General features: G+C 39.3%; 3 protein-coding genes and 1 long non-coding RNA gene across 7 annotated transcripts; 2 read left to right on the top strand and 2 right to left on the bottom strand.

Annotated features, from left to right (window-relative positions):
• Positions 1 to 9,712: 9,712 nt before the first annotated feature.
• LOC144309906 (uncharacterized) lies at positions 9,713 to 64,506 on the top strand. Its single transcript, XM_077890867.1, has 10 exons — positions 9,713 to 9,948; positions 10,106 to 10,279; positions 17,056 to 17,159; positions 30,268 to 30,382; positions 30,540 to 30,713; positions 37,624 to 37,730; positions 47,817 to 47,887; positions 50,910 to 50,943; positions 56,737 to 56,806; positions 64,336 to 64,506. The coding sequence occupies exons 1-10, from the start codon at positions 9,874 to 9,876 to the stop codon at positions 64,489 to 64,491; spliced, it is 1,080 nt and encodes a 359-aa protein (XP_077746993.1). The 5' UTR covers positions 9,713 to 9,873; the 3' UTR covers positions 64,492 to 64,506.
• Positions 17,888 to 25,714, bottom strand: LOC144309907 (uncharacterized). The gene is made up of 3 exons (XR_013375774.1): positions 24,995 to 25,714; positions 21,636 to 21,782; positions 17,888 to 19,059 (listed from the first exon to the last, which is right to left on the bottom strand). It is a non-coding gene; the product is annotated as an uncharacterized LOC144309907 (long non-coding RNA).
• A 12,478-nt stretch (positions 64,507 to 76,984) lies between the features above and the next one.
• On the top strand, positions 76,985 to 98,710 carry LOC144309904 (putative coiled-coil domain-containing protein 144B). 4 transcript variants are annotated; one of them, XM_077890864.1, is made up of 7 exons: positions 76,985 to 77,139; positions 79,202 to 79,290; positions 80,381 to 81,481; positions 84,020 to 84,228; positions 90,651 to 90,684; positions 91,066 to 91,219; positions 92,941 to 98,710. In XM_077890864.1, exons 1-7 carry the CDS (start codon positions 77,088 to 77,090, stop codon positions 92,943 to 92,945), a joined length of 1,644 nt encoding a protein of 547 aa, XP_077746990.1. In that variant the 5' UTR covers positions 76,985 to 77,087; the 3' UTR covers positions 92,946 to 98,710. The 4 variants fall into 4 exon arrangements, 1 of the variants encoding a protein (XP_077746990.1); XR_013375771.1 differs by lacking the exon at positions 92,941 to 98,710 and adding an exon at positions 88,786 to 88,905 and having other exon boundaries at positions 76,986 to 77,139; positions 90,611 to 90,684; positions 91,066 to 91,181; XR_013375772.1 differs by lacking the exon at positions 92,941 to 98,710 and adding an exon at positions 88,786 to 88,905 and having other exon boundaries at positions 76,986 to 77,139; positions 91,066 to 91,150.
• LOC144309905 (ankyrin repeat domain-containing protein 26-like) lies at positions 97,893 to 99,456 on the bottom strand. Its single transcript, XM_077890866.1, has 2 exons — positions 98,709 to 99,456; positions 97,893 to 98,621 (listed from the first exon to the last, which is right to left on the bottom strand). Exons 1-2 carry the CDS (start codon positions 98,847 to 98,849, stop codon positions 97,908 to 97,910), a joined length of 855 nt encoding a protein of 284 aa, XP_077746992.1. The 5' UTR covers positions 98,850 to 99,456; the 3' UTR covers positions 97,893 to 97,907.
• Between the last annotated feature and the right edge of the window lie 23,852 nt (positions 99,457 to 123,308).

The raw sequence follows: 123,308 nt of genomic DNA, 5'->3' as shown, positions 1-123,308 counted from the left end.
AAATACTAAGGATTTCAAGGACAACACCGCTCTCCATTATGCGGCCTATGAGGGAAATATCTCAATAGCACGCAAGCTGCTTTTGAATAAAGGAGATATAGAGGCCAAAAACAAGGTACAGGTCAAGTTTTTTTTACAACGTATTTCACATTATAAATAAATAAATAAATAAATAAATAAATAAATAAATAAATCAGTAAATCAATCAGTAAATAAATAAATAAATGTAGCTGCAAAAGGTTTTTCAACATGTATATGTAGATATATTTGTACTATAGCACATATATATATGAAGACATCGACACTGAATTTTATACAGCAGGTCCTGTCATCATGGAAACAACTCCAAAACCAAGGCAGAGGGAGGGAAAGAGAAAAGTAATGCATATAGTAAGGAAACATTCTGTCTGCTAGCTACCCTTCCACCCCAGAAAGAAAATCTTCCCCTTTGTGCCTGGGAGTAGATGGTGCCCTCAGAGCCCACAAAGGATTGAAGGCCTAGAGGGGAGTGTGGTGTTGATGGAGGCCGAAAGCTGTGCAGGGGCTTAGGAAATGGATGCTTCTGGGGATGAGTAGGAGACCGTGACCCAGAGGAGTAGCTTGGGTGAATGTAAATGGGAGGAGAATGCAGCAGGTTGTAATAGGCCTTGGGCACTCTAGGCCCTAAGGTTCAGAAGATGAGAGCAGGGGGATCAGGTCATGACATCCTACAGGTGGTATCTGCTTGTGCTGGTAGCCACTCTGCCAGCCATGTACCACGGTGAGGCCTCCCATTCCGGAGAGTAGCTCCTGCTCAGCCTATGTATTTCCTCAGTGGGGTGGTAGGTGTGCATGGGGAGCTGGTGATGACCACACTTGCCAGTCTCCCTGTGCTTTCTTTGACGTGCATTACCTTCAGTCGCTGCCCTTGCAGAAACACTGTTGTGTGTCATAGATAGGGTCGATTTTTCATATTTGGAAGCTCAAACATTTCCTGGATGAAAATATTTTGAAATAACTGTCTAAGCTTTTGCTTTAAATAACAAAACTTTTTATTTTTGAAGATTGTATTTATATGAGAGAGAGCAAACAAGAGTAGGGAGGAAAGGCAGAGGTAGGGAAAGAAACGGCCTTCCCACTGAGCCAGGTAGCCTGATGCACGGGGCTTGATGTCAGGAGTGGGATCGTGACCATAACCAGAGAGAGATGCTTGACCCACTGAGCCCCCCAGGCTTACCATAATACTTCTTCCTTCCTGCCTTCCTTTTTTTAATTAAGCTTTTTTATTTATTTATTTTTTCACCTCACACTCTGGGGTTTATGTACTTATTTTATCTTTTAGTTTTTTCTTTTTAAATTTTTTTAGTTGGAGTTCAGTTTGCCAAGAAAGAGCACAGGACCCAGTGCTCATCCCGTCAAGTGCCCCCCCCTTGGTGCCCGTCACCCAGTCACCCCAACCCCCCACCCACCTCCCTTTCCACCATCCCTTGTTTGGTTCCCAGAGTTAGGAGTCTCTCATGTTCTGTCCCCCTCACTGATATTTCCCACTCGTTTTCTCTGCTTTCCCCTTTATTCCCTTTCACTCTTTTCTATTCCCCGTATGAATGAGACCATGTAATGTTTGTCCTTCTCCGATTGCCTTACTTCACTCAGCATAATACCCTCCAGTTGCATCCATGTTGAAGCAGATGGTGGGTATTTTTTGTTTCTAATTGTTGAGTAATCTGTGGTATATGTCCACAATGGAATATTACTCAGCCGTGAGATTTTATTTTTTGCGGGGGAGTGAGCATGTACAAGCAGGGGGTGTTGTGGGGGCAGAGGGAAAAGAAAGAGAGTAAGAATCTGAAGTAGACTTTGCGCTGAGTCTGTCGCAGCGCTGGATCTTATAACTCTGATCATCACCTGAGTTAAGACCAAGAGTCAGATGCTCAACGGACTGAGCCACTCAGTTGCCCCTAAATAATGATACCTCTAAAGAAGCATTAGAGAAGGCAAGTTTCTTTTATGTATTTATGGCAAATATTTATGAGAACACAGAATGTGTTCTGAAACTTTATTTTCAAAAATGTTTTCTCACCCAGTTTGTTTTCTTATTTAGTGTCAAACAACAGAGGAAAGCAAAATTTGCCTTGGAAATAGGCTTTGTCTTAAAACACAAAACAAGTGTATTTTACAATATCAAATCTTGCTGCTGTTGAGAAGTTCCTATTTGATCAAAAAGTGATTGATTAACACGGTCAGAGTTTGTCTTTTATCAGCCTTGACTTAAGAGGGACAAAAGAGGGGCAAAGGAGAAAGCAGTCAGGAACATGCAGAGCGATTTAGAAATTTGGCAAGTGAGGGGAAATATCAAGACAAGGTTTTGGGATTGTGTTTGTTTTTCTTAGTGTTTATGTTTAGGTAAGGAGTCTTCAATTTTCAGGGATAATAATTCTTACTTTACGAACCAGTGAGTGTGTTGTAAACTTATATAGAGATCAATTCTAGGAGGACTCTAAGGACATCAGATTGGCAGTAAACAGGTGGTTGAATGGGCACAAAAAGGGACGCCTGTGTGGCTCAGTGATTGAGCATATGCCTTCGGCTCAGGGCATGATCCCGTGGTCTCCGAATCGAGTCCCACATGGCACTCCTTGAATGGAGGAGCCTGCTTCTCCCTCTGCCTGTGTCTCTGCCTGTCTCTCTCTCTTTCTCTCTCTCTCTCTCTCTTTCATCTCTCATGAATAAATCAATAGAAATCTTAAAAAAAAACAAAAAGTGGACAAGCAGAGGAAAGAACACAGTATAGTATTTTGCAGCTATAGCCACTTAGATACGAGTCTAAACTCTGCTTGCAAATCTAGAATGTCTTGATGGGAAGGATGTAAGGAGTGTGTAAATAATGGAATCAAGTTGCATTTTGAGTTTACTAGTCCTTGTTCTACCTCTAGCCATGGAAATTGAATGCAGGTTTGATAAGTGACTCATTTCTGTTTTTGGCTGAATCCTCAAGTGATAGGGAGAATTGGCCACATAGGTGAAAGAGGAGACTGGCATGGTTGTGTACTGTACTACTTCTCAGCTAGACTTGTGCTGGTGAATCACAGTCAACTAGGGAATTTAAAAGAATTTACAAGCCTAAACTGTCCCGTGAAGATTTCGATGGAGTGAATCCAATAACGTGTGTACGCAGAAATTTGGAAATAGGGTTTTGAGATTCTGTTACAACTCTTGGCTAACAACTACTGAATGGGTAGGTATACATATACAAATTTAGAGATGTAAAAATATTAAATCTCTGGAAGAGATTTAACTGAAGTTGGATACTGGCTACTTCCTTCCACTCTCTCCAACATTAGCCTTTCATCTGTCTGTATCTCTTTGAGAATTACAGATGAAAATTATTGGTCATCTCTGTTGGCTTGAAAAATAATTACCTTTTCTTCCAACTATCAGTCATTCACCGGCACCCAGATGGGAAGTCTTTATGAGTAGTCTTTTAATAAGTAGAGTCTGACCCTTTAAAGATTTTACGTGGTTTGCTACCATTCTGATTATTACAAGCAGGGTTTTCCCAATTGCAGCAGTAGAAATCCGTGAACCTTCTTTTTTAGTTGAAGCTGTGGGATAGACTATCTTAGGATGTCTTTCAAATTCATAGGGCCCTGGCATAGTGCATAATCACTACTGTGTTAAACATTCAGCATGTAGTTAGTGACAATACAGATGGTAATTGTTTTAATAACTTTGCTTCAGCATTCCTCTGAACTCCAGTCTGTTCGGTTAGCAATGTGAGGGAAGTAAATACAAATAGATTGTAGTTGAAACAAGCATTGGAAAATTCTGACAGTAGGTGTTAATGAGTCTTCACAGCAATTTTCCTTAGAAGGTGGGGCCTAATTTGTTGGTAAAACATGATCCTGATGCTTTAGGAAAGGTTTGATGTCCAAGTGTTTGTTTTACGCACGGCCATTGGAAACAGTCACAGCAAATAGAAAAACACAAGTAGGCTATAGACTAAATGTGGCCCCCGGATGTATTTAGTTTCCACTGTCAGTTGAGCTAACACTTAAAATTATGGCACGCATGTAGAACTCTGGATTTTGAGCTTTTCTTACAGATCACTTCTGGTACCTTGAGCCCATGCTGCTGTTTGGTATGCTGTGCAGAGGCTGTCCCTTTATAGGAGGCGTGTGTCTCCAGTTTGCTCGTGTCCCCGCCTAGGTTCTTCACTGACTCGTGTCACCTGCTTTGCCTCCATAAGCACTGAGTTTACAATTACTGTTTTATGGTATATGTTGACAAAGATTTCAAGATTTTCAAGACACTCCATATTTAATTTGTAATATATATTTTGTATTTTATGTTAATTTCTTAGGATTGGGATTGAATTTTCTGTTTCTTTGTCACCTTATTTTTTTCATTACTTTATTCAGTAATTGATGAGAGACACACAGAGAGAGGCAGAGAGCTAGGCACAGGGGGAAGCAGGCTCTCTATGGGGACCCTGATATGGGCTCGATCCCAGGACCCTGGGATCATGATGTTCACCCTCTGAGTCACCCAGGGCCTCGGGATGAATTTTCTAAGTTAAGAATTGAAAGTCGTTTTTTTTCACAAACATTTTTTCTATATATGTACAGTAATCATGTACCTTTTGGAATATCTGCAAGCCATGTGAAGTTAATCCTGGTTCTACTTGGATAGATTATGCATATTTCAGACAGTATTCTCTTTCTCCTTGGTATTATTCCCTAAATACGCAATTTATATAGTAGCTTTTATTATACTAAAAATAATCCGTATAAAGCAGTATTAGAATTTTTGAATAATAGTTTTTACTTAATCTCAGTTTCCCAACATGTAAACACCCAGTGCTCATCTAGTATTAGAATTTTTATTGGTAAGTCATGACATTTTTATTTCTGATTTACACTTAGTCTAAATTATAAATAATCAAAAATAGCAATGATAATAGAAACTAGAATACAAACCGGTTTTTTTAGAAGTAGATGTGCATTAGGTTCTCAGAATGAGTATAGTTGAGAATAAAATCTCATTGACATATTTCACTTAGCGTAATACCCTGAGTCAGTCAGAGAAAGACAATTATCATATGATCTCATTCATATGTGGAACTTAAGAAACAAGACAGAGGAGAAGGGGAAGAAGAGAAAAACTTAAACCAGAGAGACTGAGGGAGACAAAGCCTAAGAGACTCTTAATCATAGGAGCCAAACTGAAGGTCACTGGAGGGGTGGAGTGGAAGGATGGGATAACTGGGTGATGGACATTAAGGAGGGCACATGATGGAATGAGTCCTGGGTGTTACATAAGACTGAGGAACCACTGACTTCTACCTCTGAAACTAATAGTATGTTATATGGAACTGAATTTGAATAAAAGGGTAAAAATGAGAAAAATCTCATACTGAGCTTTCTAACAGTTAAGAAAAAACTTTATCATGGTATAATAGGAGAAAGTCCAAGGACTATTTATTTAGTTATTTATTTTTAATATTTTATTGTTCTTATTTTTTATTTTAAACAAAAAAACCCACAATTTTTTATTGGAGTTCAATTTGCCCACATAAAGAATAACACCGAGTGCTCATCTCATTGTGGGCCCACCTTAACCAAAGATTATTTAGTATTAAGTGGTCAAAATTCATTTGAAGCTTCTTTCTTTTATTTTTATTTATTTACTTTTCTTTTTAATTTTTAAAAGGTTTCTTTATGCATTTTAGAGAGACAGCACACACATGCACAGGCTTGTGGGGGTGGGGGAGGTGGAGAGGGAGAGGGAGAGAGAGTGTCTTAAACAGACTTGGTGCTCAGTGCCAGGGGAGCCCCGAATCCAATGTGGGGCTGGATCCCACGACCCTGAGATCACACCTGAGACAAAACCAAGCGTCCCTCAACTGCCTGCACAACCCAGCTGCCCTGAAACCTAGCTCTTTTCATTCAGAGTCCATCTCCTTAGTGACTCATTTGGAGCTGGAGTGTTTTATGTTGACATCTGGGATCCCCATACCATTGATAGATGAGAATCCAGCAAGTTTGTACAACCTGGAGAAAACCCTTACCTTTATTGGAAAGTTCTTAAAACTATATCCCTGGGAACTCTTGTTTCTCAAGTATTAATGTTTGCTACAAAAGAAGGAATTGTCAAATGGGGATAAGCAAATGTAAATGGGGTTCATTTGTGCTAGATGTATAGTGCAGTTTTGTAATGTTTCACAAACATAGATGATCATTGAATCTTTCTTTTTTTTTTTTTTAAGATTTTATTTATTTGTTCATGATAGTCACAGAGAGAGAGAGAGAGGCAGAGACACAGGCAGAGGGAGAAGCAGGCTCCATGCAGGGAGCCCGACGTGGGATTCGATCCCGAGTCTCCAGGATCGCGCCCTGGGCCAAAGGCAGGCGCCAAACCACTGCGCCACCCAGGGATCCCAATCATTGAATCTTTCTTTTGGGGCACAGTATCTCTTGCAAATCATGTGTTCTTTGGAATATAATTGAAGAAACACTACTCCGGAGATATCCATTAAAATCAGTAACGATACTTTAAATATTTACTACTATGTTTTAGAGAGTGGAGATACAGAGATAAAAAATAACCCCTCCCCTCTAGAATCTTTTGGTTTAGATGGTGTGGAATAAAATAACTAGGGTATACCATGATATATATTGTGAGAGAAGCAAAGATTCTTGGAGCCAGGCAATGTTTGAAGCGAGTTTGTGGAATGACTGCAGGTAATCTGTTGAAGAGGAAGAGGAGGTCTATTTTATTATTTTTATTTTAGTTTTTAAAAAGACTTTATGTTTTTGAGAGAGACAGAGAGTGAGCAAGCAGGAGAGAGAGCACGAGTGGAGGGGAGGGGCAGAGGGAGAGGGAGAAGCTGACTCTTTGCTGCAGAGGGAGCCCAAGGTGGGACTCCATCCTGAGACCCTGGGATCATGACCTGAGCTGATGAGCTGAAGGCAGATGCTTGACCAACTGAGCCACCCACGCTCCGTGAGAAAGCAGTATTTTAAAAAGAAGGAGCAGCTGGTGAAACCATGGAGGGCTGAGAACGAAAGGGCTAATTTTATTTACTTTCTATGTTACATGTTTAAGTTACAGGATCGTTCAGAATTTTTACGATTCATTATCCAAATATGTAATTTTGTAAATTATAAATTTTGTTTGCACTCCTACAGGATGGCCTCACACTGCTTCTAGTTGCTGTAAATGAAAAAAAAGAGAAAATGGTGGCATTTTTATTAGAAGAAGCAAATATAAATGCAGTTGACTACACTAACAGATAAGGTTTTTTTTTTTTTTTTTTTTGGTGAATCTTAGTATTTGGTCGAGAGTGGTAACAATTTCTCAAGGCAGAAAGTTTAACTTATTAATAAGAAGAGTATTTATAAGTATAGTGAAAAATGTCAGCATGTGATCGGTTAGGTAGAAAACAATTACTCTGACAGGACAAGGTGAAGAACATTGTATAGTATAAATTTTTTTTTTTAAATTTTTATTTATTTATGATAGTCACAGAGAGAGAGAGAGAGAGGCAGAGACACAGGCAGAGGGAGAAGCAGGCTCCATGCACCGGGAGCCTGACGTGGGATTCGATCCCGGGTCTCCAGGATCGCGCCCTGGGCCAAAGGCAGGCACTAAACCACTGCGCCACCCAGGGATCCCCATTGTATAGTATAATTCAGAATCCTTTGTAATATAGATTGATGTCATTTGCAATAGTTTTTTTTTTCTGTATGATTTTACAGTAGCTAAAAGTGTTTCTTGTTGAAATTGTGAGTTTTTTCTTTTTTAGCTCAGAGCTTGATGCCAGAGTCCGGGAATTGAGCCCCACATAGGGCTCCCAGCAGGGAGCCTGCTTCTCCCTCTGCCTATGTCTCTGCCTTTCTTTCTGTGTCTCTCCTGAATAAGGAAATATAACTGAGAAAAAAAAATTTAGAGAGTCCAAGCAGAAACCTCTGAAACTGTCTCCAAGCCTTCATTTGGTAGGGTATACCAAAAACAACCCTAGCAGAGGTGCAGTGGGATAGTGCTAAAGGATGAAAGGCTGGTGAGCTCTATCACATTTCTGCTTGATTCACTAGTCTGGCCCATTCAGAGACAAGATAGATTGTGGCAAATATCTGTAGTTACTGTCAACTTAAACAAAGAGTAATTCCAGTCATAGTTATTGTGCGCCTCTTATTGCTTCCAGAACAGATTGATAAGACGTCAGGTACATGGTATGTGTCACCACTGATTTGGCAAATGCATTCTTTTCTAGTCCGCTAGTGAATCAGAAATAGTTCATATTCATAGAGTATAGGCAAAGTGTTCATTCATTTAATTTGCCTCAGCGTTTTATTAACTCATGGAGCTAGACCATTTGAACATCCCCAGAATATCTCATTGGCCTATCATATTGACACCATGCTAATTTGACATGAGGATCAGTAAGAGGCTATAACGCTTTGGGCCCTTGGTAAGACGGCATGAATTGACATATCCGTGAAGTTTTGAGGCATCCAGTGGGCATGCCAGGATATTCTCGCAGGAGTGAAAGAAAAATTGCCACATTTTGAATACCTTTTCACAAAGACAGAAACTGGGAGACCTCTTTGGGTTCTGGAGGTAGCATATTTTACGCCACTAATTCTCAATGCGTTGGGGGTGGGGTGGTGGGAGAAGAATTCTGCTCCTCAGGGAGCATTTGGCAGTGTCTGGAGACCTGTTTTTTGACATGTCAAAAGCTGTACATACTTAATGTATCGAATTCAGTGAGTTTGTGGATAAGTATAGACCTCTGTGAAATCATCAATGCCTTAAAGCCATAGTCCTACCCATCACCTCCCAAAGTCTCTTCCTGGTCTCATTAATTAATTAATTAATTAATTGGTAAGAACACTTAACATAAGCTCTACCCTCTTAGCAAAGTTTAAGTATACAATGCAGTATTATTAGCTATAGACACTGCTAACAATAGATTCGTCCGGAGACATTTCCGATCCTCACAACTGAGGATGTTGCTGGCATCTAGTGGGTCGATGTCAGGAGTGCTGGTAAACATACCCAAGAGAGGCCTCCACAACAATCCACCATGTCCATGGTACAAGGTTGGGAAACCTTGTCCTACATTGAGTACTCGTTTCATCCATACACCTTGGTGAAACTAAGGAATGCAAGACTTCAGTGGTCTCAGAGCAGATGAATTGTGCAGCAGGTGCAGGCTGTGCTTAGGAGTCCTCACTGCTTTGGTCGCAGGATCCAGTAGACCCTATGCTATTCATGGTGTCAGTGGTGGGGAAAAGTTGTACCGTGGATCTCAGGGCAAGCCCCTGTTGGAGAATCAGAGCACAGGCCCTTGGGGTTTTCTGATCTTGAGTCCCCATCAGAAGCTTGCCTGTAGAGGGGTCCTACGGGAGACAGAAATGACTTGTATTCCTTCTGTGCTAAGTCATTGGCTGGACACAGCCTAGCAGAGACACAAGGCCTTGGTGTGAGTGCTACGGTGGATATGAAAATGTAGCAGCTGTCTACATTTTGAGCTGCAGTTCAACTGTGCTCTCTATGGTAGATCCTCTAGAAGACAAATCCAAAGAGTGCAACTCCCTGGCCTCTATATTAGTCTGGGTCCAATCGGAAGACAGATATGACATAGTATTTTAAACAGTGGAAGTAAATATAAAAAATTACTAATTGATGATGAGGTAGTAATGAGAAGGTGGGACAGAGAAGTCTGAAGTAAACTAATTCTTTGTTTTGGAGTCATGAGAATAAGCAGTATTTAACATTTACAATTCTATGAATTGATTAGCAATTTTTGAAAAGGTACACTGTAATCCTGACAAGCCCTTTCACACTCACAGGAGTTGTCTCCACTTGGCCTGTGCCAATGGCCATGAAGATATGGTGAAGCTCCTGGTAGATCGGAAATGCCAGCTAAACCTCCGTGATGTTGAAAACACGACCGCTCTACTGAAGGTGCGTGGTGACAGGTATATCTGCCTGAGATGGATTGGATTGAAGTCCTTGGAATGAACATTTGTTGCATTTAAACATAACTCATTGGTGAAACTTGTGGCATGTTTCCTTTCAGTTCCCAGAATTTACATTCTGTTTCTTGTTGTAATGCTCACAGGCTGTACAATCCCAAGATGAGGCATGTGTAGATATTCTGCTGAAACATGGTGCTAATCCTGATCTAAAAGACATCAAGGGCAACACTGCTCTCCATTATGCAGCATTAGGGGACAATGTCACAATAGCACAGAAACTACTTTTAAAGAAAGTAAATATGGAGATCAGAAACAAGGTACAGGTCAACTTTTTTTTTTTACAACGTATTTTACATTATAAATAAATAAATAAATAAATAAATAAAAATAGCTGCAAAAGTTTTCTTTGTATATGTACATATATATATGAAGACATCGGCACTGAATTTTATACAGCAGGTCCTGTCATCCTGGAAACAACTGGAAAACTAAGGCAGGGGCAGGGAAAGAGAAAAGTAATGCCTGTAGAAAGGCAACATTTTGTCTGCTAGCAACCTTTCCACCCCAGAAAGAAAATCTTCCCCTTTGTGCCTGGGAGTAGATGGTACCCTCAGAGCCCACAAAGGATTGAAGGCCTAGAGGGGAGTGTGGTGATGATGGAGGCCGAAAGGTGTGCAGGGGCTTAGGAAATGGATGCTTCTGGGGATGAGTAGGAGACCGTGACCCAGAGGAGTAGCTTGGGTGAATGTAAATGGGAGGAGAAAGCAGCAGGTTGTAATAGGCCTTGGGCACTCTAGGCCCTAAGGTTCAGAAGATGAGAGCAGGGGGATCAGGTCATGACATCCTACAGGTGGTATCTGCTTGTGCTGGTAGCCACTCTGCCAGCCATGTACCACGGTGAGGCCTCCCATTCCAGAGAGTAGCTCCTGCTCAGCCTATGTAGTTCCTCAGTAGGGTGGTAGGTGTGCATGGGGAGCTGGTGATGACCACACTTGCCAGTCTCCCTGTGCTTTCTTTGACGTGCATTACATTCAGTCACTGCCCTTGCAGAAACACTGTTGTGTGCCATAGATAGGGTCGATTTTTCATATTTGGAAGCTCAAGCATTTCCTGGATGAAAATATTTTGAAATAACTGTCTAAGCTTTTGCTTTAAATAACAACACTTTTTATTTTTGAAGATTGTATTTATATGAGAGAGAGCAAACATGAGTAGGGAGGAAAGAGCAGAGGTAGGGGAAGAAGAGGCCTTCCCACTGAGCCAGGTAGCCTGATGCACGGGGCTTGATGTCAGGAGTGGGATCGTGACCATAACCAGAGAGAGATGCTTGACCCACTGAGCCCCCCAGGCTTACCATAATACTTCTTCCTTCCTGCCTTCCTTTTTTTAATTAAGCTTTTTTATTTATTTATTTTTTCACCTCACACTCTGGGGTTTATGTACTTATTTTATTTTATCTTTTAGTTTTTTCTTTTTCAAAATTTTTTTAGTTGGAGTTCAGTTTGCCAACAAAGAGCACAGCACCCAGTGCTCATCCCGTCAAGTGCCCCCCCCTTGGTGCCCGTCACCCAGTCACCCCAACCCCCCACCCACCTCCCTTTCCACCATCCCTTGTTTGGTTCCCAGAGTTAGGAGTCTCTCATGTTCTGTCCCCCTCACTGATATTTCCCACTCGTTTTCTCTGCTTTCCCCTTTATTCCCTTTCACTCTTTTCTATTCCCCGTATGAATGAGACCATGTAATGTTTGTCCTTCTCCGATTGCCTTACTTCACTCAGCATAATACCCTCCAGTTGCATCCATGTTGAAGCAGATGGTGGGTATTTATTGTTTCTAATTGTTGAGTAATCTGTGGTATATGTCCGCAATGGAGTATTACTCAGCCGTGAGATTTTATTTTTTTGGGGGAAGTGAGCGAGCATGTACAAGCAGGGGATGTTGTGGGGGCAGAGGGAAAAGAAAGAGAGTAAGAATCTGAAGTAGACTTTGCGCTGAGTCTGTCGCAGCGCTGGATCTTATAACTCTGATCATCACCTGAGTTAAGACCAAGAGTCAGATGCTCAACGGACTGAGCCACTCAGTTGCCCCTAAATAATGATACCTCTAAAGAAGCATTAGAGAAGGCAAGTTTCTTTTATGTATTTATGGCAAATATTTATGAGAACACAGAATGTGTTCTGAAACTTTATTTTCAAAAATGTTTTCTCACCCAGTTTGTTTCTTATTTAGTGTCAAACAACAGAGGAAAGCAAAATTTGCCTTGGAAATAGGCTTTGACTTAAAACAGAAAACAAGTGTATTTTACAATATCAAATCTTGCTGCTGTTGAGAAGTTCCTATTTGATCAAAAAGTGATTTATTAACACGGTCGGAGTTTATCTTTTATCAGCCTTGACTTAAGAGGGACAAAAGAGGGGAAAAGGAGAAAGCAGTCAGGAACATGCAGAGCGATTTAGACATTTGGCAAGTGAGGGGAAATATCAAGACAAGGTTTTTGGATTGTGTTTGTTTTTCTTCAGTGTTTATGTTTAGGTAAGGAGTCTTCAATTTTCAGGGATAATAATTCTTACTTTACGAACCCGTGAGTGTGTTGTAAACTTATATAGAGATCAATTCTAGGAGGACTCTAAGGACATCAGATTGGCAGTAAACTGGTGGTTGAATGGGCACGAAAAGGGACGCCTGTGTGACTCAGTGATTGAGCATATGCCTTCGGCTCAGGGCATGATCCCATGGTCTCCCGAATCGAGTCCCACATGGCACTCCTTGAATGGAGGAGCCTGCTTCTCCCTCTGCCTATGTCTCTGCCTGTCTCTCTCTCTCTCTCAGACTCTCATGAATAAATAAATAGAAATCTTAAAAAAAAAAACAAAAAGTGGACAAGCAGAGGAAAGAACACAGTATAGTATTTTGCAGCTATAGCCACTTAGATACGAGTCTAAACTCTGCTTGCAAATCTAGAATGTCTTGATGGGAAGGAAGTAAGGAGTGTGTAAATAATGGAATCAAGTTGCATTTTGAGTTTACTAGACCTTGTTCTACCTCTAGCCATGGAAATTGAATGCAGGTTTGATAAGTGACTCATTTCTGTTTTTGGCTGAATCCTCAAGTGATAGGGAGAATTGGCCACATAGGTGAAAGGGGAGACTGGCATGGTTGTGTACTGTACTAGTTCTCAGCTAGACTTGTGCTGGTGAATCACAGTCAACTAGGGAATTTAAAAGAATTTACAAGCCTAAACTGTCCCGTGAAGATTTCGATGGAGTGAATCCAATAACGTGTGTACGCAGAAATTTGGAAATAGGGTTTTGAGATTCTGTTACAACTCTTGGCTAACAACTACTGAATGGGTAGGTATACATATACAAATTTAGAGATGTAAAAATATTAAATCTCTGGAAGAGATTTAACTGAAGTTGGATACTGGCTACTTCCTTCCACTCTCTCCAACATTAGCCTTTCATCTGTCTGTATCTCTTTGAGAATTACAGATGAAAATTATTGGTCATCTCGTTGGCTTGAAAAATAATTACCTTTTCTTCCAACTATCAGTCATTCACCGGCACCCAGATGGGAAGTCTTTATGAGTAGTCTTTTAATAAGTAGAGTCTGACCCTTTAAAGATTTTACGTGTTTTGCTAACATTCTGATTATTACAAGCAGGGTTTTCCCAATTGCAGCAGTAGAAATCCGTGAACCTTCTTTTTTAGTTGAAGCTGTACGATAGACTATCTTAGGATGTCTTTCAAATTCATAGGGCCCTGGCATAGTGCATAATCACTACTGTGTTAAACATTCAGCATGTAGTTAGTGACAATATAGATGGTAATTGTTTTAATAACTTTGCTTCAGCATTCCTCTGAACTCCAGTCTGTTCGGTTAGCAATGTGAGGGAAGTAAATACAAATAGATTGTAGTTGAAACAAGCATTGGAAAATTCTGACAGTAGGTGTTAATGAGTCTTCACAGCAATTTTCCTTAGAAGGTGGGGCCTAATTTGTTGGTAAAACATGATCCTGATGCTTTAGGAAAGGTTTGATGTCCAAGTATTTGTTTTACGCACGGCCATTGGAAACAGTCACAGCAAATAGAAAAACACAAGTAGGCTATAGACTAAATGTAGCCCCTGGATGTATTTAGTTTCCACTGTCAGTTGAGCTAACACTTAAAATTATGGCACGCATGTAGAACTCTGGATTTTGAGCTTTTCTTACAGATCACTTCTGGTACCTTGAGCCCATGCTGCTGTTTGGTATGCTGTGCAGAGGCTGTCCCTTTATAGGAGGCGTGTGTCTCCAGTTTGCTCGTGTCCCCGCCTAGGGTCTTCACTGACTCGTGTCACCTGCTTTGCCTCCATAACCATTGAGTTTACAATTACTGTTTTATGGTATATGTTGACAAAGATTTCAAGATTTTCAAGACACTCCATATTAATTTATAATATATATTTTGTATTTTATGTTAATTTCTTAGGATTGGGATTGAATTTTCTGTTTCTTTGTCACCTTATTTTTTTCATTACTTTATTCAGTAATTGATGAGAGACACACAGAGAGAGGCAGAGAGCTAGGCACAGGGGGAAGCAGGTTCTCTATGGGGACCCTGATATGGGCTCGATCCCAGGACCCTGGGATCATGATGTTCACCCTCTGAGTCACCCAGGTGCCTCGGGATGAATTTTCTAAGTTAGGAATTGAAAGTCGTTTTTTTTACAAACATTTTTTCTATATATGTACAGTAATCATGTACCTTTTGGAATATCTGTAAGCCATGTGAGGTTAATCCTGGTTCTGCTTGGATAGATTATGCATATTCCAGACAGTATTCTCTTTCTCCTTGGTATTATTCCCTAAATACTCAATTTACATAGTAGCTTTTATTATACTAAAAATAATCCGTATAAAGCAGTATTAGAATTTGTGATTAATAGTTTTTACTTAATCTCAGTTTCCCAACATGTAAACACCCAGTGCTCATCTAGTATTAGAATTTTTATTGGTAAGTCATGACATTTTTATTTCTGATTTACACTTAGTCTAAATTATAAATAATCAAAAATAGCAATGATAATAGAAACTAGAATACAAACCGGTTTTTTTAGAAGTAGATGTGCATTAGGTTCTCAGAATGAGTATAGTTGAGAATAAAATCTCATTGACATATTTCACTTAGCGTAATACCCTGAGTCAGTCAGAGAAAGACAATTATCATATGATCTCATTCATATGTGGAACTTAAGAAACAAGACAGAGGAGAAGGGGAAGAAGAGAAAAACTTAAACCAGAGAGACTGAGGGAGACAAAGCCTAAGAGACTCTTAATCATAGGAGCCAAACTGAAGGTCACTGGAGGGGTGGAGTGGAAGGATGGGATAACTGGGTGATGGACATTAAGGAGGGCACATGATGGAATGAGTCCTGGGTGTTACATAAGACTGAGGAACCACTGACTTCTACCTCTGAAACTAATAGTATGTTATATGGAACTGAATTTGAATAAAAGGGTAAAAATGAGAAAAATCTCATACTGAGCTTTCTAACAGTTAAGAAAAAACTTTATCATGGTATAATAGGAGAAAGTCCAAGGACTATTTATTTAGTTATTTATTTTTAATATTTTATTGTTCTTATTTTTTATTTTAAACAAAAAAACCCACAATTTTTTATTGGAGTTCAATTTGCCCACATAAAGAATAACACCGAGTGCTCATCTCATTGTGGGCCCACCTTAACCAAAGATTATTTAGTATTAAGTGGTCAAAATTCATTTGAAGCTTCTTTCTTTTATTTTTATTTATTTACTTTTCTTTTTAATTTTTAAAAGGTTTCTTTATGCATTTTAGAGAGACAGCACACACATGCACAGGCTTGTGGGGGTGGGGGAGGTGGAGAGGGAGAGGGAGAGAGAGTGTCTTAAACAGACTTGGTGCTCAGTGCCAGGGGAGCCCCGAATCCAATGTGGGGCTGGATCCCACGACCCTGAGATCACACCTGAGACAAAACCAAGCGTCCCTCAACTGCCTGCACAACCCAGCTGCCCTGAAACCTAGCTCTTTTCATTCAGAGTCCATCTCCTTAGTGACTCATTTGGAGCTGGAGTGTTTTATGTTGACATCTGGGATCCCCATACCATTGATAGATGAGAATCCAGCAAGTTTGTACAACCTGGAGAAAACCCTTACCTTTATTGGAAAGTTCTTAAAACTATATCCCTGGGAACTCTTGTTTCTCAAGTATTAATGTTTGCTACAAAAGAAGGAATTGTCAAATGGGGATAAGCAAATGTAAATGGGGTTCATTTGTGCTAGATGTATAGTGCAGTTTTGTAATGTTTCACAAACATAGATGATCATTGAATCTTTCTTTTGGGGGACAGTATCTCTTGCAAATCATGTGTTCTTTGGAATATAATTGAAGAAACACTACTCCGGAGATATCCATTAAAATCAGTAACGATACTTTAAATATTTACTACTGTGTTTTAGAGAGTGGAGATACAGAGATAAAAAATAACCCCTCCCCTCTAGAATCTTTTGGTTTAGATGGTGCAGAAGAAAATAACTAGGGTATACCATGATATATATTGTGAGCGAAGCAAAGATTCTTGGAGCCAGGCAATGTTTGAAGCGAGTTTGTGGAATGACTGCAGGTAATCTGTTGAAGAGGAAGAGGAGGTCTATTTTATTATTTTTATTTTAGTTTTTAAAAAGACTTTATGTTTTTGAGAGAGACAGAGAGTGAGCAAGCAGGAGAGAGAGCACGAGTGGAGGGGAGGGGCAGAAGGAGAGGGAGAAGCTAACTCTTTGCTGCAGAGGGAGCCCAAGGTGGGACTCCATCCTGAGACCCTGGGATCATGACCTGAGCTGATGAGCTGAAGGCAGATGCTTGACCAACTGAGCCACCCACGCTCCGTGAGAAAGCAGTATTTTAAAAAGAAGGAGCAGCTGGTGAAACCATGGAGGGCTGAGAACGAAAGGGCTAATTTTATTTACTTTCTATGTTACATGTTTAAGTTACAGGATCGTTCAGAATTTTTACGATTCATTATCCAAATATGTAATTTTGTAAATTATAAATTTTGTTTGCACTCCTACAGGATGGCCTCACACCGCTTTTACTTGCTGTAAATGAAAAAAAAGAGAAAATGGTGGCATTTTTATTAGAAGAAGCAAATATAAATGCAGTTGACTACGCTAAAAGGTAAGGTTTTTTTTTGTGAATCTTAGTATTTGGTCGAGAGTGGTAACAATTTCTCAAGGCGGAAAGTTTAACTTAATAAGAAGAGTATTTATAAGTATAGTGAAAAATGTCAGCATGTGATCGGTTAGGTAGAAAACAATTACTCTGACAGGACATGGTGAAGAACATTGTATAGTATAATTCAGAATCCTTTGTAATATAGATTGATGTCATTTGCAATAGTTTTTTTTTTTTCTGTATGATTTTACAGTAGCTAAAAGTGTTTCTTGTTGAAATTGTGAGTTTTTTCTTTTTTAGCTCAGAGCTTGATGCCAGAGTCTGGGAATTGAGCCCCACATAGGGCTCCCAGCAGGGAGCCTGCTTCTCCTCTGCCTATGTCTCTGCCTTTCTTTCTGTGTCTCTCCTGAATAAGGAAATATAACTGAGAAAAAAAAATTTAGAGAGTCCAAGCAGAAACCTCTGAAACTGTCTCCAAGCCTTCATTTGGTAGGGTATACCAAAAACAACCCTGCATCCTAGCAGAGGTGCAGTGGGATAGTGCTAAAGGATGAAAGGCTGGTGAGCTCTATCACATTTCTGCTTGATTCACTAGTCTGGCCCATTCAGAGACAGGATAGATTGTGGCAAATATCTGTAGTTACTGTCAACTTAAACAAAGAGTAATTCCAGTCATAGTTATTGTGCGCCTCTTATTGCTTCCAGAACAGATTGATAAGACATCAGGTACATGGTATGTGTCACCACTGATTTGGCAAATGCATTCTTTTCTAGTCCGCTAGTGAATCAGAAATAGTTCATATTCATAGAGTATAGGCAAAGTGTTCATTCATTTAATTTGCCTCAGCGTTTTATTAACTCATGGAGCTAGACCATTTGAACATCCCCAGAATATCTCATTGGCCTATCATATTGACACCATGCTAATTTGACATGAGGATCAGTAAGAGGCTATAACGCTTTGGGCCCTTGGTAAGACGGCATGAATTGACATATCCGTGAAGTTTTGAGGCATCCAGTGGGCATGCCAGGATATTCTCGCAGGAGTGAAAGAAAAATTGCCACATTTTGAATACCTTTTCACAAAGACAGAAACTGGGAGACCTCTTTGGGTTCTGGAGGTAGCATATTTTACGCCACTAATTCTCAATGCGTTGGGGGTGGGGTGGTGGGAGAAGAATTCTGCTCCTCAGGGAGCATTTGGCAGTGTCTGGAGACCTGTTTTTTGACATGTCAAAAGCTGTACATACTTAATGTATCGAATTCAGTGAGTTTGTGGATAAGTATAGACCTCTGTGAAATCATCAATGCCTTAAAGCCATAGTCCTACCCATCACCTCCCAAAGTCTCTTCCTGGTCTCATTAATTAATTAATTAATTAATTGGTAAGAACACTTAACATAAGCTCTACCCTCTTAGCAAAGTTTAAGTATACAATGCAGTATTATTAGCTATAGACACTGCTAACAATAGATTCGTCTGGAGACATTTCCGATCCTCACAACTGAGGATGTTGCTGGCATCTAGTGGGTCGATGTCAGGAGTGCTGGTAAACATACCCAAGAGAGGCCTCCACAACAATCCACCATGTCCATGGTACAAGGTTGGGAAACCTTGTCCTACATTGAGTACTCGTTTCATCCATACACCTTGGTGAAACTAAGGAATGCAAGACTTCAGTGGTCTCAGAGCAGATGAATTGTGCAGCAGGTGCAGGCTGTGCTTAGGAGTCCTCACTGCTTTGGTCGCAGGATCCAGTAGACCCTATGCTATTCATGGTGTCAGTGGTGGGGAAAAGTTGTACCGTGGATCTCAGGGCAAGCCCCTGTTGGAGAATCAGAGCACAGGCCCTCGGGGTTTTCTGATCTTGAGTCCCCATCAGAAGCTTGCCTGTAGAGGGGTCCTACGGGAGACAGAAATGACTTGTATTCCTTCTGTGCTAAGTCATTGGCTGGACACAGCCTAGCAGAGACACAAGGCCTTGGTGTGAGTGCTACGGTGGATATGAAAATGTAGCAGCTGTCTACATTTTGAGCTGCAGTTCAACTGTGCTCTCTATGGTAGATCCTCTAGAAGACAAATCCAAAGAGTGCAACTCCCTGGCCTCTATATTAGTCTGGGTCCAATCGGAAGACAGATATGACATAGTATTTTAAACAGTGGAAGTAAATATAAAGAATTACTAAATGATGATGAGATAGTAATGAGAAGGTGGGACAGAGAAGTCTGAAGACAGTACCACAGAAGAGGTAACTTGGGAGGGGGGGTCCAAAGTTGCTAAAGAAGGTGTGATTGAAGCACGATGGATGGCAGAGAAGTTTGAGTCCTGTATGTCTGACTTCCTCTGCGCATCCAATTACCAACCTCAACTCATTTGTGTCCCAGAGGGTTGTTCCTGTTAGCCTGGAGATTGAGCACTGGCCCTGGCCCATGTTCCGGTTTGCTTCCCTTCTTCTTCTTCTTCGTCTTCTTTCATCTTCATCTTCATCGTCTTTGTGTTCTCTGTCTCCTTCTCCTCCTCCTTTCCTTCTTCTTCTCTTCTTCCTATCTCCTTCCTTTCTCTTCCTCCCTTGCTAACCCCGCTTCACCAGCATCAGAAGTACTCTTCCCAGCTGTGCACTCCAGAGCATGCAGTCCGGGCCTCAGCCAGTGACCTTTCTAAAATGGATACCATGCCCCTAGCAAATGCTGTTGACACCCTACTCACTCTCTGCATCCAGTCCTTAGTCTTAACTCTGCTGTATCCCTACGGGGTTTGTTGCATCCTTCTGCATGTGCATATGATACACTGGAGGCCTTGCACTGCTCTGCTTGTCGGTGGGCTCATTGTTCCCTGACCCTCCCTATACATCCATTTATCAGACAGGACTCCCTGCACTCCTGAAGGGTAGTTCCTGTTTGCATGCTTTGTAGCACGGACTAGCTTTGGCCGGGCAACTCTGACTGCAGTTCCGACATCTCCTTCAATGAGACCTGAATCCCAGCCTTGGGATTTACCCATTTGGGTAACCTTTCTTGGGTAATCTTGCACCTTAGGGTATTTGGATTTCTTTTCTCATCTTTATAGTTGATCTCCTGTTATAGTTCATCATTTTTTATATTAAACGTTCCCTGTTGAAATTACTAAGTGGTTTGTCTCTTGTTTGGATCCTCACTGATACACTATCCCTTCTTTTTGGAATGTGCTTCTCTCCCTCTCACTGGCTAACCCCTACTCGTTAAGTTTTAGCTTTGATATTGCTTCTTCCTGTGCATCCATCCCTGAGTCACTACCCTTATTTTTACATGACTCCGTAGGCCCTTTGTGCTCACCCTAAATGTGGCATTAAACTCGCCTCTACTCCATGAACACCGCAATGTCATGTTTGTTGTTCCCTCACTGACTCCCACAATGCCAGAATACAGGTTTTCAGTACACGTTTCTGATTTAATTTTGTGGTCCCTTTGAGGTGGTTCTCCCAGGTCAGGGATTTTTAGTAGACTATGGCCCAGATCATCCTCAACACACTGGAGCCCTCAAATTCTCATCATAGTTTAATTACGACATAAATTCAGTTTTCCTCGGTAGATAGAGTGGACTGCAAGGGAAGAGATATCCAAAGGAATGAATAAACAGTTATGAAAAACTGTTGGTTGTTTTTAAAAGATTTTTATTTATTTGAGTGTGAGAGAACACAAATGGGGGTGGAGACAGAGGAAGGGGGAGAAGTAGACTCCCTGCTGAGCAGAGAGCTGGAGGCAGGGCAACCCCAAGGCCCCTGAATCCTGACCTGAGCTAAAGAAGCCTTATTTTTATAAGATCTTATTTATTTATTCATGAAAGACACAGAGGAGAGAGAGAGAGGCAGAGACACAGGCAGAGAGAGAAGCAGGCTCCATGCAGGGAGCCTGACGTGGGACTCGATCCCGGGACTCCAGGATCTCGCCCTGTGCCAAAGGCAGGTACTAAACCGCTGAGCCACCCAGGGATTCCCTTAACGAAGCCTTTTAATGGACTGAGCCAGCCAGGTGCCCCTATGGAAAGTGTGTGGTGAATTTCTTGGCAACTCTTAAAAGGAGGAGACATGACAGCCCTGAAGTAGAATTGGAAAACCTGAGCTAAGGGATTTGGTAAAGCATTCATATCTCAGTTGCTTTTCATCATAAAAGATACATTACTCTAACACTTTGTTATCTTCATTGGTATAACTACCAAATGAGTATGCAGCAAAGTTGAACCAGGACATACATGAGACTCATGGGGATGGGAGTTCTAATCAGGAACTTTCTAGAGGATGTCTGTTCTAGATCCGAAATGGTTTTCCACAGAAGTCTGGGAATTGGAAATCTTAGGTTTCAGGTGATTGTGAGAAAGTCTTTGGGGGATCCACCTAGCATTCGACCAAGGAACAAAGAAGCTCAGAGTTGGACTACCATATACTCTTTGAGTATCTCTGATCTATACAAAAACACTACAGTCAACCAAATTGTTCAACTTACCTGGAGTCCTGGTGTGGAGTTCCTGTCTCCTTATAGCCTAGTAATGCCGTTGCCTCTCATCGCAGGTTGCGTTAGGAAATGTCAGTCTTCTAGTCAATTGTCACTACAGAGAGCCTCTACTGGTCTCATAAGTCACCCTGGGGAATTCTAAGGGGACAAAAGATAATTTTCTAGCTGGCACCTGTAAGAGACAAATGCTTGATGCTCATAGTTGCAATCATTCACACGCACCAATACCATTTGGTCTAGCTAAGCTGAATAGGGCCAAGAAATGGTTTCTTGTTGTTGTTCCTTTGTTTTTGTTCATTGCTCCTCCACCAATGAACATGATCTGCCCTGGAACTAGCCGCCCTCTCAGAAGGGACCCTAGTGGTCTCCAGAGTTCTGTAGCTCATTCCAGCAGCAGTTTCTGAAGATGCAGACCCCCTTAGTTTCTAGGTTGCTCATTCCAAACTACTTCTTGTCAAATCATGCGACCTACATGCACAAAATGGCATTAAATGGCCTCTGAAATAAGTGCCTACACTTCTATCTATGCGTTTGTCTTGCTGTAAAAACAGACACCAAACTTCCCAATTTTGCTGGTGCATCTTGTGCCAACAGTGGCTTCTGTTAGGTTTTGTTGGTCAATTTCTTTCTTTCTTTTTTTTTTAAAAGATTTTACTGATCTATTTGACAGAGAGAGAGAGAGAGAGAGATCTATTTGACAGAGAGAGAAAAAACAAGGATAAGGAGCAACAAAGGGAGAGGGAGAGGCAGTTTCCCCACAGACCAGGTAGCCTGATATGGGGCTTGATCCCAGGACCCTCAGATCCTGATCTGAGCTGAAGGCAGATGCCTGACTAAGCCCCCACCCCCTCCCTTTTCTAAGCAGGCTATAGTCCCAACAGGAGGCTTAAACTCCCAACCCCAAGACCAAGAGTTGCATATTCTATCAACTAAGCCAGTCAGGGGCAGCTCCTACTTTGGTTAATCCTTAAAATCATTAACAAATGTAATAGGAATCTGGTGAGTTTAGGGGTAGCTAGTTTTGTATTAGCTGTTGTCATGGGTTTGCTCCTGCTTTTTTCTATCTGCCTCACCCAGAATATCGCCTGTAGTCCAGTTGTAATTAATTAATGGATCAATTACCACCACATTCAAAGGAGTTTCTGTAGACATTCGTATACAGCCTCTGTGTGTGTGTGTGTGTGTGTGTGTGTGTATCACATACACATAAATATGAACAGCCTATCCTGTTTGTATTTTACTTGATTTTTTTTTCAACCACATCATACCATTCTTCGATGTATATCTTTCTGGTGAAATCTTTCCCATCCAATTCGTGCCTTCCCTGAGTATCTACGAGAAACTGCCAACTTTTGTTAACAAGCATGTAGTTTAAAATGTGCTTTATTCTCATTACCAAATAAATATACAGATATCAAAAGAGTGACCACTTAGAAGTTATAATCAGAAAATATATCACTTCATTAGAAAAAAGAAAAAGCCAGGATATAAATACATCACGAAGTGTATGCAGGATTTACATAAGGGAAAAAAAAAACCTCCTGGAAGCTAAGGAGGGATGTCAAATAAGACTTAGGCACAAAAACATAACATACATCTAAATACACTGATTCAGGGAGATTGATTCTGTTAACATTAATTCTCTTAACCTAATTACAAATTCTCTCCATGAATTCTTTAAATTTGGCATAGTGATTAAAAATATATCTCCAGTAGCATAGAGGTAAATATCGCCAAGAGAATACTGAAGGAGAAGATTAAGAAGGGGAACTATGGACCTGCATTGGATACTAAAGCATATGTATAAAGCAGTTAAAATACTAGAGTACTGATTGATACAAGGCAACTGGTCAATTGAATCCAGTGTAAAACCCAGAAAAAGAAAACCATAACAGAATTTATGATAAAGTGGCATTTTAAGCTAGGTGAGAAAAGATGGGTTATTTAGAAGCAAATAGCTATTTTTTTAAAGAGTTCTTAAATGTTGGGGCGCGGGAGCCTGTGTGGCTCAGTTGGTTAAGCCTCTGTTTATTTTTATTTTTCGTGTTTGTTGATTTTAGCTCCTGTTCCTCCGTCTCTCTCCCTCACCCTCTGTACCTCTCTCTCTCTCAGAAAAAAAACAAAAAAACAAAACAAAAAAACAAAACTTAAATGTTGCACCACACTGCAAACTAAATCTTGGATTGATTAAAGGTTCGATTGGGGAATAGCAGCAAAAACTAAAAATAAAGAAAATGTAAAGGTAAGGCTGGGCCAAATGGGAGGATTAGGAGGCATGCAGAAACGGGTTTTCATTTCATCTAGGGAATGTGAATTGTTCTCCCCTTGTGAGCTTGCACTTGATGATACACATTGCCAAGTCTGACCATGAGAACAGTTTTCTGTTGGCTGCATCCGCTGCATTCCATGGAGACTGACAGGGGTCCCGAGGGATGTGGAAGAGGAATAAACTGAGGGAGAGCATTCGTTAGGGAAGTATTCTGGGGGAACGTGCTTTCATGCACTCTAGCCCTAGTCGTATGTAAATACTACGTTTTTTTTTTTTTCCTTGAGATTTCATTTATTTATTCATGAGAAACTCAGGGAGAGGGAGAAGCAGTGTCCCTGCGGGGGAGTCTTGTGCGGGACTTGATCCCAAAATCCAGGATCAGGACTTGAGCTGAAAGCATACGCTCAACCACTGAGCCACTCAGGGGCCCGGAAGACTGCTTTTCCACACCCCAGAGTCTTTTGCAAATGTCCCATAATGCTCAGCCATCCCGGCAACGTTTGAGGGGAAGCCAGCCCAGCTCAAGGGGCCGCGGAGATTTGAGAGGCTTGGGCCTCCTGGCACATGCGCTTTGGGCACTCTTGGCCATGGGCTCCTTGTGAGCAGGCGAGTGACGCCAGTTTCTGAGGTGCGCAGGCGCATTTGTGTTTAGCTGCATTGCCGGGGTACATTTGTTCTGCAGAGAGAGATTTTGGACCCCGGTGCTCAGTTGCTGGGACGTTGCCGCGAGGCCGGCTTGGCTTATCTCCAGCACTAAGTGTTGAGCTGTAGAGGCGGCGAAAACCTGTGTCTGTGAAGCCTGAAAGCTTTGCGATGAAGACCATGTTTAGCTTCACGGGTAAGAGGGGCGAGCTGCCCTTGGGCTTCAAGATCGGGCGGCGGAGGGCCGCCCAGCCCGCGGCATCTGAGTGGTACCAAACTCGCCAACCTGGGCCCTGGGTACCACATCCCAGACAGGTCTCAGAAAGATCCACAAAGCAAAAGTGGCAGGGGATTCTGTTGCTGGGAGACCAGAGGAACAGGTGATAGGGACTTTGCAGCTGGCGGGGAGGAGGCAAGGAGGTCGGGGAGAGGCACTCACCTTGCTGGCCTGAGTCTGGAGAGCTGAGCCCTGGGTGACCACCCAGGGCGCTTGGCCGTCTTTCTTCTGGTGGCCCCGCAGCACGTACCTAGGTCGTGGAACCTTACCTGGGGTCTACTCCGGCCCACTGAGCAACAAAACGTCTTCAGCTGCCTTTGGACCCCTTCGTATCTCCGTAGGGAGCGCTTTACAGACAGTTTTGATGTGATTTAACGGATTTTCAACAGTAGTAGAAAGGAAATTAAGGGGACGCCTGGGTGGCTGAGTGGGTGAGCATCTGCCTTTGTTTCAGGTTGTGATCCTGGGTCCTGGGAACCCCAGTCGGGTTCCTGGCACGGAGCCTGTGTCTCCCTCTGCCTATGTCTCTGCCTCTCTGTCTGTGTCTCGGAATAACTAAAATCTTAAAAAAAGAAATGAAATTACGTATATGTAGTAGTTTGTTTTTAATGGACATCCTATACCAATGTTATTAAAGAGTGCATGCTGAGAGAAGTAATTCCCAGAATTACTTTGGATACAGGGCAGTATCTGACTTCTATCTGTGTACAGTTTGTACCTATATTATTTACTGAGGGACCTTGGAAGGAGATTTGGAAATGGGTAGATGGTTCTGACTGTGAATAGGAAGTCTCATTTTTCTGAAAATGTGTACTCTTCCCGTGTTTATCAGTATTCCATGACGCAATAGAAACGTTATGGTTTTAGAAATTCTGAGCTTATTATACGTGCGGTCTCTGTTCTTTTCATTGTGATAAAATTAAGAAAAATTTTGCAATCACTCACTATATTGTACACCTGAACTTTTTTTTTTGTAAGATTTTATTTATTTATTCATAGAGACAGAGAGAGAGAGGCAGAGACACAGGCAGAGGGAGAGGGAGAAGCAGGCATCATACAGAGAGCCTGACATGGGACTGGATCCAGGGTCTCCAGGATCACGCCCCGGGCTGCAGGCGGCGCTAAACCGCTGCGCCACTGGGGCTGCCCTGTACACCTGAACTTAATACAACGGTGTATGTTAACAAACTGGAACTAAAATGAAAACTTGAAAAAAAAATTTTATAGAATACCTTCCAGTTATTAAAATGTACCTTAAACTTCTTCAAATTTTTCGTTGACTAACAGCTGAAAAGACAGATAAATGAATGGAACAGATAAGAAAATGCCAAACACCTAAGTATATGTTAAGACTTTGTAACTTGATGCTGGTGACATTTCATATTAGTAGGAAAAGGTGAATCATTCATAATGTTGATGACATATCTGCTATTTGGAGAAAACTAGCTAGAATTTAATCTCATAAAAATAAGTTCCAGATGGAATACAGATTAAAAATGTTAAATATGCAAAATACAGTACAAGAGAAGAAAACATGAACGCTTCTATGCCCATTTTTTATGTTGACCAAGACCATTCTTAAGAATGACTTTAAAAGCAAGAGTTCGGGCAGCCCAGGTGGCTCAGCGGTACAGCGCTGCCTTCAGCCCAGGGCCTGATTCTGGAGACCTAGGATCGAGTCCCACGTCGGGCTCCCTACATGGAACCTGCTTCTCCCTCTGCCTGTGCTCTGCCTCCCTCTCTCCCCCTGTGTCTCTCACAAATAAAGAAAATCTTAAAAAATAATAATAATAAAATAAAAGCAAGAGTTCTGGAGGTTGATTCAGCCACATAAAAAATTAAAACTCTCTGTATATCAGAAAATAATATTAATAAAATAAAAGAGAATGTCCTTGCAAAATATTTACAACATATGTGTATCAGATACAAAAGAATATGTTTTACAGGGAAGGTATTAAAGGAATGAAATAGGGGGTCTCTGGGTGGCCCAGTCAGTTGGCTGCTTCTGACTTCCTCTCAGGGTCATGATCTCTGGGTCCTGGGATTCAGCCCCTGGTGAGGCTCCCTGCTCAGTGGGGAATCTGCTTCTCCTTCAGCCCCTCCCCTCTGCTGGTGCTCTCTCTGTGTCAAAAAAAAAAAATCTAAAATAAAAAAGGAGTAAAATCCCATTTTCCATCTGCAGGCTTTGTGAAGATAAGGAATGATGGTACTCATACTCCTGGTTAAAGTTGTTTTTGACTTTTCAGATAGTTCGGTGGTTAAGTCCCAATTGAAAAATATGTATTCCTTTTACCCATGAATTTTATTAATTTAAAATATCTTTAGTAAATAATTAAAGATAAACAATATACTATATGCTTTTCTCAGCACTATTTACAATAGCGGTATATTAAGAACTCATTTAATGGCCTTTATAAATAAGTGGCAGTGTATCCATAGGCTGGACTACTATGTGACCACTGAATGTGGCAGAGATAATTGATACACATTAACATGCAAAGCTGTACTTTAGTGGATCATTAAATGAGGGGAAAAATGGTTTGATGATACAAACACATAAGCAGACAATGGTTTTGTGTTGGCCAAAAAGATGTGAAAAATATAAAATTAGTTATCTTGAAACATTTGGATTGTAAGTGAATTTTTCTTGTTTCTTAAAAAAAAAGTCTGATTTCTACAGGAAAAGGTATATAAAAATTCCAACAAAGTTTTATTATCAATGAAGTAATCCAGGAGAACAGCAAGAATATGAATCTTGTGTAGGCAAAAAGAATTTCTATTTATTTACTTTTAAGAGGTTTCATTGATTCATTTGAGAGGGAGAAATCAGGCACATGAGCAGCAGGGAGGGGCAGGGGGACAAGCAGAAACCCCGTGGAGCAGGGAGCCTGATGATGTAGGACTCGATCCCAGGACCCCGAGGTTCATGACTTGAGCCAAAGGCAGATGCCTAACTGACTGAGTTACCCAGGTGCCCCTCTTTCTATTAAAAAAAAAAAATTGATGGGCGAGGATTGGTATTTTCTGACAACCTTTAGCCTCTTCAGAACTCAGGGGAATATTTTTATCTGTATTGTAGATTTTATTATGCATACGTTAAATATATACATATGATTTTGTTATGTGCAGCTTTATAACAAGCAATAAGTAAATAACAATAAAATTTTATTTTAGTTAAATCCTCATGAAAATAAAAAATACAAATGATACCGTGATAGCTTATAGAACTTTTGTTGTTTCCCTCTTCTGAAAAAAAGTAGCAAATATAACTGGTGCCTTGGTGGCTGTTTGTTGAGCATCAGACTCTTGATATTGGCTCTGGTCATGCTCTTAGGATTGTGGGGTTGAGCCCCCCGTCAGGCTCAATGTTCAATGGGGAGGCTGCTTGAGATTGTTTCCCTCTCCCTCTGCCCTTCACCGCACTCATGTATTCTCTCTTTCTCAAAGAAATAGATAAATCTTTAAAAACTATTGAACTCTCCAAATGTATTTATTCTTCAGTCCATTTATTTCTCAAACAGAACCTGAACACCGGTTACGTAGCAGACATAGTCTACTCAGGATCTTTTCAATCTTAAAAAGATTTCATGTTGCCCAGTATGAACGAGATGAGAAATTTTATGTATTTAGGTTTCAAAGCTTTCTTTTCTTTTTAGTTATTTATTTATTTATGATAGTCACAGAGAGAGAGAGAGAGGCAGAGACACAGGCAGAGGGAGAAGCAGGCTCCATGCACCGGGAGCCCGATGTGGGACTCGATCCCGGGTCTCCGGGATCGCGCCCTGGGCCAGAGGCAGGCGCCCAACTGCTGTGCCATCCAGGGATCCCGGTTTTAAAGCTTTCATTGTTAAGTGTAATCTCTCCACCCAACGTGGGGCTTGACGTTTTAGGACACATGGTCTACTGACTGAGCCAGCCAGGCACTCCTAAGATGAGAGATTTTATTTTATTTTGTAAAAGTTAAAAGACGTATTTATTTTAAAGGGAGAGAGAGGGTCATGGGAAAGGGGAGGGACAGGGGGAGAGAGAGGAACCCAAGCAAACTCCACCCTGAGCATGGAGCCTAATGTGGGGTTCCGTCTTACGACCTTGAGATCATCCTGAGCCAAAACCAAAAGTTGGACACTCAATCAACTGAGCCACCCGGGTGCCCCTAAGGTGAGAAATTTTAAATGGAAGTATTAGGACTTAATCTCACCTGAAGCTTTTCCTTGGAACTTCCTGTCAAAGGAAAACATTTCTGAAGATCAGAAATTGTAAAAGATTACCTTTACCTGCCCTTTTGACATTGCAATAATACTAAATACTAATATTGGTACTTGGAAATACTTGATTTCTATGATTCTAAACATTTTTCTATTAATTGAAATGCTTAATAAAATGAGCTTCCCCACATACCCCCCTCCAAAAAAGATAAAATGAGCTGTGCCTGTTTCTTTGAAATCTGAGTTTCCTTTGGCTCAAACTTCCTTGAAAAGCAAACTAAGAATTACTTAAAAATATTCTTTTGCTATTGTGGTCTCTTTTACCCGTCATGTGCTTTCACCTACTGAAAATTATTTTAGTTCTTGAACAATGTAATTCCAAGCATAGGACTAGAAGTGCAACAGACCTGTTGTATATGTCATTCTTTCACTTCAGGCACACTGTAGATTGTATGATGCCCCACTATTTATGTACCAAGAAGAAATTTTTAGAAATCATGCCAGTTATAGTTTTAAGACATTTTGAATTAGAAATTGGATTCCGATGTCAGAGATATTAAAAGGTGACAAAATGAGCATCTTGGAATCATTGAAATAGAGTATTCTTGCTCATCCTTAAACGTAGCTGCAAAGTAGGCATAATTGGATCATTTTACCTAATTGTAGTGAGTCTTCGTAAGTTGTAGTAATAGCTTTAATAATATTTGTGGTAGGAACTAGTATCTAAACACTTTGCATGGATCCTCATTTAAGGATCACGACAAGAGGTCCTATGAGATAAGTACCTTTTATTTTATTTATTATTACTATTGTTTTGTGACCTCTATAACCAACAGGGGTCTCGAACCCCTGGCTCCCGAGATCGAGTGACATGCTCTTCAGAGTGAGCCAGACAGGTGACCTGAGATAACTATTTTTATGCCCATTTTGTGGATAAGGAAATTGCGATAAGGCTAAGTGGTCACTGTGAAGCGACAGAGTTAAAGTGGGAATCAAACCCAGGTTGAGCTGCCTCTTGAGGTCATGCTCTTCCTAATCAGATAGGCTGCTCTTTTAATAGAGCGGTGAAAAATCACTAAAAAATATTGTACTTTCTTCTAAAGTAAACTAATTCTTTGTTTTGGAGTCATGAGAATAATGTAGTATTTAACATTTACAATTCTATGAATTGATTTGCAATTTTTGAAAAGGTACACTGTAATTTCTTGACAAGTCCTTTCACACTCACAGAACTGCTCTCCACTTGGCCTGTGCCATTGGCCGTGAAGATATGGTGAAGCTCCTGGTAGATCGGCACTGCCAGCTTAACCTCTGTGATGGCGAAGACAGGACAGCTCTCATGAAGGTGGGTGGTCACAGTTATGTCTGCCTGAGGTGGATTGGATTGAAGTCCTTGGAATGAACATTTGTTGCATTTAAACATAACTCATTGGTGAAACTTGTGGCATGTTTCCTTTCAATTCCCAGAATTTACATTCTGTTTCTTGTTGTAATGCTCACAGGCTATACAATGCCAAGAAGAGGCATGTGTAACTATTCTCCTGGAACACGGTGCTGATCCTAAAGTGAAAGACAACAAGGGCAACACAGCTCTCCATTATGCAGCCCACGAAGGGATTGTCTCAATAGCAGAGAAGCTGCTTTTACAAAACGCAAATATAGAGGCCAAAAACACGGTACAAGTCAACTTTTTTTTTTTACAACGTACTTGACATTATATATATATATATACTTATTTATTTATTTATTTATAGATAGCTGCAAAAGGTTTATATATATATGTACATATATATGTACATAGGTACATATATATATGAAGACATCGACACTGAATTTTATACAGTAGGTCCTGTCATCATGGAAACAACTCCAAAACCAAAGCAGAGTGAGTGAAAAAGAAAAGTAATGCATATAGAAAGACCACATTCTGTCTGCTAGCCACCCTTCCACCCCAGAAAGAAAATCTTCCCCTTTGTGCCTGGGAGTAGATGGTGCCCTCAGAGCCCACAAAGGATTGAAGGCCTAGAGGGGAGTGTGGTGATGATGGAGGCCGAAAGGTGTGCAGGGGCTTAGGAAATGGATGCTTCTGGGGATGAGTAGGAGACCGTGACCCAGAGGAGTAGCTTGGGTGAATGTAAATGGGAGGAGAAAGCAGCAGGTTGTAATAGGCCTTGGGCACTCTAGGCCCTAAGGTTCAGAAGATGAGAGCAGGGGGATCAGGTCATGACATCCTACAGGTGGTGTCTGCTTGTGCTGGTAGCCACTCTGCCAGCCATGTACCACGGTGAGGCCTCCCATTCCGGAGAGTAGCTCCTGCTCAGCCTATGTATTTCCTCAGTGGGGTGGTAGGTGTGCATGGGGAGCTGGTGATGACCACACTTGCCAGTCTCCCTGTGTTTTCTTTGACATGCATTACCTTCAGTCGCTGCCCTTACAGAAACACTGTTGTGTGCCATAGATAGGGTCGATTTTTCATATTCGGAAGCTCAAACATTTCCTGGATGAAAATATTTTGAAATAACTGTCTAAGCTTTTGCTTTAAATAACAACACTTTTTATTTTTGAAGATTGTATTTATATGAGAGAGAGCAAACAAGAGTAGGAAGGAAAGGCAGAGGTAGGGAAAGAAAAGGCCTTCCCACTGAGCCAGGTAGCCTGATGCACGGGGCTTGATGTCAGGAGTGGGATCGTGACCATAACCAGAGAGAGATGCTTGACCCACTGAGCCCCCCAGGCTTACCATAATACTTCTTCCTTCCTGCCTTCCTTTTTTTAATTAAGCTTTTTTATTTATTTATTTTTTCACCTCACACTCTGGGGTTTATGTACTTATTTTATCTTTTAGTTTTTTCTTTTTCAAAATTTTTTTAGTTGGAGTTCAGTTTGCCAACAAAGAGCACAGCACCCAGTGCTCATCCCGTCAAGTGCCCCCCCCTTGGTGCCCGTCACCCAGTCACCCCAACCCCCCACCCACCTCCCTTTCCACCATCCCTTGTTTGGTTCCCAGAGTTAGGAGACTCTCATGTTCTGTCCCCCTCACTGATATTTCCCACTCATTTTCTCTGCTTTCCCCTTTATTCCCTTTCACTCTTTTCTATTCCCCATATGAATGAGACCATATAATGTTTGTCCTTCTCCGATTGCCTTACTTCACTCAGCATAATACCCTCCAGTTGCATCCATGTTGAAGCAGATGGTGGGTATTTTTGTTTCTAATTGTTGAGTAATCTGTGGTATATGTCCGCAATGGAGTATTACTCAGCCGTGAGATTTTATTTATTTTTGAGGAAGTGAGCGAGCATCTACAAGCAGGGGATGTTGTGGGGGCAGAGGGAAAAGAAAGAGAGTAAGAATCTGAAGTAGACTTTGTGCTGAGCCTGGCGCAGCGCTGGATCTTATAACTCTGATCATCACCTGAGTTAAGACCAAGAGTCAGATGCTCAACGGACTAAGCCACTCAGTTGCCCCTAAATAATGATACCTCTAAAGAAGCATTAGAGAATACAGGTTTCTTTTATGTATTTATGGCAAATATTTTTGAGAACACAGAATGTGTTCTGAAACTTTATTTTCAAAAATGTTTTCTCACCCAGTTTGTTTTCTTATTTAGTGTCAAACAACAGAGGAAAGCAAAATTTGCCTTGGAAATAGGCTTTGACTTAAAACACAAAACAAGTGTATTTTACAATATCAAATCTTGCTGCTGTTGAGAAGTTCCTATTTGATCAAAAAGTGATTGATTAACACGGTCAGAGTTTGTCTTTTATCAGCCTTGACTTAAGAGGGACAAAAGAGGGGCAAAGGAGAAAGCAGTCAGGAACATGCAGAGTGATTTAGACATTTGGCAAGTGAGGGGAAATATCAAGACAAGGTTTTTGGATTGTGTTTGTTTTTCTTCAGTGTTTATGTTTAGGTAAGGAGTCTTCAATTTTCAGGGATAGTAATTCTTACTTACGAACCAGTGAGTGTGTTGTAAATTTATATAGAGATCAATTCTAGGAGGACTCTAAGGACATCAGATTGGCAGTAAACTGGTGGTTGAATGGGCACGAAAAGGGACGCCTGTGTGACTCAGTGATTGAGCATATGCCTTCGGCTCAGGGCATGATCCCATGGTCTCCCGAATCGAGTCCCACATGGCACTCCTTGAATGGAGGAGCCTGCTTCTCCCTCTGCCTGTGTCTCTGCCTGTCTCTCTCTCTCTCTCTCTCATCTCTCATGAATAAATCAATAAAAATCTTAAAAAAAAAGTGGACAAGAAGAGGAAAGAACACAGTATAGTATTTTGCAGCTATAGCCACTTAGATACGAGTCTAAACTCTTCTTGCAAATCTAGAATGTCTTGATGGGAAGGACGTAAGGAGTGTGTAAATAATGGAATCAAGTTGCATTTTGAGTTTACTAGTCCTTGTTCTACCTCTAGCCATGGAAATTGAATGCAGGTTTGATAAGTGACTCATTTCTGTTTTTGGCTGAATACTCAAGTGATAGGGAGAATTGGCCACATAGGTGAAAGAGGAGACTGGCATGGTTGTGTACTGTACTAGTTCTCAGCTAGACTTGTGCTGGTGAATCACAGTCAACTAGGGAACTTTAAAAGAATTTACAAGCCTAAACTGTCCCGTGAAGATTTCGACGGAGTGAATCCAATAACGTGTGTACGCAGAAATTTGGAAATAGGGTTTTGAGATTCTGATACAACTCTTGGCTAAGAACTACTGAATGGGTAGGTATACATATACAAATTTAGAGATGTAAAAATATTAAATCTCTGGAAGATTTAACTGAAGTTGGATACTGGCTACTTCCTTCCACTCTCTCCAACATTAGCCTTTCATCTCTCTGTATCTCTTTGAGAATTACAGATGAAAATTATTGGTCATCTCTGTTGGCTTGAAAAATAATTACCTTTTCTTCCAGCTATCAGTCATTCACCGGCACCCAGATGGGAAGTCTTTATGAGTAGTCTTTTAATAAGTAGAGTCTGACCCTTTAAAGATTTTACGTGTTTTGCTACCATTCTGATTATTACAAGCAGGGTTTTCCCAATTGCAGCAGTAGAAATCCGTGAACCTTCTTTTTTAGTTGAAGCTGTGCGATAGACTATCTTAGGATGTCTTTCAAATTCATAGGGCCCTGGCATAGTGCATAATCACTACTGTGTTAAACATTCAGCATGTAGTTAGTGACAATACAGATGGTAATTGTTTTAATAACTTTGCTTCAGCATTCCTCTGAACTCCTGTCTGTTCGGTTAGCAATGTGAGGGAAGTAAATACAAATAGATTGTAGTTGAAACAAGCATTGGAAAATTCTGACAGTAGGTGTTAATGAGTCTTCACAGCAATTTTCCTTAGAAGGTGGGGCCTAATTTGTTGGTAAAACATGATCCTGATGCTTTAGGAAAGGTTTGATGTCCAAGTATTTGTTTTACGCACGGCCATTGGAAACAGTCACAGCAAATAGAAAAACACAAGTAGGCTATAGACTAAATGTGGCCCCCGGATGTATTTAGTTTCCACTGTCAGTTGAGCTAACATTTAAAATTATGGCACGCATGTACAACTCTGGATTTTGAGCTTTTCTTACAGATCACTTCTGGTACCTTGAGCCCATGCTGCTGTTTGGTATGCTGTGCAGAGGCTGTCCCTTTATAGGAGGCGTGTGTCTCCAGTTTGCTCGTGTCCCCGCCTAGGTTCTTCACTGACTCGTGTCACCTGCTTTGCCTCCATAACCATTGAGTTTACAATTACTGTTTTATGGTATATGTTGACAAAGATTTCAAGATTTTCAAGACACTCCATATTAATTTATAATATATATTTTGTATTTTATGTTAATTTCTTAGGATTGGGATTGAATTTTCTGTTTCTTTGTCTCCTTATTTTTTTCATTACTTTATTCAGTAATTGATGAGAGACACACAGAGAGAGGCAGAGAGCTAGGCACAGGGGGAAGCAGGTTCTCTATGGGGACCCTGATGTGGGCTCGATCCCAGGATCCCGGGTCACCATGCTAAACCACTGAGTCACCCGGTACCTCAGGATGAATTTTCCAAGTTAAAATTTAAAAGTTGTTTTTTTTTTGAAAACCATTTTTTCTTTAAATGTACTGTATTCGTGTTCCTTTTGGAATATCTGCAGTCCTATGAGGTTAATCCATTTTATTTGGATATATTATGCATATTGCAGAGAATATTAAATTATTTAGTATTATTGATTGTTCTAAAAATAATCTATGTAAGCCAGTATTAGAATTTTTTTGTTATTAAGATTTTTCATTTAAATTCATTTTACCAATCTATAAAAACACAGTGCTCCTCCAGTATTCCTATTTTTATTGATAAGCTGTTATATTTTTATTTCTGATTTACACTTTGCCTAAAATACAAAATAATTATAAATAGTAATCACAGTAGAAACTGGAATACTAAGAGGATTTTTAGAAGTGGATATGCCTTACGGGTCCCAGAATTAATATAATTGAAACCAAATCTCATACTTATTTCACGTAGCATAATATCCTATGTCAGTCAGAGGAATACAGTTATCATATGGTCATATTCATTATGTAGATGTTAGAAACAAAACAGAGTATCAGAGGGGAAGAGAAGAAAAAGTAAAACAAGACAGAGTGAGGGAGACACACCATAAGAGACTCTTAATCATAAGAACCAACCTGAGTGTCCTTGGAGTGGTTGGTATGGGTGTTTGGGGTAACTGGGTGATGGACATTACAGAGGGCACATGATGGAATGAGCACTGGGTGTTACATAAGACTGCTGAATCACAACCTTTTACCTCTGAAACTAATAATACACTATATGTTATTTAATTGAATTTAATCAAAAAGGTAAAAATGAGAAAAATCTCATACTGAGCTTTCTAACAGTTAAGATAAAGCTTTATCATTGTATAATAGGAGTAAGTCCAAGGATATTTATTTATTTATGTATTTATTTATTTATGTATAATTTTATTTTAATTCAGTTTGCCACAATAAAGTATAACACCCAGCGCTCATCTCATCATTTGTGCCCTCCTTGACCAAGGACTATTTATTTTTTTTAAAAATATTTTATTGATTTATTCATGAAAGACACTGAGAGAGAGGCAGAGACACAGGCAGAGAGAGAAGCAAGCTCCATGCCGGGAGCCAGATGTGGGACTTGAACCTGGGACTCCAGGAACACACCCTGGGCTGAGGGCAGGAGCTCAACCTCTAAGCCACTCAGGTTTCCCAACCATGAACTACTTAGTATTAAGCATTCAATGTTCAGTTGAAGCTTATTTCTTTTATTTATTTATTTATTCTTTTTCTATTTTTGATTTCTACTAAGCTTTATTTACGTATTTTAGAGAGACAGCTTGTACATGCATAGTCTTGGGGGATTGGGTGAGGGGAAGAGGGAGAGAGTATCTTAAACAGACTTGGTGCTGAGTGCCAGGGGAGCCCAGAATCCAAGGTGGGGCTGGATCCCACCACCCTGAGACAAAACCAAGGGTCACTCAACTGGCTACGCAACCCAGCTACCCTGAAACCTAGCTCTTTTCATTCAGAGTCCATCTCCTTAGTGACTCCTTAGTGACTCAGTGTTTTGTGTTGACATCTGGGATCCCATACCATTGATAGAAGAGAATCAAGCAAGTTTGTACAACCTGGAGAAAACCCTCGCCTTTATTGGAAAGTTCTTAAAGCTATATCCCTGAGAACTCTTATTTCTCAAGTATTAATGTTTGCTACAAAAAAAAAAAAAGGAATTGTCAAATGGGGATAAGCAAATGTAAATGGAGTTCATTTGTGCTACATGTATAGTGCAGTTTTGAGTATTTCACAAACATAGATGATCATTGAATCTTTCTTTTGGGGCACAGTGTCTTCCTTCTTGCAAATTATGTATTCTTTGGAATATAATTGAAAAAACACTATTCCAGAGATATCCATTAAAATCAATAACAATATTTTAAATATTCACTACTATGTTTTAGAGAGTGGAGATACAGAGATTAAAAAAATCACCCCTGCCTTTGAGAAGCTCTTGGTTTAGATGGTGTGGAATAGAGTGTACCATGGTATATTATGTGAGAGAAGCAAAGATTCTTGGAGCCAGGCAATGTTTGAAGCGAGTTTGTAGAATGACTTCAGGTAATCTATGAAGAGGTAGTGGAGGTCTATTTTTTTTTAATTTTACTTTTTAAAAGGATTTTATGTTTTTGAGAGAGACAGAGAGCAAACAAGCAGGAGAGAGAGCACGAGGGGAGGGGCAGAGGGAGAGGGAGAAGCTGACTCCTTGCTGCAGAGGGAGCCCAAGGTAGGGCTCCATCCTGAGACCCTCGGATCATGACCTGAGCTGATGAGCTGAAGGCAGATGCTTGACCAACTGAGCCACCCAGGCTCCCTGAGAAAGCAGTCTTTTAAAAAGAAGAAGCAGGTGGTGAAAACACAGAGTGGTGAGAAGGAAGGGGCTAATTTTATTTTACTTTCTACAGTATATGTTTTAAGTTTAGCAGAATGTATAGAAATTTTAAAATTTAGCATGCAAATATGTAATTTTATAAATTATAAGTTGTCTTTTCACTTTTACAGGATGGCCTCACACCAGTTTTAGTTGCTCTAAATGAAAACAAAGAGCAAATGGTGAAATTTTTAGTAGGAAAAGGAGCACGTCTACTTTCAGGGGATACGGTTAAAAGGTAGAGTATTTTTTTGTTTTGTTTTTTAAACCTTACTATTTTGTCTTGAGTGGTAACAATTTCTCATGTCATAAATTTTATCTTAAGATGATTAAGTTATAGTCATATAGTGAAAAATGTCAGGATGTCATCTCTTAGGTAGAAAGCAATTTTTCTGACAGGCCAACATGAACAGTGTATAGCAGAATTCATATTTCTTTGTAATATTGATTGATGTCATTTGCAATAGTTTTTTTGCCATCGGATTTTATATTAAAAGGGTTTCATATTAATATTATTAGTTTTATAATGGGGACTCCCAACTTGTAGTTTACTTTATGACACAATTCTGGATATCTGAACTCTTTTATTAATATTTTTTAAGATTCTATTTCATACTTTAAAAGATATACAATAAGCATAAGTAGGAGTTGTTTTGTTTTTTTGGATGACACTTTGCTTTATTACTTTTTGTTGAAGAATACTGATGTTGTTAGATGATCCCGAAGTGGTTACCATTAGCAGATACTCTGGGTTCATCAGTTTTTATACTTTTTCATGTCCAGTATGTTTTATCATTTTCATTTTTAATTGGAATGGATTGAAGGATGAAAGAGAACCTTAGGTGAATAGACTCTTCCTTTAATGAGGATAAATCATAGGTGAGTGATAAAGAGAAAAGAGATGGACTTTAGATTCACAGAAGACTAGGTTTAATTGTTAGCTTGCCTCCTTGCTGGGTATGTGACCTTGGAAACATTACTTACCATCACCAGATACATATCCTGATATGAAAAGGAGGATAATAATATATCCTTCAAGGGTGGTTGTGTGTAAATAATTATATATATATAATCATGTGATTTAGTGCCTACCACATGTTTAACTTAACATCACTAACTGCAACTATGACTGTTTTCTTATCATTAGTGTGAATATTACTGTTTTAAGCCTACAGATAGCTTTTATACCGACCTGGCCTCCAGGTGGTTTGGAGGTACACTGTACCAGTTTAAGGAAGAAATGGGGATTTTTAAAATGATTTTATTTATTTATTCATGAGAGACACACAAAGAGAGGCAGAGACACTGGCAGAGGGAGAAGCAGGATCCGGAACTCCAGGATCACGCCCTGAGCCAAAAGCAGACACTCAACCGCTGAGCCACCCAGATGTCACAAAATGGGGAATTTTTTTTAAAAAACCCTTCACCTATTCAGATCAGTGACCTCGGCATAGTTTCTTGTTCATCAGAGGGTTTTAAATTAGCAACTTCTACTATGATACCCAAGTGGAACCAGAGACTTCTTTTTTGTCCCTTCATTTTAGCCGTGGGGTTAATTTACAAAAATGAACACTTGGACATGTTAGTGGTCAATTCTGTAGCAACATGTGAGATATTACCCTGATGAAGTATATCAGATTAGGTGCTTAAATACTCTGAGTTCTTAAGGATGAAGTTATCTCTCTGTTATTTTAGAATAGCCCTTATGCTTGCTGTAAAATATGCTGTAAAAGATGAACCATGAAATATAGTCAGTCTTCTCTTTAGGAAGGTTTTCCTAAGATGTATATGGATGGACTGCAGAAGAATATGCTATTATTAATAGTATTAATATGTAAGTTTACATTAAAATGCTAGTTATTACTAGGATACCTGGGCGGCTCAGCGGTTGAGTGTCTGCCGTGGGCACAGGGCATGATCCCGGGGCCTGGGGATCGAGTCCCACGTCTGGCTCCCTGTGAGAAGTCTGGTTCTCCCTCTGCTGATGTCTCTGCCTCCTCTCTCTCTCTCTCTCTCTCTCTCTCTCTCTCTGTGTGTATGTGTGTGTCTCTCATGAATAAATAAGTAAAATCTTTTTTCAAAAATGAAAATAACTTAAAACATGCTAGATATTTCTCAACTGAGGTTTAAAATATAGTAAAATAGTGTTACTTCCTATGTAACAGCTGAGAAGGTATAATTTGATTCAGCACTTTGGGATGGCAGTGAGTTAGAGCCTATCATCACCCAGAAACCAAGCAAAAGGCTAGACTAGTTAGAAGTAGCAATGGGTGCAGGGTTCTTTATGTCAGGACTCTTGAGACCTTTATCCTTAGGGATCCTCACTGTATCTGTTTCATTCCAACTATAACCCTTCTGCATGGGGTTCACATAATGTTATACCTGGGTGCTTTTTAAAAAGATTTTATTTATTTATTTATTTATTTATTTATTTATTTATTTATTTATTTACTTATTTATTTATTTATTTATTTTTTTTATTGGTGTTCAATTTACTAACATACAGAATAACACCCAGTGCCCGTCACCCATTCACTCCCACCCCCCGCCCTCCTCCCCTTCTACCACCCCTAGTTCGTTTCCCAGAGTTAGCAGTCTTTATGTTCTGTCTCCCTTTCTGATATTTCCCACACATTTCTTCTCCCTTCCCTTATTTTCCCTTTCACTATTATTTATATTCCCCAAATGAATGAGAACATATAATGTTTGTCCTTCTCCGACTGACTTACTTCACTCAGCATAATACCCTCCAGTTCCATCCACGTTGAAGCAAATGGTGGGTATTTGTCATTTCTAATAGCTGAGTAATATTCCATTGTATACATAAACCACATCTTCTTTATCCATTCATCTTTCGTTGGACACCGAGGCTCCTTCCACAGTTTGGCTATCGTGGCCATTGCTGCTAGAAACATCGGGGTGCAGGTGTCCCAGCGTTTCATTGCATTTGTATCTTTGGGGTAAATCCCCAACAGTGCAATTGCTGGGTCGTAGGGCAGGTATATTTTTAACTGTTTGAGGAACCTCCACACAGTTTTCCACAGTGGCTGCACCAGTTCACGTTCCCACCAACAGTGTAAGAGGGTTCCCTTTTCTCCACATCCTCTCCAACATTTGTTGTTTCCTGCCTTGTTAATTTTTCCCATTCTCACTGGTGTGAGGTGGTATCTCATTGTGGTTTTGATTTGTATTTCCCTGATGGCAAGTGATGCAGAGCATTTTCTAATGTGTATGTTGGCCATGTCTATGTCTTCTTCTGTGAGATTTCTGTTCATGTCTTTTGCCCATTTCATGATTGGATTGTTTGTTTCTTTGGTGTTGAGTTTAATAAGTTCTTTATAGATCTTGGAAACTAGCCCTTTATCTGATATGTCATTTGCAAATATCTTCTCCCATTCTGTAGGTTGTCTTTGAGTTTTGTTGACTGTATCCTTTGCTGTGCAAAAGCTTCTTATCTTGATGAAGTCCCAATAGTTCATTTTTGCTTTTGTTTCTTTTGCCTTCGTGGATGTGTCTTGCAAGAAGTTACTATGGCCGAGTTCAAAAAGGGTGTTGCCTGTGTTCTTCTCTAGGATTTTGATGGAATCTTGTCTCACATTTAGATCTTTCATCCATTTTGAGTTTATCTTTGTGTATGGTGAAAGAGAGTGGTCTAGTTTCATTCTTCTGCATGTGGATGTCCAATTTTCCCAGCACCATTTATTGAAGAGACTGTCTTTCTTCCAATGGGTAGTCTTTCCTCCTTTATCGAATATTAGTTGCCCATAAAGTTCAGGGTCCACTTCTGGATTCTCTACTCTGTTCCACTGATCTATGTGTCTGTTTTTGTGCCAGTACCACACTGTCTTGATGACCACAGCTTTGTAGTACAACCTGAAATCTGGCATTGTGATGCCCCCAGATATGGTTTTCTTTTTTAAAATTCCCCTGGCTATTCGGGGTCTTTTCTGATTCCACACAAATCTTAAAATAATTTGTTCTAACTCTCTGAAGAAAGTCCATGGTATTTTGATAGGGATTGCATTAAACGTGTATATTGCCCTGGGTAACATTGACATTTTCACAATATTAATTCTGCCAATCCATGAGCATGGAATATTTTTCCATCTCTTTGTGTCTTCCTCAATTTCTTTCAGAAGTGTTCTATAGTTTTGAGGGTATAGATCCTTTACATCTTTGGTGAGGTTTATTCCTAGGTATCTTATGCTTTTGGGTACAATTGTAAATGGGATTGACTCCTTAATTTCTCTTTCTTCAGTCTCATTGTTAGTGTATAGAAATGCCACTGACTTCTGGGCATTGATTTTGTATCCTGCCACGCTACCGAATTGCTGTATGAGTTCTAGCAATCTTGGGGTGGAGACTTTTGGGTTTTCTATGTAGAGTATCATGTCATCGGCGAAGAGGGAGAGTTTGACTTCTTCTTTGCCAATTTGAATGCCTTTAATGTCTTTTTGTTGTCTGATTGCTGAGGCTAGGACTTCCAGTACTATGTTGAATAGCAGTGGTGAGAGTGGACATCCCTGTCTTGTTCCTGATCTTAGGGGAAAGGCTCCCAGTGCTTCCCCATTGAGAATGATATTTGCTGTGGGCTTTTCATAGATGGCTTTTAAGATGTCGAGGAATGCTCCCTCTATCCCTACACTCTGAAGAGTTTTGATCAGGAATGGATGCTGTATTTTGTCAAATGCTTTCTCTGCATCCAATGAGAGGATCATATGGTTCTTGGTTTTTCTCTTGCTGATATGATGAATCACATTGATTGTTTTACGGGTGTTGAACCAGCCTTGTGTCCCAGGGATAAATCCTACTTGGTCATGGTGAATAATTTTCTTAATGTACTGTTGGATCCTATTGGCCAGTATCTTGTTGAGAATTTTTGCATCCATGTTCATCAGGGATATTGGTCTGTAATTCTCCTTTTTGGCGGGGTCTTTGTCTGGCTTTGGAATTAAGGTGATGCTGGCTTCATAGAACGAATTTGGAAGTACTCCATCTCTTTCTATCTTTCCAAACAGCTTTAGGAGAATAGGTATGATTTCTTCTTTAAACGTTTGATAAAATTCTCCTGGGAAGCCATCTGGCCCTGGACTCTTGTGTCTTGGGAGGTTTTTGATGACTGCTTCAATTTCCTCCCTGGTTATTGGCCTGTTCAGGTTTTCTATTTCTTCCTGTTCCAGTTTTGGTAGTTTGTGGCTTTCCAGGAATGCGTCCATTTCTTCTAGATTGCCTAATTTATTGGCGTATAGCTGTTCATAATATGTTTTTAAAATCGTTTGTATTTCCTTGGTGTTGGTAGTGATCTCTCCTTTCTCATTCATGATTTTATTAATTTGAGTCTTCTCTCTCTTCTTTTTAATAAGGCTGGCTAATGGTTTATCTATCTTATTAATTCTTTCAAAGAACCAACTCCTGGTTCTGTTGATCTGTTCCACAGTTCTTCTGGTCTCGATTTCGTTGAGTTCTGCTCGAATCTTTAGTAGCTCCCTTCTTCTCTTGGGTGTAGGATCTATTTGCTGTTTTTTCTCTAGCTCCTTTATGTGTAAGGTTAGCTTTTGTATTTGAGTTCTTTCCAGTTTTTGAATGGATGCTTGTATTGCGATGTATTTCCCCCTTAGGACTGCTTTTGCTGCATCCCAAAGATTTTGAACGGTTGTATCTTCATTCTCATTAGTTTCCATGAATCTTTTTAATTCTTCCTTAATTTCCTGGTTGACCCTTTTATCTTTTAGCAGGATGGTCCTTAACCTCCATGTGTTTGAGGTCCTTCCAAACTTCTTGTTGTGATTTAGTTCTAATTTCAAGGCATTATGGTCCGAGAATATGCAGGGGACAATCCCAATCTTTTGGTATCGGTTCAGACCCGATTTGTGACCCAATATGTGGTCTATTCTGGAGAAAGTTCCATGTGCGCTTGAGAAGAATGTGTATTCAGTTGAGTTTGGATGTAAAGTTCTGTAGATATCTGTGAAATCCATCTGGTCCAGTGTATCATTTAAAGCTCTCGTTTCTTTGGAGATGTTTTGCTTAGAAGACCTATCGAGTATAGAAAGAGCTAGATTGAAGTCACCAAGTATAAGTGTATTATTATCTAAGTATTTCTTCACTTTGGTTAATAATTGATTTATATATTTGGCAGCTCCCACATTTGGAGCATATATATTGAGGATTGTTAAGTCCTCTTGTTGAATAGATCCTTTAAGTATGATATAGTGTCCCTCTTCATCTCTCACTACAGTCTTTGGGGTAAATTTTAGTTTATCTGATATAAGGATGGCTACCCCTGCTTTCTTTTGAGGACCATTCGAATGGTAAATGGTTCTCCAACCTTTTATTTTCAGGCTGTAGGTGTCCTTCTGTCTAAAATGAGTCTCTTGTAGACAGCAAATAGATGGGTCCTGCTTTTTTATCCAGTCTGAAACCCTGTGCCTTTTGATGGGGTCATTAAGCCCGTTCACATTCAGAGTTACTATTGAGAGATATGAGTTTAGTGTCATCATGATATCTATTCAGTCTTTGTTTTTGTGGACTGTTCCACTGAACTTCTTCTTAAAGGGGAATTTTAAGAGGCCCCCTTAAAATTTCTTGCAGAGCTGGTTTGGAGGTCACATATTCTTTTAGTTGCTGCCTGTCTTGGAAGCTCTTTATCTCTCCTTCCATTTTGAATGAGAGCCTTGCTGGATAAAGTATTCTTGGTTGCATGTTCTTTTCATTTAGGACCCTGAATATATCCTGCCAGCCCTTTCTGGCCTGCCAGGTCTCTGTGGAGAGGTCTGCTGTTACCCTAATACTCCTCCCCATAAAAGTCAGGGATTTCTTGTCTCTTGCTGCTTTAAGGATCTTCTCCTTATCTTTGGAATTTGCAAGCTTCACAATTAAATGTCGAGGTGTTGAACGGTTTTTATTGATTTTAGGGGGGGATCTCTCTATTTCCTGGATCTGAATGCCTGTTTCCCTTCCCAGATTAGGAAAGTTTTCAGCTAGAATTTGTTCAAATACATATTCTGGCCCTCTGTCCCTTTCGGCGCCCTCGGGAACCCCAATTAAACGTAGGTTTTTCTTCCTCAGGCTGTCGTTTATTTCCCTTAATCTATCTTCATGGTCTTTTAATTGTTTGTCTCTTTTTTCCTCAGTTTCCCTCTTTGCTGTCAACTTGTCTTCTAGGTCACTCACTCGTTCTTCCACCTCGTTAACCCTCGTCGTTAGGACTTCTAGTTTGGATTGCATCTCATTCAATTGGTTTTTAATTTCTGCCTGATTAGCTCTAAATTCTGCAGTCATGAAGTCTCTTGAGTCCTTTATACTTTTTTCTAGAGCCACCAGTAGCTGTATAATAGTGCTTCTGAATTGGCTTTCTGACATTGAATTGTAATCCAGATTTTGTAACTCTGTGGGAGAGAGGACTGTTTCTGATTCTTTCTTTTGAGGTGAGGTTTTCCTTCTAGTCATTTTGCTCAGTGCAGAGTGGCCAAAAGCAAGTTGTTTTGGGAAAAAGAGAAAAAGAGAGGAGAGAAAGAAGGAAAGAAAAGAGAAAGAGAAAAAAAAAAGGGAAGAAAAAGAAAAAAAAACGAAAGAGAAAAAAAAAAAAGAAGAAGAAAAAGGGAAAGAAAAAGAAAGGAGAAAAAAAGGGGGTGGGGGAAGGAAACAAATCAAAAAGCAAAACAAAACAAAAACAAAAACAAAAACAAAAACAAACAAACAAAAAAAGAACCACCGGGGAGTATCTTCTGATTCTGTGTACTTTAAGTCCCTTGGCTTCTCCTGGAAGTTGTCAGTCTAGCTGGTGTTCTGGGGGAGGGGCCTGTTGTGCTGATTTTCAGGTGTTAGCAGTTGGGGGAGCTGCTGTGCCCCTGCCTGGTGCAGGGCTCGGTGGGGGTTGTTTACCCCGTGAGGCCGCAGGAGGAACAGCCCCAGTGGCGGGGCAGCTCTGGAAACCTGGATTCAGCTCCGGCAGGAACTCCGTCTGCAGGGCCTGGAGGCTCCGGGGCGGGGCCGCTGATCTGCTCAGCTGGGGCAGGAGCGTCCTTGCTGTCCTGGGCCCTCCCGGCCTCTGCCTGTCCCGGGGGAGACCGGATCCTGGGCTGTGTCCCGGCGCCCTGTGCTCCGGAGCCTGCGCTGGTGGATTCGCTCTCCCGGGCCGCGCAACCCCCTCCGCGGAGCTGCCGCCCGAGCCCCTCCGAGCTGCTCCTGGAACCGCGCAGCCCCCTCCGCACGGAGCCTCTTCTTCTGCCCGAGCCCCTCCGAGCTGCTCCCGGGGCCCCGCAGCCCCCTCCGTGGAGCCGCCCCCGAGCCCCTTCAGCTGCTCCGGGTCCCGCCGGGTCCCGCCGTGCGCGCTGCAGCCCTTAGGGAGCTCGGCGCACTCTCCTGGGCGCGCAGTTGCTCTGTTACTGTCCCCGGGAGCCCGAGGGCCTCCTCGCCCTCCTGGTCCTGCTCCAACTCCCCACGAGCCCCTTTCCCCCGGGAAGGTCGGTGCAGCTCCTGCGTCTCCGGGACGGGGCTCTCCTGTCCTGGGGACACTCGCCCCCGCCTCAGCCCGGCTCCTCGCGGGGCCCCTCCCCCTTGGAGGCCTTTGTTTCTTTACTTCTTTTTCCCCGTCTTCCTACCTTGATAGATGCGCGAACTCTTCTCACTGTTGCATTCCAGCTGGTCTCTCTTTGAATCTCAGGCCGAATTCATAGATTTTCAGGATAATTTGAAGGTTTTCTAGGTAGTTTGGTGGAGACAGGTGATTTGGAGACCCTACTCCTCCGCCATCTTGCTCCTCCCAAATCTATTTACTTATTTATTAATGAGAGCAAGCACAAGTGAGGCGGAGGGGTGGAGGGAGAGGGAGAAGCCGACACTCTGCTGAGCTGGGAGCCCAACACAGGGCTGGATCCTTGAGGCCATACCTGAACCAAAGGCAGATGGTTAACTGACTGAACTACCCACCTCAACGTCTGTTTTGACTAACTATTGTGTCCTAAGATGTTCAGTTTCATAGAAAACTTTATACTTTTCCTTGTGGGTTATCGCCTATACTTTCCCCCTTGAATTTCCCGAGAACCTAAGGGTTTCCCTAAGACCAGAGAGACAGTCCTCTTTCATAAGCCTTTTGGATGGAAAAAAGGACATGCTCATCATTCTGTGGTTTCCTTTGATTCTGTTCCTGCAACATTGCTGTTGAAACTGGTTCTGCAGTCCAGTCATGATTGACTTTTGCTCATAGGATGCCCTTGCTGATCCTCATTCGTCAGTCCTCATGGTGATCCACACTTAGAATTCAAACTTACAACCCTTTTTTGTTTATTACATATGCTTATATGCTCAGCTGCTATTCCAAAGCCACCGGCATGCTGTTCTGGCAGCTGGGCCTTCTGGCTTTAGCCCCATACACCCTTCCCTTCACACTCAAAAACCTTACGTGGAAACCATATATTAGCCCAGACCTTCATGATGAATTAACCTTCGAGGATTTTGTTTGTCTTTTCTGCTAGCAGACTTTAGTTAGGACCATTCTAAACTATTAAAGGAGTTCAAATAATACTACAAGAAGAGACTGGACTTTCCTTCCCCTTTGTTCCTACATCTGTACCCGAAGCCTGCTTTATTTTTTTAATTTTTTTAAGATTTTATTTTTATTTATTCATGAGAATACACAGAGAGGAGAGAGAGAGAGGCAGAGACACAGGCAGAGGGAGAAGCAGGCTCCATGCAGGGAGCCCGACATGGGACTCGATCCCGGGTCTCCAGGATCATGCCCTGGGCTGAAGGCCATGCTAAACCACTGAGCCACCCGGGCTGCCCCCCAAGCTTGCTTTAACTCCTGTGGAATACCTTTTTTATTAGGTCATGGAAGGTCTCATATTGCCCTTCCCAGAGTTGTGGGCATCACCTTGCCTGAGAGACCACGTTTTGGGTATAATACCTCATTAAATCCTCCTAACAGCCTTGTAATATAAGATGGTAAGATTCCTGTTTTATAGAGAAAGACTTTGAGTGGAAGAGAAGTGGCTGGTCTAAGAACAAAAAGCTGCTGGTTTTAGAGCTGGACTTTGGGATTTGAGACACTTTCCATTATGGCAGGCTAACTCTTAGTTTACTGAGCAAAATGCCTTCAACTCATGACTGGTTCACCTTACTTTTGTTTCTCCTTTAATTATAATTACATACTTGATAAAAGTTTTTAGAACTAACAAATTTGAAGTACCTATTCGGGTAATTTAAGTTTTGATGTTAACCCTGATATTCTTTGAAAAATCTTAAGAATTTGATATATCTGGTAAATATTTTTCATATCAGTATTAAAAAAGTCTCATTGTTTATCACTCTTTCTTATACGTAGCAGTGACCAACTAATTTCTGAACATGAAGAAGAAATGAAACCTGAAAATTCTTCACAGAATCATGATCTAGGTATGATTTTTTAGAGTGAATTACTTATGGTGGTCCTAACATAGATGAAGTCAGAGTAAGGCAGTTTTGATCATGAAAAAGCAATGAAAACAAAACAAAACAAATCGGATGTGTAAATTGCATGGGTGTTTGGTTTCTTAATTTCTTTCTTAATAGTCTAGGATTCAGAATTTGAGAAGTTCTTTTTGGTAATTTAAAATATGAGGCAGTATTGTCTGAAAATAAATTCGTTATCTTAGTATTTTTTAGAATTTATTTCTTTATTCCTCAGAGACACACAGAGAGAGGCAAAGAGAGAGGCAGAGGGAGAAGCAGGCTCCATACGGATGCCTGATGTAGGACTCAATCCCAGAACCTGGGATCACAACCTCAACCAGTGAGCCATCCAGGTGCCCTCATTAGTTATGAGACTTAAAATCCTATGGGATAGCTTTGTGTAAATAAGGAAAAAAGATTTTCAAGTTAGTATGTTTTATGTTTCCTCTATAAACATGTTATAAAAATTACTGGTTATACAAATGGTATTTTGACTTTTACAAGTGGATTTCATTTAGTAAATATTATTATAGCGTGATTTGTCTCATTATCCTTAAAACTGGAACTCTGCAATACCTTGCTGGTCCTTTACACAAATGGCAAACAATAAGAACTGCAAAACTTAGCTAGTGTGCAGAAAGACCAATGAGATTGCTTGATTTTTTAGGTGATGACCTATCCTACGGAAGCCTGTTGAGGAGCACAGGTTATTTTAGATGCTGTTGCATCAACACAATCTCACTATTAGTGACTTCACTTCTCTTAAGTCAGAATGTGATATGTTGACTTCATTAGAACAATGTTCTCTCCTGTTTGTTGCATAATACTGTAGTTTTTTGGAAATAAGATACTCTGTTATTAGTCAAAAGATGATCATAATAAATATTCAAAAAGGGCAACTTGGGCTCAACAAATTATAATAAAAGCACAAAAATGTTCGCAGTCACAAAGATGTTACCGTTGCTCCCCAGAGGTGGCACCTAGTGTGTTGCATGGTCTGAAATGTAGGAAGAAACCTTTGACTTAGTGGATCTCTATCACAGAAATTCTTTAGGTTGGCTTTGGTTTTGCAAGTTATAGGAAGCAAAGATGGAAGAGAGTTTTGGTCTTTCAAGGTGCTCATAATAGAATAGAGCTGTCTTTGTGTTGTGTTTTTTTTTTAAGATTTTAATTTATTTATTCATGAGAGACAGAGAGAGAGAGAGGCAGAGATATAGGCAGAGGGAGAAGCAGGCTCCAGGCAGGGAGCCCAACATGGGACTTGATCGGGGAAGTCGGGGATCAGGGCCTCAGCCAAAGGCAGACACTCAACCGCTGAGTCACCCAGGAGTCCCTGTCTCTTTTCCTGCTTGGCTAATTAGCAACAGCTTCAGGCATATTTTCACATGACAATATCCATGACCAGAAGAACTGTGTTTGTCTTTGTGTTTCTTTTATATAGGAAGAAAACTCAGCAGCTTGCAGTAAACTTCCCCTAACATTTTATAGGCTAGGTAACATGACTTGCTTGTTCCTAAACCAGTCACTGGTAAGTCAGGTACTGTGATTAGCTTAGAATAATCCTTTCTCCTTTTGCAGCTGGGGTGAGACCACATTCTTTGTGTATTGGGACACTAACTATCCAAATAAAGCTGTGGTTCTCCAGCAAGAATGAAGAATATGGAATGGCTGTTGGGGAGGGAGCCAGCAGGGATTGATAGGAGAATTTGAAATAGAAGAGTAATCAGATTAGATTTGAATTAGGGCCCTTTGGTTATGGCATAAAATGGGGATCACCAGGCTTTTCTTAAAAGGGCCAGATAGTGAATATTTTAGGCCCTGGGGTCTCACACTCTGCCATTGTCGTGTGAAAGTAGCCATAGCAATATGTATTGAAATAGATGTGACTGTGCTCCATTACAACTTTATTTACAGAACCAGATGGCAGGTTGGATTTGGCCTGTGGCCATAGTTTGCAGGTGTCTCGTGTGGAGGATAGATTGAAGAATACCAAGTTAAAGATACTGGAAGACAAAGGAAGCTTTTATTTCCTTAGCCAAGTATCAGTCCATTTTGAAATTTTCAGCCCTCTCTACTGAACAAGTCAGGAGGCTCAATTCATTCCATTTAAAATGTTGTTCTTGGGATCCCTGGGTGGCGCAGCGGTTTGGCGCCTGCCTTTGGCCCAGGGTGCGATCCTGGAGACCCGGGATCGAATCCCACGTCGGGCTCCCGGTGCATGGAGCCTGCTTCTCCCTCTGCCTATGTCTCTGCCTCTCTCTCTCTCTCTGTGTGACTATCATAAATAAATAAAGAAAAAAAATATTTAAAAAAATAAAAAAAAATAAAATGTTCTTTTTCTAGGCCTTATGTCTTTCTCTAGAAAAGGTTTTGAGAAGAGTTTATTTATTTATTTGAAAGATAGCACAAGCGAGGTGGAAGGACAGAGGGAGAGAGAAAAGCAGACTCCCTGAGGGTCTCCACCCAGGACCCCAAGATTGTGACCGGAGCCGAGCCGAACTTTGTGATGAGGCGTTTCATCCTGAACTTAGCAGTCTCAACTGAGGAGCTGGAGAGGTTCCGTTGTGTTCCAGCTAAATATGTATAGTCTGTTTTAACTGCTCCTAGTAGTGGAAGTCCAGGAAAATCATGCTATTTAAGTTTGCCATTGTCACTTTATGATAATGATTCTGCTAATGATACCATTTCCTGTCAGTCTCATAGGGTTTGGTTTGGTTACAATAATGGTCATTAGAAACATCCACTTGTATGTACCACATCCTGATAACTAGAATTCTTTCTTGCATTGGTAAATATAGAGGAGAAAATGAGATTTCTTAATGCATTAACTGCCTACCAATAGTACAATTAATATCCACTGTAGTGTGGTTTCCAGGTGTGGTCCCAAAGGAATACTTTTGAACAAGTCATCATCTGTCTTACAGTTTTAATATTCTGTATTTTTCTATTGTTGACTTAAAATGTATTTTCCTGCTTTCTTTACTAGTGGCTAAGAAGTCTGAAGAAGTCTCTTTAAGCAGGTAGGACTTTTATGGATTTTTTTAAAAATGATGTGTTAACCAAGGAAGTGGAGAGGAAAGGATTTGTTGAGCGTTGTCTTCTGGGCTAGACACTGTATTATGTGCTTAATACGTCTTACTTATTACTTATTAGTCATTGCAATAGTTTCACCAAGGAGCTGTGCTGTTATAGCCTACTTTTTATTAACTAGTCAGCTGTAGTTCAGGGAGATGGATAAACTGACCCAGGATTCCATAGTTAATGAGTAGCAGACCCATGATTTGAATGTTAGCCTGCGTGGCTCCCACATACATGTTTTGCCCCTCAGCAGCACTGGAATTAAGATACAGATCTTAGATCATCCCAGATTGTCAAATTTCATTACATGTTAACTCTGATTTGGAGTTTTCTTAAGAACCAGGCAAGTCCAAGCATTTTCCTAATATATTTGACACAACTAGTGATAGCTAGAGGTAATTATTGCAGTGGTAACTAGTTTCTTGTTTTTACTGTCAAAGATTTTGGAGTGGATCTCAGTTACCTATGGCCACAGTACCATAGCTTTTACATAAGCAAGCCCTAATCAGGCAAGCTCTTAGATATAGTGACGTCTGCTCTCCTTGAGATGAATGATTTTTCTGAAAGTGAAGGATATGTAATCTAGGTATAGACCATGTAACGTTAATTAAATTTATCATCTATTTAGAGGGTATTTCTAAACAGTTGTCTATTTACTGACTTCTCAGTCTAATTTTCCCTTTAGGCTGGCACCCTTGATAAGTTCTGTGAAGCTTTTTCTTTTTTTGTAGACTTTTTTGCTTTTCTCCATGTCCTTTCTATACTCTTTTCTTGATTTTTTTAAACTTTCTTCTCCAATTTTCTTGCTGTTTCTTTTATTCCATTACTTTTTATCATTTCTGCAGCTAAGGATTCTCCATTTTTCTAAAGACAAAATGAAAAGCAGATAGAATTTCAGGGTTTTAAAGAATCTTAGAGATGTGTTAATCAAAATACTCTCTGATGCTGTAACCCATGTTTAACATCCTTACCAAGTGGTTGTTGAAGTGGAGAATTTGAAACTGAAAAGGGATTAAAGTGACTTACTTGAATTTGATAACTGACAGAAATGAGATTTAAATTTAGATTTTTTCCCTTTTCTCTCATCTTTGATTTAATAATATAAAGATAGGGAGTGGGTCTAGTGTACATGAGACGGGAATTAGCAGGAGAGGGCATGTTTCAAGAAGAACCACACTGGGTTGAATAGGAAAAAGAGTTTTAGAAATGATGACAGAATATTGGAGTTTATGACAAGATAGACAAAGGTCAGTTACACAAAGAAAGAACACAAGATATTGGTTGTTGTTTATAAAAGCATATTAAAATAGAGCGTTCAAAAAAAAATAAAATAAAATAAAATAGAGCATTCAAGAGAGTCCTGAGCAGCATTTCTTTTTGTTGGTTTATTTATTTATTTATTTATTTATTTATTTATTTATTTATTTATTTTAATTTTTATTTATTTATGATAGTCACACACAGAGAGAGAGAGAGAGAGAGAGAGAGAGAGAGAGAGAGAGGCAGAGACACAGGCAGAGGGAGAAGCAGGCTCCATGCACCGGGAGCCCAACATGGGATTCGATCCCGGTCTCCAGGATCGCACCCTGGGCCAAAGGCAGACACTAAAGCGCTGCGCCACCCAGGGATCCCTCTTTTTGTTGGTTTAATTGAAGGAACTAGCATACTTCAGGGTTTCTTTTCCTTTAAAAAAAGATTTTATTTATTCATGAGACAGAGAGAGAGAGAGAGAGAGAGAGAGAGAGAGGCAGAGATACAAGCAGAGGGAGAAGCAGGCTCCATGCAGGGAGCCTGACTTGGGACTCAAACCTGGGTCTCCAGGATCATGCCCTGGGCTGAAGGTGGCACTAAACCGCTGGGCTATCCGGCTGCCCTACTTCAGAGTTTCTGTTGAGAAACATTAAAATCAGTTGAACCACTGGCAAGAGTATTTACAGCAAATAGGAATGGGACATCATCGACTTCTACCCCACCTTACAGAAGGCGGGTTAGATCCTTTCAAATAATGGGGGGAATGGAGATTCTGAACTATGTAAATGTATGGCCCAAGGTCACAGGGTCTTGTGATCGCTCCACCTCTTTTCGTAATTCTCTGATGCCCTTCCCATGTATGTGTAGGGTTTGGTGGGGTAGGACTAGCTGTCAGATCAATAACGGAGCTTCATTTGGGTAGTTGGTAAGGTGCCTACATTGAGATGACTGCATGGATGACTCAGACTCCATTTAGCTGGTTCTCCAGGAGCAGGAAATGGCTCCTATTCTTGGTCATTTGAGCCTTTCCTTGTTTTGGGAATCTGTGCCTTGGCAGGCTAAAGACTTAAACGTTGGAGAGTGCCACTGAGCCCTGCAGAGGAGTGATCCAGGAGTGGTAGCTCACAAAAAGAAAATATTAGGCAGTGTGTGGGTAAATAGAGGCACAGATATCAGGACTATTTTTATAGCAGTCTCTCTTCTTGGGTATCTGAGTGCCCTTGATTTTTAAGGTCTTGCTAGTTTATGTGGACGTAAATAAGGCAGGACTTGTGAAACTTGGATTTTATAATTTTTAATCTTTTAATCTCTTCGGGAATAGTATTCCAAGTAATAACATATAAATTTGTTCTTTAACATCTGTAGATAGTTCCTTTTCAAAATTTAAGTATAGTTGACACACCGTTATGTTGGTTTCATGTGTACAACATAGTGATTCAGCAGGTCTATGTTGTTACCCCATGCTTACCACAAGTGTAGCTACCATGTGTTACTGCATATTGCTCTTACAATTCTATTGACTATATTCCCTATGCTGTACTTTTATCCCTGTGACTTACTATACCTGGAATGCTGAACCTCCCACTTCCCTTCACCCATTTTTGTCTGTCCCCCACCCACTTCCCTTCTGGCAATACAGAATTCTCTGTACTTATGGGTCTGGTTCTGCTTTTTGGTTGTTTGTTCATTTGTTCTGCTTTTTTGATTCTACATATAAGTGAAATCATACAGTATTTGTCTATTTTGCTCTGACTTATTTCACTTGGCTTAATACCCTCCAGGTAATCCACATTGTTGCAAATGGTAAGGTTTCATTCTTTTTTATGGCTGAGTAATATTGCTCTCTGTGTGTGTGTGTGTGTGTGTGTGTGTGTGTGTTATACATCTGTTGATGGACATGGGTTACTTTCATATCTTGGCTGTTGTAAATAATGCTGCAGTAAACATTGGGGTACATATGTCTTTTCAAATTAGTGTTTTCTTTTTTGGGGGTAAGTAAGTACCCAGTAGTGGATTACTGGATCATGTGGTATTTCTATTGGTACTTCTTCAAGGAAACTCCATTTTGTTTTTTACAGTGGCTGCCCCAATTTCTATCCTCATCACCAGCTCACGAGTATTCCTTAGTCTCTGCATCCTCACCAATATTTTTTAGTGTGTGTTTTTGATTCTAGCCATTCTGATAGGTGGAAGGTGATAATTCATGGTGGTTAACTTTTGTCCAGTTAGCTGTCAGACATTTCAGAGAATTCCTCACCTGTCACACTTAGTTATGGGAACTAAAACTGGGACTTTACTGGGCATTTCACAGGTTAGGAGAGGTGAAAGCAAAATAGATAACTAAACCCTTTTTAAAAACAGAGGCCAAGGGGCGCCTGGCTGGCTCAGTCGGTTAAGCGACTGCCTTTGGCTTGGGTCATGATGTCAGAGTACTGGGATAGAGCCACATATAAGGCTCTCTGCTCAGCAGGGGCCCTGCTTCTTTCCCCTCCCTCCACCTGCCTCTCTGCCTACTGTGCACACACACACACTCTCTCTCTCTCTCTCTCTCAAATAAATAAGTAAATAAATAAATAAATAAATAACATGTTAAAAAAATAACACAGAGGCCAAATTTTGAAAGACCTGTATTCTGAAAACATTGGTGAAAGCAATTGAGGATGACACAAAGACGTGGAAAGAATTCCATCTCATAGATTGGAAGAGCACCTATTGTTAAACTGTGTATAGGACCCAAAGCAATCTACAAATTTAATGCAATGCCTACTAAAATCCATCGACATGTTTCACAGAACTAGAGCAAACAACACTAAATTTATATGGAACCACTGAAGACCTCAAATAGCCAAAGCAATATTGGAAAAAGAAAAACATAACTGGAGATATCTCTATGCTAGATTTCAAGTTATATTACAAAGCTGTAGTAATCAAAACGGCATAGTATTGGCATTAAATGGATACAAATATCAGTAGAATAGTATAGAAAATCCAGAAATAAACTATAATGATATGGTTAATTAATCTTTGACAAAGCAAGAAAGAATATCCAATGGTTTGAAAAGGCAGTCTCCTTCAATAAATGATGCTAGGAAAACTGAATGGGTATATAAAAGATTGAAACAGGACCACTTTCTTTCACCATTTACAAAAATAAATTCAAAATGGTTTAAAGATATAAATATATCACATGAAACCATTTTATCCTTGAAGAGAGCACAGGCAATGATCTCTCTGGTATTAGCTGTAGCCAGGTTTTTTTTTTTTGTTTGTTTGTTTGTTTTTATGTCTCCTGAGGCAAGAGCAATAAAAGCAAAATAAACTGTTGGGGCTACATCAAAATCAAAAGCTTTTGCAGTGAAGGAATCAATCCACAAAACTAAAAGGCAACCTTACAGAATGGGAGAAGACATTTGCATATGACATATCTGATAAAGGTTAGTATAAGAATCTAAAGAACTGATACATCTCAACACCCAAAACACAATCCAGGTCAAGAATGATCAGAATGTATCAGACATTTTTCCAAAGAAGATGTCCAGTTGGCCAACAGATATATAAAAAGATGATCAGCATCACACGTCATCAGGGAAATGCAAATCAAAACTACAATGAGATAGCACTGCACACCTGTCAGAATGGCTAAAATCAAAACCACAAGAAACAAGTGTAGGTGAGGATGTGGAGAAAAAGGAACCCTGTTGCACTTTTGGTGGAAGTGCAAACTGGGACAGCCACCATGGGAAACCGTATGGCGGTTCCTCAAAAAGTTAAAAACAAAACTAACAATCCAAGAGTTGCACTCCTATGTATTTACCCAGATATGACAAACACACCAATTCAAAGGGATACATGCACCTCATGTTTTTACTACAGCATTATTTGCAATCATCAGCCTAAGTGTGCATGTTGATGGATTAGTGAATAAAAAGTGGTTATATACATATATATACACACACACATACACACACACACACACACACAATGGAATATTGTTCAGCCATTGAAAAGAATGACATCTTGTCATTTGCATGGTGAGAGCTAGAGCGTATTACGCTAAGCAGTGTAAGTCAGAGAAAGACAAATATGATTTCACTCCTAAGTAACATGTAAGAAACAAAATAAAAATGAGCGAAGGAGACAGAAAAGACAGATTTACCAAGAAGAAGACTGCTATAGAGAACAAACTGATGGTTACCAGGGGGGATGTTGGTAGGGGAATGGGTGAAATAGGAGATGGGAATTAAGGAATGCACTAGTCATGATGAGCACTGGGTGATGTATGGAATTACCAAATCATTATATTGTATATATGAAACTAATGTAACACTGTATGTTAAGGATACTAGAATTAAAAATAAAAGCTTAACCAAAACGAGGCTAAATTTTCGTATGTCAAGAAACTTCATTAATAAACAGCTGACTTTTACTCGATTTTTCTTTTTAAAGAAATGAACTTGTCTTTGTTTTCTATTTTTGCTGTAAAGTCGTACCCGCAAAGCTGATACTGATGATTCAAGGCCTTCAAAACATGAGGACTTAAGTTCTGGTACCAAGGTAAAGTACTCTCTTGTAAAATTAATTTTCCTGCTCTGAGTTCAGTGTTGTGTATTATTTACTCTTAAAATATAAAGTGGCTTGCCTCTTGTCATTTTATTTTTTTTTAACTTTTTTTAATTGGAGTTCATTTGCCAACATTTAGCATAACACCCAATGCTCATCCTGCCAAGTGACCCCCTCAGTGCCCATCACCCAGTCACCCCAACCCCCCCACCTCCCTTTCCACTACCCCTATTCATTTCCCAGAGTTAGGTGTCTCTCATATTCTGTCACTCTCACTGATATTTTCACTCATTTTTTTTCCCTCTCCCTATGTTCCCTTTCACCAATTCTTATATTCCCCAAATGAATGAGAACATATAATGTTTGTCCTTCTCAAATTGACTTATTTTGCTCAGCATAATACCCTCCAGTTCCATCCACCTCAAAGCAAATGGTGGGTATTTGTCATTTCTAATGGCTGAGTAATATTCCATTGTATACATAGACCACATCTTCTTTATCCATTCATCTTTCGATGGGCACCGAGGCTCCTTCCACAGTTTGGCTATTGTGGACATTGCTGCTATAAATATTGGGGTGCAGGTGTCCTGCATTTCACTGCATCTGTACCTTTGGGTAAATCCTCAGAAGTGCAATTGCTGGGTCATAGGGCAGTTCTATTGTTAACTCTTTGAGAAACCTCCACACAGTTTTCCAGGGTGGCTGTACCCGTTCAGATTGCTACCAACAGTGCAAGAGGGTTCCCCTTTCTCCACATCCTCTCCAACATTTGTTGTTTCCTGCCTTGTTAATTTTGCCCATTCTCACTGGTGGAAGATGATACCTCATTCTGGTTTTGATTTATATTTCCCTGATGGCCAGTGATCCGGAGTATTTTCTCATGTGCTTGTTGGCCATGTCTGTGTCTTCCTCTGTGAAATTTCTGTCCATGTCTTTTGCCCATAGCATGATTGGATTGTTTGTTTCTTTGCTGTTGAGTTTACTAAGTTCTTTATAGATCTTGGATACTAGCCCTTTATCTGATAGGTCATTTGCAAATAACTTCTTCCATTCTGTAGGGTGCCTTTTAGTTTTCTTGACTGTTTCTTTTGCTATGCAGAAGCTTCTTACCTTGATGAAGTCCCAATAATTCATTTTTGCTTTGCTTTCTCTTCCCTTCAGGGATGTATCTTGCAAGAAGTTGCCGTGGCCAAGTTCAAAAAGGGTGTTGCCTGTGTTCTCCTCTAGGATTCTGATGGATTCCTGTCTGACATTTAGATCTTTCATCCATTTTGAGTTTATCTTTGTGTATGGTGTAAAAAAGTGGTCCAGTTTCATTCTTCTGCATGTGGCTGTCCAATTTTCCCAGCACCATTTATTGAAGAGACTGTCTTTTTTCCAGTAGATAGTCTTTCCTGCTTTGTTGAATATTAGTTGACCATAAAGTTGAGAGTCCACTTGCGGATTCTGCATTCTGTTCCATTGATCTATGTGTCTGTTTTTATGCCAGTACCACACTGTCTTGATGACCACAGCTTTGTAGTACATCCTGAAATCTGGCATTGTGATGCCCCCAGCTATGGTTTTCTTTTTTAATATTCCCCTAGCTATTTGGGGTCTTTTCTGATTTCACACAAATTTTTTTTTATTTTATTTATTTATGACAGATACAGAGAGAGAGAGAGAGAGGCAGAGACACAGGCAGAGGGAGAAGCAGGCTCCATGCACCGGGAGCCTGATGTGGGATTCGATCCCGGGTCTCCAGGATCACGCCCTGGGGCAAAGGCAGGCGCCAAACCGCTGCGCCACCCAGGGGTCTTGATTTCACACAAATCTTAAGATGATTTGTTCCAACTCTCTGAAGAAGGTCCATAGTATGTTGATAGGGATTGCATTAAATGTGTAAATTGCCCTGGGTAGCATTGAAATTTTTCCAATCTATGAGCATGGCATATTTTTCCATCTCTTTGGGTCTTCCTCAATTTCCTTCTGAAGTGTTCTGTAGTTTTGAGGGTGGAGACACTTTACCTCTTTGGTTATGTATATTCCTAGGTATCTTATGCTCCTGGGTGCAATTGTAATTGGGATTGACTCCTTCATTTCTCTTTCTTCAGTCTCATTGTTCGTGTATAGAAATGCACCTGATTTCTGGGCATTGATTTTGTATCCTGCCACAATCCCAAATTGCTGTATGATTTCTAGCAATCTTGGGGTGGAGTCTTTTGGGTTTTCTTTTTCTTTCTTTTTTTTTTTTAAGATTTTATTTATTCAGGGGATCCCTGGGTGGCGCAGCGGTTTGGCGCCTGCCTTTGGCCCAGGGCGCGATCCTGGAGACCCGGGATCGAATCCCACATCAGGCTCCCGGTGCATGGAGCCTGCTTCTCCCTCTGCCTATGTCTCTGCCTCTCTCTCTTTCTCTCTCTGTGACTATCATAAATAAAAAAAAAAATTAAAAAAAAAGATTTTATTCATTTATTTATGAGATACAGTGAGAGAGAGAGTCAGAGACACAGGCAGAGGGAGAAGCAGGCTCCACATAGGGAGCCGGACGCGGGACTCAATCCCGGGTCCCCAGGACCAGGCGCTGGGACGAAGGAGGCGCTAAACCGCTGAGCCACCCAGGCTGCCCTCTTTTGGGTTTTCTATGCACAGTATCATGTCATCTGCAAAGAGGGAGAGTTTGACTTCCTCTTTGCCACTTTGAATGCCTTTTGTTTCTTTTTGTTGTCTGATTGCTGAGGCTAGGACTTCTAGTACTCTGTTGAATAGCAGTGGTGAGAGTGGACATCCCTGTCTTGTTCCTGATCTTAGGGGACAGGCTCCCTGTGTTTCCCCATTGAGTACGATATTTTCATAGATGGCTTTTAAGATGCTGAGGAATGTTCCCTCTATCCTTACATTCTGAAGAGTTTTGATCAGGAATGGATGCTGTATTTTGTCAAATGCTTTCTCTGCATCTATTGGGAGGATCATGTGGTTCTTGGTTCTTTCTCTTGCTGATGTGATGAATCACATTGATTGCTTTACAAGTGTTGAAGCAGCCTTGCATCCCGGGGATAAATCCCACTGGGTCATGGTGAATCATCTTCTTAATGTATTGTCGGATCCTGTTGGCTAGTATCTTGTTGAGAATTTTTGCATCCGTGTTCATCAGGGTATTGGTCTATAATTCTCCTTTTTGGTGGGGTCTGTGTCTGGTTTTGCAATTAAGGTGATGCTGGCCTCATAGAACGACTTTGGAAGTACTCCATCCCTTTCTATCTTTCATAACAGCTTTAGTGGAATAGGTATGGTTTGTTCTTTAAACGTTTGATAGAATTCCCCTGGGAAGCCATCTGGCCCCGGACTTTTGTGTCTTGGTAGGTTTTTGATGACTGCTTCAGTTTCGTCCCTGGTTATTGGCCTGTTCAGCTTTTCTATGTCTTCCTGTTGCAGTTTTGTAGTTTGTGGTTTTCCAGGAATGCACCCATTTCTTCTCGATTGCCTAATTTATTGGCATAAAGCTGCTCATACTAAGTTTTCAAAATCGTTTGTATTTCCTTGGTGTTGGTGGTGATCCCTCCTCTCTCGTTCATGATTTTATTAATTTGGGTCTTCTCTCTCTTCTTTTTAATAAGTTTGGCTAATAGTTTATCTGTCTTATTAATTCTTTCAAAGAACCAACTCCTGGTTTTTGTTGATCTGTTCCACAGTTCTTCTGGTCTCTATCTCATTGAGTTCTGCTCGAATCTTTATTAATTGTCTTCTTCTGCTGGTTGAAGGTTTCAGTTGCTGTTCCTTCTCCAGCTCCTTTAGGTGCAAGGTTAGCTTTTGCATTGAGTTCTTTCCAGTTTGGGGACGGATGCTGGTCTTGCGATGTATTTCCCCCTCAGGACTGCTTTTGCTGTTCCCAAAGATTTTGAACGGTTGTATCTTCATTCTCATTAGTTTCCAGGAATCTTTTTAATTCTTCTCTAATTTCCTGGTTGACCCTTTAATCGTTTAGCAGGATTGTCGTTAACCTCCACGTGTTTGAAATCCTTCCATATTTCTTCTTGTGGTTTAGTTCTAGTTTCAAAGCATTATGGTCTGAAAATATGCAGGGGGCAATCCCAATCTTTTGGTATCGTTTAAGACCTGATTTGTGACACAGTATGTGGCCTATTCTGGAGAAAGTTCCATGTGCACTTGAGAAGAATGTGTATTCAGTTGCGTCTGGATGTGAAGTTCTGTAAATATCTGTGAAATCCATCTGGTCCAGTGTATCGTTTAATGCGCTTGTTTCTTTGGAGATGTTGTTCTTAGAAGATCTGTCGATTGCAGAAAGCACTATAGTCAAGTCTCCACATATAAGTGTATTAATATCTAAGTATATCTGAACTTTCGTTATTAATTGAGTGATATACTTGGCAGCTCCCGCTTTCAGGGCATAAATATCCTGATTGTTAGGTCCTCTTTTTGGAGAGATCCTTTTAGTATGATATAATGTCCCTCTTCATCTCTCACTACAGTCTTTGGGATAAACTTTAATTTAGCTGATATAAGGATAGCTACCCCTGCTTTCTTTTGAGGACCATTTGAATGTTAAATGGTTCTTCAACCTTTTATTTTCAGGCTGTAGGTGTCCTTAGGTCTAAAATGAGTCTCTCGTAGACAGGAAATCGATGGGTCTTGCTCTTTTATCCAGTCTGAAACCCTGCGCCTTTTGATGGGGTCATTAAGCCCATTCACGTTCAGAGTTACTATAGATACGAGTTTAGTGTCATCATGATACCTGTTCAGTCTCTGCTTTTACGGATTGTTTCCTTGGACTTCTTCTTTCTTTTACAGAGTCCTCCTTAGTATTTCTTGCAGAGCTGCTTTCGTGGTCACATATTCTTTCAGTTCCTGCCTATCTTGGAAGCTCTTTATCTCTCCTTTTATTGTAAATGGGAGCCTTGATGGGGATAGAGTATTCTCAGCTGCATGTTCTTCTCATTTAGGACCATGACTGTATCCTGCCAGCCCTTTCTGGCCTGCCAGGTCTCTGTGGAGAGGTCTGCTGTTATCCTAATACTTCTCCCCATACAGGTTAGGGATCTCTTGTGTCTTGCTGCTTTAAGGATCTTCTCTTTATCTTTGGAATTGCAAGCTTCACTATTAAATGTCAAGGTGTTGAGCAGGTTTTATTGATTTTAGGTGGTGATCTCTCTATCTCCTGGATCTGAATGCCTGTTTCCCTCCCCAAGTTAGGGAACTTCTCAGCTAGGTTTTGTTCAAACACACTTTCTGGACCTCTGTCCCTTTCTGCACCCTCTGGAACCCCAATTAAATGTAGATTTTTCCTTCTGTGGCTGTCATTTATTTTCCTTAACCTGTCCTCAGGATCTTTTAATTGTTTTTCTCTTTTTTCCTCCGTTTCCTTCCTTGGCATCAACTTGTCTTTTTTTTTAATTTTTATTTATTTATGATAGTCACACACAGAGAGAGAGAGAGAGGCAGAGACACCGGCAGAGGGAGAAGCAGGCTCCACACACCAGGAGCCCGACGTGGGATTCGATCCCGGGTCTCCAGGATCGCGCCCTGGGCCAAAGGCAGGCGCCAAACCTCTGTGCCACCCAGGGATCCCATCAACTTGTCTTCTATGTCACTCACTCATTCTTCTACGTCGTTATCCATCGTTAGGACCTCCAGTTTGGATTGCATCTCATTTAATTGATTTTTAATTTCGGCCTGATGAGATCGAAATTCTGCAGTCATGAAGTCTCTTGAATCCTTTATGCTTTTTTTCTTGAGCCACCAGTAGCTTTATAATTGTGCTTCTTTATTGGCTCTCTGACATTGAATTGTAATTCAAATTTTGTAACACTGTGGGGGAGAGGAATGTGTCTGATTCTTTCTTTTTAGATGAGTTTTTCCTTCTAGTCATTTTGCTCAGTGCAGAGTGGCCATAAACAAGTTGTACTTGATAGAAGGGCAGAGTTTTCTCACTGTGTCACTTCAGTTCTCTCTTTAAATCTCAGACCGAATTGGTAGGTTTTCAGGATGATTTGAAAGTTATCTCTTCTGGGGTGATAACACCAGTTTCCTTAAATTTTGATTCCTTGAGGACCTGGGTCAGGTACTCAGCCACTCCCAGCGCCTTTCCCTTCACCGTGTTCATCACATTCTGCTTCCTGGGGCGGGGAGGTGGCAGGCCCGCGACGGGGTGGGCCGCGCACCCAGTGAAGGGGAGTCCCAAGCGATCCCTGCCCCCGCCGCTGCCACTGCTGCACATGGGCCCGGCCGTGGGCGCCGGAGGGGCAGGACTGGCCGCAGCGCCTAGATGGGACAAGGGGCAGGGGCGGTGGCGCCGACCACGAGGGCAGGGCGCGAGGTCCTGCCAGGCCACCCAGGCAGGCGGGTGGCGGAGGGGCCCAGGTGTTGCCAGCCTCGAGGGAGGGCTGCAGGGAGAGGAGTAAGAGGCGGATGCACACACACCCCTCGCCTTCTCAGGAGCTGTCGGCTCCCCTCGGCTTCACTCGCTGTTTTGTATTTTTTAGATTAAATTTTGTTTTAAGTAATCTCTATACCCAATGCTGGGCTTAAACTCAGATGCTGAGATTACGAGTCACACACTCTTGTGAGTGAGCCAGCCCGGTGCCACCAAAAATTGTTAAATTTAACCTGTGAATTCTTTCGTATCTGAAACTCAGAAATACAAGTGATTTGATTGTTTAAGGCCTTTTCTTCTCTCCCGTGAATATGGAATATTATGTCCTGCTTGATAATCATTCATGACTTTGGAGACTTTAAACCTTTAATTTGGATGATCATGATTATTAATATTTTAATATTAGATTCTTTCTCCAGCCTTTAAGTACCATCCTATATATGTAGATAGGAAATTAAAGCTATTAGTATGCTATTCACAGTGGAATAAGAAACCATGTGAATTTTAAAGTGGGGTTTTATATTTTTCTCATAAAGTGCCTTAAAATTCTGTAATCCCTAAAATATTTCTCTTCTACAACTTAAATCTTAGCTTTTAAGTTTCATTTTTTTATAAGGAATATTGTTGCAGCCTGGGTGACTCAGTGGTTTAGCGCCGCCTTCAGTCCAGGACCTGATCCTGGAGACCTGGGATTCAGTATCTATCTTAAAAGTGCAGAAATGAATACATGCCCACGTATATATGCATTTTTCTAAAGATTTATTTATCTCAGAAGTGGGGAGAGGGGCAGAGAGAAGGAGAGAAGCAGGATCCCTGCTGAGTGTGGAGTCTGATGTAAATCTCAATGTCACAATCCTGACATCATGACCTGAGCCGAAATCAAGTTGGCTTAGCCAACTGAGCCATCCAGGTGCTCATTACTTGTGTATATTAATAAAAGTATTTTTTTCTGTTCTAGAAAGTAATGTTGAAGTATATAAGTGAAGTACTGAATCCCATGGTTTTTCCCCCTTTCTTTTATTTTGTTTTATTTTTTTTCCTTCTTTTATTTTTATTTTGAAAATTTCAGAGTTTTGTGTAGGTTGACATTAATTATATCAGGTTAGTATGTTTTATTTTATTATTTTTTTTTAAATTTTTTTATTTATGATAGTCACAGAGAGAGGGAGAGAAAGAGAGACAGGCAGAGGGAGAAGCAGGCTCCATGCACCGGGAGCCCGATGTGGGACTCGATCCCGGGTCTCCAGGATCGCGCCCTGGGCCAAAGGCAGGCGCCAAACTGCTGCGCCACCCAGGGATCCCAGGTTAGTATGTTTTATAGATGACTTTTTAACATCATGTGGTTTTCCTGAGTATTGTCATTTTTTTCTACTCCAAATGTATTTATCTAAAACTTTCTTAATAAGTCCCCTGGGTGCTTCAGATTTGATGAAGTCCCAGACTGAAGACATTATTTCTGACTCTTTGCTCTTCCTGACTTTTAAATCTGCTTTGTCATTTGTTTACCCCACCGTAATATAAAGCACCATTGGAACACTGAAGCAGAAAAAAAATCCTGGACTCTAAACTTCCCTAAAATTAGGTGACATCACATCCAGGTGACTGGGGTGGCTCCCTTGGTTAAGCATCTGACTCTTAATGTTGGTTCAGGTCATGATCTCATGGTCCCGGTATTGAGCCCTGTGTCTGGCTCTGTGCAGAGTGGAGAGGTTGCTTGAGGATTCTCTTCCTCTTCCTCTGTCCCTCCCTCTGCATGGGCACACACTCTCTCATTCTCTCCAAAAGTAAATAAATAAATCTTAAAAACCACATCCAGTCACTCCACCACATGCAGTATCTTTACTTGCTTAACAATTTTTCACCTCTTATTACCATAATTCACTTTCTCATCTATAATTTTGAAATACTCTTCTCTTTTGGTTCCTTTATGTTCATCTTTACATTGGTACTAGAGTGACATTTCTAAAATATATATGTGATGATGTAACTCCTGCTTATTTAGTGGATTCCCCAATACCTGAAGGAGAAAGTTCATATCTTAGCATGACTCTGTCTTTTTCAGTTCAGTCCTGATTTTCCAATTATATCTCTTTATCCCATTCCCAATAATTGTGTCCTAGTTTTGCCACATTCTGAGCTACTGTCACTTACTATGTTATTTCCTACTTCATCCTTTTGATCGTTCTACCTTTGCTAGAATGCCCTTCACACACTCCTTGTATACTTTGTCTTTCAAGATATAAGCCTTATCTTTGCAGCATTTCCTGAGCTTCCCATATACAACATTTTTCTCCTTGTGCCTTCACTGAACTCTATTCACTTCACTTCTAGAACTAGACAATGATCCTCTTCTGTTCTTATTTGTTTTTGTCCATCTGTCCCCCTAGTAGCATATAAGGCAGACTCCCTCTTTTATTTATATTTCCATCTTCTCCTAGGATAGTGCCTATGACTTGACAGATACAGTATGTATTTGTCTTTTTGAGGAGTGAGAGAGTAGGTGGATTAATATGATGTTTTTTGAAGCTGTTTTGTGTGTGTGTGTGTGTGTGTGTGTGTGTGTGGTGGTGGTGGTGGTGGTGGTGTTCTTATAGGAAGGAGCAACGAAGCTGGCAATTGGAAAAAAGGACAATGGTATTGATATTATTGAAAGTCCTCCACAAGAGCAAGCAGTTAATGACAATTTGACTTCTGCTGATAGAGCACACAAAAATCATATGAGTGTTAAGTTAGTGAACCTCTATGAGTTTTTTTCTATGCTTACATGCTAGTAAAAAACAATATGAAAGTATGTAGATCCAAATATGTTATCCACTTCATTTCACGAAGTTATTTTTCTTTTACTATCTAAGTATCGCAAACTACTGTGAACTTTTTCTTCCTGAAAATGTTTCATCCCTCTGAAAATCTTATCTCCTATTACTTTTATTTTATTGAAATATTTGTTTTTTTTTGTTTTTTTTTGGGGGGGGGTTTATTGAAATATTTGTGAATGTGGATGCGCTTGTATATGTGTTTAGAATTCATAGTAATACATGTTCTCATTAATGTATTTGTGACTATATTTTACAGATAGGATATCAGCTTTAGGATGAGGAGAAGATAGTTCACCTTGGGATTCTGAGGTACCGTCTTCTTATTATTTTAAAATATCATGTCTGGGCAGCCCCAGTGGTGCAGTGGTTTAGCGCCGCCTGGAGCCCGGGGTGTGATCCTGAAGACCCGGGATCGAGTCCCACATCAGGCTCCCTGCATGGAGCCTGCTTCTCCCTCTCCCTCTGCCTATGTCTCTGCCTCTCTCTGTGTGTGTGTCTCTCATAGATAAATAAATAAATAATTCTTTAAAAAAATAAAAAAATAAAAAAATATCATGTCTGCATTTGCCCATAAAAATAAATTCCTTATACCTTTTACCTGTAATTGATAATTATGTGATAAATATAGTAATAGAGTTCTGCTAATTTGCAAGCTTAACTTAGTGAAAGGTGTGTGGTAGTATGGCAGAAAACTGAGCTTAGAAGTGTTAAGGAATCAGGACGCCTGGGTGGCTCAGTGGTTGAGCATCTGCTTTCTGCTCCGGGCACAGTCCCAGGGTCCAGGGATTGAGTCCCACATTGGGGTTCCTATGGGGAGCCTGCTTCTCCCTCTGCCTGTGTCTCTGCCTCTGTGTGTGTGTGTGTGTGTGTTTCTCATGAATAAATAAAATCTTTTTAAAAATTGTGTTAAGGAATCTTTTTTTATTTCTATATTTCATCCATTTACTCATGAGAGACACACAGAGAGGCAGAGGGAGAAGCAGGATCCACACAGGGAGCCCCACGTGGAACCCAATCCCAGGACTCTGGGATCACGTCCAGAGCTGAAGACAGATGCTCAATCACTGAGCCACCCAGATATCCCAAGTTTGGGTTTTAAAGTTATCTAAAAAGCTAAAGAAAAACTCTAGGTCAACCTATGGTGAAATGTATGATTCTGTGGTGTGTATGGATGTGCAAAACTTCTAATGTGATCTAGACAGAGTTTGGATTATAGTTTTTTAGAAGTATAAATCATATATATTATGTTTATACATTAAATTTATTAGCATATATGTGTATCATATATTATAATTTCCATATTCTATTTTATATATAACACATTTATATATAGTTTGTGTATTATGCATAATGTATAATATCATAATTTATATATTAACTATATATGTAAAGGTTTATTAAAAGCTTTTATGTATTTATTTATTGAGAGAGTGAGTGGGAGGGAGAAGGAGACAGAATCTGAAGCGGACTTCAGTCTGAGTGCAGGGCCCATCACAGGGCTTGATTCCATGACCATGAGATCATGACCTGAGTTGACACCAAGTATTGGATGCTCAACCAACGGAGACATCCAGGCACCCTAAAAGTATTATATTTGGATTGTCAGGTAGATCTACAAGGAGCAGTGGGAGTATAATAACAATGTGGTTTAGTGGTACGTTGTTCATTTATTTTTGTAAAGAATTTATTTATTTATTCATTTATTTATTTATTTATTTATTTATTTATTTATTTATTTATTTAAGAGAGAGTACACATGCATGAGCAGGGTAAGGGACAAAGGGAGAGGAAGAAGCAGGCTCCCCCCTCAGCAGGGAGGCTGATGACTTGGGACTTGATCCCAGAACTGACTCAGCCATCGAGGTCCCCATGATTTAGTGGTACTTTAAAAGGTAAAAACATTTGGGATAGTTAAAATAGCATGCATTGAGTATCTTTGTGGCTGCCCTACTTATAGTAACATAGTATAAAGTAATTATGACCTATTCTATGGTGACACCTATGGAAGAAGGTAAAACGGGCCTATGTCTTAGTAGAGGCAGCTGCTCTACAATGGTGTGAGCACTGTATTTGAAGTCAAAAGATGTGCTACCATCCTGGTTCTGTCACTTACTTGCTGTGGGATCTCAGAAAAACTTGTTTAACCTGTTTGAATGTCAGTGACCTCATTCATAAAAATGATACTAATACTTACCCCTTGGGTGTGTGTCATGACCAAATGTGGTAACAAAGGTGATCACCCACTTTGTGAGCTGTAAAGAATGCTCTAGAAATATGAGACAAAAAATGATCACAGCAGTATTTGAGTGACTTACTAAATATAGAGGGCATGGTTTTTAAATGTGAAGATTTCTGAAGGACAGTAAAATGGCAAGTGTTAAGAAAAGAATGGGAAAGTTAGAGTGTACAGGTGGATTTGTAATTTGGGGTATGTTAAGTTTCAGTAGCCTGTGATTAGAGACATTGTGTAGGTGTACAGTTGGCCCTTGAGCAAGATGGGCTTGGGATCCCTGGGTGGCGCAGTGGTTTAGCGCCTGCCTTTGGCCCAGGGTGCGATCCTGGAGACCCGGGATCGAATCCCACATCGGGCTCCCGGTGCATGGAGCCTGCTTCTCCCTCTGCCTATTTCTCTGCCTCTCTCTCTCTGTGACTATCATAAATAAATAAAAATTAAAAAAAAAAGATGGGCTTGAACTGTGTGTCCACTTACAGATGCTTCTCGATAAGTATTTTCTTAATATATTTTATCTTCCTTATGATTTTCTTAATAACCTTTTCTTTATATTTTAAGGATACAGTGTATAGTACATATAATATACAAAGCTTGTTCATTGCCTTTCAGTTATTGGTAAGGTCAACATCAGGTTATAATTTACTTGACCTTCCATGCTCAGTGGCCAAATGAGGGTTAAGAAGTAGCTTAGATCTAGAGAGCATATATATGAGTCTTTTATTGAAATGTTTTGGTTTTTCATATATACGTTTCCTATTTTTAAGTCTAATTGCTCTTAAAGTAGGAAATAAGAGATGAGTAGCTAAGTTTTGGGGGAATCAAAAGTCATTTGTGGATATTTGACTGTCTGGCCATCAACACCCTCAGCCCTTGCATTCTTCAAGATTTGGTACTTAGACCTTCTCAGTGAGATGAGGATGATGATTATGTTTTAGAGAGAGAGAGAGAGTGCGCACACACATGTGAGCGGGCAGGGAGGAGCAGAGGCAGAGGGAGAGGGAGAGAGAGAATCCTAACTTTGCTTCATGCTCAACACAGAGTCCAATGTGGGGTTCGATCTCACGACTCTGAGACCCATGACCTGAGTTGAGATCAAGATTTAGATGCTCAACTGACTGAGCCACCCAGGCACCCCCTCAGTGAGATGATTTTCAGTGTTTCGACCTTAAATACATTTATGTTACTGAATACTAACTATGACCAGGCTGTACAGGTTGTAGTGGTAGGAGCAGAAAAATAAGGAAACTCTGATCCATTATAAGTCACTGTAAGCATTTCATGTAAAAAAAAAATGGAAATGTTAGTTTAGGGAATATTGGAGGCATTTGTAGTTAGGATGGGGATGCGAATGGGAGTGGAATTTTGGTAGTGAGAAAAAGTCTCTCTGAGTGTGCCAGAGCTGCCAAGTGACGGGTGGGAAGGATCAGTCACAAGAATGTCTTGAAGAAGGACATTCTGGACAGAGAGACCATGGAACACATCTGTTCCTTTTACTCTAATGTCTTAGAAGTGACCGGGAAGCAGGAAGACCCACTCCATTGTTATAATCATTGTTATTTTTGTGTGTAGAAAAGAAACTGTGTACTAAAACAAATGCCTGGTACCGTTTAGGTGATTAATCAGTAAATGTTCTTTTTGTGTGTGTGAGTAAAATGAAAGAAGTTTATTCAGTAAAGATACAGAGAAAGCTCTTAGGAGTGAGAGGGGTCCCAGCAGGGTTGCCCTCAATGAATGTTCTTATTCTTCCTTTCTGAAAGCTTACTATACTTTTTGAAGCATTTCATACCTATATCTAAAATCTTTTGATATTATTTAGACATAATTTCAAGAAAAGTTTTTCTTCCTACTTTGCCATTTCATTCAACCATTTTTTCCTACCAATGAAAATTCCAAGCCTTTGTTTATCTAAATGAAGCAGCAGCTACCACAGTGTTCTGTTTATACTCAACATGATGTACTCCGAGGTTTCTTATCATGCCAAGTATCTTATTTGAAGTCTAAAAAACTTTCTGCCATTAGGAACAGTTTAAATTTATAGCAAATGTACTTATTAAAGAATTTGTTTCAATAGTTTTACTGTCCTTTTATCCTGGTGGAAAACACAAAGTAGAGTTAGGTGTTTTGTTATTTCCTTGTTGAAATGTACTTATAAGTCAGTCTTCTTGTCTGTGAAAATATTTACTCTGGCCTTCCATGTTCAGTTAGAGTTAATGGCCAAATGAAGATGAAAAGGTGCACTTAATTGAGATAGCATAGATGAGGTTTTTAAATGTGTTGGTTTTCAATACATGCTTTTCTTATTTGTATGTCTGATTGTGATTAAAGTAGAACATTTGAATATTTTCTTAGAAAAGGATTTGGAAATCTTTATGCAACTCATTATTGATGTTAATTTTAACAGAGTATTTCTGCAAGACTTCCAAAGAAATCTGTTGATTGTTTACCTGGAGCTGCAGATCAACAAGGGCAAAGTATATTCAGTGAACAAGTAGAAGGTAAGAATTGTATTTTATAAAAAGTCATTTGACAGAATGTTGATTTAAAACAGAAATTCTGGGATCCCTGGGTGGCGCAGCGGTTTGGCGCCTGCCTTTGGCCCAGGGCGTGATCCTGGAGATCCAGGATCGATTCCCACGTCAGGCTCCCGGTGCATGGAGCCTGCTTCTCCCTCTGCCTGTGTCTCTGCCTCTCTCTTTCTCACTGTGTGCCTATCATGAATAAATAAAAAATTTAAAAAAAAAATAAAAAAAAAATAAAACAGAAATTCTCATGTATCCTAATTTCCAAAGAAAATCACCTATTACATGCATAGAAAGGAGAAAGATGAGAAAAGGAGGGGAGTTCTATATTTTATCAGGTGTCAGCTGCAGATTAAATTGAGAGTACGGCTAAAGGAGCTAAATTACTGGTTCCATTTCCAGGTATTCCAAGACCTAAGGAATGCCTGGAAATAGTTGGAAAAAAGCAAAGAGGGAATGATGAGAATGGCTGAGAGTACAGGGAGTAAATGGAGGAATATAAGCAACGCTTTATAGTGGAAGGTGGTCAAATGAGAGAATTTTTTTAGGAGGAAGAGCAGGGTATCCCTGGGTAGTTCAGTGGTTTGGTGCCTGCCTTCAGCCCAGGACATGATCCTGGAGTCCCGGGATCAAGTCCCACATCAGGTTCCCTGCATGGAGCCTGCTTCTCTCTCTGCCTGTGTCTCTGCCTCTCTCTGTCTCTGTCTCTCTCTCCCTCTGTCTCTCTGTGTCTCTCATGAATAAATAAATAAAATCTTTAAAAAAATAAAAGGAGGAGCAAATTATTTGAAATGTGGGGATATCAGGTGAGCTTCCAGTACCAAAACTTGTCAGAGTAGTATACCAAAATTTTCCCACTCTTAACAGTTTTTCTCACTGTTGGGAAGACATTATGGATTGACCTAGCTGATTATGTAGAGCTATGTCCTAGTCAGCTATAAATGTATGTATGTTAGGGGTGCCTGGGTGGCTCAGTCAATTGAAGGTCTGCTTTTGCCTTGGGCCATGATCCCCGGGACCTGGGATGGAGCCGTGCTGAGCTGGGAGCCTGCTTTTCCCTCTCCCTTTGTCTGCTGCTCTGCCTGCTTGTGCACGCGCTCTCTGTGTCAAATAAATGAAAACATCTTTAAATAAATTAATGTGTACCTCAATGTCATATAAAATGGTGGTACTTCATAAGTTAGTATCATTTCGTGCAAAAAATGAAAAAGAATTGGAAGGAAAAAGAGAGCAGGGTCAATTAGGTGGAGATCAAGGAAGCTTTAGCCCTGATAAAAAGTCCGTTAGAACATTTATGACTTTTAATACATCTTCACTTTCAGAATTGATAGTGATGAACTTGAGGCTTGATCCTAGAAGGTTAAGGTAAAGTAATACAGCGGCAGCGTTCAGTATGACCCAGGATTTCTCAAATTGTAGGGAATTGCCTGAGACCTTGTTAAAAATGCACACTGAACATCAGGTCTGGAATCTGCATTTTGACCTCTCAGGTGATGCCAGTGTCTGTGGTCCTTGGGTCATGTGCTCAGTAGCATGGGTATAGACTTTCCTGTAGAGAAATCTGGAAGAGCTGTTGGATAGTTCAAGACATAACAAGGTCAAGAAAAAGCATTATTTTGTTTTTATTTCTGAACATGTTTATAACCAGAGGGGAGCAGGAGATACAGAAATAGAAGGCATAGATGTAAGATACTATTGCTAAACAAAGAGGAAAGAAGTGGTGGAGAAAATCCATAAAACGGTTGTAAAAGCAAAAAAAAAATCAAGACCATAGATCATGAATTACTTTTTAAAAAGATTTATTTATTTATGTTAGAGAGTGAGCGAGCAGGGAGGGGGCAAAGGGAGAGGGAGAGAGAGTCCTTAAGCAGACTCCCTGCTGAGTGAGGAGCCCACCATGGGACTTAATCCCAGGACACCGAGATCATGACCTGAGCTGAAATCAAGAGCTAGACTCACAACTGACTGGGGCCACCCAGGTGCCCCCAGAAATTACTTTTGAAGACGGGATAGTGAAGGGAAAGAGGGAAAAATGAAAGAAGTCTTAGCTAGGAAATTTTGGAGTTGGTGAGGAAACTCTAGAGAATTCACTTTTTTTTTATGACAGACATAGAGAGAGGCAGAGGGAGAAGCAGGCTCCATACAGGGATCCCAACGTGGGGCTGGATCCTGGGTCTCCAGCATCACACCCTGGGCCGATGGTGGCACCAACCCTTGGTCCACCGGGGCTGCCCGAGAACTCACTTTTTAGATACCTTGAGTTTATTTCTACTGAAACAGATTAGATCACAGCTGCTCCACAAAGAATACTGAGAGCAAATGGAGTGCTAGACTTGGGATAAAACATAGCCACCATTCATCTTCCTCAAATCTATTGGACCTCAAAGATATATGTTGCTTCAATATTCATTATTCAAATGAGACTAATTTGAATATGGAAGCATGGGTGTTCTCTTTTTCAGATAGCTCATTTTGGGGGATGATAACTGTTTCAAAGAAACCTTTTCAAGACTGACATAGTCTACCAAATCAAACTAATTTTGGAAAATAAAGAAATCATAGGGTCCATTCCTTAAATGTTAAAATTGTTACTATCAATAAATATGACACTGATTTTGAAATACAAAAGATTTTTAGTATCTAAAAATTCGGTGGCAATTAAATTGATTTTTTTTTTCAGTTTGATAGTCATGGTTCCATATTGAAAGCTTATTATACATTATTTCTTAGATGTGTTTTATATACCTTCTTGCGTGCATGGGTCAAGAAACTTTAACATGGCTAAACTAGAGGATACAAGAAATGTAGGCATACCAGTGGCCCACGTGGGTATAGACAAAAACGAATACTTTTATTGACTATTATCCTACAAGTATATCCAGGCTGATCAATTCATAACACTGTTTTTGGTGACAAATAAATTACGCATTCAATAAATTATGCATTCATCATAACTGCGTACTGCCTAAATTACGGGACAAATTGAAGAACATGGTAAATACTTGTAGTAGAATGGTATCGATGATTCTGCTGTACTGCAATCAGGATGTGCTGTTGCCTTCAGCTTTCACGTTTATCCTCTCAGAGTCCTCATTTGTTCCTCTGATTAAAGATTGCTTTTCTCCCCCATCAATCAGCATGTTCACGTTGGTATATGTGCAACGTTTAGTGATTTCTGTTTTAGTTATTTCATTTGAAACATCATCTTACTTTTGGAATCCTAACTGCATATTATGTTGAACATATATTTCTATTTTTTATAGTATTTATAATGGGTTCCTATTTCTGTCTTGTTGCTGTCTTAATCCACCTTCCTGTCTCTAGAATCAAGACCAAAGCCTAATGTAATCACTTTCAAAGCCAAGTATGAGGATTCAGCTTAATCCTAACTGCATGAATGTATAGTTGGCTTTCATATTTACGTATAATTAACTACATGTCCCTTTTGTGTTTTAGATTCTCCTGGAAAAGATCTTCTTCACTGGAAGGTAAAGCTTTTGTATTTTTATTTTGAATTTTTAACTACAGATTGTATGAAATGCACATTGTTTTAATCATATTGTTTCAATACCCATCCAGTCTACCACTAAAGTGAAAGATTCTGTTCCTAATGAAGCAGTCGCAACGAGTGATAAACAAACACCCAGATCAGGTAAATTTTACAGTACAAATATACCTGTGGAAAGATGTGCACTAAACTGTTGAAATGCCCATCGTCTTCTTATACCAAATTCTTCTTTGTGTGTGTGTGTGTGTGTGTGTGTGTGTGTGTGTGTGTATGTGAGACAAATTTAATCGAAGGATGTGACATAAATAAGGTAGATGTCATTGCTGATATCCACGTTTGAACAAAAGATATTTACAAGCATAAGAAAAAGAGATTTTAAAAATGTAAGCTTTAGTTCAAGTTTCTACTTTTAAGTTTTGAAATCCTAATGTCCCTGGTTTGGAATTCCTTTACTTCTAAGGGGTTCCCAGAAGTTAATTATTAGACTCTAAGATTTTTCTGGTGTTCACCATACTTATTTGAATTCTGACTTTTACCCAGAGTAAAGCTTCACTTGCTAACATGTCAGTTGTGTTAAATGAAGTTAAAACTTCATTTCATCTTTGTGTTGTTATATTGATCATTTTAAGCCAAACACTTGTTCTGATTGTGTGTGTGTGTGTGGTGACTTTGATTATTAGAAATGTGGGACGGAATTAGTTGTATCTTAATATTTGGTAGACACAATCTTTTAAAAAAGTAATTCTGAACCTTTTCGGCCTAGGGTTCTTTTCTACTATTTAAAAATTATTGAGCATTCCAAAGAACGTCTGCTTAAGTGGGTTATATCTGTTGATATTTACAATCTTAGAAATTAAAACATTTAAAACACAAGGATACACAATCTCATGTTGTTAGCCATTAGAGCTGTGATCCACTGATCATGCGAGTTGCAATGCTATCACACATTTTATCTTTAGAAAACTTTATTGTACACTTAATAAGGAAATGAGAGTGGAAATGTCAAATAGCATTTAGTATGCTTGTGAAGATAGTTTTCACCTCTTGGATTTTGTGAATCGATAGATCTTGGGACTCTGGGGATTCTCAGATGACATGGGAGAACTGATTTAAACCATGTACAGGGTTCATGGATGCAAAATGATAAAGGGGCCCTTGTGATGAAATGGGCATTAAAGTTTCATTTCTGCATTTCTTGCTTTTTTGTTTCCCTTGTCTTAAAAGGTTTAAATCAGACCAATCTTGTTTACAAAGGGACAATAGTTTTGTTATATATTCATTTTCTGTTTCATGGCTGTTTCATGGCATTTTCTGTTTCTGTTTTTGGATCTCAGTGTGGACTGAGACTTATTTTGTTTTTACATGGAAAGGATTATATTACCCAAGTCTTTGATTTCTCATATAAATATGATATTTGTCCAAAAATTAAATTCTGAGGATGTTGGTGCATTGAGGAGAGACCATCTCATTATTATTAAAGTAGTACCATTCATCACAAGTTTTTTAAATCTCACGTCTTTAGAACACAAAATGCATATTTAAACATAAAATAAATGATTAGACATCAGTTTTGTTACTAAAAACATTCAGACCTTGAAGACTCTTAATTATTAATGGACAGAGCTTTTATGGAATATAGAATATGTAATAGAGCTTGGTGAGTGAATTAAACTGTGTAATAACAGAGAATAAAAAAGAAAATGAGAGAGAGTTAAATTCATCTGTGTGAATGCCAAGTATAGGACATATAAAATATAATTAGCTACGAATGAGTAGTAAGTAGTGTGTCTGGGAGAAGAGCAGGCCTTGTGGCTGTTTCTCTAACAAAAGAATTTGTACAGATTTGTTAAGTTTGTATTGTTGTTTACATTCTAATAAAGGAAACTTTGTTTTCAGATTTTTCTGATTGTGATTCTAGTTTGTCCCTCAGTAATGAGACTTGTCAAAGAACTGGGGATTTGAAAGTTGATAATAAATGCCCATTTGTATCACAACCAATGATCAAAAATGAGTCAGCATCCACAGAATTTGGACAGATGACCTTAATAGATAAAATATTAATATTGGAGCTATGTTTCAGTTAGAGAATTCTATGCTCCATGGCCTGTGTGAATCACTGCTACTAGAAAACAGAGCAAAAAAGGTAAAGAATCAGAGAGAGTTCAGTGTCCTCATGATTTCACCATAGTTCTGATTTTTCAAAAATAATTTTGTGGTAAAATTTACTTTGTGTTTACTCCTTTCATGCAACCTACCACCAAACAGAGCATCTTTCAGCAAGACATTTTTGCATTCTTCCTCTAACCAAAGCCACATATAAATAAGAAAGAGAATTAGGAGGAAATAATTTCTTTTAGGCTCGTATTCAGCTTTCACTTGAGAGTGGGTAGCGGGATTAGATTTAGAATTTGGGGACCAGTTGGGAAAACTAGGTAGAGATGTAAAGATTGTTTACTCACGACGTAGTTTCTTAGCTTTATTTTTATAGCTCTAAATTCATAAGTATTGATCACACTATATTCACTGTAACAAACAAAAGCACCTTCCCAAACAGAATATTAAGATATTTCCTATATTCGCTATGACTTTATTTTGGAGTTGACTTTCCCAGCAGTAATTGGAATCATTGAGAATTTACTACATAGTGTCCTCTTCTCAGCTGTGTAGGCATAGTCCATCTCCTTGTTTGATTATTTTTATTTTACTTTTTTAGAGAGTGTCAGAAAGTAAGGAGGGAGGGATGGGCAGAAGGAGAAAGAGAATCCCAAGCAGGATCCACACTCAGCACGGAGCCCACTGCGGGACTCAGTCTCTCACAACCCTGAGATCATGACCCAAGCTGAAATCAAGAGTTGGATACTTAACTGGCTGAACAACCCAGGTGCTGTTTTATTATTTTAAATGAGTAAAGAGTTCCCAAGGAATATTGGTTTTAAGTATCAAATATCATTTAAAAAGAATATATGGAAAGTCAGTTCTAATTCTACTAAGATTTTCAGTTGATTAACCACATCTAACATGTGTTCTACTTAATGTATCAGTTAATCCAGTGTCCTTTATCAGTCATATGATCACGTCTGTACTAACATATCGTATAATATTTTTTCACCCCTGTAGTTTTGTTATTTTCTTTCTTCTAGAATTAACTCATTTTCTAAAGATTTTCAGTTATCTCCAGGAGTAGTGAGTATAGGCTGTAAATCCAAGTGTATTGATCTATACAAGTGATTTGTTTGCTGTTACTTCTTTGTGAGCTTGGTAGATCCAAGAAACAGGACTTTAAAAAGAAAACGCCTATAGGCTCCTGTACCACAGGAAAATGTGAAACAAAAACGATTACAAAATACATGCAAGCAACATAAAACAGTTCATGTAAAATATATCTCTTTTCCCTTATGCCAAGATTGTTGTTGATTCACTTAATACAGATTTATTCTGTACTGAGCCCTGATGATTTTATATTCTGAATATTTCTGGAACCATTCTGTCAGTTCAGGTGTGTATCATCTTTGTTTTGCATTACACTTTCTAATTCATCTCCTGTCTTTGATCACAGTACCCCTCACACTCATCCCTCCCCACAGTTTTTAGAGTGATCTGTCTCAAATGCATATACGACCGTGAACCACTGTTGAAAACATATTTATGTCCAGGCATCTTAAAATTACATACAAAGCTTTCATAATCTTGACTTCTGCCTAAGTCTTCATCTTTAGCCCTTTATACCGTCTGCCCTTATCTCTGGTATCCTGAACTGCTAGTGATGTCTTCCTCTGTAATCTCTCTATTTTAGACAAATATTTACCCTGTTGTGTGCTTCTCTCCCTTGTCTTACTACAGCCTTGCATGGTCTCCCCATTTTCTGCCCTCTAATCCCTTTGAATCTGTCTGACGTCACTGTTGCAGTCTCAGTTTAGGCATTATGTCTAGGAAAGCTATTCCTGACACCTTACATCTACGTGCTTCTTTAAACCCGGTCCCCTATCTATCACTTAGTGGGAACTCAGTAAGTAGTACTAAGTAACATAAAGACTTTACTTTTATAAGTACTAAGTAACATGAAGACTGAAAGATGATTTAAGAGATTGTCCCCTACAGGGATGCCTGGGCGGTTCATTCGGTTGAGTGTCCAACTCTTGATTTCAGTTCCAGTCATATCTCAGACTTGTGAGATGGAGCCCCGGGTGGAGCTCAGCACTGGGGGTGGAGCCCGCTCAAGATTCTCTCTCTCTCTCATCGAGATTGTCCCCTACAGTGTAGGAGCAAAAGAACTAGACACATAAAGAAGTAGTTTACAGTTCAGGTGGTGAAGGTGCACTAGAAAAAGCTGTAAGGTATTAAGGTAACCCCAAAGAAAGAGATGCATTTTTATCTGAGAAAGGATAGCCATAATCAAGGATGACTTTACACAGCAGTCTGAGTCCTAAAAGATGCAAGGAAATTTGTCAAGTAGTAGAGGAAAATAATTTCAGAAACGTTTACTTATTGGGCACATATACCCATAGGATGTATGTCCAGTGTATCCCAGAGGATATACACTGATAAAGACATGAAAAGTACTAATAATTTTGGAAATGATGAATAACGTTGTGGTTGAAGCTTCAGGTGTTGTTTAAGAGGTACTGTTACAAAGTCGAGAATAATCTCTTGTGATTTTATATGTTTCTACTGGATTTTAAACTTTTGTTTCTGATTGTTTTGTTCATGGATGTTAGTGGATGAATTTGTGAATGAATCTTGGAGATGTTTGTGTGCCTTTAACCTGGTGACGTTTAGTATTTCTCAAATGGTTTGTTGAAATTTTAGATAATTAGAAGTATTTCTTAAATATTCAGCTAAAGATGAATTTAAACTCTTCAGTGATAAATGATATTTTCTATTTTTATAGAGGTAATAGCTTTTATCTAACCATTCTAAGTAGTCCATTTTAACTAAATATATAGATTTGTCATCAGAACCAGACTTAGAAGTGGCATCACAGCAAAAGCAAGAGCAAGAAAGGCCTGATAAAAGTGAAAATAACCACCCCCAGGTATGTAAAGCTTTAAATTTAAATTTCTGATTTTATATTGTTTTCCCTGCTTTTCTAATATTACATGTTTCAAGTGAAACTCTTTGAGTGGATATATTGAAGTCAATAGAGTATAATTTAATATTTAGTTTTTATAAAATTTTACGAGTTACAAAACTTAAAATGCTATGATTTTTAGTAACTAAGTTTAGCTAAACTTCATCCTTGGAATTTAGGCAAAAAAAATCTTTTGAGACAAAAATAATTCTAAATATTCTTTGCTTCTTCTATTTTTGTAACTTCTTTACATGATAAAGAAGGTAGCATCAAATATTGAGTCATGTTTAAGCAGTTGAAATTATGAGCAGTATAACAATGATGACTACTGACTTAGACTCATGTACAAGGAGTGATTATTCTCAGTGGTTCAAAGTGTCTAGTTCTCTATTTCCAGTTACAAATGCCAAGATTAAAGATTTATTCTGCTTTGTGATCTCTGTGTAGTTGACTTGAGAGAATGGGGTCGTGAAATCAGCACGATCGCCTATGTAGAATCACACCTTCCAGGATGGGACCTTTGTAGTTGGATTATAAACAATAACTCTTTCAGTTATTTCAGCACAGGAAATCCATATTATTAATATTTTTCTTATCCACTCTCAGTGGACATTACCATATATTAGAGCTGGATACAAGCAGATAATCTATAGCAATGTCTAACACTATCATAGTATATAATTTAAATTAAAATATAGGAATTTATTTTTCTTTGATGTTAATTGATATTTGCCCCCCAAAAATATAGTTTGCCTATTATCTAGGTTTCAAACTTGTAAAAACTCCTGAAATGCATTGTCGGGGCTCACTCTTTAAGATACAAGGGAATAAAGTGTTTTTAAGTTTGTAACATTAAAAATCATCTGATTCATTTTTTGGTAGATGTAACTGTATTGAATTGTTTAGTTAAGAAAAACCTGACAAAATATAAGTGAATGGATTTATGCTTTTCTTCTGTCCTCACTTCTTAGTTATAATCCAGTGACTTAGGAACAGCTAATAACTAAATTTTAATTATTTTCTATTTTTCTTTGTCCGTATTTGATTACCTAAGGATAAAGTTATTTTACAAACATGTATCCTGGCTGAAAAGACATCTGAAAGCCAAACCAAGCAAATTAACATTCCACTTGTGCAACTGCAAAATATGGCTCGAGAACCAGAAATGAATATGGAATGTGATAGACAGGGTGATAGATCTGTACATTCAGAACATCCTCGTGTGCACAAGAAGTATGAGGAGATACAGATGAAACAAGGCAAATTAGATTGGAAAAATAATGTGAAACGCATGAGCAGAGAGTTAAAGCAGAAGATTGGTAAAACTTGTGAAAAGTACCAAATTATTACTCATCCTAAGTTAGAACAACTACGTGGTAATTCTAAAGAAGCAGACGTAAAGGAAATACCTCCTAATGTGACAAAAGTTACACTTGATTGTGAGGAAAAAGATGAATTGGGAGTGTCTGTCTCTGTAGTACCTCAGGCCTTTCCTGAACAAAAAGAGCCTAGTCTCGAAAATGCTATTCTCTCTCATTCATACTCTGGGTCCCCAGACTATGCTTGCCAGTCATCTTCTAAGCTCTCTTCCCATGAAAATGATAACAAACCAGGTGAGCATGTTTTTAACAAAAATGAGAGTCTTGATAGCGATCCAGAAAATAAAAAACTAAGGAACCCACTAGTTACATTTGAAGTGAAAGAAGACCAAGAGTTTGACATGCAGATGGCCAAAAGTTTGAACCAAAATACCACCAATAGTAAATTAGACACTGGATATATCCCTCCGTATAGTGACCCAGAAAGCCCTTTTGATTTGCGGCTTGCCCACTCCAATGTGGCGAAACAAATGATTCAGAAGAAAAGGCATGATACTTCTGCTATTACAAACACTTACAAGAAAACAAAACCAATACAAGACTCTTTCCAGAAGCCATTAGATGCAGATAATGACAGTACTAATAACTATAAAACTACGGAACCTGCATTAGAAAATGTGAGTTCTTCACCACGTCCTTTCAGAACATCAAAAGTATATCAAAAAGAAGAATTACAGCAAGATATGCAAAATCTGCAAAGGTTTAAGAATGAGAAAGGCATGTTACAAGTAGAACTCCTGGCTTTGGAAAAAGAGAAAGTTGAACTTCAAAAAGAGGTAGAGAGATTCACTTTGCTGCTGCTCTTTTGATTTTTTTGTCTTGTCAATTATCTGAGCCATTTTGATTTTCCGCTTAAGAAAAAAGCTCATGTATAAAATGGGGTCATCTGAATATATAATTGTGTTCAGAAATAATATTATTTCTGCTATCTAAATGATAGGAATGCAGGAAAACATAAGATTTGTGTTCCTTAAGTTTCTTTTCAGTTTCCCAAGTGGCGTGTGAACTGGGAAGCTCTTTTCGCTATGCACCCTGTGACCTCATGAACCAGAGTAACCGTAGAGAAAATTGCTTTAAAAATGCGATTATCTTGGGGTGCCTGGGGGGCACGGTCAGTTGAGAGTCCTAGTCTTGTTTTTGGCTTGGGTTGTGATGTCAGGGTTGTGAAGAGGAGCCCCACGTCAGGCTCTGTGCTCAGCATGGAGTCTGCTTGAGTTTCTCTCTCCCGCTGTGCCTCTCTCATGCTATCAGTCTTGTTCTCTAAAATACATAGATCTTTAAAAAATATAATATCTAGGATTTTTATCTATTGGCTTAAATATAAGTTGCACTTCTATAAACAATAAAATGGAAAAGAAGTTGGGATGCCTGGGTGGGTGGCTCACCTGTTGAGTGTCTGCCTTTGGCTCAGGGTATGATCCCGGGATCTGGGATTGAGTCCCACATCAGGTTCCCTGCATGGAGTCTGCTTCCCCCTCTGCCTGTGTCTCTGCTTCTCTGTGTGTGTGTCCCTGATGAATAAATAAATAAAATCTTTAAAATAAATGAATACATACCATGGAAAAGAAGCAATAACTAAGGGAAGGGATATAAACAAATATTTCATCTAAACCAATCTATTTATTGCTTCTGTTTATTGCTTCAGTATGTGTAGTCTTCTCTGCTTTCCTCAAACTCTTGGAACTTCAAATTCCAACACGACCACTTTTTGAGAACAAATATTTGCATTATCACCAGTTTTTTTCTCCCATGTTTTTAAAAACAGACTCCTTTTTTTCTTTTAGGATTTATTTATTTATTTACTTATTTATTTACTTATTTATTTGAGTGTGTGAGCAGGGTGAAGGGGGTAGAGGGAGAGAGAAAGGGAGAGAAGCAAACTCCCCAGTGAGCATGGAGCCTGAAGCGGAGCTCAATCCCATGACCAGGAGATCATGACCTGAACTGCAATCAAGAGCTGGAGGCCCAACTAACTGTGCCACTCAGGCATCTCCTCTACATTAAAAAAAAAAAAAAAATTTTTTTTTTTTTTTTTAGATTTTATTTGACACCGAGAGAGAGAACACAAACGGGAGCAGGTGTAGGAGGGAAAGGGAGAAGCACGCTCCTGGCGGAGCAGGAAGCCTGATGCACGGGTCTTGATCCCAGATCCCGGGGATCATGACCTGAGCCAAAGGCAGATGTTTAACTGAGCCACCCAGGTGACCACGTGTGTGTGTGTGTGTGTATACACATATATGTGTTTGTTTAATCATCATTCTCAGGTGTTTTTGTTGAATCAAACCTTTACATTTTGTTTAATAAAGTATGATATATTTTGACACATACGACTTTTATCATGTAGGTAGCATAGATTTTCAGCAAACCTTCAGTATTTGACTCTAAGGGAGAAAACTGATGTTTGAGGTGAAAAATAAACAAAATCTAGAGATATCCTCCATTAAAATAAAAATTAGCTAAGCACCTCATCCCCAATTAAGGTATTAAATTACTGTGCCAAAGTCACACTTTTAGCATAGCTGATTAATAAACTTGTTGGGTCATTTATTTGATTCAGCATCAAGGAATTGTATCATCTCTTTGATGCTAGGTAATGCCACTTTAGGAACTTTGGACAAATCATGTAACCTTTTTTGGTTTTATTCCCATTATCAATAGAAAATGGGATTAAAGTTGATAATTACTTTTATACCCTCTAGCTATAAAATTTTATGGTTATGGAATGTGAAATTTGGGGAGCATTACTCATTTCCCAAAATTCGACACTAATATCAGTTTTGCTCCTTTTATGTTGTGGTGAACTTTGGTTCACATATTTTAATGAACACTGTGACTTTTTTGATAGCCCTGGGATCCAAATGAAAAAAGAATTATAAAAGGCAGTTGGGGAAAGAATAGCTCAGTGCAGAAATGGAAAGCTTCCTCTTTGTTCCTGGAGCATCACAATGTCACATCCTTTGAATCTGTCGGTGTAAGCAAAATCCAGATGGTAAAGACGGAAGAGGACAGATTTTTGTGTCTTTTTATTTCTTTATATCTGCTGGTCAGATGGGGAGAAGTTGGGAATGTTAGGTGGCAAAGTGTAGATATGAACACAAAATTAAGAAAGTCCTTTTTGGAATTCTGGAAAATTATGTTGTTCTATTCCAACAGAAATGAAGCAGAATTTCCAAAAATTGCAATTACATGTAATGATAAAGTTAAGTGCAAGATAGTTTTATTGATTAAAATTACATTAAAGAGTCAAATGATACAATTAATGAAAAAAGTTCTTTTTAATGAATGAAGTTGTAACTATCAAATTTCCATTCAAGACTGGAAAAGAAAGGAAGCAGCACACGAGTAATAAAATGGAAGGAGCAGAAAACATATATGCTGCTGCTGCTGCTGCTGCTCCTGTTCTTGGTACTGCTCTTGCTGTTGCTGCTGCTGCTGCTCCTGCTGCTGGACTAATTCAACAAAGAAAGACTGGAGAAACTGATAACCACCTGTTTCCTACTACGCAGAATGAAGATTCTGATAGGTAAGACTATAGCAATATTTAAACAGTAGATAATTATTATTTTTCTATAAAACAAATTCTGTTTGGAACTAATGTTCATGTTTAACACATTTTATATTTTTAGTAGAGATATTCCACCCAGGGTGCTAAACAGAAAAAGGCAAAGACCTTAAGGTATCAAATTGTTTTGCAGGCATAGTGATAAATATTTAACTAAAAAAAAAAAATAACCTAGGTTAGCAAATGTAAGGAAAAAGTCATTCTCATACACTGTTAGGTGAAAATTGTCAGATCCGTTGCACCTGAGTGGCTAAGTGGTTGAACGTCTGCCTTTGGCTCAGGTTGTGATCTCGGGGTCGTGGGATCGAGTCCTGCATCAGGCTTCCCATGAGGAGCCTGCTTCTCCATCTGCCCATGTCTCTGCCTCACTCTGTGTCTCCTGAATAAATAAATAAAAATCTTTAAAAGAGAGAGAGAGGAAGAAAATTGACAAATCCTTTCTGAAGAGTGATGTAGCAGTGCATTTCATATTTCACATATGCTGTCCCTATATCCCAACGGCTTCATTGCCAGGAGTAGATCCTATAGGAAAACATGACTTGTGTCAACACTTAGACACACATCTTCTAAGAACATTTATTATATATTATTATATTTATAAAATTTGACAGATATATTAAGAATACTTAAACATGTTACATATATATGTTAAGATTATCTATCAAAAACTTGGAGGGAGTCTAACTCTCCATCCATAAGGAAGTAAGTTTTCACACCTATAAAATAATGCAGCATGTAACTATCTGAGAAAATGAATTTAGGTCTGCAGGGTTTTGATTGTTTAACAAATTTAAAATTTTTAATTTTTATTTTTATTTATTCATGAGAGACAGAGAGAGAGAGAGGCAGGCAGAGACACAGGCAGAGGGAGAAGCAGGCTCCATGCAGGGAGCCTGATGTGGGACTCGATCCCGGGACTCCAGGATCACACCCTGGGCTGGAGGCAGGCGCTAAACTGCCAAGCCACCCAGGGATCCCCCAAAGTATATTTAAAGTGTTTGGTTTGATGTCTTACAATAACTTTAGAATACTTTTAATATCTGCTGAGTTGCAAAAGGAAGTTACCTGCTACACTGGCACTCTACCTTATTACCAACAAAACTGCTAATTATTAGGTTTTTGGTTTTGGTTCCCAATGCACGAGTGCTCAAATGTTGGACTCTCAAATTGATCTGAATATTACTACGAAGAGATTTCACATGGCAACTTGTCCCATATTCTGTATAAACATTTGATCCCTATGCTATAAACCAAGAGGTTGTTAATGCAGTGAATCTTCTTTTTCAGGCACTTTGCATACAGGCTATTATTTTTCCTTTAAAAATGTTTTTAAGATTATTTATTTGAGAGAGAGAGTGTGTGAGTGCAGGGAGCGGCAGAGGCAGAGGGAGAAGCGGGGAGCCTGAAGTGGGGCTGATCCCGGGACTCCAGGGTCATGATCGGAGCCGAAGGCAGACGCTTTACCGACTGAGCTAACCAGGCGCCCCTTATTCTTCCATTTTAAAGAGCATATATTTCAACATGCACCACATCAAATTTTTCAATAGTGACTTCATATTATATAATCTTCGAAAATTCACTTTCCATTAATTCTAAACACAGTGGATCTATTAAAACATAAGTCAGATTATGTCCTCCTCTGCTCAAAACCTAATGGCCTCCCATTCACTCAAGTTCTTTCTAATAGCTACAAGGCCTTATGTGACTTGTTCATCTCGGGTCCCTCCCTATCCTTTCCTCCCTCTGTCTCTCTGATTTGAACTACTTTCTATCCCTTTCCTTCTGTTCAGCCACACTTGAATTTCTCACTATTCTTACCCCCCACCCTCATTATAAACACTTCAGGCATACCTCTGTACTTGCTATAAACTCTCTGTGGAGTGCTTTTCTCTCAGGTATCCTCATGGCTTACTCCTTGCTCCCTCTTTTTCTCCCTGGTTTTTGCTTCAAGGTCACTTTCTCAGCAAGGCCCTTCTTGGTTTATCCTGACTAGTATTTCGACCACCCCTTTTGCTACAACACATTGAAATTTGATTTCTCTGCTTTAGTTTTTCTCCTCTCATACTGTGTAGTTTGCCTAGGTAGTTTATTGTTACTATGTTTACTATCCTCGTGAGTAGGGTTTTTTCTGTTCATGGCCGTGTCCTCAGTGCTTAGAGAACATTCTAGCATATATAGTGCTATTCAATAAATGTTTGTTGAGTGAATGGAGTTTAACTAAACCGTGTGTATTGTTTTTAACATAATACCAATTCTCACTTAAACAGAAAGAACGGCTGGCATGGATCCATTCTGACAATTTAACCTGTCCGTTATCTGCATTTTGTGGATTACTTGGGCCTAATCTTGTGGTTACTTGCTACTTATTCTTTTACTGGTATTTATGTTAGTTTTAATTATAGTAGAATGGAACAAAGGAAGAGCAAACTTCATTTATGTTTCATTAAGGAAAATGAAATGTGGTGGTAAATTATTATAGGACTTTAAACATTTTTGCCAGAGGATATGAGCCCTCAATATCTGAAATATAAAGGTGAAGTCGGAATTTACTGCTGACTAATAAGAGGGAGCTATGCTGGCCACTTACAGTCTTTTCTGACAGAGTAGTCTTCACTTTCTATATACAGTTTCAGGAAAAGTGGAGTTTAAGACTTGGGAGACTTTTCAGAGAATTAAGTGGTTTGTCATCATCTGAAGCACCATGGTAATTTGGGTAAGACTGTTGATTGGTTGGCACTCAAGGCATGCGTATTGGAGTGATTTTGTCCCACATTGGCTATACTTCATGAGGGAGAAGCTGACATTGGTTGGCTAGTGAGTGAGGACAGATGGCATTGATCATTACAAACATTTAAAACTGGTTCTGATGGGTTCTCGTTACCATGGCTGCATGTTAGCATTCCCCCGCCAACATAACTTTGAGGTGTCTTTAACCAGTTGTTTTCTATTTAAAAGTTGCTTCTATTAACTGTTTTCAAAATGAAAGCTATTTCGTATCCATAATTACAGATTTACTTCTGAAATTTGGGTCGAGAAGAATTGTTTAATAATTGCTTTCAGGAAGATCCATCTTTTTTGGATGTTTAATTTAACTAGAAGAGTTATCTGTATGGCAGTTTTAAAACAGTAATTGCTGGTTTTGTTTTTTTTTTCAGTATTGATAATCTCCTATGGAAAAATTCAGTCTTTTTGTAAATTTACATAGCTATATGCTCATAATATTTTCTTGCATGTATTTAGTCCATGAAAAAAAATATAATTTTCTGTTGGTAAATCAGCTTTTTGTATTAGGATTAGATACTAGGCTAAAAGTATGCACAAGTTACCAAAACATTTTCTTTTTCTTTGTCCCTTTAAAATTATTTTTAAAAATGTATTTATTAGAGAGAGAGAGAGAGAGAGAGAAAGAAAGAAAGAAAGAAAGAGCGAGCAAGTGGGGAGAGAGAGAAAGAGATGGAGAGAGGATCTCAAGCAGACCTGGGGGTGATTCCACGACCTTGAGATCATGACCTGAGCCAAAACCAAGTCAGACACTTAAACTGACTAAGCCCTTCCAGCTATTCATTAAACTTCTCATTTTGTTTATGTAGTGTATTCCTCATTTTATTGAATTAACTGTTTTTTAAAGATTTTATTCATTTATTTTAGCGAGAGAAAGTGTGTGAGCTAGGGGGGAATAGCAGAGGGAGAGGGACACTGTGCTGAGTGTAAGCCTGATGCAGGGCTCAATCTCATGACCCTGAGATGAAATCAAGCGTCAGACACTTAATTGCCTGACCCACCCAGGCACCCCTGAATTGGCTTTTTGTGTTTTCTGGTAGCTCCTTGAATTTCCTTAAGACTGAGATTTTGAAATCTTTCTTGGATAAATTACAGATCTCCACGTGTCTGAGATTGATTACAGGAAGATTATTGTAATCCTTTGTTGGTGTCATATTTCCTTGATTTTGTCATATCCTTTTGCATTGCTGTCTTTGCCTTTGAAGTAGCAGTCACCTCCTCCAGTCTTTAATGACTACCGCTCCCATGTGTCCAAACCTGATTGTTTTGCTCTGGTGATGTGCTAGAACTTCTCTACAGGAAAGCTGGTTTTCCACGAAGACTCTCTACCCCCATGGGTGATTATCTAAGTGTTTTCCAGGGGCTCCCAGATGGTGGCTGTGAGGGTGAGGGTGGCGCCAATTTATGGGCTTTTGCCGGATCCACAGCTGGGTGTGTAGTGCGTATGCCTGTTACCCGATGCATGGGCAGATGAGACTTTTCCCCCGTGCCTTGGTGAATGGCACTTGATTCCACAGGTCCTACACAGGCAGTTTTGTCCCCACAAATGACATTGTATCATAATTGTATATGTGTATTTCCTTGCATATGGTTGCACTTCATACTGTTCTATGAATTAATAAATGAATTCAGATGGGTAACAGATGTTTACAAAAAAATATTTTTATTCCTTACCAGTAAAATTATTAGAAAATATTGGCTTTCTAATGGATATTTTAATTGGATTTTTGTTTTAAGTAATGATCCTGGTTTGTCTATCATGGAAATAAAGATAAAAATGTAAAGTGGGCATCAAAAGCATCTGTGATTACACCAGGCTTTGAGGAGGCCGATTCCCTAACTGGTAGTCTACTACGAGTGAGTAATGACAACAGTCTAAGTGAAATGGATTAGGATGAAAGAAGGTAAAATCCCATAAATTCTTTATTTCCCTCTGAAGGAACGTTAACTATGATTATTATATAAGTAAAACACTGTAATATAGTGTCGTACAGGCTGAGGGAAGAAATACTCAAGTATATCAAAAACACCACTTGATAGGTTAGGATGAGGAGGAGTGACTTTTTTTTTTTAAGATTTCATGTATTTATTTGTGAGAGACAGAGAGAGAGGCAGAGACATAGGCAGAGGGAGAAGCAGGTTCCCTGTGGGGAGCCCAAAGCAGAACTCGATCCCAGATCAGGATATGAGTTTTGTGGTAAGAGGTTGTTTATTTAGAATCAGTTCCATCGTGCAGTATTCTCATATAATTGAATATTCAGATACTATCCTTCATCGATTGAAAAATATATATATATATATAAAATAGTAAATATACAGACACATAGGCGATTCTGAATAGAACTAATCATTTCTTGATAGGTTTGAAGGTATTCAGTACCTTTGACAGTATCATGAATAGCTATGATTTTGTGAGGGGCTTTGGAGTATCTGATTATATTAATATTTGTTTACGTTCTGGGGAAAGGGGAATGGTTTTGTTTATTTACAATATGTTTATTTACAATTGAAAAACTATTCATCTATCATAGATTATTACTTTTGGATTATAAAGTTCTAAATTACAAGAGCCACGGTTACTGTACCAGCAGCGTCATTGACACATATTGTGTGCTTCATGAGTAATTGTTGAATCCATGAATGAACATTTGAATGAGTAAAGGAATGCCCATTAATGAACTTCTTTAGACGAATTAAATCTTTAGTTTATTGAAAGTAGATTTTCAATACTGCCTAGGTATGAAGTGTTTTAATTAAAAAATGTGTGTGGGATGCCGGGGTCGCACAGCAGTTGAGTGTCTTGCCTTGGGCTCAGGGCGTGATCCTGGGGTCCGACACCAGGCTCCTTGTGGGGGAGCCTGTTTCTCCCTCTGTATGTCTCTGCCTGTCTCTCTCTGTGTGTCTCTCTAGTGAAGGAATAAATAAATAAAATCTTTTAAAAAAATAAAAAATTAAAAATGTATGTAAGATTCAGAAATTATTTCTAGAATAATTATAGCTAGAAATGGAATAATACTATAGATTCAATTGGTATCACATTACTTAGAAATACATAACTTACTTTTACCACATATTTTAAAACACATGTTTGGAAGGGACATTTCCTGGACTTGAGTTCTGGGTGGTCTGCTCCTACCAGGTGTATGGGCTTGGGGAGGTTCCTTAGAATTTCTGTGCCTCATTTGCTTCCTGTGAAAAGATACCCAGTATAATTGCCTACTTCATACGGTTTGTGTAAGGCCTAAAAACCCTTTAGGATATGTAAACTGTCCCAAATAATGCATAGTAGTTGCACAGTAAAACTTCAAAACACTAATATCACGATTATTTAAAAAGGGCTTATGTCATTAAAAAAACAGTTTGCACTTTCCAAATTGATTTAGTGAAAACTTGTTTTTATTGAAAATGACAACAAAAAATGTGGTATATTTACCCCTATCAAATAATGTAAGTAACATTATGATTTTCCTTTACTTTTGCAATTTTGATCTAAATTTAATACTTTGTTAATATTGCTATTAATATTGCTTAAATATGCTTTAAATATTCTTTGTATTTCAAGTATTTAATATTTTCCTGAAAAGAATCCTTCCTCTTTTTAGACCTGCAAAGAAAACATCTAAGGAAAAGAACAAGGTAGACAAACAAAATATATAATTCTATTTCATTTATGATATATTTTTATTATATTATAATTCTATTTCATTCATGATATATTTTTATTATATTATTTTGATATTTCATATTTATCAGAAACATTATTCCATGGTAAAAAAAAAGTTACTTTATGAAACGCATAGTGAAAAAATGAAAATTTTCCTTTGTTGTATAGACATCTGCTGTGAAAAAATTATTCAGAAACACCAATTATTGATAAAGGTCTTTTTGATAAAAATCAGTTCTTTTAAAAAGTACCTATGTTTTTGCTTTTATAAAAAGATGGATATTTGTCATCTTTCTACACTTAGTATATTTTATAAATATTAGGATGACATTTTGAAATAATATTATTTGTAGGTCAAAAAGCAAGTGAATTCTGCGGAGCATCTTGATGATGAGCATCTTGATGACTTAACTCAGTCATCTGAAGCAGCTTCAGAGGATTGCAAGTTGCAATACTCTGATTATAAGAGTTCCCTGTTGCTCATTGAACTTGGCATGGATTGTAAAGGTAGGGCCGTCGTATAAATATAAAGCCTTTTTCTGTATATATGGTTGTAGTAATATGTGCACATCTCGTCTAACGCTGCGCCACACAACACTGAGGAGTTATAGAGCTACTCATCTCAGAAGTATGTTTTATATTAAAATAGAGAACTATTGAATACTCTCAGCCAAAGAACTATAATTTCCAGGGATCCCTGGGTGGCGCAGCGGTTTGGCGCCTGCCTTTGGCCCAGGGTGCGATCCTGGAGACCCGGATCGAATCCCACGTCGGGCTCCCGGTGCATGGAGCCTGCTTCTCCTTCTGCCTATGTCTCTGCCTCTCTCTCTCTCTCTCTCTCTCTCTCTCTCTGTGTGACTATCATAAATAAATAAAAATTAAAAAAAAAAGAACTATAATTTCCATTATGGTTGTCCACGTGGGAATGGCACACTTGATGTGTTTGTGAACTCTGCTTCTCTTCTGTGTCTTCACCCAAGGTCAGGTTACCATTATTTTTCTCCTAGATTACTGAGCTAACCTCAGGACTGTTTTCCCTGCCATTCCACCTCTCAGGATCTTGGTGTACACTGCAACCATAATTACTATACATTTTTAAAAATTTACATTTCATCACGTTACCCCCTTGCTTAAAGCTTAGCTATTACTACTTAATGCTATGAGGTGAAAGACCATAGGCCACTAGCTTCATCTTGTATGGTTTCATATCCATCTTTCCATCCATGTCTCAGCCACTGTCTTAGATGGTTTTTCATATAATAGAGGCTTTCTTTCTCCAACAGCCCTAGTTAGGTAAACTTCACGTGTATGAAGTATATAATTTGATAGTTTTGTCATATATATACACATGTGAAACCATAACTGTAATTTAGACAGTTAACATATCCATCACTCTTAAGTCTCCTGTCTCTTCATATTGCCTTATTATGAAACTGCCAAATTGTTTTCTAAAGTCATTGTACTATTTTCTAAACCCACCAGCAGTGTGTGAGGGTTTCTAACTCCTCCATCTATATTTATCAGTACTTAGTATGATCAGTTTTTTTATCGTAGCCATGGATGGGTATGGTGTATATATGTATACACACACACACACACACACACATAAATACATATATATGTGTATAAATATATACATTTATGGTTGTAATATACATTTCCCTAATAACTGATAATGTTGAGCTTATTTAACATCTGTATATCTTCATTGAGCTGTCAAAATTTTTGTCATTTAAAAAGTTAGGTTTCTTATTTGTCGAGTGTTGATAAATCTTTGTTTTTGTTTTTGATATCTTATTATTTTTTTAAATTGGAGTTCAATTTGCCAACAGATAGCATAACACCCAATGCTCATCCCATCAAGTGTCCCCCCCTCAGTGCCCATCACCCAGTCACCCCAACCCCTCTCCCACCTCCCTTTCCACCATGCCGTGTTTGTTTCCGAGAATTAGGAGTCTCTCATGTTCTGTCACCGTCCCTGATATTTTCACTCATTTTCTCTCCTTTCCGCTTTATTCCCTTTCACTATTTTTCTAACAAAAAGACCAAAATTCACATAGTATCGGTGTACTGCTCTGCTCTCTTGATCTCTCTAATTCTATTATCTCCTTTGTTAACCTTTAAATTGGCTTCGGGTCTCTTCTGATTTGTTTAGCATGTATTTATCTGGGGTCATTCTTGATATTTTTCTATTCTGTTCTCTCACTCATCTCTTCTTCTCTGGACAGAATGACAAGATGGAAAAACTCACCGCCACAAAGAAAACAAGAGGTAGTACTGACTGCCCAGAACCTAAGCAGCATGGATAGAAGGAAGAGGCTGGAGCGAGAGTTCAGAAGAATGACCATCAAGATAATAGCTGGGCTTAAAAGACACACAGAGGACACTAGAGAATGCCTTTCTGGAGAAATAAAACAACTGATATCTAATCAAGTTGAGATAAAAAAGGCTAATCTTAGTGAGATGCGATAAAAAATGAAGGTTCTAACTGCTAGGATAAATGAGGCTTCACAGAGAAGTAGTGATATAGAAGACAAAACAATGGAGAATAAAGAAGCTGAGGAAAAGCAAGAGAAACAACCACTGGACGATGACAGGAGAATTTGAGAGATGAGTCGTACCACACAGCAAAACAATGTTAGAATAATGGGGATCCCAGAAAAAGAGGGGAAGGAGGGGGCAGAAGGCATATTTGAGCAAATTATAGCAGAGATCTTCCCTCATCTGGGGAAAGAAACAGGCACTCAAGTGCCAGGAGGCACAGAGAACCTTCCTCAAAATCAATAAAAAATAGGTTAATATCTCCAAGCAAAACTTGCAAATTTCAGACACAAAGAGAAAATCCTGAAAGCAGCTTGGAACACGAGGCCCTGAACCAAGAAGGAGAGAAATATTCAACTGGCAGCGGATCTATCCAAAGAGATAGCAGGCCAGAGAGAGCTGGCATGATATACTCAGGGTGCTCAATGAGAAGAATCTACAGCTAAGAATTTTATCCAGCAAGGCTCTCATTCAAAATACAAGGGGAGATAAAAAGCTTCCAGCACAAACAGAAACTAAAAGAATTTGTGATCCCTAAAACAGCCCTGCAAGAAGTGGTAAAGGGGAACCTTTAAGCAAACAGAGAGCCCAAAAGTAACACAGACCAGAAAAGAACAGACACAGTACATCAAAACACGGACTTGACACGTAATACAATGGCACTACATCCATATCTTTCAATCATTACTCTGAATGTAAACAAGCCAAATGCCCCAACCAAACACACAGGGTATCCCAGTGGATTAAAAAAAAAAAAAAGCAAGACCCATCGATATGCTATCTGTAAGAGACTCATTTTTAGACACAAAGACAACCCCAGATTGAAGGTGAGGGGGTGGAAAACCATTTTATCATATTAAAGGACATTAAAAAAAAACTGAGGTGGCAATCTTGATATCAGACAAGTTGTATTTTAAACCAAAGACTGCATTAAGAGATGAAGAAAGACACTATGCCATAATTAAAGGGTCTATCCAAAGAGAAAATTGAACAATTATAAGTATTAATGCCTCTAAAGTAGGAGCAGCCAACTATATAAACCGATTTTGTTAAGATTACATTTATTTATTTGTTTGACACAGAGAGAGAACAGAAGCAAGGGCAGCAGGAGAGGGAGAAGCAGACTCCCCACTGAACAGGGAGCCTGATGAGGGCTTGATCCCAGGACCCTGAGAACATGACCTGACCAAAGGCAAGGGCTTAACCGACTGAGCCACCCAGGCCCCCTTATGAACCAATTAATATCAAAATTAAAGGAACACATTGATAGTCATACAATAATAGTAGGCACTTTAACACACCACTCACTGTAACGGCCAGATCATCTAAGCAGAAGATCCACAAGGGCACAAGGGCTTTGAATGACACACTGCACAAAATGGACTTCACAGATAACTTCAGAACATTCCATCCTACAGCAACAGAATACACATTCTTCTCAGGTGCACATGGAACATGTTCCATACTAGATCATGTACTGGGTCATAAATGAGGTCTCAACTGATACCAAAAGATTGGGATCATTCCCTGCATACTTTCAGACCACAATGCTTTGAAACTGAAACTTGATCACAAGAGGAAATTTGGAAAGAATTCAAATACACGGAGGTTAAAGAATCAAGCCAGGGAATAAAAGCACAGTTTTAAAAACCTCATAGAAACAAACGAAAATGGAAACACAACTGCTCAAAACATCTGGGATGTAGCAAAGGTCATCCTAAGAAGGAAGTATATAGCAATACAAGTCTTTCTCAAGAAATGAGAAAGGTCCTAAGTACACAAGCTAACCTTACACCTAAAGGAGCTGGAAAAGAACAGAAGATTAAAACCTAAAACCAGCAGGAGAAGAGAATTCATAAAGATCAGAGCAGAAATCAATGAAATAGAAACCAAAGGAACAGTAGAACACATCAATGAAATCAGGAGCTGGTTCTTTGACAGAATAAGATCAATAAACCCCTGGACAGACATATCAAAAAGAGAATGGACCCAAAGAAATAAGATCGTGAATGAAAGAAGACAGATCACGACCAGCACCAGAGAAATACAGACAAATATAAGAACACATTCTGAGCAACTATATGCCAACAAAGTAAGCAATCTGGAAGAAATGGATCCCTTCCTATCAAAACTGAAACAGGAAGACACAGGAAACCTGAACAGACCCATAACCAGCAAGGAAATGGGAGCAGTCATCAAATATCTGCCAACAACCAAGAGTCCAGGACCAGGTGGCTTCCCAGGAGAATTCTACCACACATTCCAGGAAGAATTAATCTATTCTTCGGAGCTGTTTATAAAAATTAGTAATGGAAGGGAAACCTTCCAGTGTTCTCTGTGAGGCCAACATTACTCTGATCGCAAAACCAGAGCAAGACCCCACCCAAAAGGAGAATTACACTCCAATATCCCTGATGAACACGGATGCCAAAATTCGCACCAAGACACTGGCTGGGAGGATTCAACAGTACATTAAAGGATGATTCACCATGTCCAAGTGGGTTTTATGCCTGGGCTGCAAGGGTGATTCGACATCTGCAGATGAATCAATGTGATACACTACAGAAATAAAAGAAAGGATAAGAACCATAGGATCCTCTCAAGAGATGCAGAAAAAGCAGTTGACAAAGTGCAGCACCCTTTCCGGATCAATACTCTTCACAGTGCAGGGAGGAGGGGAGCATATCTCAATATCATAAAAGCCATCTACGAAAAGCCCACACCCGATGCCATTCTTAATGGGGAAAAACTGAGAGCTTTGCCGCTAAGGTCAGGAACACAACAGGGAGGTCCACTCTCTGGACAACCAGTGTTGTTCGACATAGCCTCAGCATTTAGACAACAAAAAGAAATAAAAAGGCGTCTGAATCAGAAAAGAACTCAAACTCTCACTTTTCTCAGAGGACATGATATCCTATGTGGAAAACCCAAAAGACTCTACGCCAGCATTGTTAGGACCCTTTCCTGAATTCAGCAAAGCAGCAGGATAGGAAATCCATGCACAGAAATCAGTTGCATTTCTATACACTAACAATGAGATGGAAGAAAGAGAAACTGAGGAGTCAATTCCATTTACCATTGCACTAAACACCATAAGATACCTTGGAATAAACCCACCGAAAGAGACAAGGATCTGTACTCTGAAGACGACAGGACATTCTGGAAAGAAATTGAGAAATCATAAAGGACTGAAATCATTCCATGTTCATGGATTGGAAGAACAAATATTGTTAAAATGTCTATGCAAGCTCGAGCAATCTCTACATTCAATGCAATCTCTATCAAAATACTACCAACTTTTTTTTAAGATTTTTTATTTATTTATTCATTAGACACACACACAGAGAGAGAGAGAGAGAGAGAGAGACAGACACAGGTAGAGGGAGAAGCAGGCTCCATGCAGGGAGCCTTTTTATGTTACACAGATAATTATTTCAGCCCCACTCTCCATTCCTTGTTGATGAATTTGCAAAGCTTCCCAGCCTGCTGAAGTCTCAAAAAGAAATGGGTATTGTATAGGTGAGACTAGCAGTGGTAAATTCTACATTAATCAAATATTTTCTCTCTTTTTTATTAGAGGCTAAAATTAACTTCCAAGTTCTTCACATACTCAATCCTCTGCTCAAATCCTTCCAATAGGTTACTATCTCAGAACAAATGTGAAGTCATACTAATGGCCCTCAAGCCCCCTACATAACCTGGCTTCTGCCTCCTTCCTGGCCTCAGCTCCTAGAGATCCCTCCCCTGTCCATGCTCACTCCACTCCTGCTATACAAGAATCCTGCCATCCTTCCCTCAGTAGCCTGAAAATGGAGATCCAGTGCCAAATTAATAAATCACAAAGATACAATTCTATTGGAAAATTTTAAGCCCAAATGGTAGTTACCAATGGAGTTTTGAAATGAGCAAATTATTTGAAAAATGCTTAAATTATAAACCGTGGTGGGAAGATGAAATCAAATACAGCTTTGCTAAGTCACCAGTTATCCCAAATTATGATTTACTGAAAAGTAGATGCCTTCAAAAAGTGAAAAGGTCACAAGAATAAATGATTTGAGACTAAACATTTAAATTTACATAAATAAAAATAAAAGTATGCTAACTGAAAATGCTTAAAAAGCTATCAAAAAAAAAGTACTGAGATACAGCACCTACACTTCAGTTCATGTGACAAGTCTGGAGTTAGTTGTCAAGGTAATCCACTTACTTGAACCTCAAGGTCAAAACACTCAGGTATGAGCATTTCCACTTATCTGTTCATCATGGTATTAAAACATGGTGACAAGAATTAAAACTATTTTAGTAGTACTAACAATAAATTATTAATATCAGACTCCTTTCTTTAACAATGTATAACTTAACCTCTTGAAGTTTCTCATAGATGACGTGCATTTTTATTCAAATTAAGGCACCTTTCAGGTCTAATTTTTATTTGCTGGATACAAGTTATGCAGATTCAAAACTGACCCATAATCATTCAGGTCGTGATCTCGGGGTCATGAAGTGGAGCTCTGCACTGGGCATAGAGCCCACTTTGGATTCTCTCTCCCTCTCCATCTGCCCCACTCCCATTTACGTGCAGGTGCACTATTTCTCTCCAAAAAAAAAAAAAAATAGTACTAATAAGCCATAACCAAACATTACTTTGAACTTTCTAATAGGAAGCTTGAAAAATATTTGTCTTTCTGAATACTTCTCTTTCTTCTTTCTCATCTTCATATCTAAATGCTCTTTCCATTATCTGTTTACATTTATTGATTAACTCCTTATTTTTTTCTCGCAGTAGAAGAGCTCGTTTTTCACCTGCAACTCGAACCATTCTTACAATAACCTGAACCTGGTCTTTGAGATCAATTATAGTCTTTTCTTTACATTCCACTCTGCTGTAGGCATCATCTAGTTGCTCTCGGAGCAACATATTTTCAATTTTTAGTTGAGATAATTTCTCTTCTAAGGATTCATGCTTTCCCATGTATTTATTCACTTTACCTTGTTCGTTTTGAGATTTCTGCTCAATTTCCTTCTTCTGACCCTGTGTTTGTTTTGGGTTTCTTTGTAAATGTTCTAAAGCCAACGTCTTTTCTCTGAGAGCATCTCTTGTATACTGGAGCTCAATTTCTAGGGCATTAAATTTACTTTCGACTTCAGAAAGTTGCTGAGAAAGCACCTCATTGTTATCTTTTAGGTTAGACATCTCAAAGTTCATTTTGTCCTGTAAATGACACCACTCATCTTTTGCTCTCTGGAAAGCAAGTTCTAGGTCTCTTTTTGATGCCTGACTTTGATCACGATCCTGTATAGCTGTAGCGAGTCTAGCTCGGTATGATTGAAGTTTTGCTTCCAGTCTTTCTCTGTTTAGCTTTTCATCCTGCAATTTAGAGTTCAGCATGGTATTCTCAGTTGTCACAACATTCAGCTGCCCACTAGATTGGAATACTGTATTTGTTAATGTTACCTCATTCAGTTTTATGGCGTTTTGAAGACTGTCATTCTTTTCTTTTTCAGTTTCAGTGTCTTCACAATACCTCTTTTCCTGCTTCTGATTCCTTATTGTGTCTATTTCCAGTCTTAGCATGGCAAGTTCATCTTGCAACATGCGGTTTTCATGTAACAGACCTTTTTCTTTTTCATGAGGAGGAGAAACCTAAGTAAAACAAGAGTCTTTTAGCTGGAACTCAATAAAATGACATTATCATGATTTTCTCTGAAATCAAAGAATATCCTATGTTTATACAAGGAATGGGTTGCAGTTAAGTGGATATCCAACTGGAAAAACACAAAGTTGGATCCAAGCTCAAACTTTTATACAAGCATAAATTCCCCAAAGTTCAAAAGTTTAATTGAAAGCAATGAATGCATGAAAGGAAAAAGAAATCATGACAAAATCCTAAGAATCTCAGAATTGGAAAGGTCTTTCTCTGGTTTACAACAAACTCAGAAGGCTTGAAAGAAAAAAACTAATACATCTGACTACACTAAAATTGAGTTTATAGTCTCATGTCTAACACAGTCCACAGGAAAACCCTTAGCTCTGCATATATTTGGACAGATTCAATTTCCTAACCTCACTTTGTCCTGAGAATATTCCATACGTATTCGACTTTTCTAACATTTCTATACTCAGTTATAAGAATTTTATCTACTGATAACTAATAAATCTAGGCATTGTACTACAAACATGTCTGCACACATTAATTATCTCTTTTAGTTATCACAATTCAAAAATGGAGAGGTTAAAAATACTAAGTGAGCTGCAGGACATTCCCCAGGTCTTTGTACCCACTACCACTATTCTGGCACCAAACTGCAGCTACTTCTCTAGTGTGAGTCTTAAATACAAAAGAAGCCTTGTATTTCAGGAGTGGCTGGGTGGCTCAGTCAGTTAAGCCTCTGCCTTCGGCTGAGGTCATGGTCCCCGGATCCTGAGAGCAAGTCCCGTGTCAGGCTCCCTGCTCCACAGAAAGCCTGCTTTTCTCTCTCCCTCTGCCTCCACTCCCCCTGCTTGTGCTCTGTCAAATGAATCCATAAAGTCTTTTAAAAAGAAAAAAAAAGCCTTATATTTCAAAATACCAATACTAACTAAGGTAAAATTCATGTGGCTCCTAGAAAAATCATGAGATTATTTGTGGCTGCAACTAATTTTATTTCCTCTTCAGATGTTTAAAATGGCAATAAATGCAGAAGAGGGGAAAATACACTGAGCTATTTTACTAGGAACAAAAGACTTATCAATAAATTATCAGTAAGTATATATTACAGCATATGATTATTTCAAAAGCTCCTTGTAGGGAACCCTGGGTGGCGCAGCGGTTTGGCGCCTGCCTTTGGCCCAGGGCGCGATCCTCGAGACCCGGGATCGAATCCCACATCGGGCTCCCGCCCCGCCTCCTTCTGCCCACCTCAAAAGCCCTGCTACCTGTTCTTCCTGTCCCTTTCATTTATGTCACATAAACCAAAAAGCAGAAACTGCTCTACGTCCTGCAATTTTTCTGGATCATCAGCGACCACAGCTTTGTGTATTTTCCTGAGATCTTGATACTTGATGTTGTATCCGGGGCCGGGGCTGTGGAAGCTGGAAACAATCATAGGCGGTGAGCGGTCCCTCAGAGGCCTGAGGTTGAAGCCGAAGCGCAGCAGGCCCCACCCATTCCGCGCTGTAGATCTCTTTTTCATAATGAAGCCGAGACTTCGATGACACAGGTTTCACCGCCTCTAGTGCGAGACACTCATCGTCAGCAATAAGGCAAGTGGGCCTCGCCTCAATGTCTCAGGGACTAAGCCCAAGGACTTAGAACCTTCCTACGCAGAACCAGTGTAACCTAGCAACACTGCTAAATGCGAATGCGCCTGCGCACCTCAGAAGCTGGCATCCCTGTGCATGCGCACAGAGGGCAGTGGCCAAGGGTGCCCAAAGCATATGTGTGAGGAGGCCCAAGCCTCTCAAATCTCTGAGATCCCCTGAGAGTGGGGCTGGCTTCCCTTCAGAAGTTGGTCGGATGGCTGAGCATTTGCGGACATTTGCAAAAGCCTCCAGGGTGTGGAAATGTAGTCTTCTGGGCCCATGGGTGGCTCAGTGGTTGAGCATCTTGCCTTTGGTTTCGGTCATGATCCCGGGGTCCTAGGATCAAGTCTTGCATCGCACACCCCACAGGGAGCCTGCTTCTCCCTCTGCCTATGTCTCTGCCTCTCTCTGTATGTCTCATTTGAAAATAAATATAATCTTGAAAAAAAATGTATCTCAAAGTAACTTCAAAGAACTGAGAAGGAATAATTCTAACTATAAGAAGTGATTAAAGGGATCCCTGGGTGGCACAGCAGTTTAGCGCCTGCCTTTGGCCCAGGGCACGATCCTGGAGACACGGGATAGAATCCCACGTCGGGCTCCCGGTGCATGGGGCCTGCTTTTCCCTCTGCCTGTGTCTCTGCCTCTCTGTGTGTGTGTGACTATCATAAATAAATTTTTAAAAAAATTTTTAAAAAAATGAGACTATAGGAGGCGGGGCAAGATGGTAGAAGAGTAGGGTCCCCAAGTCACCTGTCCCCACCAAATTACCTAGATAACCTTCAAGTCATCCTGAAAATATACAAATTCAGCCTGAGATTTAAAGAATGCTACAGTGAGAAGAGTTCACGCTTCTATCAAGGCAGGAAGATGGGGGGAAAGGGGAAAAAATTAATAAAGAAACAAAAGGCATCCAAGGGGGAGGGGCCCGTGAGGAGCCGGGTTAAGGCCGGGGCGAGTGCCCCCAGGACAAGAAAGCCCCATCCGGGAGAAGTAGAAGCTTCGCCAATCTTCCCGGGAGGAAAGGCACTCGCAGGGAGTTCAAGCAGGACCCCAGGAGGGCGGGGGTGCCCTCAGGCTCCCTGGGACACTAACAGACACCTGCGCCCTGGGGAGAGTACACGGAGCTCACTAAAGGGCTGCAGCGCACCTGGCTGGACCCGGGAGCAGCTCGGAGGCGCTCAGGCGGAGGCTCCATGCAGAGGGAGCTGCGCGGCCCAGGAGCACTAATTCAATAGCGCAGGCCCAGGAGCACAGGGCGCTGGGGACACAGCCCAGGATCCGGCCTCCCCCCTGGGACAGGCAGAGGAAAGAAGGGCCCAGGACAGTGAGGAGGCTCCTGTCCCAAGCAGAGCAGATCAGCGGCCCCGCCCCCGGGGCGTCCAGGCCCCTGCCAACTGAAAGCTCCTTAGTTACTGCGGGAGCTGACCCTAGGGTTCCAGAGCTGGCCAAGGACACTGTGGTTGTTCCTCCCTGGGCCTCACGGGGTAAACAACCCCCACTGAGCCTCACAGTGCCCTCACCAGATAAACAGGATAAACACTCACTGAGCCCGGCACCAGGCAGGGGGCTGAGCAGCTCCCCCAAGTGCCCACACCTGAAAATCAGCACAAAAGGCCCCTCCCCCAGAAGAATTGATATCAATTAATAACTAAATTAATAACCATATTTAAGACATACTTAGATAATACACTTATACTTGACTTCAATCTAGCGCTTTCTACATTCGATAGGTCTTTTTTTTATTTTTTAGGTCTTCTGTGGATAGCATTATGTGACACATAAATTAAAAAAAAAATCTGGGCACTTTAGGGTATACTGTGCACTAATTTATACAGTCTATTGCTAACCATTTCTTTATTGGACTACAACTTTCCTTTGCAAATACTGAGTTCTGTCTCAGTCCCTACTCTGTCCAGACCTTACTTCTAATTCATGCGCTCAAACAAATCTTTGCTGAGCTTCTACTAAATATACTCCTAGCTGACATGAAGCTTGTGAGTTTGAAGTGGAATTAACTGTTTGCAAAAGGCAGCTGTATGCCAGTCAGTCTTTCTACCAGAAGCGGCCAATGCTCTCCCATTAGTCCTTGGGTGTTCTTCAGTATTTAATTGTCCTCTTTCTGAAATTATCCTCTTTCTGAGAAGTGACTTATGACTTCCTGTACTGTATTCTTGGAATGGAACCTTTCCAAGCCTGCACCCTCCCTGAGTGGCTTTGTATCCCATACCCCTGGGGCTTTTTTCATGGTCCTACTACCCTGCTGGATGACTCTGTGTATAAAGCTCTGTTTTCCAATGACTAGGAAGCTTTAATGATGAGCAGAGACTGCATCTGCCTTGTTTAATGTCCTATTTCTAGCTGTAGCAGAGTGCCTAGCATATAGTAGTTACTTTAATTGCATGAGTGAAAGGACAAGCAGTGCATAATTACATGCCAGTTACCTACAAAAAGCATTTAATATTCTAGGAATTCAAAAATTATCTAGGAATTCAAAAGCTATCACATGTTTATGTACTGAGAGTGTTGGGAGGAAATAAGAAAAAATTGAACTGGATTTTGAGAGTTAAGGATTTGGATAAATAGAGCAAAGAAGAGAGGGTATTTCAAATGAGAAAACAGAAACATAGGGAAGCATAAGATGCAATCAAAAGACCTTGAATTTACCAATTATCAGTAACTAAAGATATAATATTAAGGAAAAGTAATAAAGTAAGCATTAATTTAACTCTTCAGTTTATATCTGATACTGCAAAGTAACTGTTATTCAACACAATATTGCTTACATTTATTTTTATAGTTGTCAGTTGTTTCTGATGTGTTATCTTTACCTTTTGTCCTTTTTTGGGGGAATACTCTATTTTATCCATGTATTTAATTTTTACTGAAGTATAAATGATATACAAGATAATATTAAGGTATATATCATAGTGATTTGATATTTTTACATGTTACAAAATGATCCCCATGATAAATCTGCTTGTCATCTCCCACTATGTGAAGTTAATACAATACTATTGACTATATTCCCTATGTAGTACATTACATCCCCATGACTTATTTCTTTTATAACTGGAAGTTTGTGCCATTTAATCCACTTCACCACATTTACCTGTTTCCCCCATCAACTCGTATCCCCTCTGGTAGCCTATAGTTTGTTTCTTGTACCTATGAGTCTGCTTGTTTTGTGTTGTGTTTTTAGAGTTCACATATAAGAGAAATCATAAAGTTTTTCTCTTCTTCTGTCTGACATATTTCACTTAGTGTAATAGCACTGATCTAAGTCCATCCATGTTGTTGCAAATGGAAAGATGTCATTCATTTTTGTGGTTGAGTAATATTCTGTTGGATATACCTACCACATCTTCTTTCTTCATTCATCTATCACTGGACCATTAGGCTGCTTCCACATCTTGGCTGTTGTAAATAATGTTGCAGTAAACCTAGGGTGCATATATTTCTTCAAATTGGTGTGTTCATTTTCTTTGGATAAATAAGTGAAATTGCTGGATCATATGATAATTCTAAATTTAATTTTTTGAAGAACCTCTAAAATGTTTTCCATAGTGGCTGCACCAATATACATTCCTCCCAACAGTGCGTTGGAATTCCCTTTTCTCCACAGACTCCAACACTTGCTGTTTTTGTATTTTTGAAAGTTAATCTGGCTGGAGTGATTTGCATTTTTCCCTGATGTTGAGTGACGTTGAGCACCTTTCCATATGCCTGTTAGCTATGTTTGTCTTCTTTGGGAAGATGTCTATTGAAGTTCTCTACTCGTTTTTAAATCAGATTGCTTTTTAAATATTCAGTTGTATAAATTCTTTCTGTATTTTGGATGTTAACTCCTTATTGAATATATGATGTGCAAATATCTCCCCCCATTTGGTAGGTTGCCTTTTTGTTTTGTTGATGGTTTCCTTCACTGTGCAAAAGATTTTTACTTTGATGTAATTTCATTTGTTTGTGTTAACCTTCGTTCTCCTTCCCTGAGGAGGCCGGTCCAAAAAAATGTTGCTAAGATGAATGTCAAAAGTTTATCGCCTGCATTTTCTTCTAGGAGTTTTATGGTTTCAGGTCCTACATTCAGGTCTTTAGTCCATTTTGAATTTATTTTTTGTATATGGTAGTAAGATAGTGGTTAAATTTCATTCTTCTACATGTGGCTGTCCAATTTTCCCAAAATTATTTCCTGAAGAGAATGTCTTCTCCATTGTGTGTTCTTGCCTCCTTTGTCATAGATTAATTGACCATAAATATGTGGATTTATTTCCAGGGTCTCTATTTCATTGACCTAAGGGTTTTTGTGTCAGTACCATACTGTTTTGATTACTATAGTTTGAAATTAGGGACCATTATGCCTCCAGCTTTGTTCTGTGTCAAGATTATTTTGGCTATTTTGAGTCTTTCATGGTTTCATACAAATTTTAAGGATTCTTTGTTCTAGTTATGTGCAGAGTGTCACCAGTATATTGATGGGAATTGTATTGAATCTGTAGATTCCTTTGAGTAGCATAGACATTGTAACAATATTAATTCTTCCAATCCTTCCAATCCATAGCACAGTATATCTTTTCATTTATTTGTGTTGTCCTCAGTTTCTTTTTTCAGTATTTTATAGTTTTAAGGATACAAGTTTTTCACCTCCTTGATTAAATTTATCCCTAAGCTTTTTTTTTTTATTTTGATGCAGTTGTAAATGAGATTGCATCATTAATTTCTTTTTCTCATAGTTACTAGTGTAGGGAAGAAACACAATGAATTTCTCCGTATGCTAATTTTGTATCCTATAACTTTATGAAATTCACTTATTAGCTCTAATAATTTTTTGGAGTCCTTAGGGCTTTCTATATATAGTGTAATGCCATCTGCAAATAACGACAGTTTTACTTCTTCATTTTCAATTTTTCTGCGTTTTTTTAATTATCTAATTGCTATGGCTAGGACTTTTAATACCATATTGAATGAAAGTGACAAGGTTGGGCATCCTTGTCTTGTTTCTGATCTTTGAGGAAAACCTTCAGTTTTCACCACTGAGTATAATGTTAACTGTGGGTTTGACATATATGGCCTTTATTACGTTGAGATATATTTCTTTTATACACACTTTGTTGAGACTTTTTTTTATCATAAATGGAAGTTGAATTTTATGATATGCTTTTTCTACACCTGTTGAGAAAAATCATATGACGTTTATTCTTCATTTTGTTGATGTGGGTACATCATGTTGATTTGTGAGTGTCGAACCATTCTTCCATCCCTGAAATAAATCCCATTTGATTATAATGCATTCTCCTTTTAACGTGTGTTGAATTAGGTTTGCTAATATTTTGTTGAGGGTTTTCATATCTGTGTTCATCAGAGACTCTGGCATGTGATTTTCTTTTTGTGTGATGTCTTTGGATTTGATATCAGGGCAGTGCTAGCCACTTAAAATGAATTTGGAAGCCTTCCTTTCTCTTCAGTTCTTTTTAGGGGGAGAGGAATAATTTGAGAGTTATAGGGCTTTAACTATTTGGTATAACCATCAGTGAAGCTGTCCAGTCCTTGTTTTGGGGAGTTTTTATTCCTAATTCATTTTCATTATTCATCATTGACCACTAAGATCTTATTTAAAACAAATAATTTTGAAGATTTTATTTATTTGAGAGAGAGAGAGAGAGAGACCACACAAACAGAGGGAGAAAGAGGGAGAGAAAAAGCAGGCTCCCTGCTGAGGAGGGAGCTGGATATTGGTTTCATACCCAGTACCCTGGAATCCTGACCTGAGCTGAAGGCAGATGTTTAATTGACTGAGCCACCCAGGCATCCCTATAATTGACCTACTAAGGTCTTCTGTATCTTCATGATTCAGTGTTGGAAGATTGTGCATTTTTAGGAATTTATCCTTTTTTTTCTAGGTCTTCCAGTATGGTTATGTATAATTGTTTCTGGTCATCTCTTATACTGTTTTTGTATTTTGTGGTGTCACGTGTAACATCCTCTACATTTCTTTTTTATTTTCTTCAATCGTTTTTTTTTTTTTAATTTATGATAGTCACAGAGAGAGAGAGAGAGAGAGAGAGGCAGAGACACAGGCAGATGGAGAAGCAGGCTCCATGCACCAGGAGCCTGACGTGGGATTCGATCCCGGGTCTCCAGGATCGCGCCCCGGGCCAAAGGCAGGCGCCAAACCGCTGCGCCACCCAGGGATCCCAAGATTTTATTTATTTATTCATGAGAGACACAAGCAGAGGGTGAAGCAGGCTCCACGCAGGGAGCCCGATGTGGGACTCGATCCTGGGTCTCTAGGATCATGCCCTGAGCCAAAGGCAGGTGGAAAACCACTGAGCCGCTTGGCCTGCCCTTCCTCTACATTTCTGGTTGTATTTGTGCCCTCTTTCTTTTTGAGGATTATGGCTAGTTTATAGGCTTTGTTTATCCTTTCAAAGAACCAGGTCTTGGTTTTATTGATCTTGTCTATTGTGCATATCGATTTTGTTTGTTTACTTGTTTCTACTTTTTTTTTTTTGTTCTTGTTGTTTTGTTTTGGTGGGTTTTTTTTTTTTAAGTCTCTAGTTCATTTACTTTTTCTGTGATATTTTTTCTTTTTTTTCCTTTTTTTATTTTTTTATTTTTTTTCTTTTTTTAAATAATAAATTTATTTTTTATTGGTGTTCAATTTGCCAATATACAGAATAACACCCAGTGCTCATCCCGTCAAGTGCCCCCCTCAGTGCCCGTCACCCATTCACCCCCACCCCCGCCATCCTCCCCTTCCACCACCCCTAGTTCATTTCCCAGAGTTAGGAGTCTTCATGTTCTGCCTCCCTTTCTGATATTTCCCACCCATTTCTTCTCCTTTCCCTTCTATTCACTTTCAGTATTATTTATATTCCCAAAATGAATGAGACCATATAATGTTTGTCCTTCTCCGATTGACTTATTTCACTCAGCATAATACCCTCCAGTTCCATCAACGTTGAAGCAAACGGTGGGTATTTGTCATTTCTAATGGCTGAGTAATATTCCATTGTATACATAGACCACATCTTCTTTATCCATTCATCTTTCGATGGACACCGAGGCTCCTTCCACAGTTAGGCTATTGTGGACATTGCTGCTAGAAACATCGGGGTGCAGGTGTCCCGGCCTTTCATTGCATCTGTACCCTTGGGGTAAATCCCCAGCAGTGCAATTGCTGGGTCGTAGGGCAGGTCTATTTTTAACTCTTTGAGGAACCTCCACACAGTTTTCCAGAGTGGCTGCACCATTTCACATTCCCACCAACAGTGCAAGAGGGTTCCCTTTTCTCTACATCCTCTCCATCATTTGTGGTTTCCTGTCTTGTTAATTTTCCCCATCCTCACTGGTGTGAGGTGGTATCTCATTGTGGTTTTGATTTGTATTTCCCTGATGGCAAGTGATGCACAGCATTTTCTCATGTGCATGTTAGCCATGTCTATGTCTTCCTCTGTGAGATTTCTCTTCATGTTTTTTGCCCATTTCATGATTGGATTGTTTGTTTCTTTGGTGTTGAGTTTAAGAAGTTCTTTATAGATCTTGGAAATTAGCCCTTCATCTGATACGTCATTTGCAAATATCTTCTCCCATTCTGTAGGGTGTCTTTTAGTTTTGTTGACTGTATCCTTTGCTGTGCAAAAGCTTCTTATCTTGATGAAATCCCAATAGTTCATTTTTTGCTTTTGTTTCTTTTGCCTTTGTGGATGTATCTTGCAAGATGTTACTGTGGCCAAGTTCAAAACGGGTGTTGCCTGTGTTCTCCTCTAGGATTTTGATGGAATCTTGTCTCACATTTAGATCTTTCATCCATTTTGGGTTTATCTTTGTGTATGGTGAAAGAGAGTGGTCTAGTTTCATTCTACTGCATATGGATGTCCAATTTTCCCAGCACCATTTATTGAAGAGACTGTCTTTCTTCCAGTGGATAGTCTTTCCTCCTTTATCGAATATTAGTTGACCATAAAGTTGAGTGTCCACTTCTGGGTTCTCTATTCTGTTCCCCTGATCTATGTGTCTGTTTTTGTGCCAATACCACACTGTCTTGATGACCACAGCTTTGTAGTACAACCTGAAATCTGGCATTGTGATGCCCCCAGATATGGTTTTCTTTTTTAAAATTCCCCTGGCCTTTCGGGGTCTTTTCTGATTCCACACAAATCTTAAAATAATTTGTTCTAACTCTCTGAAGAAAGTCCATGGTATTTTGATAGGGATTGCATTAAACGTGTAAATTGCCCTAGGTAACATTGACATTTTCACAATATTAATTCTGCCAATCCATGAGCATGGAATATTTTTCCATCTCTTTGTGTCTTCCTCAATTTCTTTCAGAAGTGTTCTATAGTTTTTAGGGTGTTGTTAGGTGTAGATCCTTTACCTCTTTGGTGAGGTTTATTCCTAGGTATCTTATGCTTTTGGGTGCAATTGTAAATGGGATTGACTCCTTAATTTCCCTTTCTTCAGTCTCATTGTTAGTGTATAGAAACGTCACTGACTTCTGGGAATTGATTTTGTATCCTGCCACGCTGCCAAATTGCTGTATGTGTTCTAGCAATCTTGGGGTGGAGGCTTTTGGGGTTTCTATGCACAGTATCATGTCATCGGTGAAGAGGGAGTGTTTGACTTCTTCTTTGCCAATCTGCATGCCTTTAATATCTTTTTGTTGTCTGATTGCTGAGACTAGGACTTCCAGTACGATCTTGAATATCAATGGTGAGAGTGGACATCCCTGTCTTGGTCCTGATCTTAGGGGAAAGGCTCCCAGTGCTTCCCCATTGAGAATGATATTTGCTGTGTGCTTTTCGTAGATGGCTTTTAAGATGTTGAGGAATGTTCCCTCTCTCACAACACTCTGAAGTGTTTTGATCGGGAATGGCCGCTGTGTTTTGTAAAATGCTTTCACTGCATCTAATGAGAGGATCATACGTTTCTTGGCTTTTCTCTTGCTGATATGATAAATCACATTGATTGTTTTATGAGTGTTGTACTAGCCTTGTGTCCCGGGAATAAATCCTACTTGGTCACGGTGAATAATTTTCTTAAGGTACTGCTGGATCCTATTGGCTAGTATCTTGTTGAGAATTTTTGCATCCATGTTCATCAGGGATATTGGTCTGTAATTCTTCTTTTTGGTGGGGTCTTTGCCTGGTTTTGGAATTAAGGTGATGCTGGCCTCATAGAACGAATTTGCAAGTACTCCATCCCTTTCTATCTTTCCAAACAGCTTTAGTAGAATAGGTATGGTTTCTTCTTTAAACGTTTGATAAAATTCCCCAAGGAAGCCATCTGGCCCTGGACTTTTGTGTCTTGGGAGGTTTTTGATGACTGCTTCAATTTCCTCCCTTGTTATCGGCCTGTTCAGGTTTTCTGTTTCTTCCTGTTCCAGTTTTGGTAGTTTGTGGCTTTCCAGAAATATGTCCATTTCTTCTAGATTGCCTGATTTATTGGCATATAGCTGTTCATAATATGTTTTTAAAATCTTTTGTATTTCCTTGGTGTTGGTAGTGATCTCTCCTTTCTCATTCATGATTTTATTAATTTGAGTCTTCTCTCTTTTCTTTTTAAAGGGTGAATAATGGTTTATCTATGTTATTCATTCTTTCAAAGAACCAACTCCTGGTTTTGTTTGATCTGTTCCACAGTTCTTCTGGTCTCGATTTCGTTGAGTTCTGCTCGAATCTTTATTAACTCTCTTCTGCTGGGTGTAGGATCTATTTGCTGTTTTTTTTTCTTTCTCTAGGTCCTTTAGGTGTAAGGTTAGCTTTTGTATTTGAGTTCTTTCCAGCTTTTGGATGGCTGCTAGTATTGTGATGTATTTCCCCCTCAGGACTGCTTTTGGTGTATCCCAAAGGTTTTAAATGGTAGTATCTTCAATCTCATTAGTTTCCATGAATCTTTTTAATTTCTCCTTAATTTCCTGGTTGACCCTTTCATCTTTTAGCAGGATGGTCCTTAACCTCCACGTGTTTGAAGTCCTTCCAAACTTCTTGTTGTGATTTAGTTCTAATTTCAAGGCATTATGGTCTGAGAATATGCAGGGGACGATCCCAATCTTTGGGTATCGGCTCAGATCCAATTTGTGACCCAGTATGTGGTCTATTCTGGAGAAAGTTCCATGTGCACTTGAGAAGAATGTATTTTCAATTGAGTCTGGATGTAAAGTTCTGTAGATATCTGTGAAATCCATCTGGTCCAGTGTATCATTTAAAGCTCTCGTTTCTTTGGAGATGTTGTGTTTAGGAAACTATCAAGTGTAGAAAGCGCTAGATTGAAGTCACAAAGTATAAGTGTATTATTATCTAAGTACGTCTTCACTTTGGTTATTAATTGATTGATATATTTGGCAGCTTCCACATTCGCGGCATATATATTGAGGATTGTTAAGTCCTCTTGTTGGATAGATCCTTTAATTATGATATAGTGTCCCTCTTCATCTCTCACTGTGGTCTTCGGGGTACGTTTTAGTTTATCGGATATAAGGATGGCTACCCCTGCTTTCTTTTGAGGACCGTTTGAATTTTAAATGGTTCTCCAACCTTTTATTTTCAGGCTGTAGGTGTCCTTCTGTCTAAAATGAGTCTCTTGTAGACAGCAAATAGACAGGTCCTGCTTTTTTATCCAGTCTGACAGCCTGCACCTTTTGATGGGGTCATTAAGCCCGTTCATGTTCAGAGTTACTATTGAAAGATATGAGTTTAGTGTCATCATGATACTTATTCAGTCCCTGTTTTTGTGGATTGTTCCAGTGGACTTCTTCTTAAAGGGGAATTTTGAGAGTCCCCCTTAAAGTTTCTTGCAGAGCTGGTTTGGAGGTCACATATTCTTTCAGTTCCTGCCTGTCTTGGAAGCTCTTTCTTTCTCCTTCCATTCTGATTGAGATCCTTGCTGGATAAAGTATTCTCGGTTGCATGTTTTTCTCATTTAGGACCCTGACTATATCCTGCCAGCCCTTTCTGGCTTGCCAGGTCTCTGTGGAGAGGTCTGCAGTTACTCTAATACTCCTCCCCATAAAAGTCAGGGATTTCTTGTCTCTTGCTGCTTTAAGGATCTTCTCTTTATCTTTGGAATTTGCAAGCTTCACCATTAAATGTCGAGGTGTTGAACAGTTTTTATTCATTTCAGGGGGTGGAATCTCTCTATTTCCTGGATATGAATGCCTGTTTCCCTTCCCAGATTAGCAAAGTTTTCAGATATGATTTGTTCAAATACATATTCTGGGCTTCTGTCACATTTGGCGCCCTCTGGAACCCCAATGAAACGTAGGTTTTTCTTCCTCAGGCTGTCATTTATTTCCCTTAATCTATCCTCATGGTCCTTTATTTGTTTGTCTCTTTTTTTCCTCAGTTTCCCTCTTTGCCTCGGTAGAAAGACAGAAACAAAACCGATTGTGTAACATTCTAAGCTTAATTTTTAATCACCTGAGTTAAAGTCCTAGCTCATCCACTTACTTACAACCTTTGACTTAATATTTAGTCCCTCTGAGTTTTCATTGACTCATCATAAATGAAGACATAACCAGTTACCATCGACTAAATCCTACTCGCAATGTGGTTTGGTCCAAGAAATGAGTGACAGATCTATCCTCCTATATGGTAAATTGTCCAATGTTATTTAAAAAATTAGTTATGTTTTAAAAAGTTATTTCTCTTAAAAAAGTCACTTCATTTTATTTTGTGTGTTTCTACATATATAACTAAAGGAAATTCAAAGGAAAGAAAAAAATAATTTCTCAATGAAATACTTTTTTCCATACTTTTTTGCGTAATTCACTCATCACCTTAAGACAAAAAAGATTACATTTGTTCCAGATACATCACTTTAGTGAAAATTAATTCTCATGTGACTGTAGGCAAGCAATATAGAATAAAAATATAATATATAGAATATGGAAAATTGTACAGCTCTTTACTAAATGTTTCCTAAACAAATAGTTTTGCTATCCTGATACTTCCCTAAATTAACTCCTTTAATACAAGAGTAGTTTAAGAGTCACAAATATGCATGCTAGGAACTATTACTCATTTTGTTTTCTTAAAAAAGAAAATTATTCCATGATTTGAGCCAATGAAAATAGATCTCTCTAAAACAGAATCTGTGTTTCATTATAAAAGCAGAACTCATTAGTATCAGTGAAAAACTCTCGGGAATAAAGGTGAGGGTAAAAATGTAAGTTTTGGATGTAAATATACCTAGATTCAAAGTCCCAGCCTGTCAGTGACTAGTTAGGTAGACGTTTCTATGAAGCTCCCTTTACCCATCCTTCAGTAAAATGGAACTTGCATTTTAACTCAGAGGGTTGTGCTAAGAATTAATTACATAAAATAGTATTAAGTATTATGTTCAATAAATGTTAAATATTTGATGTTCAATGAATGCATCCACTACTGTGGTTGTGATGTATAATCAGAACTACCCTTTCCAACAACATTGATATTGAATTATTGCTCAATGGTTGCATAGCTTTTGCATCTGATTGCATGTATGTATCTCAGAATACAAATTTTTCAGATCAGACTTTTTATTGAATTATAATTGACGTGGAATATTATATTAGTCTCGGGTGTATAGCATAGCGATTCAATATTTTTGCATATTATGAAATGATCGCCTGGAGAGGTCTGGTTACTACCTGTTAGTATAAAAAATTATTGCAATGTTATTGACTATATTCCATAGACTGTACATTGCATGCCCATAAATTACTTATTTTATAACTGGAAGTTTGTAACTCTTAATCCCCTTTACCTATTCCAACTGTCCCCTGACCCCCTCCCCTCTGGCAACCACTAGTTTGTCGTCTGTATCTTTCTGTTTTGTTTGTTTGCTTTTTTTTTTAGATTCTACACATAAGTGAAAGCATATGGTAGTTGTCTTTTTCTGATTTACTCACTTAACACAATGCCTTTAAAGTGTATCTGTGTTGTTGCAAATGGTAAGATTTCATTCTTTTTTTTTTTTACAGTTGAACAATATTATTTTGTATATCACATCTTCTTTAACATTTATCTCAATGGACACTTAGGGTTACTTCCATGACTTGGCTATATTAAATAATGCTGCAGGAAACACAGGCATGCATATATATTTTCCAATTAGTGTTTTTGTTTTCTTTGTATAAATACCCATAAGTGGAATTGCTGGATCACACGGTAGTTCTATTTTTGAAAAATTTTTGAGGAAAATTTTATACAGATTTCCACAGTGGCTGAACCAGTTTGCATTCCCACCAACAGTGTAGGAGGGTTCCCACATCCTCACCAACACTTATGTCTTGTGTTTTTGATAATAGCCATTCTGATAGGTGTGAGGTGATACCTCATTGAGGTTTGGATAAGGCAGCCTATAGAAGAGTCTTGTTTTCCTTATCCATTTAGCCATCCCATGTCTTTTGATTGAAGGATAGTTCCCTTACACTTAAAGTCACTATTTCTAGATATGTACTTACTGTCATCTTGTTAATTGTTTCCTCACTGTTATTGTTGTCCTTCTCTGTTCCTTTCTTGGTTTGTTACTTCGTGTTTGTTTTCTTTATATTTAGATTGCTTTGTCTTTTACTTTTGTGTTCTTAACTATAAGCTTTCTTCTTTGTGGTTATGGTCTGGTTCACATATAACATGTATATAACTGTCTCCTTTAAGTTGACAGTAAGTTAATTTTGAACGTATCCCAAAGTTTTATACTTGTACTCCTCTCTTCTGCATTTTTATATTGTTGATAACACATTTAACATATTTTTTATTTTATTTATCCCTTAACTCATTGCGGTAGTTTTATTGTACTACCTTTGTCTTTTACCCTTCATATTTGTTTTATAAGTTGTTGATCCACTCACTACCTTGGTTACTTGTCCTTCCGGTTAGATTTTTAACTCTCATTTGTTTTCTTAGTTTTCTCTCATTTTTTTCTTTAGTTTTCTTACTAGTAATTAGTACCTTTTCTTTTTAGCTTAGAAAAGCATTCTTTACATTTTTTGTATGGTTGGGTTCAGTGGTGATGAACTCCTTTAGCTTCTGCTTCCTGGAAAACTCTTAATCTCTTCTTCAATTCTGAATGAGAGACTTGCCAGGTAGAGAATTCTTGGTTGGGAGTTCTTCCCTTTCAGAACTTTGAATATATTATGCCATGCATGCCCTTCTGACCTATAAATTTCCTGCTGAGAAACCTTCTGATAGAGTTATAATGGCTCCCTTTTATACAGCGTGTTGCTTTTCTCTTGCTTTCAGTATCTTCTCTTTATTATTAATTTTTACTATTTTAATTATAGTGTTCCTTGGTGTGTTTCTCTTTGGATTCATCTTTTCTCTTTTTTAAAAAGATTTATTTATTTATTTATGGGGGGAGAGAGAGAGAGAGAGAAAGAGAGCAGGAGGAAGGTGAGAGGGAAAGAATCTTCAAGCAACCCGCCCACTGAGTGCGGAGCCCAACGTGAGGGCTCAATCCTATAACCCACAAGATCACGACCTGAGACAAAACCAAGAGCTGCTCACTCATCCAACTGAGCCACCCAGGCATCACTGGATTCACCTTATTTGAAACTCTCTGGGCTTTCTGGACTTGAATATTTATTCCCTTCCCTGAATTAGGTAAGTTTTCTGCCATTATTTCTTTGAGAATTTTCCTGGCCCTTTCTCTCTCTCTCCTCCCGTGACTCCTATAATGAAAATGTTATTCTGCTTGATACTGTCCCAGTGGTCCCTTAAGGCATTTTGTCTTTTTAAAAACTCTTTTTTGCTTTCATTTTCCTGCTGTGATTGGGTGTTTTCCATGGATTTGCTTCTGTTTTACTGATTCACGTTTCTATTCCATCCGTTCTGCTGTTGAACCCCTACAGTGCGTTTCTCAGTTCAGATTTAACTTCTCTTTGGTATTTTCATCTAGTTCCTAACTCCCTGCAGAAGTTCTTGCTGTGTTCATCCATTCTTCTCCTGAGATCTGTGAGCCTCTTTATGGCCATTACTATGAATTCTTTATTAAGTGTGTTGCTTATCTCAGTTTCATTAAGGTCTTTCTCTGAGGAGTTTCCTTGCTGTTTGGATATATTCCTCTGTCTCCTCATTTTGCCTCTCTCTGTTTCTCTGTATGTATTGGGTGAAATGGCTACCTTCCTTCATCTTGAGAGAGTAGTCTTATGTAGGAGTTTTTCCATGTGAGCCAGAAGCACAACCTCCCCTGGCCACCAGAACCAGGCACTCTATGGGCATCTGCAGTATGGTTTGAGTAAGTCTGCTGGCTCTGATAGAGCCACAGTTGCTGTGCAGGGAGATCAGGGCTCCCACCACTTGCCCACTCCATTTATGCACCAGATAGGTAGAGTTCAGGGTGCTCATCTGACCTGCTTGTGGCTTGGCTGCTACATGAGGGAGACGGGCTCTGTCACTCACCTGGTCTTGATGCAGCTCCGATAATGCACAGAGTGAATGAAATGTGGGGAGCTCCCCCAGCCTCGTTATGTGGCAGGGAGAGCAGACCATGACCTTCATGTGTTAGCTAGAGGGAGGGCACCAAAGATGGCACACATTTGTTCTATCGTCAGGAAGTTAGGATGAGTGGCAAAAATGGACACACCAGCACTTCCATCCCTGGATAATGTCCTCACAGATTCCTGACCCTCTGGCAGTCATTTTAAAATTAGTGCATCTCCCTTCTCATGGTTTAGGTGCTTTCAAGTCTATTCCTCTTGTGCTAGATCTCCATGTGAATGCATTTGCAGATGAGCCCTTTTAGAGTGGGATATATGTTCCTTATAGTTCTATGATTCTTTTGGTCCCTATTGTGGGATTATTGCATCCGGGACAGGGCCCAGGGAGGCCATGTCTCTTCCTCTCCTATCCTTTGCAAAGTGTCTTTTTTGTCTCTTACTGTGGAAAGGCTAGTCATCTAGTTCTCATGGGGGGAGGGGGCTTTCCTTGTTTGTTTACAGAGGAAAATTATTACATGTATAGCTAGAAATTTGTTGTGTCTAAGGAAAGAGTTGCATTTAGGGTATTCCTACACCATCATCTTGAACTACCCTCTCTTCCCAGACTAGATTTTACTTTTGTGCAGGTAAACCATAACAGTCACTCCTTCACAAGGACTGTCCCCAAAAGAGGTGCTTTGGCCTAGCACCACTCCTCTTCTGCAGGCCCTTCTCTGAAGAGCCCAGAAGGACAAAAAGCCTAAAATTTCAAGGTCTTGCTCTCAAGATTTTATGACCTGCCTGTTGAAACAGAATAAGTATAATTGAACATTTAGTGAAAAAGAAGAATTTTTTGGAGCTGTGAAGGACACAGCTTATTATTCTGAGGAGTAATCATGGTGGGCAAAATTGGTCAAGGAAAGTTTTGCAAAAAGCTCAATCTACCAGATTGTGTTGGGTTTGGTATGGAGGCAAAAGAGGGAAACACAGAAGGAGATATTCCTGAGAAGAGACAGAGGAGACTGAGCCAGAGGCAACACCTGCATAAATTGAGACCATTTCAAAAGACAAGAAGTAAAGAAATAAATAAATAGAGGGCAGAATTCTTGCTCCTATCATGTCTGCCATCTGGCTAGGATGCTTTCAAATTAATGAGCAGGTTAAAATCCAGCATGGTTCCACAAAGAGAGAAGCCTAAGAAGTACTTTGTAATGATGATCAAAAATATGTATTATATTAATTACCAAAATAAAACGATTGCTCTAAAATTCCTGAATATAACATACACGATGAAAGATTTCTCTTTTGCAATAAATATCACTAAATGAAGATAATCATGTTTTTTTTTTCTTAAAAAAAGTGTTACTGGGTTTTAAAAAAACATAGCAGAAAGATAGTTTTTTAAAAATACTGTTAAATATCTATAGGAATCAATCGGAGGAATCATAGGAGTTCAACATGACTTGACAGGAAGACTTCTCTCTCACAATAGTTTAATTATACATTTTATTAGTAATATAAAGTTTGTTACTATGATAGAAGAGAGACTAAGGTGAATGTGAGGGAAACAAATACTAAAGCAAAGTCCACAAGGCAGAGCAAAATCTTTCACCTGAGAAATCCTTCCCTGTGTAGCCAGGTGTCACATGCGGCAATGTACTTGCAGAACACTCTTGTGCAAACTTTAAACATTATATTTAAGCTCCTACATTTATATGCAAGCATAAATCACAGTGGTATTTGCTGCACGTGTTTTATTAGGTAGGCATTTCTGATTATCGAATAACCCTAAAATATACAGTTAACTCGGTTTTTGGATAAAATGCAGACTATTCAGCCATCACCTATTCCGAAAGAGAGCCCTTCGGTATTCTAGTCAGGCGTTCTCCAACAGTGCTAGGGTACTTCAGCAAAGCTCATGTGTGATAAAACAGCAGTGGCCTCTAGAGCATGTTTTTAAAGCCAGCTCTCTCAGAATTCTAACTAAATTTCTCAAATGAACACACACACACACACACACACGTGCATGCACACTCATCTCGTTTTTGCTGCTGTTTTAACTTGCCAAAGAGTAAAGGTATATGAATCAGGTCTTATTAATATTAATATATACGTTGTTATTTTGCTCCCTGAACACTGTCACTTTGTTATACTAAATAAAAGCCCTGACAGAAACATCCAATGAATCATCACTAAGAAAATGCATTGTTGTGTCATAGTTAATAAGCAGTTCAATGTAATCACACCTTGATCATTCTCCGGAGCAGTTCGGTCCTTTGCATGGTGTGGTTAGAACCAAAATGTCTAATATTAGTTCCCTTAATGATTGCTCAAACAGAAGTTAAAATGGAAAGTCACTCTCCCTTCAGATGTACAAATAATCTTTTTTTTTTTTCTGAGAAGGATAGGGAAGGAAACGTCAAAACAGCAAGAAGAAATTTATGAGTCTTAGACTACATGTTATCATAAAAGGAGTCTCTGGGATTCAGTCATAATCACAGGGTATGATGTTGAGCTCAACATGTTGAGTTCCCATGCCCTGCTTATCAACCCCCACAGAACATGTGAACCACAAGTAGAAGCTCCCATCCCAGATGAAAGGAAGCTTCTTCTGGCCAAGGTAGCAGAACTGTAAAAACTCCCTTTGGCCATGGACGGCCTGTAGGGCACTTTGATAAGCCCAGAGGAATCACAGGCAAAGATCCTACCTTAATGAGGACTGAATGGACCCCGTGGCTTTTGCAGATAGGAAATACCAGAAGCTTAGGGTGCGGGCAGTGCTGGATTCTTGCCACACAGCACTCTTGAGGTGTGCTTCTTCACCCCGAAGACCCAATGGAGTAGCCTCCAGATACAAGAAGTGTCCTAGGAACAAGGACGGCATTCAGACAGGGCACGAACAAGAATGAGGGGATCATTTTAGCTCCTCCATCTTACTTAGGGTTTTTAAGTATATTTCATAGGCTATGAGCTGCCAAAGGCATTTCCATTTGAAACAGAAAGAAAACCCAATAGCCTTGCTTCTAGCTCACTGACAGAACAATTTCCAACTGTCTGTGCTTTGAGCAAAGTACTTCACAGAATGCAGATTAACCGATGTGACAGGATATTTATGCCACTGAATCAACAAAATGGTTATAGAAATCATTTCATGGACCCCCTAAACTACCCACTTGTAAAACAATGCAAAGATACTATTTACAAAAAAATATATAAAGGAATTATGGTGTACTTTCACAAATTCAGTCACCTACGGAATGCACAAGTAAAATGCTGAGAATCTTATTATGTACCATGGAGGATATTGAGTTTTGGGATGCCTGGGTGGCTCAGCGGTTGAGTGTCTGCCTTTGGCTTATGGGGATGGAGTCCCGTATTGGGCTACCTGCAGGGAGCCTGCTTCTCCCTCTGCTTCTGCCTCTGTCTCTCTCTTGCTCTGTGTCTCTCATGAATAAATAAATACATCTTAAAGATATTGAGTTTTACATTTGTGTATCCAAATACTTTTATGTACATAGAGCTGAGTGTTTGCACGGGGCTCAGACCTTTCTTTCTCTGGTGTGGTTAGTTTGGGCTCCTGGAGGGCTCTGTTTCATCATAAGCCCATGGAGTTTCCACACTTAGACACCATCTTTCCTATTCTATAGCTTCCAGGAATTCGAGGTCCCTTCTTTACTGACATCCCTTGACCATTGAGTCTGAGACTTGACCTCATTTACTCATGGCAAAACTGAGGCATTCCCAACACTTCTGACATGTGTGACCTTACAGTCACATCAGCACAGCACCTCTGCAGCTTCCCAACTACCTTCCTTCACACATATCATCCCATTTCTCTAATCCTTGTTTGGGACACAGGGAAAACTTGATTCTTTCCATTTGCAGATGAGAAATTTGAGAATCTGAAAAACTATATGACATATGAATGATCACATGAGTGATAGAATTTTGGGTTATTAATTATAAATTATGCCATTTAGGAAAAGTGCCCGATGGCAGCATAAATTATCATCTATCTACAATTATTAGAATGATATTAAAATTTGGTAACTCCCCCGTTATGTGTCGAATTGCATCCCCGCATCCCCCACTCCCCCAAAGATGATGGAGTCCCAATTCCATTCCCCTGTGAACGTGATCTTATTTCAAAATAGGCCCTTTATGGATGACCAAATTAGAATGAAGTCATCAGGGCAGGCCTCAATCCATACTAAGAATGTGTCGTAATGAAAAGGATAAATTCAGACACAGAGACAGACGTGCACAGAGGGAAGACAATGTAAAGACACATGAGAATGCCACCTACAAGCCAAGTAACGTGTGAGTCTACAGCAGCTAAGAGAGAAGCAAAGAATTGGTGATTTCCCCTCACAGCCCTCAAAAGGAACCAGTTGTGCTGACACCTTAATCGCACACTTCTAGCTTCCAGAACTGTGCAACAATGCCTGTGGCTTACATCTCTGGTACTTTGTGATGGCAGCCCCAGGAGACAAATACGCTCACCAAATGTTTGCCTCGCTTGCCATGGTACCAGAGTAATCTCTCTAGAGATGCTGTAAAAGACTCATAACCTACCTTTTTTGTTTCCAAGTGTGTGGTCTTTGGGAGGTCTTAGGGTTTGATTAGAGCCAACTCCCAAAGCCCAATCAAAGTTTTCAACCAAGGAGTTTTGCCAGCCACACCAGCCTCTCTCAAAAGTACAGGAGGTACCACATTCATTTTCATCAGTCTCATCTCCACAGTCATCTACAAAATTACAGCTTTGCTCTGGTTTATAACATTTGCCGTTCTGACATTCTCGAAAGCCAGGGGGACAGATACCTAGAAGACAGAAAACAAATGAAGATGAGGAAATACTACCAACACATCTGAAGCTACATGACATCCTTACTTAGCTTAAAAGCTAGTAAGAGTAGATTCACTTTAACACATAAAGAAACATGGTGTTCTTAGAATGTGAGTTATCTGACTCCTATCCTTCTCTCCTGGTCCCCTCCAGGGTTTTGCCCAATAGATCACTCACGAGGATTACTCAAAATGAAAAAAAAAAAATCAAGTATCATTTTACTGATTTAGGAAAGTATCCCAAGTCTCCTCAAATACAGCATTTCCTGTAAGTTCAAGGATATAAATTAGATCTGAAAGCCAAAGTGAGGCTTTCAATTTTTTATCCTGAAACAAAATCTTTAGGGTACTCAGAGCTTATGTATTATGTTGTATTTGGAAGTCTATTCCATTACCACCCACACATTTCAAGATTTATCAGAAACCAAATAGATACATGGTACTTCTTCAAAAGCAGGGGTATGAATATATAAGTAATATTCAACTTTCTAACAGATTTTTTCTTTCAAAATGCACATATATCTGTCAATCATTTAGAATTTTAGAACCAATTTGCCTACATAGCAATGTCAACAATAAATATTTTTTCCCACAAAGCTTAAAATAAAGGGCAATGTTTTTGAAGACCTGAGTTTGAATCCTGGTGTTGATACTTCTCAGCTATGAGACTTGGCTTAATTAGCTAAGCTCATTGAAGAGACTACTGTTGATATTCTCAGCATCTAGAACAGTGCCTGGCCATTAGTAGGTGACTAAAAAATATGAGTCAAATAAACGGAGAAGTGAAATACAGTGCTCTGGATATGACAAAGCAGTTCCATATTCACATTTAGGGTATAATTGTTATCCTGCTCTAATATTACAATAGGGCATAGCACCAGGGTAACAATATTTTAGTAGAAAAAGTCATTTGAAGATCCATCTTGGAATATCCACTTCCCAGGCTCTGTGACACTATGGTATCTGAGACTTTCTTCCTTCCTGTCTTTCCTATCTGGTAGGTAGAGGAACCAATAATGCCTCCCTATTTTACTTCTACTTGAGCTTCTATGGCCTGGGGTTGTCTGGTGGCTGAGGATTGGTGTGGATTAGAGCTGAGAAGTAAGTTGGGAAGGTGTTCTGGAAGCTAAAATCTCCTGCTGATTAAAATCTTCAAAGATTTTACAAAGAAGCTTTCATGTCCTCTGTCAGTCCCACATTTTAGAAAATAGAAGGCTAAGAGGGAAGAAGTGGGAGGAGATGGATGTGATGTCACGTAGAAACCACTGGGGGAGAAGACTAGTGTTCTGGAAGCTTCTAGCCATTTTGTGTGTTAAGCTGTTTCTGGACTGCTTGTTCAAAATTGCCTAATTAAATGCCCTTTACACTTGCAAAGCTTTTGAAAATAAGTTTCAACCATGCATTCTGCCTCTAACAAAACTTTCTTATCTGGGTTAATTGCTAACATTTTCTTTTCTTGCAGCGTGGGATTAAACTATTTTTATTTAGCTGCCCAGTTCAGTTTTAGCAGATTGGGGGTAAGGCAAAAGACCTTTAATGTTTCAATCACAGAGCTTGACTCAGAATCAGAACATTAAAGCATTCCTGAGCTACCTAGAAATGGAGATCATTTACATTAACCTCCATTCATAGATGAAAGATAAATGAGGATTATAGATGTTAAATGACTTGATGATTTTTTGATAGCAGAGGTACAATTTGCACCCAGGTCTATTATCTTCTGAACTATTTTTTAAATCTATTGACTTGAAAAGAAGAGCAGTGATCCAGGTCAACTATCACAAGACGAGACCACCAAGGAAGAGAAATGGTGGTGTTGACCATCAGATGAATTATTTCTCATGGGACTGTTGAAAACCTGTGAAATTACTAGATCATTTAATTTTACACAAGTAGGCATTTGTATTGATTCTGTCAATTCCAGTTTATTTGGGGAGTAAAAACAAAACTGGTTCTTGAGATACTTTTCTCCAAAGAGACTGAATCAAGCTTATATTTAATCCTTTTAAAGCAAATAAGAAAATAATTTGAACATGTTTCTAAATGGAATCACATTACAAATCCCAATATATTACAGAATCAATACAGCTCGTATTTTGGAATAATCATAATTTTTAAGTTCTAAAACATAATAGCTACATAATTTAAAAAGACAATAATTTAAATATTACATAATATTAATTTTGAACAGAAAACCCTTCACATTAATAAAGACAATTTTACTGCTATCATGTATCCTACCCATAAAACACCTTTTTGCTAAATATCAAGCAATAATCAAAATTATCGACTAATGTTATTTACCTATTTCCAAATTATTTTCCATGTCTGTTGTTTTGTCCAAAGAAATCAGCTACTAAGGGAGGATGTATATCTTTAAGTGATTCTGGGATTAAAGCTTCTATGAAATTATGTAACTTTGATTTTTAGTAAAAATATTTTATTTACATTAGGCAGAGACCTTCTTAGTGGGCAGGGTTTTTTTTTTTTTTTTTGTAAAAAAGAACAAATTATGAAAGTAAAAAATC

Source organism: Canis aureus, unplaced genomic scaffold (assembly GCF_053574225.1).
Source record: "Canis aureus isolate CA01 unplaced genomic scaffold, VMU_Caureus_v.1.0 ptg000244l_RagTag, whole genome shotgun sequence".
Classification (NCBI taxonomy): Eukaryota; Metazoa; Chordata; class Mammalia; order Carnivora; family Canidae; genus Canis; species Canis aureus.
The sequence above is the reverse complement of the archived record's forward strand: the minus strand, read 5'-3'. Positions and strand labels throughout refer to the sequence as shown.

Coding starts and splice junctions, on each gene's coding strand:
- LOC144309906 (XM_077890867.1), top strand. CDS start 9,874: ATGGTGAAGCTCCTGGTAGATCGGAAATGCCAGCTAAACCTCCGTGAT. Junction 10,280..17,055: donor ATATGGAGATCAGAAACAAG/GTACAGGTCAAC, acceptor GCACTCCTACAG/GATGGCCTCACACCGCTTTT. Junction 30,383..30,539: donor ACAGGACAGCTCTCATGAAG/GTGGGTGGTCAC, acceptor TAATGCTCACAG/GCTATACAATGCCAAGAAGA.
- LOC144309904 (XM_077890864.1), top strand. CDS start 77,088: ATGACCCAAGCTGAAATCAAGAGTTGGATACTTAACTGGCTGAACAAC. Junction 79,291..80,380: donor GTGAAAATAACCACCCCCAG/GTATGTAAAGCT, acceptor TGATTACCTAAG/GATAAAGTTATTTTACAAAC. Junction 81,482..84,019: donor AAGTTGAACTTCAAAAAGAG/GTAGAGAGATTC, acceptor TTTCCATTCAAG/ACTGGAAAAGAAAGGAAGCA.
- LOC144309905 (XM_077890866.1), bottom strand. CDS start 98,849: ATGTTGCAAGATGAACTTGCCATGCTAAGACTGGAAATAGACACAATA. Junction 98,622..98,708: donor ACGCCATAAAACTGAATGAG/GTAACATTAACA, acceptor TCTAAATTGCAG/GATGAAAAGCTAAACAGAGA.